This window comes from Mustela nigripes, chromosome 1 (assembly GCF_022355385.1).
Source record: "Mustela nigripes isolate SB6536 chromosome 1, MUSNIG.SB6536, whole genome shotgun sequence".
Classification (NCBI taxonomy): domain Eukaryota; kingdom Metazoa; phylum Chordata; class Mammalia; order Carnivora; family Mustelidae; genus Mustela; species Mustela nigripes.
Window position 1 is genome coordinate 244146238 of NC_081557.1, and position 144179 is coordinate 244290416.

The 144179-nt window shown below is 45.2% G+C and overlaps 1 protein-coding gene, 1 long non-coding RNA gene and 2 other non-coding genes across 4 annotated transcripts; 2 read left to right on the plus strand and 2 right to left on the minus strand.

Moving 5' to 3' along the window:
• Window positions 1-6003: 6003 nt before the first annotated feature.
• Window positions 6004-61456, minus strand: USP46 (ubiquitin specific peptidase 46). Its single transcript, XM_059383800.1, has 9 exons — window positions 61366-61456; window positions 38251-38331; window positions 35547-35760; window positions 33894-34123; window positions 21215-21291; window positions 14500-14583; window positions 12170-12367; window positions 10843-10921; window positions 6004-9760 (listed from the first exon to the last, which is right to left on the minus strand). Exons 1-9 carry the CDS (start codon window positions 61399-61401, stop codon window positions 9659-9661), a joined length of 1101 nt encoding a protein of 366 aa, XP_059239783.1. The 5' UTR covers window positions 61402-61456; the 3' UTR covers window positions 6004-9658.
• Window positions 61356-95059, plus strand: LOC132006146 (uncharacterized). Its single transcript, XR_009400998.1, has 6 exons — window positions 61356-61444; window positions 81650-81738; window positions 83999-84150; window positions 92564-92870; window positions 93152-93284; window positions 94254-95059. It is a non-coding gene; the product is annotated as an uncharacterized LOC132006146 (long non-coding RNA).
• LOC132009550 (small nucleolar RNA SNORA26) lies at window positions 93742-93863 on the plus strand. Its single transcript, XR_009402013.1, has one exon. It is a non-coding gene; the product is annotated as a small nucleolar RNA SNORA26 (small nucleolar RNA).
• Window positions 95060-126967: 31908 nt separating the features above from the next.
• On the minus strand, window positions 126968-127089 carry LOC132009551 (small nucleolar RNA SNORA26). The gene has a single exon (XR_009402014.1). It is a non-coding gene; the product is annotated as a small nucleolar RNA SNORA26 (small nucleolar RNA).
• Window positions 127090-144179: the final 17090 nt, after the last annotated feature.

Genomic DNA, 144179 nt, shown 5'->3' on the forward strand with positions numbered 1-144179 from the left:
AGCAAGTCTTGTTAAGATCTCAGGGCTTCCTTGTCTCAGCTTTGGAAAATTTGCACTATTAACTGGGAACTTCCTTTCTGCTTTGGCATTCCTTGATTTAATCTATTAACCAGTGAAATCTGTTCATGACGTGGCAGGAGGGAAAATACCAACAAGAAAGGGCGGAGACAAATACAAATACTGAGCCTGGCCCCATCCCTCTGGGAAAATTCCAGAAAGATAAGGGGTAGATGGAAAGGTAGACAACCTAGAAGAGAAGGCATATGGGACAGATGTGAGCTGTAAAACTTTGCACTTCTTAATTTTTTTTTTAACCCACTGAGCCACCCAGGCGCCCCAATTATTATTATCATTATTATTTTTAAGTAGGCTCTACACCCAGCATGGAGCCCAATGCGGGGTTGAACTGACGACCCTGAGATCAAGACTTGACCTGAGATCAAGAGTCAGATGCTTAACTGACTGGGCCACCTATGTGCCCCAAAACTTCGCACTTTTGCTTAAACATTTGTAAGACTATGTTCTATAACCCCGATTAGTTTATAACTGATAGAAGAGCCATTAGTGATTTCATTATAATTTTCCAAATAAATGTGGTCATCCTCAAACACCTCAGCTTCATTTTCATTATATTTCATGTGATTTAGCCACTATGCAAGTAAGTCTACTTCCACCATAAAATCTCTGTAGTGCAAAAATGTTTCCTCTTTATGCAGAAACGTTCCTGGCTCAAGGAATGACACATCATTTCAAGCTAGAGGGCTTTGAAGTGCCCTTTTGTCATTTAGATATCCAGAGGAGTTGGAAGCTTCTGAGTTTTGGTCACTTTGGAGCACAAACTGAAGATTCTATCCATCTAGACCAAGATCGGCTGTAATTACCTGTTGAAGACGAGTCACGGGTTCATGCAGGTCCAGTACTCTGTTCTCTCGACTTTCTTATCATACAGTTTAAATGTGTGTGTGTGTGTGTGTGTGTGTGTGTGTGTAATCTGCTCTCCCTGAAATTGAGTTTAGAATAGATCCTGTCTTTCACCTTCCACTAAATCTTAGTGTGACAGAAGTCACGCACTAACCAGCCATCCCTAAGGAAACTAACCACCATCTCTCCCTGATCCCTTCGGCTCTGTTTTGCAACTTTTCTTCTTGGCTGTGTTTCTCACATGTACCTCGTTCCATCATTCCCAGTCCCTGTTCTCGAATGTCACTCTAGACCTGTCCGTCCATCACTCCCTCGCATATGTAAATGGAGAAGAGAATAATCCTGAGCCTAACGTAATTAAAATTCTATGATCTATCCTATAGTTTGGAGTCAGTGGACATAATTACAAATAAACGCCTCTAGCAAGAATAATGGAAGTCTGCTCCAAAGATGTGGAATGATTTCCCAGAAATTCAAAAACAACAAATGAATCCCTACCCCCATATCATTCTTGCAGAGGTCTTCCAGCCTATGTGCACAAAAATCAAGAGCTTGCGTAGAATTTTAACCAAATTGTGGGGGCCCCTGGGGGGCTCAGTTGGTTAAGCATCTGCCTTCAGCTCGGGTCATGGTCCTGGGGTCCCGGGATCAAGCCCTAGTTGGGCTCCTGCTTCTCCCTTTCCCTCTGTCACTCCCTCTCCTGTGTGCATGCGCTCTCTCATTCTCTCTCAAATACATAATAAAATCTTTCAGAATTTTAACCGAATTGTGAATAGCAGAGGAACGGGAGGAAAACAGTATGTTTGTCCTTAAGCAAAACTGTGAAGATTAAAGTTCTGCCTTGTCATCTTAGCTGGCTTGCTGTGGGGCCCTCTCCCTATCACCTTCCAGAATACCAAAGCTGTCGGACGTTTCACTTAACTTCACTTTGTAGCAGCTCCTCGATGATGCCATTTTCTACCCCTTTCTTCCATTCTTCTTCTGCCTGCCTGTAGCGTGAAAGAGCTAAGAGGCACCCATAAGCAACTGTCATCCACTCTTCTTAGGTTCTACCCCTCAAGCCCCGGCGTGGTATCAAGCACTTCTTTTTTGCTCCAAGACCTCTTCTGGATGTGAAGTTTCAGAAGGGAAAGGGACAACGGAGAAAAGAAATGATCTCTTTGAAGACAGAGAGTGTCCCTTGCACATCTGAAGCCTCATGCCTGTCAGAGGTCTTTGTGAATGTCACAGACGTACCATACGTTCCAGCAGTTTCTGCACTTCACGATCCTGTTCTAACTTCATTTTACAGGTAAGGAAAGCCCGAGTCCAGGTTTATCCCAAGTCCCTTCTAAGAAGCCTCCCTTGGCATCCAGACCAACACCACCATCCCCCCTCTGGCCAGGAGTTTCCATAGATCAGCTAGGTACCGGGACACCAGTGACGACCTTGAACGTGTGTGGCTCGTTTTTCTTCCAGCCACGAGCATGGCAGATCCCCAGGCTGACCCTAGGAAGTGGCTTATCTCTCAGTCTAGTATGCCTCTGTGGCTGGTCTCCAGCTGGACCAAACAGGAACACAGCGGTGGTCGAGTGAACTGTGTTTGATGTTCGTAGCCGTGAGACCACACGTGGTGGGGAAGCATGGGGCATCCCAGTAAGAGTGTGCAGAGAGAACCTACAGATTGGGGCTTTGGTTTGGACATTTGGGGGAAGGTCCAAGGAAGAGGGGTTAGCTCCAGATTGGGTGCTGTTCGGAAGTGGGGATAACTCTCCGATCGTCGCTGACACTGTATCTCAGCTGGGACCAAGGAGAGCACAGCTAAGGCCGTCACTGGTAGAGCGGGGGCAGTGACTAGGGTTGGTGGGCGGGAGGAATGTTGGGCAGTCTGTGGTCTGCAGGGACCTTGTTTCCACCTGTGCTTAGATAAAACTCCGAAGGGGTCTTGTTTTGTGCCACAGCATCGTGGTCACAGCATGACCTTGACCGAGGTTGGTGTTCCGTGACATTGCTTACGTCCAGCCGGAGCACCGGGTCAGCTCCTAACCACATCCAGAACGTGGCTGTTGTGAGCTAGTTCCCACCTGCCAGGGCTGTTTTTCTTGTTCTCCGCTCTGTTTGGTCTTGTCTTTCAGGCCTGGGGGATGTGGGGAGGATCAGGTCAGAGGAAGCAGGAGAGCATACTGCCCCAGGTCCTCATCGCAGACACGAGCTCCTCTAGGCTTTCCACTGTTTCTGGACATTGTGTTTTTAAGCCCCTCGAGGACCTTGCAGAAGGGCCCCTTTGCCAAATACCATGCATTAGCACCTCTAGTGCTTGTGGGATTCACTGGGATTCAGCTAACCCTGCAGGGCAGATGTAGGTTGGGCCAGGAGCAGCAGTGAGACGCAGGCTAGAAGCTCGAACCTGAGTCCCCTCCGCTGAGGCCTCCGAGAGCCCCATGCTTTGCACGAATTCCCTCTTGAGGGCAGATTCTGAGGGGAGTTTGCTCCTCATAACCTTTGGCTTCTCCAAGGACGTAACTTAGAGCAGGGCCATCAGTGATCATCCGGGAAGAGGGATCCTCTCCAGCCCACAGCCTTTCCCCCTCCTGCTGCTGACTCCTCAGACCAGCACAGATGACCTACATCCGCGGGCAAGTCATCCTTATTTTTGTTCCCTGGCCTTTGCGGGAAGGGGTTGGGGGTGGGGGGTTGAAGAGATGGAAAAATATGTAGAAGCAACTTTTCAGTTTTTCAAATCCGGGGCGGGGGAGAGAAGGAGTCTTCACGCAGATTTCGTAACCCATTAGAAAATATTTTTCTACCCCTCAGTGTGGGATAGAGGCAATTCTCAACCTGGAGATGAGCTCTCCGGGAAAGAGATTGAGGGATGAAGGCTCACTCTTAAATTGTTCCCATGTTTATTTTCAGTTACCTTAGCACAGAATGTTCTCCCAGGCAAGGTCTACTAAGACACTCTTTAATACAAACACAGTTGAGTTGGATCACAGGAGAACTCGCTTAAAGACATAGAAATGGTGGCTTCAACTATTAAATTGTTTTGCCTCCTGCCAAGTGAGATCTACAGCTCTGTTTTCTTCTCCAAGCTCTGTACGACGAGGAGGAGGTAAGAACAAAACAGGGCTTCAACCCACAGCACAAGTGCCCAACCCTCTCTCGGGAGAGCCTTGGTGGAACCCCCCATGGAAGCTGTGTGCTCAGTCGAGGGAAGGGATAAAACGAAGATGCATCCACGTAACTCACAACACAGACAGGATACCCCCGGGTCGTTAATAAATACTTTATTATGAACCACCGTGTGGGAAATGAGCACAAAATTAGGAATTCTTTTTACAACATTTAATGTCGCTTCTGACTCTGGTGTCTCACAACCGAAATGAAGCTTCTCATTTGTAAGCTCCTCACGTGCTTTGTTCAAAGCGCTTTTAAAACGCAGGGGAACTCAAAAAGGGGAACACAGGTTGGTTAAGTCCATAAAGTCATTTAGTCACATAGCTTAGAAACGCTCATGCCCAGACTGGTTTGGCTAACGTTTGGACAGGCTGTTAATTATTTGGTAACAATGTAAAAGGATTGTTTATTTTATTCATAAAACCCTCTGTTAAGACTTTCAATATTCTGGCTCTCCTGACATGAAATTAAGAGGCAAAATGCTCAAGGCCATTGCTACAATGTAACAGATTTACACTGGTTTTTAAAAATGGGCTGCCCCTTGCAGGAGCAGGCAGGGTCGCAAGTGGGATTCCAAGAGGGGGTCCCAAGGGAGAAAGGGACGGGTCTGCTTTATCTAACTGCCCACCTGCTCCGTGAGACCCCGGCCAAACTGTGCTCAGCTGTGAATTCCCCTCAGACACAGTATTTCCATTTAAATTTCTTTTCCAGAGACCCTTTTCTTTTTTTTCCTGAGGTAAACAATGAGAAAGGGGGTCCTGTCTGCTCCCCTTTGTTGTCCCCTGACTCGCAACAAATCTGGCACGTAATAGGTGCTGAATGGTCACTTCATTAGAAATCTCTCCACTTGGAGCATCTCTAGGACAAGTCTAAGTGGTTTGTCTTTAGTACCATTCCCCAGGTCAAAATCTTCCCTCGGGGAAAAAGACTTCACGAGGATTTTTATGTTCGTGGAAACAGAAGGTAAAGGCAGGCTTCATACGGTTAAAGGTATTTGGGTGTCGATGTACAGAAACGGAGGATAAATGGAGAACACATCTCATTCCCCAGAAATGGGTTCTGCTGGTGGGGACATAGCTATCCTGCGCACTCCATTTAACCGATGGACAGAACCAGGCCTAGAAAAGAGCGAGGCTTTCCTAGGGTCCTCCCTTCCCACGACCCTCCTGGCAGCCCCTGGCGACCTTCCAGTTCCGTCGGGTTCAGCTGACTTGCCCCGAGAGAAGATGGATGGAAACTGTTCTGTGGGTCTTTAGTTCCCATCACTGGGCCCAGGCAGATGCATGCAAGATGCATTCAGATGACGACTCCTGCCCACACGCGGACCCCCGAAGGGACTGGCCTGGGGCGGGGAGAGATGGGGGCAAGCCTAGAGCATCTTAACAGCAAGCCTGAGTCTCAGGAAGGAGACAACATGCTGCCCCCACAGGGCAGGTCCCTATAGGGAGTGGGGTGCACCCCGCTGGGGGCCCCACAGCTCAGAAACCTCCAGAAACCCCGGGCCGGCTATCAGTACAAGAGGGCCAGGATCATACCCCAACTCGGGCCTAGAAGTCAGAGGCTGGAAGCCACTTTCTTATATGGGGAATGGATCTTTCTATTTCATAACTGGTAAAAGATTTTTATATGCAGAGCCCGAGCTAAGGAATTCACTGTGATGTCTAATAAACCTGACCCCCCTCCCCTTTTTTCTCCCCTAACTGAGAGCCTCAATTTGCTATTTCCCAAATACAGGTTTCTGGATTACTTCTGTTGATCTTTTTCTTTTCTTTTCTTTTTAACTCAGAAACAGGACCAAGTTACCTTCAGAACACTGACTTTATCAACCTGGACAGTAGCCCTGCAATTATTTATCACCAGCAATCAGAAGGTTATTTACACTTCCACTGCTTCGAAATTAAGTTGGGAATGATCACCGGGGCCGGAGACTTGCCAATAACTCCCATTTTATAAAAGGGGTTTTATAACCCATGTGTATAACATTACCAAGATATAATTCTCTAGGAAGAGAATTCCTATTACATTTATTTATTTTTTTGCAAACAATTTTAGACGCAGGGTGTTAAACTGATTGAACTTTCACAAGATTGACGTTACTGCTTAAAGTGCTTGAATTGGTTACATTAAAAAGAAAATTAAGGTACAGATTATTTTAAATAAAAACTAAACTTTCTTTTCTTTAGCAACAAAATCAAACAAAGGCCACACAAATACAGTAACTACTTTGGTTACAAAAAAAAAAAAAATGAAAGCCAAAAATAAATTAATGTAATACTGGAAAACAGAAATTTAATTAGGCAGAAAAGTGGGAAATAATTTTCTCTGACCCATGCCATTTACATGAGTTATTCACAACAGTGTGCATAAATGCCTTGACCATCTAAGAGCAAATGAGGGCAAAACATTTAGTGCACGGTAGTTTAATACATGTGAATATACAAAGTTGATCAAAATGCAGTTTAAAGATAAAACCCATCTGTAATAAAGCTACACTCCAATAGCTAAAATAAGTCCTAAGCCCCAGTTAGAACATAGTTCGTGGTTAGGCATGCCTGTGAAATTAAGCACATTCATGAAAATAAATGTATAGGGACCATTCCTATCATTTTTTTCCCTATTTCATCTGAAATCCAAAATATGCCAGGCCGTAATGCCACATACGACTGGCTTCCGATTCAAGCCAACACCTTTTTGTAGTGTTCCTTGACTCTCTGCACAGCAGCCCACTGCTGCCTTGGAATGGAAAATGCACCCGTGTAACAGGACTGGGGGTCAGCATTTCGTCAAAATTGGTTCTCACACAAATGCCTTTTTAGCAAACTGTACCGTAACCTAGGTGCTCAGCTAGTAAGTAACCAATAAAGCAAACATGTCTTCTCTCGTTCAAGTGGGAAACACTGTAACTTATTCTGAAACCGCAGCAGTTAAAAGAAATACAGCAGGCCCACTCACTCTCCGCTAGAAAATGACACACAAAACCCCTGCGATTTGAGGGAATACTGCTGAGCCTTTGTGCTATCGTTGACCTCAGAATGGTCGCACACATCTCACACCATTCTCTGCTTTCCACGATGAATGAGGGATGAAAAATGGAAGTGTTTGCATGCTACTGTCTTTACATGAAGTGAAATGATACAGGGGAAATGTAGCTGCCTTGTGTTTGTCTCATTTATTGAAGAGGAAAGAAATGATCAGATAGCTCTGAAGTTTAAAAATCTGATGGAGTGACTGCAGATAAGTGTGATTTGGTCTTTCTCCAATCTTCTTTTCTTGCCTCACCATGTTAATGCTTTTCCATTACCTTCCATACTTGTTCTCTATTCCTAACCTCTATCCAGGAATACTGAATTTTAACTGATCCTTTCAGTTTCTTCTGTTAAGTCACTGGGAAAAACTCTTTACACATACAAAAGAAATAATATTAGTAATAAAGAATATGCTCTGAATCTAGGACTTGGCATTTAGATATTACTACTGTAGGCTTCCAATTGAAAATTTTTTTTCTAATAAATTAGCTTCAAGAGTCATTTCAAAGATAATTTTAATAGTTTTTCTTATGAATCAGTTCCAAATATATTAGATATGATCCATCATTATTTTTTTCTTAAAACTTTGCAACCTGCAGTCAAATATATGGGTTATATATAGTACAAACAATTCCTTGTATCAGTCACCTTCAATTGCGAAGTGTCTCTCCTTAAAAACAGAATAAATACTCACCTTCCAGGTAAGTGATTACTGCATATGTTTCATGGAGGAAAAAAAAAGACAAAATATTTATAAATACGAATTTGCCTCTAAACAAGGCAAGGTATATTTTCGTCACTTGTATAAAACAATAACGTGAAGATCACCCTGTTTTTGTCTTTTCCAGTAAAAAGCAAAACGTTTCACTACAAGCATGAACAAATGAAGTGTTGTTGGCATGCTTAGTTAGGTTCTGAGCAATAAACAGTTCAAGGTATCTTAAAGACAAGAAATCCAGTTTTCACCTAGATAAAGTGCTATGCTCTTCATTGTTACAAGATGGCCGCTAACATGTTCGATTTCAGTTTTAATTCACATTATGCCAAACATCTGCGTGTTCACTCGCCGATTTATTAGGTAACAAAATAATACGTTCACAGTATGTTAGAGTGTATGGAAGTCACTGGCTTCCCAAAGGACGCCAAGATCTAGGACCCATAGTTACTTGAAAGAATCTAAAAACCAGCTCGACAGCAAAACACCAAACTGACCCTTTCAATAAAAGGTACCAACACGCGTATGATCTAATAAATACATACATAACAAAAGTGAAAAAGGTAAAAGTAACTCTAGTGAGATGAGGTTCTTCCAGAAAGCGGTCCTGTCAAGCATTCAAGGAGTCTGAGCCAAAGAGATGCCAACATTTTGTTCATTCCTCCGCCCACCCACTCGCACTTCCTCGGACCCACCTCCACACCCAGCTAACTCCAGTAACCCCTCTTGGGAAGGTTCCATGGCAGTCCCGGGGCTCATCGGTGCCTGCACAAACGGCCGGAAACGTGACAAAGCCAACGGCTGGGCAACGAGGCCGATGGCGGCGAAGGGGCAGCGCCGCCGTCCTCACTGAGCGAGAAGGATGTGGGCACTGCCTGGCCACAGAGGGCTGGGCCGGAAGCAGTGGCCACGGTGTCCCAGCCCTGCGACCACAGACCGCACAACACCGGCAGGCCTGGAGAGACACCCGTGACAATGCTCAGCAGTGCCAGAGAGAGGACAGACAACTCACGGGACCTCACGGAAGTAGAGGGTCCCTAAAGACAAACAGCACAGGGTTCTTTTCCTGCCACATGGTTTTGGTAGAAAGAGAAGAAAAGTAGCTTCTCCCTGTCCACGGATGCTTCCTCCTCTGGGCTTCGCCTGCCCTGAGCTCCCTCCCTTCTTAGCCTCGGGGGCTCACAGCCCTTGGCTGGCGCTAGCCACCAGCCACCAGCCACCAGGAACAGTTTCTCGTCACCCTGTTCGGCCTGGAGGAGGCTTTGCGTACTGAGGTTACTCACTTTGAAACGTTTTCGTTTGCACAAACTTAAAGCTATGATTGCAGCCCCCTAAAAGGTGAACATCTACCCAATTCTTCTGTCCTTCTGGCGGGAACGAGGCAGAGCAGCAAACACTGGGTAGCAGTGCGTCTGGGGACAAGGCAAAGGAATGCACTGAGACACGATCCCGGGAGGCATTTAGGCCGTGCAGCAGAGACCCAAACAGACTGCAGACATTCGCTGGAAATGTCACTCGGATTCAGCCAGACACGGCCAGTGGTGGGGCGTTTACCCGATCCTAAAATTAGCAACTGTTACTCATAGAAATCTTACTACAATCTGATTGCAGTTAACTCTACCTCAGACTAAAATAAAACCACGAGTAGTGCTGCATGTAAAAAATAAAATAAAATAAAATAAAAAAATAATAAACCAAAGGGAGAGAAAGTCTAACACAGCCAGACCATCAGACGTGGCGTCCTACCCCTGGTGGGCAGCTGGGGAGGAGAGGGTGCAGGGAAACCACATAGGAGTGCTTGGAACATTTCCCCCCATTTGAGTGAGTCCCGCAGTTCTTTAAGTTATTCTCTTGATTGATAGAATAAAATATATCCAGATTCTGAATTTTTTGATATATCTGATGTCAGGCCATAGAATTCTTCAATAGCTTGGGCATCTATTTTCTGCAACAGAAGAGACACAAAACAATACCATTGTTTAACATGTGGATGGAGAGAAGGAGAGAAAAGTGAACAGGATGGACAAGAGAATGTAAGGAACACAGTCCTAAAAGCACAACTGGGGGCGCCTGGGTGGCTCAGTGGGTTAAGCCTCTGCCTTCGGCTCAGGTCATGATCTCAGGGTTCTGGGATCGAGTCCCACATCGGGCTCTCTGCTCAGCAGGGAGCCTGCTTCCTCCTCTCTCTCTCTCTGCCTGCCTCTCTACCTATTTGTGATCTCTGTCTGTCAAATAAATAAAATTTAAAAAAAAATAAATAAAAGCACAACTGGGAACTCTCAGCAGCCACCTGGCAGTGCCCCAGACTTGACAACGGGCCACGGTTACGTAAACTGCAAATTGTTGAGGAGGAAAGCCACCCTTTAATTTATGAGGCCACCATATGTGGGCACTCTCTGAAGAAGGCGGGGCTTCTGCCTTTCAAAGGATAGACCAGGGGGGTCTTGAGGAAAACCTTAATTTCTTCAGATCATCAGAGTTCATTCCCTTTAGTGTCACCCTGTGAGCTAAAATGGGCCTTGTCCGACAGTGGCATCTCTTCAGCTAGGACTCCTTTACAACAAAATCAATACACGGAACAACTTGAGTGTGATGGAACGATTTTTAGGTCCAACAAACTGAAAAGGAATTTTTAACAACCGATACAAGGAAAATCTGGTATAATGAAAGAATTCTAATAGAACCTTTTTTTTTTTTTAAGGTTTATTACTTGGTCTGTACCAGACAGGGCTTCAGTCGCGGTGGAAAACAGGGCTTAGACATAAATATGATTTCGGGGGACACAGAGAACTCACATCCATGGTGGACCAGTCAACAGGAACATAGTATCAGTATCAGTGAGCCCCCATCACAGCCCCTTGTCTCTTTCCACAGAGAATGAAGAGCGGCAGAGTTTAGTTTCAAGAGATACGTAAACCATTTGAGGGGAAAACAGGCCTGTTGTAGGAAGTGCCCCCTCCCGCCCCCACAAACTCCCCCAAACACAGTCTGTGCCCCAGCCCCACTGAGGGTAACTGGCATACCAACCTCTACAATGTCATCATCAAACAACAGCCAGAAGCCATGACTCTTGACGATCGTAATATAATGCCCACGGTTGGGACCGCTGGAAAAGGACAAAAGTTGTCAGGTTACCATTTACTTCTTTAAAAAAAGACTATGTCACTCCATGTAAGCAGTGATTTACGAGAACAAACTATCTCGAGTCTGTGCCCACGGTGGTTTGGTGGAAATGCAGGGAGGGAGAGCCGCAGGGCGTGCTGTGGGGCACGTGAGGGAGTCTTCTGCAAAAATGCAAAGACACGGGTCTTCTGAAGACCCACAGTCCCATGGGGAAAAGCAGGCATTCAAACTCGACAGTGACTGGACACCCACTGTGTGCCAGACTGTCTCCTGACTCTCAGACAAAAGAGCAGCAACGAAAATAAAGTTCCCACCTTCTCAAGGCAGAACTAAAATACAATATTTCAAGGAGTAATGAGGGCCATGAATAATAAAGCCAGAGTGGGGCGCCGGGGTGGCTCAGTTGGCTAAACCACTGCCTTCAGCTCAGGTCATGATCCTGGAGTGCCAGCATCGAGTCCTGCATTGGGCTCCCTGCTCTGCTGGCACCCTGCTTCTCCCTCTGACCTTTCCCCTCTCAAGCTCTCTCTCTCTCATTCTCTCTTTTAAATAAAAATAGAATCTTAAAAAAAAAAAAGCCAGAGTAACAGCGTGGAAAGAGACCACACACAATCCTGTCCCAGCTGAGGATAGAATCATAAATGGATGAATTTTCAATGGACGTTTTTCCATGCTTCTATCTATAGCTAAGGAATAAAAAAATATTTGCTCCAAAGGACAAAAGGACTTCCAGCAAAAACTCTGCATCTCCATTATCTAGGGGCCTTCTCTCTTACTCTGTTTCTGATTGGGTAAAGACTACAAACAGCATAAAGAATATTTTTAAGAGTACATGTAAACAAAAAAAATTTTTTTTTAAAAAGAGTACATTTTAGGGGCACCTGGGTGGCTCAGTGGGTTAAGCCTCTGCCTTCAGCTCGGGTCATGATCTCAGGGTCCTGGGATAGAGTCCCGCATTGGGCTCTCTGCTCAGCGGGAAGCCTGCTTCCCAAAGCCCCCGAACTGTGATCTCTGTGTGTCAAATAAATAAATAAATAAATAAAATCTTAAAAAAATAAAGTTTAAAGAGTGTATTTTAGATTTATTTTGCAGTAAGGAGGAGCTCAGAAGACATTCTCGAAAGTACCATCACCACGGAATCTTATGGCCCGGGAAGGCACAGCTGGGGCTACCCGGGGACCAGCAGAGCCTCCCGCTGTCCCGCAGCGCCCGCTTCCCCGCCTGCCCTCACCTGCCACAGTGAACCACCACGGCCACCAGGTCGTACATGCGGTCCAGGTTCACGGCGTCGCTGGACGTGTTGAAGAGCCGGAGCTCCAGCGGGAAGACCACCCGGTAGGACAGCTTGGTGTACCTGTGCAGCTGCTCCATGTACTTGAACCGTTTCAGGTGCAGGGCCAAAATCATGGGCAGCTTCTTCACTCTCATCCTAGGGGACCACGAAACAGACCGTCAGCTGTCCCCCACGGCCGTCAGGGGGACACGAACCCGCTGCCACCACCCCAGCGGACAGCAGGAGGGGCTCACGGGCGTCAGTCCCGCAAACACGCGGACCGCTCGCAAGAACCAGAGGAGCGTGCGTGCGCTGAGCCGGCTCCCCCGACTCTCGGCGAACCGGGGCACAGCCGGCCAGGGCAAGGGGCCACGGCAGGTCTCTGCTTCAGTTTGGGCAAAGGAGCCCGTCCTGAGTTTGTACCAGTAAAACCCAGGACGTGCAACTGCTCTCCATGACTGCCTGCTTTTTGCTGCCTTCCAGAAAGGAACAGTCTTTGGGCAACCACAGCCCCCTCCACCCCATCTGGAAACAGTGGAGAGGCGGGGGGACAGCTCTTGAGAGAAGCGGGGGGACGGAAAGCAGAAGGCTGAGGTTTGGACTTGCGGGTTCTGAGGAACGGCGGGGGCGCTTCCCGACTACTCCGCAGCCACCGGGGAGCCGGGAGCACGATCCCCAGTGCGGCCCTCGGTGCCGCCCCTCCGAAAATGCAGGGGTTGGCTTCGGGCTACTACTCTCCCCAAAATGGGCTTCGTGGAGCACCGGAGGTGTTCACCGAGCCGGGGTTTTGAGGGTGCTGCTGTGCACAGGGTTACTTTCTATTTTGAAGTTCTGCTGTGCACGGCATGATGAAGGGCTGGCGAAATCCTACAGTGAAGGAAGTGTTCTCCTATGTTGGATGCGGCCTTCCCCAAACTTTTATGAACACAGAACGCTTTTTTCCCTAGGTGACCATGAATATTCCTCAGCAAAAAACTCACACCAACAACAGTTTATGTAGGTAACTCTGCTAGAAGAGAGGCCCTTCGGTCACCTTCCAGGACCCCCCTCCTGGGTCCGCATCAATGTCATTCAGCTTGTATACGCTGTCAAAGCATATTTATTTGAAAAATAATTTTAAAGAGACTATAAATTTTAAGAGACTACTGTTCAGGATTCTACTGAAGTAAAACCCTGTTCATAAAGATAAGAAAATAGTAAGGCCAGCAGAAATGTAAGAATCGTGGGGAACCCCATATTTTACTATTTTTCAAGAATCATGGGGAACGCCATATTTTATAGGAACACACGCTATTTTAACCAATAAAACCTCCAAGGTTGAGCAGGACACATACTGGTGCCACATGGGGAGGTCTGGGCTGGCCGTGGGCAGACAGATTCTAAGGACAGGGAGCAGAAATGAGCTCGCTGATCACTCCCAAGAGTTCACCAGCTCTGCCCTCCATTCCCATCTGCCAGAATGACTGACCTGTCGTGAGTTTTGATGCAATGAGGATAGACGTGCACGTCTGGGGGGCGGGCAGAGCCAGGGAGGCTGGCACAGGAACTACTTCCACCTGGGCTCTAGACCCCGGAAGGCTTCAGACAGCAGTAACGAGCTCCTGTGAGTTATTCTGAATATTCCACAACCACAAGCAGGGTAAGTTTAACTCACGGGAAAGCCTCACGGGCTAATTAAAATGTCAAGTTTCCTGATATCTGGGGCAGACCACAGAGAAGCCCCGACTACTGCAGACTGTCCAGGGGCTGTAACCGGCTGGTGCTGGTAAAGATAGGTGAGTTTGGATCCAATATCAGTTCAGAAAGTGATGACCTCTTATTGCCCATCCATTTAACTGATGTGCTAGCAGTTCCTCATGTTTCCACATTCAGTGATTAACTTTTTTCACCTTCTGCGTCTCTGTGCACGCACAGAAGTTCCAACACTCAGGCAATCCCAACAATATTACTAGAGATCTACTAGGTGTTGTACGCCCTGTCCTTTTTATAATCTGACTTTCATCCCAAGCGGATAGTAATTACACCTGATCTCACTCATTTACCCAGCACAGTATCTGGCACACGGCATGCAATAAATATTAGTAGAATGAATGAATGAACAAAGGACCCCACAGTCAGACAAATGGACAAGTCCCCAAGGTGGCATTCTTACCCTTGTTTCTGCAAGGAGGAAGGCAACTAACTTCTCCAAAGCGACTTGGCCATGAGCCCATGAACTGGGACTCAAAATCAGACATGGTTCCTTCCCTCAACACAAAGCCACCCTCTGGGCTAAATCCTTTACGCACCTTTTCTGGGCCTCCTGTTTGCTGCAGCACGTTTCACAATAATATTTCTGTTCACTACACAGTGTTTCTGTGTTGCTGAAGTCTCTGCGGAGAAAAATATTTTCCATCTCAAAACACAGTCCAAAATGTACTTGCTATACACCATGTTTTAAACTCTTTATTACCCATAGGGTAATTTTTAAAAAAATATTTTCTTTATTTCTGAGAGAAAGAGTCGAACTGTTACCCACCCGGCACACTTTCCCTGAGAACCTGAGTCAGCCCAACCTGGGGCTCGATCCCAGGACTCTGAGATCATGACCTGAGCTGAAGGCAGATACTCAAACCGACCGAGACACCCAGGCGGCCTATAGGTAATTTTTAAGTGCATGTGGGGAAGAAGTAATGAGAACAGATCTTTCTGTTGAGTCAGTGCTATGATTACCATTAGACCATGTCTGCTGGACTGGGTTATGATTTCACCACCGGAGATGTTCAAAGGCATCTTTATTTCATGGTACATGGGTGGATATAAATGAGGGTTTCTAATGGATTCAAAAAACAAATCTCAAGGTTTAACAAGACTACCTGTACCCCGGCGATTAAAAATTAGAACAGAAAAGTACTCACTACCATAAAAACCCATTGTTACATTGTAGTCATGTCCAAAAAAGTCAATCACATAAAACAGAAGATGACATTATCAGGTAGTGAAAAACAGTGTATCTCGGGTGATCTATATTTTCAAAGGGCACAAAGGTAAAGATAATGGTATTTAAACCACATACAACTGCCCTTAGACTGAACTAAGAAAACCCCTAATTACCAGGCGATGCCGGCTTCCTCCAATCCCCTGCTCCCCACCCCGCACCCTGGATCCCTTTGAGGACAAATGCCGCTGCGACGTTAGATCTGTATTCACCCCCATCATGAGGTTTTACTGCACTACTTATGGTTTTCATTTTTTAAATGTCACGGCTTTTCATTCTTTCCTGGTCATTGAGATTCTACTTAACATTCCTGTGGTAAGGCTTCAAAGGCTGAGGAGCACATCCAGAATGTAATACCCTGGAGTCCAGAGAGAGCCTGTGGTACTTCTTTATGCACAGGGAGCGTCCAAGCAGCAGAATGATCAGATTTTATTAAAGAGAAAATGTTATTTACATGGTGTTATTGACTCACACACTTACACACAGCTTATCAAAGAAACCGTAGACGGCTCATGCGTTCACTACTCAGACGTTAAGCAACGGTCCCCTGGGCTTGGTGCAGGGGCTCGAAGAAGCGCCTGCGCTTCACGCTGCCCTCACTCTGACAGACACGTGCAAGTGAGCCGGTCACAACAGGCAGTGCTCCCCACAGGTTAAAAAAACAAAACCACCGCATACACTTCTCACACCTAAAGCCCTCGAGCCGGTGCCCAATTCGCTTAGGGATGAAACCAGATACCCTGCCCGGGCCGGACCCCTGACTGTTCTTCTGACCTCCCTCCGAGCCTCCCTTGGAGTGCCACCCAGCCTTTCTGCCTCAGGGCTTCTGCACGTGCCGCTGCCCCAAACAGCTCCTTTCCAGATGCTTTCATGGCTGGCTCCACTCACTGCTCAGAGCTCAGCAAAAATATCACCTCCTGGGAGAAGACTTCTCTGTCTACTTTCTGCAAATCCACCAGCCTTTACCCAGTTGGCTGTCTCGCTCTCTTCTGAGCACTCAGCACCGTCCGAAACTCTCCTCCTATTTACTTGATCGCTTGCCTCCTCTCTCTGTGGGCAGTGGTTCCTTCCATCTGTCTCACTCACTGCCATGTCCCCAGCCCTGAGGACAGGCCCAAAGCACCAAGGCACTCCATCTGTGGGCTGAGTGAAGACAGAAGCAAGTGTATCAAGTCCAGGGGAAAGCACCGAGGAAGGAGAAATGAACCTGAACTGGGGTGATGCACGCCATTCCCAAGGGGTGATGCCGAAGTCAGGTTCTCAGGGAAAGTGTGCCGGGTGGGTAACAGTCCAGGATTCCAGACAGAAGGACTGCTGCCCCACAGGGACATGGAGGCGAGGTGGGGATTGTGTCCCACAAGCTAGTGCGGACCCCGTGGCTCTAGAATTCCACTAACAGGTCTCAGAAAGGAAAAGACATAATCAGTGCTTCTTGAGAAATACCATTTCTGGTAGCACTATGGAGGAAGGACCAGAGGGGCTAAGAGGCCAGAAAACAATTTAGGAGGCAATTAAACTCAACTCGCAGATCTCAGGTGCTTGGGGCCTAATGGAGACTCAGACTTAGCTGAATGAACACAGGCTAACTCTTCAGCGAGGTAACAAATGCGAATGCTGTTCTTGGCCTACACAGGATTGGGGTGGAGCTGGTGGGTGCGGGGCAGGAGGGGGAGAGGAGAGTCTGCGTGACGGTGGAGCTGCACATCGTTGGGATGTCCACCACAGACGCACCTCTGCACCCAGCTGAAGAACCAGAATCATTAAGGCAAGCCCCACAGCAAATAAGGAATTATATACTTTCTACTCTTGCTCTTCAAAGCAAGTTCCCTGAAGTATTTGCAGACCCAAATAGGTGGAAATATACCAAAGTTAGTATTTGCTTGAAAGGCCCAATTTACAAATAACCACCATCCTGCCCCACCCCAGCTGCTGGAGGCTCACCGACCCCCCCCAACCCACTCCTTAGAGGGACACAGTAACGCTCCCAGGGCATCTGCGGGGGGAGAATGGGACAATGAGGCTAGGTCAGGAGAAGGGGCTGACCCCAGCAGGTCACTGAGTGCAGCTGCTCTGCCCTCCCTCCCAGAAGCCGAGGGGAATCCAGAGACATCGGTAACCTCCTTCCTGGGGTGCACCAGGTGGGAAGCTTTGTTCTAAGGCTGACATCGGCAACACCAGCAGTTCTCCTGGCTGCCCCTGAGAATGACCTGGGGAGCTTTCAAAGCAATCTCAGTGCCTAGTCCCTCCCCTGGCCCCCACTCAATCACACAGAAGCTCTCTGGCTGGAGCGGGTGGTTCCAATACGCCTGGAAGTGTGAGCAGCCACTGTTCCCAGTTTCTTTGTCAGCCTCGACATGCACCTGTGCCACCCAGAGATCTCGTCAACATGCAGATCCTGGTTCGCTCATTCGTTCTTGGGGAAGACTAAGATGCTGTTCTAATGAGCTCCCGGGGGCGTCAGTGATGCTAGCCCATGGACCACTATCTGAGCAGCAGATCTCAAACTTCGGTGGTATTAGAATCACGTAGAAAATTAATTAAAAATAGAGGCCTAGGTCGCCTGGGTGGCTCAGTGGGTTAAAGCCTCTGCCTTCGGCTCAGGTCATGGTCCCAGGGTCCTGGGATCGGGGCCGCATTGGGCTCTCTGCTCAGCAGGGAGCCTGCTTCCCTTCCTCTCTCTCTGCCTGCCTCTCTGCCTACTTGGGATCTCTCTCTCTGTCAAATAAATAAATTAAATCTTTAAAAAAATAGAGGCCTAGGCTCATTGAAGTTGAATACGGCCAGGGCCAAATTGTGGAAGCAGCCCAAGTGTCCACGGGTCGATGAATGGGTAAAGAAGACCTGGGGGGAGGGGCGCTATGTGTGTATTACTCAGCCATAAAAAAGAATGAAATCTTGCCATTTCCATCAACATGGACGGAGCTGGAGAGTACAGTGCTAAGTGAAATAAGTCAGGCAGAGGGGACTTAAAAGAGGCTTCTCAAAGTAAGTAGAAAAGGAACTCGTTTTAGAGAAGATCCATTTTTAAAACAGAGCTACGGGAGAATGAAGAGCTTCTTCCCTCCCAGCGGACCTCCCCGGCACCCGGAGAGCCGGCACTTTAAATACGAGGAGGACAAGGCACGGGAGAGTGGCTTCTGAACAACCCTTGAAGAGGAGGTTTCTGTGAAGGAGCCGTGGGGAGGGAACTCGGGCACTGGAGCGAACTGCAAAAAATACCCAGAAGGCCATGGAAGGATAATTAAGATAAACTTCACGTATCTGAAGTTTCTGCCTGAGGCCATCCTTGAGCTTTTCAAAAAGAAGAAAAGAAAAAACATCCTGGGTATTCACTTGCGATACAGATGGCTCACCCTGCCTAGATAGTCCTGAAATTTGAAATGTGAGGATTCTAGTTCAGCTTTGGAGCCCTGTTCCCTGACTGTAACCACTGCTTACTTCATCATTCCTCTGGGACAAAAGCCAGGAAACTATAATGGAATTAATCATCTGGAAGGAGGTGACAGAGACCTTACATTCAAATCCTACAATTTCAGCTCGATTTTTAACTTCTTTTTCGCCATCAAAATGAAAGAAAGGTAACATATCACATCAGAAGACAAATGCAGACATGGTAAGAAGGAAATTCACAGTTCAAATTTTAAAAACAAACCCTTAAGAATGCAAACCAAACTGAACCATGAAAGGGGAATCCCCCCCCCCCCCAAAATGACTGTACTCATCCCTTCTCTTTTTCCTCAGATGGAAAACGCTAATGGGTCAGCCGGGCATCACTGATTCCCGGGCCTTTCTCAGCACTTTGTTCTCCGGGGATAGGTTAGAAAGCGGCCACTCCCAGCCCCAAACCCTGGGAGTGTGAGGGTGAGGGGCAACACCCAGCCCAGCCCAGTCTTCCTGTTGGAGAGGTGAGATGTCAGGCACCTGTGAAGGCAGGTGTGGGTAAGTCAGTCAAATCTAATGTAGTTTAAAAAGCATCCAGGGGCGCCTGGATAGCTCAGTCCATTGAGTGTCCAACTCTTGGTTTGGCTCAGGTCAAGAACTCAGGGTCGTGAGATCGAGTCTCTTGTCCGTGCTTAGGGGAGTCTACGAGATTCTCTCTCTCCCCGCCGCCCTCTGTCCCTTCTCCTGCTCACTTGCTCTCTCTGGAATAAAACAATCTTGAAAAATATTAAAAAATTTAAAAAAAGAAAAAGGCATTCCAAAGCTCTTTCATACTCTCCTACCCCAGCTTCAACATCTTCAAATGTCCCCAGCCTGCCTTCCTCATGCAGGCATGACCAATACACACATTTCTCAAATCCACTCATCAATCAATCAATCAATCAAGGTAACATAAATCTGAGTTACATTTCTTCATAACAAGTTTCCCCGAAGATTAAAATCATAATTCACCAGTCAGCCCTTTACCTGGCTGACAGATCTCAAAGCTACAGCCACTGCCAGCCATCTGTCCTTCTGAGCAGCCCAGGAATTTCTTAGAAGGGAGGAGAAGTAGTCAACCTAACCAAATTCTCCCTAACATCAACGTGTTTGGGAAAAAAAAAAAAAAACAAACAAACGGGGAGGGAATAGGCAAGTAGTATCTTTCCTCCCATTCTTTCACATGCAGCTGAAGTTGGCAAAACCATGGCTTTTTCCATTGCCTGTGATCATTACACCTTGGGGAAATCAGAGATGGCTTCCTGTCACAGGACTATCAGGGACCCATGCTTACACAGAATCTTCCACAACAAAGGCCGCCCTGGCCTACAAAACACTTTGCCAACAAAGAGTTAACACACTAGTCCTAGACACCTGGACCTGAGGCATTTGGACGCATGGGCTGGTGCGCCACACCCGCGGGAAACTCCATGTAACTAGCTCATCAGTGCAGGGATGGGGCCCTGGGAAACCAGAAAGCAATCAGCGCCCCCAACACCCACTCACATGACACAACACCAGGCGCAGGAGCCAAGAAGCTCTTCCGTGTTGGCGTTGGTGCCATTGCCCTGCAAGACGACGTTCTAACAGCCAACCACCACCGCCAGTCCCCTTAAGCTCTCCTTCTGAAAGGTTCCAAGTTACCTGAACTCCTGAAATGACACTTCTGTCACTCAATCACCATCGATAAAGATCCACTGTGCCTCGTCAGACACTAGACAATGTCCAAGCTATGGTACCTTAAGCAACAGGAGGCCGGCCCTGACCATGAGGTCCCGCCTGGCATCTGCACAACCAAGCACTCTGGAGACCTATTTAACGTCCTTCAGGGCACCGATCATCGCCTGTGGAGTCCTCCTAGAATGTAAGGGCTGTGAGAGCCTCAATGTGTCTGAGGCTTGCTCCTCCGTGCCCAGTGTCTAGAGCAGGGCTGGGCTGCTTCTAAGCCCTCACAAAAACAGGGCGGGGGTAGGGGGTTGGGGGTGTGGAAGGGGAAGGGATGGAAGAAGGGAAACAGAATCACGTCTCTGCATCGCCTCTGGGCACATTTCCAATGTTTAAGTCAACACACAATACGCCTGGAAATCCTGGGCAGGTGGCGTTCTGCCCTCCGGGTTCCGTACCTTCTCTCGGTCTTGACAAGGAGGCATATCTTTTCATCACTCATCTCCACAGAACACTGAAAGGCGGAGGAACAGACGGTTCCCCCACTGGTTCTCAACTCAAAAGTACGTAATCTTTTAAATTGGCTTAGAAAGAGTAATGGTAGGCATGGGTAGCGTGTGTTAACCATGTGTGTCAGAGACAAACAGGAGAGAGAGAGACACCGATGAAAGCCAAAGCCCACATCTGTATTAAAGATTAAAACTTATTTTTAAACTTAAGGACTAATGACTTGATCCTCTTTCTTCTCAGCATGATCCTTCTTCTCTACACCACATATACTTATTTTTAATCTCTCTTGGGAAAGAAGAAATAGAAAATAATAGGATTATATGGGTTTAACTGAAAGGAAGATTACCTCCCGAGGAAATACAGTATTTTCCCCCCACATATTTACTGGCCTGATCAAAAGCTCAGATCATGGTCAGAATTCAGGAGGTTACCTCAGACAGTGGGTAATAGATGTATTCTGCTCCACATCGACAGAAAGGTCAAGAAAATCTTCATCTTTGCTACTAACCTGAAGCAAAGAAGAAAGAAAAAAAAAAAAAGATTAGGTACAAAATATATAATAGATACAGTAGATAAAATTCTCAACACTTACAGGCAACTAAAACCCAAAACCACAGGCGTAGTCATGCGTGGTTTTGTATGCTCACTGGCAACAACGTATACTGAAAATAACCCCATCTAGAGAAAGCCCCAAATTCTCAATGTACCTGTATTCCTGTTCCAGCTTTCTTTCAGAACTTTCAATAATTCACACTCAACCAGATTTCGCTTCCTCTCCGTTCATTTTTCCCATCGTTTCAAAGTAGGAAGAATCAGACAAAACACCCATAGACCCCAAACTGGCAGAAGGAGAAAAAATGGAAAAAAGACAAGAGACTTCTAAAACTCCCTACTCTGAGGGCCAACCTCTGTGAGGCTGTGGGCGGTGCCTTCAGCCAGTCCCCTGAAATCACTCCTGCAGGAGTATGTATGGGGCCAGGGAGATAACGGGGGCCGGGCTGGAGGTGACACTGGCCGCAGGTGCACCTGTCCCCTCCCCGAGCTGGGGAATGGCCTTCATCTGGCCTTCACGGCAGAGCCCTGAGCTGTCTGTGATCAGTGGGACCTGGAGCCGGCCTGGAGCACCGGCTCATGAGGGCCACCCTTCGGGAGCTTGCTCCCCAGCCCAGTTGTGCCTCGGCGCCCACTGTTTAGACCACACCAAGCCTGGCATTCCAACTCGCTGAAGTTCATGGAGTTACAAACGGCCAGCATTCCAGCAGTTCACTGGCAAGCCTGGCATTTGACTTCCTTGCTGTGGGAGGGGCAGACTAGCTCAGCAATGACCTTGAAGTGCTCAATCAATCAGCAGGAAAGTGAGAAAACACTTCTTTAAGTGGGACAACCACTCTATGACCCGATACTCCACTGTTAGGCCACTTTCTAAAGAAATACTCAGAACACAGACACAATCTCTTATACTTTCATTACTGCACACAACAAAGGGTGCGGAGACACACTTCCCAGTTTCATCTCCGGTCTCTGCCACTTACGCACTGAATGACCGCAGGCCACTTACTCAGCCTTGCAGTGCCTCAGTCTCCTCATCTATAAAGTGGGGACTGTAAGAGTAGATATTCATCAGATTGTTGTAAAGATAAAATAATACATGTAAGGTGCTTTCAAAGGTAAACACTCAGTAAGTCGGGGAGGGGTACAAACATTGCAAATGGCCTCAAATGAGCCAAGAGCTGGGAACGGTTTACTACCTGGTGGTATTGCATCATATTAAATTAATACACAGGCTATACATCCTTATAGAATTGACCTCCAGTTTTGTATAAAAAAGGCATGTATACATTTACACATACACACACATGCCCTTACACACATACACACACTTCGTCATTCTGCCTTTTTTTGGTAAATGGCACTTGTTACTGCTATTGCAGAATGCATGAAAGGCCCAAATATTTGCCACTGCCTACACTGGCTTCTTTGCTGGAGGACTTTACAGATCCTCTCATCAAGAGATGTGTTTCTCATCCTGATTCTGAGTTCAGCCATATGACCTGCTTTGGCCAGTGGGATATTAGAGGACACGTCATAAGCAGAAGCTTGAACAGGCATTTATGAAATTGCTCTCTTGCATTTCTGTTGTCACCATAAGAAAGACAAGCCCAAGTTAGCCCAATGTATGTGTGGGTGTGTGTGTTTAAGATTTTATTTATTTGAGAAAGTGTGTGCCTAAGAGGTGGGGAGGTGGGAGAGGCAGAGGGAGAGGGAGAAGCAGACTCCCCACTGAGCAGGAAGCCTGACATGGGGCTTGATCTCAGGATCTCCAAGATGATGACCAGAGCCAAAGGCAGCCGCTCAACCGACTGAGCCTCCCAAGGGCCCCCAGGCTGGTCCGCTATGCCCAGGAAGAAGATGAGAGGCCCATGAAAGAGAGCTGTTCTCACCAGGGTGCCCCAGCCAAGCCCGGTCTAGAGCAAAATGCCTAGGCAGCCTGCAGATACAGGAGTGAGCCTGCTGAAATACTAACACACAAGTTCAGCGCAGGTCCAGCCTAGACCAGGGGGCCTTCGGCTACCCCAGAGTTGAAGAAATTGTAATAAATGACATTGATTTAAGTCTCAGAGTTTTGGGGTGGATTGTAACAAAGCAACAGATAACCATACAATGACTTCATATTATAAATATCTCATTTGTATTATTTTACTGTCTGACTCTCCCTCACTAAAATGAAAGACTGGCTCTGGTAATGACTAAGATCTGGCCATTCCTACACTCCTCCAGAAAGCTATGAAACTCAGCTACCTGTAAATACAAGTAGCTACCTGAAGGTCCTGGAGAACAAACACAGACGGGGAGAAGAGTTGCACAGATTAAGTTCATGGTTTCATAGCCTTTACCTGGGCATCTGGAGGGGAACAAATGCAGTCTGTCTGGTCTTGGAACCAGAAAACTAAGTCTGGGAAACCATGTGTATGGGCCACAGAGGTTGGAATCTCAGCGGGTATTCCCAACTCTGGGCGACTCCCAACACTTCTGATTGCCCACTCAACCACCTATGCACAGAGTAGACTCAGCAACTCAGCCAGAGACGAAAGGGCTGACCAAGGGTCTGCTGCCTAAGAAACGGATTTGTAGTTTGAGTGCAGCCAAGATGAACCGCCTGTCAGGACTCAAGAAAACAAAACACTCACTGAAGAAAAATAACAGAACCCAGAGTTGTCTCAAGTTTTACATCCTCAGTGTCCTAGATAACATTCAAACTTATAAAACGTGTGAAGAACTAGGAAAATGGGAGACAGTCTTTTACTTTTTTAATTAACACAGAATGCATTATTTGTTTTGGGGTACAGGGCTGTGATTCATCAGTCTTATATATACCCAGTGCTCATTATATCACATACCCTCCCCAGTGTCCATCACCTAGTTAATGGGAGATATTCTTAAGACAACTGAAACCAGTCCTCAGAGGATGCAGTTGTTGAAATTAGCAGACACAATTATTTTTTTAGCAGATAAGAAATCTCAGCAGAGAAGTAGAAAGAAAGAAAGAAAGAAATGGAAATTCCAGAAGTGAAAAATTAATATACCAGATGGACTTGACAATGAACTGGAAAATGACAAAGGAAAGAAAAAGTGGACTTAAAGACAAATCAACAGAAAATTATCCAAGGAGAATAAAGGAAAAAAGAAATAAAAATTAACAGATACTCAGAAAACTATTAGAAAATACCACATTTATAACTGGAGTCTCAGAAGAGGGAAGAGAATAGAGCAGAAAAGCTATTTGGAAAATAATGGCAAAATATTTCCTCATTTGCTGAAAGACATACATTTGTAGGTTCAAGATCCTCAACAAACACCAGGTAGGATAAATACAAAGAAGGTTAGCCAAGGCACATCATAATCAAACTGTAACAAGTCAAGAGTAAAAAGCAAATCTTAAAAACATTGAGAGAAGAATGACGTATTACAAAAGAATGGTTCAAGTGGGAGCTGATGTTGCATCAGAAATCATGGGGGACAGAGACAGAAGGACAACATCTTTAATGTGTCAAAAGAAAAAACTGTCAATTGGCCATGAATTGATCCTTCAAGAATGGAGACAAATTAAGGAGAATTCATTATTAAAAGACCTGCACTGCAAATAAAACATTAAAGGAAGTTCTTCAAGCCAAAGGGAAATGATACCAGATGGAAATCCAGATCTTCAGGAAAGAAGAAACAACAGTAATTTTGACACTGCCCCGTGGGGTTTGTAATATACATAAATGTAATACATACAACAGCTACAGCATAAGGACACAGTAAGGCAGGGACAGGCAGAAGGAATATACACCTGTATGGTTACAAGCTGTTTTATAGGAAATAGTAACATTATTAACTATATGTGGACCGTGAGGAGTAAGGAATGTATATTATGATCTCTAGAGAAACACCCAAACAATACACACACAAACACATATTAAGAGGAAGACTAAAATGGAATTGTTTATACAAATATATATGTATATATGTTAATATTTTTTCAAAAAAAGCAAAGGAGGAGGAATATAAAAACAAAAAAAAAAAAAAAGAGGGGAAATCAATAGAAAACAAATAATAAAGTGGGAGCCCCAAACCCACCCATACCAGTAACTACATTAAACATTAATGGAATAAACATGAGTGGTGGCCTGAGGCTTGCCAGAGATTACTGGCTAGGTGTAAGGGATCGTACTGGGGTAACAGAAATGTTTTAAATGTTTTAAAACTGGAATATGGATTCCAATAAAAATTAGAAAAAACTGGATGATGATGATAACTGCACAACTCACCACATTACTTTAAAAATTACGGAGAGGATGAAATTTATGGCATATAAGCTATACATCAATAAAGCTGCTTTTTTAAAAAGTAAGAGGGGGCGCTGGGGTGGCTCAGTCAGTTGAGTGACCGACTCAGGATTTTGGCTCAGGTTGGGATCTCATGGGTTGTGAGACTGAGCCCGGTGTTGTCTTGTCAGGCTCCACACTCAGTGGGGAAATCTGTGATTCATTCTCCTCCCCAACCCCCAACTCACGCTCTAAGATAGATAAATCTTAAAAAAAAAAAAAAAAAGGCGGGGTGCCTGGGTGGATGGCTCAGTCAGCTGGGTGGCCAACTCCTGATTTTGGCCCAGGTCATGGTCTCGGGGTCCTGGGATCAAGCCCTGCATTGGGCTCCGTGCTCTGTGAAGAGTCTGACTCAGGAGTCTCTCTCCCTTTCTCTGCCCCTCCCCCTGCTCTCTCTCTCTCTTAAATAATCTTTTTTTTTTTTTAAGATTTTATTTATTTATTGGACAGAGAGAGATCATAAGTAGGCAGAGAGGCAGGCAGAGAGAGAGAGAGAGTCCCACTGAGCAGAGAGCCTGATGTGGGACTCGATCCCAGGACCCTGGGATCATGACCTGAGCCGAAGGCATAGGCTTTATTTAACCCACTGAGCCACAGGCGCCCCTCTCTAATCTTAAACAATCTTTAAAAAATAAAAAGGTAAAACGTTCATGAAGCAAAACCTGACAGAAAGAAATAAAATTATCCCACCATTGTAGTTAAGTTTTTTTTAAGGTTTATTTAATTGAGAGAGAGACACGGCATGAGTGGGAGGGGCAGAGGGACAAAGACTCTCAAGCAGACTCCTCGCTGAGTGTGGACCCCAACAACGGGCTCAGTCTCACGACCTGAGCTGAAACCAAGAGTCCGGATGCATAATCAACTGTACCCCCCAGGCACCCCCCACAATCACAGTTAGGTTATTTTAATCCCTCTTTCTCAGCAACTAACAGAAAGGCTAGGGGGAAATCAAGGAAAACATGGGAAATCTGAAGAACTCTGTAGTTACAAAGTATATATTCTGTTCGACCCCGGGGTTCTCAACAAGGGAAACGTTTCCTTCCGAGGGACATGTGGTAATGTCTGGACACATTTCCGCTGTCACCTCCTGGGGGCTGCTACTGGTGTCTAGTAGGTGTGCTAGATGTTGCTAAGCATCCTATGATGGGCAGGGCAGGAACACACAACTAAGAATGATCCGACTTTAAAGAGTAAGAGTTCCAAGGCTGAGAGACCTTGTTTTAAAGTACACTTACTGGGATCATCCATGTGCTGGGATATAAAACATGTCACTGTAAATTTTAAAAGACTGAAACAATACAGAATACATTCCCGAGCCACGTGGAATTAAATCTGAAGTCAATCAAATTAAGCTATCTAGGAAAACCCTAAATAATTGCAACTTAAAGAACATACTTCTAAGTAATACATGGATCATGGGAAAAAAGCACAAGAAAAATTAGAAAACATTTTGAACAACGAAAAAAAAAATCAGAATTTGTGGGATGCGGCTAAAGCAGTGCTTAAAGGAATACATGTAGCTTTAAATGTGCATATTTGGTAAACAGAAGAGCAGGGACTACCTTTTCTGTTTTGTTTTTTTTTTTAAGATTTTATTTATTTATTTACTTAACAGAGAGCAAGAGAGCACAAGTAGGCAGAGCAGCAGGCAGAGGGAGAGGGAGAAGCAGGCTCTCTGCTGAGCAGGGAGCCCGATGTGGGGCTCAATCCCAGGACCCTGCGATCATGACCAGAGCCGAAGGCCGTCACTAAATCGACTAAGCCACCCAGGCGCCCCTTCTGTTTGTTTTAAATGCTACATCCCTTGTGCATAAAATAATTTCCAGCATTTAGTGGGGACCCAATAAATATTTACTAAATGCATGACCGTGTAACTGAACAAATGGAAAGATTTGTGATATCCAATGGTGGCATCTGATAGCAGAATTATAAATGATTTTCTTTTTATACATTCCTGTGTCCAATTTGTAAAAGATAATCCATAGGTATTTTATTTTTTAATAAGTAAAACTTTTTAACCCTAAATGGTCCTTCTCTAGGAGAAAATAAAAGAATCAGAGCCAACTGAAGTCATATGTAACTTAGAGAGCGAAGATCAGGTTCCAGGAAAGCTTTTACTGGAAGGGTGCACAGACAAAGAAACATTGTCTCCTGCTGGACACAAATCTTTTCTCTTCTTAATTATTCTAGGAAAGGGAAAAAGGTACAAACCTAATTAACTGAATGAAAAAAGTTACTGTACCTTCCCCTAGTGCCCAATGTAAACTGCTTCCAGAATTTAGAGTGTGAGCAAACACTGCTCAGGGAGATCACTCCCTTGGCAGATTTGAACACGGGGCTCTAAACCCTTCCTTTAGGATTTTTCTCTCCCTCTGACTCAGACTGATACAGTCAAAAACAATGGGTGATCGCGCAATTTTTTTTCTATTTCTTTTTTGCCTTTCTCTCTCCCCAGAAAGCTGCCAGATAATGAAACCATTTTCTTCCCACACACAAGGATCTCATTCTGGTCTAAGTGAAAATACAGCTTGTCTCCAAGGAAACATATATGTCACTAAGACTCCAATACTCTCAGCAAGCAAGGGCTACGTCTTATTCTTTCTTCTCCCTAGTTCTGGGCATGGAGTTCCCCCAAAACTAGCTTAAAAGGTATCTAGGAAAATTAAGTGACCTTACCTGTTCTTCCTTTTATTTAATTAATTACAAATCAAACTAATAGGGCAAATTAGTATGTGGGACATACCTACCTACAAATCACGAGCTTTCCAAAGGTCCTGAGTAATTAACATCATATTCAAATGTGCTTCGAATCCCCAGACTCCTTTCCTTGGCGCAGCAGAAAAGGTGGCCAAGCGGCTGTTGCACGATGATCAGCCAGGAACTGAAAATATGCTGTTTCAGAGCAGTGTGACAGAGCAGTGGGCTTAGGGAAGGCGGGAACGACAGCCCACCTGAGGGACGCAGAGTCATGTTTCAGTGAACTCACCCGGCCACTTCGCCCGTCCCCACTCCTCATGTCTAAAGGGCTCAGAAGCTCTACTAAATCCATTGTAACCTCTGCAAATACAGCAAGGAGGAGCCGTACAATTGGCACTTAATAAAGCAGCTCCTTAGACCGACTTTGGCTCCAATGACAGATTTAAATGTGCCTTAAAGCCTCCAGGAAGCACTAAAAGCCACAGGTTTGCAAAGCAGAAACTCAGCTTACATGGAACGGGGGGAAATGAACAACAAGCACCACAACAAAATTAAGCTCCAAGTGGCCCCTCAAATCTTAGGAACCATGCGAGGAACAGCCGAAGAAGCACCGAGGCTAGGCTGGGAAGTCCCCATGCTGCAGCCCTGAAGCGCCCTGATCAAGGTTACATGGGCGAGTGTGTACTGAATCACCCCCTTAAAACAGTCTCTGCAAGTGTATTGCAGAGTGAAACTGTTCGTCTCCATAAATCGTTCGGTTGACATTTGCACTGCAATCACCAGCAACATTTACAAAGGGTGAGACCAAGAAGAAAAAAATTCATGTTTCCGGAGAGCATGAAGGCTGGCACAAAGAGCTCTGCTCAACTGCAGGAACCGGCGGGTGAGCTGGCTACGGTGGCAAGGCCCCCTGCTCCCCCAGGGGCTAACGAGCAGCTCAGGACCTCACGCAGCAGAATCCCACTGTGAGATCGCACACTGCCACAGCAGAACCATCTAAAGGCTGTTTGCCTTGGGCCAGACATTACTCAAGGGGGGACCCATATTTCTCACCCCGTGAAGGAAAACTTAAATGTTAGGTCTTCTTTTACACTAAGTCCTCAAAAACAGCCTGCAGGCTATGTATTTTCTTCGAAAGTAGCGGGCCTGCCTAACAATTAGAGCTTTCTAAAAATGGAACGCTTCGCCAGGAGATTGAGTTCCCCATCTCTGGCCAGAGGACAGGAGATGCTGGTGACCAACTGGCTAGGATGTCACAGAAGGGACGCAAGCACTGGCAGGGAAGGATTGGATGACTCCTAGGAACCCATCCAGTTAAAGGATCTAAGAAATGGAGGTGATGACCTAAGTAGCTCCGGAGAAAACTCCTGCCTCTAATCCCTTGAAGAGACAAAAAAAAAAAAAAAAAAAAAAAAAAAAAAAAATACAGGAGCACCCGGGTGGCTCAGTTGGTTAAGCATCTGTCTTCAGCTCTGGTCATGATCCCAGGGTCCTGGGATCGAGCCCCACAGTGGACTCCCTGCTCAGTGGGGAGTCTGCTTCTCCCTCTGCCTTTCCCTCGCTCATGCTCTCTTTCTTCCAAATAAATAAAATCTTAAAAAAAAAATTAAAAACTACAGGTTTTTCAGAGTGTGCCATCCTCCATAAAGACAGACTCATACATTTGCTCTTACTTCCACAAAGCAAGTATTTTTAATGGCTGGAATCCCATTATAACAAGCAGCAGAGGGAGAGGGAGAAGCCCTGAGATCATGACCCAAGCTGAAGGCAGACACTTAACTGGCTGAGCCACCCAGGTGCCCCGCCATCACCCCAAAGTTTTGAAGGGAATCTCTGGGCCCCCAGGAAAGTAACAGGCTGGTGAGAGTTTCTGCCACACAACTATTTGAGGGCGCATTATTTGCATTTGTTGGGATCAAATAACCTGTTCACAGATTAAAAAAAGAAACTACAGACGTCACTAAGCCTCTCGTGTGAGCCTTCCTGAAAACTCCTACCAAGTTTTCCACAGAAGGGCTTTAGTAACCACATCAATTTCCGTGACAGCCGAAAAGGACAGCCCAGCTACACTGTCTGCTGCGGGCTTCCTGGGCAACCACAGAAACGCGCCGCCCCAGTGTTCTGGTTCCTGTGGCATAACCTCACAGGGGACTCTGTACCGCTCCTTCACACCATTTTACAATCGTCGTGACAAAACTCACTACTCCTTTTGTTGTTAAGGTCTGCCTTCCACATCCAAGTTCCAGAAAGGCAAGGCTCTCGCTGTATCCTCCGTATCTGTGCTTTTACGCAGCAGGTTGAGGCGGGGTGGGGGTGGGGTACTTACAGAACGAAATTAAGACTCAGCTCCACAGCCACCATATTACCCAAAGTGAAGCCATCTAAGAATAGTAGGTATAGACAACAATGTGGAGAAATAATGATCATATGCTCCACATGTAAAATGGGACAAGAAGTTTTCTGATAAGCATACCACAGGACCTAAAAAATATAGATAGAGAGGGAAAAAAATATATAGAGAGATTTATGTACACTGGATTATATGAACTGGAATGTTCATAGCAGCATTGCTCATGGCTGCCCCAACCTGGAAACAATCAAATATCCGCCAACAGTGAGATGAACTAGTGAACTGGCCCCTATTCACGCATGGAGTACTATACAGCAACGAAAACGAATGACCGCATCCCGCAACAGCACAGCTGAATCTCAAAGGGACACTCGACAGGAAAGCAAAACCAAAACACAGTACATGGAAGAATACATACTGTATTATTTCATTCACACGAAGACAAAAAACAAGACAAACTGAATGATGCATCTGAGTTACAAGTTCACTAAATACTCAAAACAGTAAGTCACAAGTTCACCAAATATTCAAAGAACAGACTGTTATTAGTTGGACAGGACAGTAACATGGAGGAGGCAAGAGAAAGGGCAGAAAATCCAGCAAGAAGTTACTGCAATTCAGCTGAGACTGGCAGTGAAGAGCTGGTGGGGGGTGGGGGTGGGCGCTGCTGAGCCGGGGCATGAGCCGTGGGGACTGAGAGAAGTGGAGGGTGGAGAAGAGACACAACAAGCAGAACCTGACGAAGGAGCAGCTTCAAGAGCTGAGGTGAAGACGGTGCCAAGGAATGAATCCTCCCTTATCAAAAAGAGGGAAGAAAGAAAAAAAAAGACTATAAATCTGCAAATTATAATATTTACAATATAGACCGGATTTTGATGTTTAAAAGGGAGTGAAGTTGGGCTAAAAAGACATTCGGTATCAAGAAGAATAAAAGACGGCAATGGATTTAAAACATATTAAATGCTAAAAGTCACGAGCCATCACAAAACAATAAAACAAAAGAAGGAAACGGAGGTGAAGTAGTCCACGAGGTCTCGCAATGCTGGGGAAGTGGTTAAAAAAAAAAAAAAAATTAACTGAGGCAAAGATGTATGTGGCAGTCTCTAGAGTAAACGCTAAGAGAATCTGGAACTAACAGTACCGCCAATGCACAGATAAATAAATAAATAAATAGTATCACGGATACAAAAGGCGGCAAGAAAGGCAAAGGAATATAAAACAAGAGGGTTAGCTACAGACAGAGTAGGACGGCAGGAACATACTGCCATTTCACTGTACCTGTGAATACCACAGGATGCTTCCAGAATGTGGGAAATTCTACAGGACAACATGATTTCTTCAGTAACTAAAATGCAAGGAAAAAAGGAAGGGAGGGGGAGCAGTGGGCGGTACCTTCTAGACGAGACAGAACTGGCGGGAGGCAGGCAGTGTGTGAATGATGTTTAGATCCTTATGTGAATGAACCAACTGCTTAAAAAAAAAAAAATGGCATAATCAGAAAAACCTGAACAGTAAGGGAATAACGATGTAAAGGAATTATTTTTAGGGGTGATAATGGTAAAGTACTTTTGTTTAAAAAAAAAAAAGATGTCTTACCTTACCTTTTAGAGATCGCTAACAAAGTGGTGAAGAAACTATAAGGGAAATGATGAGTTTTCTGAGATTTGCTTAAAAATGACCAGGTTGGCAAGGGTGGGGGAGGAGGCATAAAACAAGAAATGATCGAGATGGGCCGGCGTGTTAACAGTCGTAGTAATGCCCATATGGGATTTACTCTACTCTTCTACTTCTGTACTCATTTGGATTTTACTGGAATATAAAATATAAAGGGACAGAAGGAAAAGGGAGGGAGGAAAGATCTCTAGATAGAAAAGTATGTGTAGAAAATGTTTTGGCAGGATGTATCTCAAAATGTTCAAGCGGTTCTCTCTGGGCAAATGTGATCTCAATTTTTAGAAAATGTTACAAATTCATCATCTCAGGGTGGGGAGAGCACTGGTAACTTTTACTCTCTTCTTTCTCTTTTTGCTTAGCTATGTTTTCTAGCTGTTTCTACAATGAACAAATCAGAACATTGATTCAAAAACTGTTTAATAAAAGGACAGGAGAAAGACTGCCAAAAAAAAAAAAAAAAAAAAAAAACAAAGAACCTCCCACTCAAATCCACATTTCTTAATCATTTCTGGGTCCTAGTTTCTTTGCAGAAACTAATGAGAGATGCTCTCTCCCTCCTCCAGAAAGATGCACAATCCTACAGAATTTTTCTGAGCGATGTGAAGAAACAGAGAGATTGCTTATGAACTCAGAGACTTGCTATGTTGTGAGTAGTTACAGAACATAATAAGAGCTGACAATTCATTGCTTATTTGCTAGGGGCCAAGCACGGGCACCCAGGCTCCGTTTGTTTTCCAACTATTAACTCATTTCATCCTCTCAAACGACTCGATGACATAGGTGCTCTCATCGTACCCAATCTACAGATGAGGAGAGTGCAGACAGAGAGGCTGAATAATAAATACGCCCAGGGTCCCGTAACTAAGGCTTGGCACAACCGGCATACGAACTCAGCAGCCTGGATCTAAAGTGGGCTTTTAACCACCGAATGATGAGGCCACTCACAGGGTTAAATCAAAGACACCAAGCAAACGTGACATTTTGAGTCATTCATGCGCTGGAGACCGTGTCTTTGAATTCAATGACAGGAAGAGCCTACTGTGTGCCAGACTCATCCAAACACACGAGCCCCCCCACACCCCTCCCCGGCCCTGGCAACAGCACTGGGAGGGACTCGCCCGCACGCCCAGTGAACTGGGGCGGAATCAAAAGCCAAGCCCGACTTCCAACTTCAAGTTCACCAACCCACGGCTGATTCCTTTAAGTGGGGGGATGTTTTAGTCTACGTCTCACATGACCTCTGAGTGACCAAACCCTTTTCAAGGTAACTGGTGAAGGTCAATTCACGGACCCTCCCAGTTTTTGAGATTTTCCCCTTATCCGTCTGCTTGGGCCAGCGGAGACACCCTGGATGGGAACACGCTTCCCAAAGCCTGTCCTCGGGGCTCACAGACATCAGCAGAATCGTCCGCATCTGCTGCAGACATCTGCCAGGTGCTACAGCCCACAGCACACTCGTGCCCAACGGAGCCCGGACGGACAGACCCAGGCCAGCTCCGCGCACGCCCTCCCAGTGCTTACAGTTTCACAGTTCAAGCATCGCGTTTCATTGGTCAGCGTTCCCTGAAAAATCTCATGGACCCAGGTGAGTTCCGGTTTATTATTCTCTGCAGGCTCATTCATGTTGCCGTTTTTTAACTTCCCGTTCTGTTTCTCCTGCTTCTTCTCCTCCTGCAGGATGTCCGCAATGGTGTTTAGCAAATAATTTAAAAACTCATGAGCGTCCTGCTGCATGTAGTTATCGAAGAGATCTGGAACAGAGCAGGTCATGAGTGCGAGCTGCGGTTCTTGAAAGGCAAACACAAAATGCTTCATTTTAAGCGTGCACTTCAAGTTTCATATCGAAATGTCAACTGGACAGGTACCACATCTATCCATCTCTATTCTGCAACTTTAATGGGTAAACTTCGGAAGAATTTTTGTTTTTTTATCCTTTTTTCTACCACCCACCAAGAACTACACTTCCCCTAGGCTCCCTAAAGTCATCCCATATATAAAACACCAACCAGAATTTTTATCCTACAGAAACCCCCAGAAATTACATCATACGCTCCCTGATAAAATATCAATACTTAATATGATGTGACCTCCAACAATCCATTATTCATTCTGCAATTTTATCTAGAGCAACTGGGGTCTCTTCCCAAAGATCATCTTAAGCCCTGGCCCAGACTGGAAGCAGCTTAAAGGAAACACATATGGGAGATGGGGGACCCCTGTATCTGACGGAGTTCTGAAACCAAATACAAAGGATTCCAGAAGCCTCCTGCTGCTCCCTGCCATAAGGACAAACAATCAGGAGGCGAACGCAGCTGGAAAACTTCATTATTAATCATGTTCGTGATGAGACTCGGGAGTGCTCTGCTTCCTGCTCAGATTATTTTTATTCTGGTACATATAAACTACAACAACTTTAAAAGACAGCAATCAAATTAAATGAGACTTTATAAAACAAACATCTGATTCACTGTGCAAGTCTGCTGCAGTAAGGCTGGAATCTAGGATAAACACAAGTTGCTGTATCAACTATTTCTAGTCGTAGAAATTACCAATGCGAAGCTTCCAGAACAAGCTCATCTCTACTACCACTTTTCCCGAAAAAGAAGATAGAAAAACCAGGGGGAAAAAAAAAAATCAGGTGACAGCAGGCCATTTTAATAATATAAAGATTCCAATTTAATATCCTTCAATTGTCTTAGGCAAAAGTCAGAGGTATTCTTTTTAAAACAGCAAGGCTCTGATTAGAAAATATACATTTACTTTAATCACTTATGACAAGTTTATATGAGTACTCTTTTATTTGATTATTGTACCAACCTATGTATTCCTACCTGCGTTCTGCTCACAAGGCTGCCTTGGGCAATTTCTCTCTCACAAAGGTCCTACCCAGAAAAACAACTCCCAAGGTGGAACAAATAAAAAACCGTTCCAAAATGGAATGATAAATCTGAATTTATACACATGTTTTTTAATGCAGATTTATTTTATGTTAGCGGGGTAGAAATGGAGAATTATATCTTCTTTTAAAAAAAAAAGTGATTTTTGAGTTGGCCAGACTCTTTTTCCCTTCCAAATTAAAAAAAAAAAAAAAAAAAAAAAGGCAGAGGGGAAAGCCCTTTGGGGGAGGCACAGAACGATGAATTCGTATTTCAGACCCTTAAACCCAGGACTCACCGTTCTCTTTTCTCAGCCGCGAGATGAACTTCTTTGGTGGGATCACGCCAACCTTCTTCTTCTGCGTGGCGATGCTGTGGAAGAGGTCTGCCAGGCACGTCAGTAAGTTTTCCTTCTTTTTTTGCTGGGCCTTGTATGCCAGCACATTCTCCCGGAACGGCCGGCAGAAGTACAAGGCCTGCAGCACGGAGTTACAGTAGCACGTGTTTCCGAACTGCGAGGGACAACAGGGGCACTTCAGCTCACGGTCCGAGGAAGCCCACCCTCCGGGAACCAGCCCAGACCCCCCAGGGGCAGCGTCCTGCTCGCCACGTGAGAGACGAGCAAACCACTCGCCACACCGGGGACTATCTGGGCACCAGGGAAAGGAATGAAATTTACATCCACCTGGGGCCTCTCTGGCCCATGAAAGTCCCTAAAATGATATGAGCTTTGGTTTAAAAAAAAAAACAAAAAAAATCTAAGGAGACCACGTGGTGCTTAAAAGGGGGGGGGGGGGGGGAAGGGGACATAATATGGCGACCCAGGCAAGTAGCTACGAGAGGTCCCATTGAAACACATGGAAACCACTAGGACAGAAAATAAAAATCCATCAGAAAGAAACCCAGGAACTAGGAACCATTTGCTCGGGTGAAATACCCTCAACTCCACGGGAACTTGCTTTAGTTTTTCTCCGTCAAGATTCTAGTGCCCCTGCTCATCGCTTCAGAATGCAAGCCCTCCTTTACTCCAGAGCAACGGAGGCAAAGAGGGGTCCCCCCTAGGTCATCCCACCAGCCTCTTCCCCTCCAGCTCCTAAGTCACCCTCCATCTGGTTTCTGCCAAGATGGCGAGTGTCCCAACCCAACAGCACTCGGTTCCTGCTCGCCTACGTACTCACAGGAGGACCCACGCCGTAATATTTTGTTCCTCTCAAGAACCATGGACACTCAGATTATGATCAAAGAGGGAAAAGGCCATCATCTCACTGGTTTTCCACAGACTGCGACTCCGTGGCAGAACACAGCCAGGACTATCACTATCCCTTTAGAGTTTTCCACACACAGGAAAACGAAAAGGGAAAAATTTAAAGGAATCACAAGATTAATAACATAGATTTCAAGACGCTGTGTAAGACTAAAATAGAACATGAACATCTTCTCAAGACTGGTTGTTGGCTGGTGTGCCATTTTCCCAAGAGTGAAACAGATGCTCCGCCATACTTAATGTGACATTTCTACGTGTGCTAAGATAGAACACTTCCTATTTTTACATACTTTAATCTACTTTGACACGATTATGTAACAGGAGACAAACCTCTTTTTAAAGAGAAGCTGGAACTTTCATGAATTACCATTCGAAGTGAACATAAATGAAGCTATTAATACATTTAATCTCACAACGCTTCCACAAACTAGGAAATGGCCTTCATTCTCTTCTCCCCATTCGTATATTCCCTAGCAAAGGCAGAATTTCTTACAACTTGAGTAACTACCTTCACAGAGCTAAGCAGAGGCCTGTGCATAATGACTAGAAAAAGCTAATAAAATTAGAGGAGTCAGTGTTTCACCCACACAACGCCCTATATTCCCATGTATCCTCTGCCCTTCGACTCACTGCCCTGCCCTGACCTAGACACACTTCAGTAACGCTTGGAGCCGAGCCAGGGGATGACTCCCGGGAAAGAAAAGGAACTAACATTCACGGAGTGTCCACTGTGTGTCTCAGACTCCTGTCGGGATCTTCACTAGGAGCTCTCACCGATCCTTCACTCTAACTCACGAAATAGAGGTCGCATGGTCTCCACTTTACAGCTGGGGAAATGGAGGCTCAGAGAGGCCAACTGACTTGCTCAAGACTACACAGCTAGTAAACAGCACGGGCACAATTTAGACTCGGTCCATATTACTTCGAAGCCAACGTTCTTTCCATAAACCACACATGGCATTCACTCACTGAGAACACTTCTAGCTTCCCCAGTGAAACTACCACTTACAACACATGGGTATGGGCAGATTCTGCTGAGAGCCATTGTTCCCGAAAACCGGATTCTTAGGAGTTAACACCTGGTGTGTGGAAAACCTCCGTGCCAGAGGGGGAAGGATCGGGCGAGGAAGAAAGCTCACAAGGGTGGCGGGTAATATGGCCTTAGTACGTAGGATCAACTTACCAAGGAAGCAGAGCCTGCCAACCGTGGCCACACACAAGGGAGCCACTGCCGAGCACAGACAAAATGGGGCCAAGGAATTCTGCAATCCATGGGTCCCGGTTCTCCCCCACGACCCACCTCTGTTTTAAGTACCACCATCAGCTTATATGGTTAAACGGTTACTGGGGATGAGCTGGTAACACCCTTAACGCTCTGGCTGTACTGACGCGTACTGAAACAGAGACTGCCCAAGGAGCTCGTCCAGATGATATAAGCTGATCTGGACATAAAGTCTAACAAAACTGCTCCGAAAGTTATGTGTACAAAGGAAATCGTGTAAGTTGGGTGGGGGGGGGGGTGAGAATCCAACCCAACAAGGCAATAATTAAACCCTTTTACTGGGACAACTGACACTTCTAAAAACTGGACTAAACTTCTCCCTTCCCAACATGTGCCATTCCTAGGAACTAAGACACATGAAAAATTATTTAAAAATTGGTAGTAAGGAAAACTACCATTAAGTTGCTTTTAATGCTCTCAAACATTTGATAAAAATAGTAATTTTTGAATACTTACGTTGACCAATCCAAAGTAGTGTTCATTGATTGGAAACTGCTCTGGACCAATGTCTTTTTCCAGAGCAGAGGCATTGGTGCCCTGAAAGAGAAAAGAAAAGTTCTGTTGTAGGTAAAATGGACAACAGACCCTTAGCAGAGTCCTCTGTTGATCCCCGGGTCCTCATGGTGGGTGGTGATGTTCACGCTAGGAAAAAACGTGTCAGAAGTAAATCAGCAAATGAATTAATAATGTCAGCCTTATTCTTCCCCTCATCCAACCTAATCATCCCTTCAAACCTGCTCTACTTGGTGGCTTCGATGATCTTCTAACAGGAAAGTTGGTCTGATAGGCAAAGAAGCAAACTATCATTAAGAACTTGTGAATAAACCATGTTTAAGCTCGACAGCTTTTATAATACTTAGTGGTCTAAAGATTCATATCACCACTCTCCAAGCACATTTCTCCTTTCTGATGAAGACTTACTGTGCACCTACTATGTGCCAGGCACTGTTCTAGGCAGTGGCACTCCAACAGTGAAAGAAACAGACAAGGAAGCCCACTTTCACGGAGCTCACATTTTAGTGGATGAAGATAGCCAGAAAGAAAAAGCAAATACGCTAGACAATATACTGGAAAGTCGTGAGTGCCGAGACGAAAAGTAAAGTCGGAACTGAGGGTGTGGACCGCAAGGAGGAGGGGTGGAGGAGGGTGGAGTGTGGACAGTCGGCGCTTTCAATGGGTGGGGGAGGGTCTTGCCTGGGAAAGTGAAATGTCCAAGGAATATCGTGAATAAGGGAGCAATGCCCTTTAAAACCCAACACTTCCCAAATGCATCAAATTAGTAAGTCAAGTTTAACGCTCCAACAAGATGGTGGGAAGTTACTGGGTAGTCCCACTATGTGCCAGGGACTGTGCTATTGACTCTCGAAACGATCCAACAGGTAAGTACTATCATAACCCCCATTTAATAGGAACATAAGGTTTACAAGTTAAAAATCTGCCCAAGGACCACAGTCTATAAGTGGCAGAGCTGGGACCTGAACCCAGGAGTCACAGTTGGGAGCCCACGATCTTAACAAATGCTAGGAGAGCAACCACATGGAACAAACTGCTAAGGGCCAAGTGTTTTCCCATGTCCTCTAGGTCCATTACACGGCCCACATTCTGAATTCCTTTTCCTGTCTTCTGAGACTTTGAGTTCGGTGGTCATCTGTGTGTTCAACAGTTTCACTGTGTGTGTGTGTATGTGTGTAGTTTTCACCACCTTTCATAATAATGCAACCCCATATATAATGCCGAATCTTTCATTTTTTTTTAAAGATTTTATTTATTTGACAGACAGAGATCACAAGCAGGCCGAGAGGCAGGCAGAGAGAGAGGGGGAAGCAGGCTCCCTGCTGAGCAGAGAGCCCGATGTGGGGCTTGATCCCAGGACCCTGAGATCATGACCTGAGCCGAAGGCAGAGGCTTAACCCACTGAGCCACCCAGGCGCCCCAATGCCGGATCTTTTAAATAATGTTTAGCATATTATGGCAGGATTTTATGGCATAGACAAAATTACTAAAAACTTTCAAAAAAGCTCTATCTCAATCATAAATCAATACAAATAATGCATATTAAATACCCCCACAGCCATATCGGAAGGAGCATTAGAATATATGGCTTAGAGCCCAGGAGGAATGTCAGATATAAAAGTACAGCACACGGAGACAGAGCTCATTAAATCTCCCTTTACGAGGCAGCCATATATTCAAGCTGATCCGTGCTTTTTGCTATTCAGGAATTCTTGGATCGAGTCTGCTTCTTTCAACCTATCTTAATACTTTCCCATTGGAGGGGGGGCTGGGGAGGTGATCATTCATACGGAGGGCAAAGTTTAAGAGAAAAAACCTATCCAAAACACCTGTCCTTCTGAGGCCCACGCCTCCCAGTGCTGGCAAGGCCCTCCTGTGTCCTCCCTGGCTGACCCACCTTTACCCTCCGTCTGCTGCCGTCATCAGGGTGGTCCCCATCCCCATGTGGGGGAGCAGTCCCACAGTCCGCTCTCTCCATCCCAGGAGGTCCTGTTTTCCAGCTGTCTCCTCTTCCACTCCACTCGAGCACCTCGCTCCCAGAGACGTCCTCCGGATCTGCTCGCTGCCCTGACATCGACCCAGGCTCAGCTCTGGCTGCCGGCTTCCTGAGGCATCCACACTCCATGTGCTGCCCAGAACCTCTCGCTCCCCTTCTTTCTTATTCAGCTTAGAGCCCAGGGATCTTGACTTCCACGGCTCTTACAAACAACCTACACCTTGTCCTTTGGGCACACCACCTAGCGAAAACCAACCCAGCAAGAACCGAACTGTCCACCTTCTCTGAACACATACCCCCACACAGATGTGCAATGCTAGTGGGAGTCACACAGCCACGCTGGCTGGATTCACCCGAATTCACTCAAGTGGCCCCGAACAGGTCCCACTTCAAACAATGTCTCTTCAGGGCACTCATTCTCCAAGCCACGACGACAATTTCCAACCTTCCCGGAGCTCATCAAAACCTCCACATCCCCTAGATCTCCTCTGTGTCTCTCCCTGGCTTCCAACTCAATACAGGAGAAAAAAAAAAAAAATTAACTGAATTAAACTAAACCAGCAGGGAGGAACTCCCTTAATTTCACTCCCAAACCTTCCAACCTATGTCCCTCAGTTAATGAAGGAGCCCTCTCTCTTGTCCAATCCGATGTCTCCTCTACAGTTAGATCCTTCCCATCAGAATTGAACATACCTGTTGTAAAGGCTCGAGGCAGATGTTTACACCATGTCATTTCTGCCCCGGGCTCTGAAGGTCAACGTGAAGAATTTAGCATGCCTCAGTGCCTCTCCCACTAAATACATGCGTGCACACTCTCCCACACCTCTCCCCCAGTGACCTCCACCAGTGTCACCGTCGCATCACGGCTCAACTTCTTTAAAGAACTCTCTATTCCAAAACAACTACAGACGAGTCAGATAGAACGTCTAAGATTTGTTTTAAATAATCCAGTGGTGAGGGGCCCCTGAAGAGCTCAGCCGGTTAAGCATCTGCCTTTGGCTCAGGCCATGATCCCAGGGTCCTAGGATGAAGACCTGCTCAGCGGGAAGCCTTCTTCTTCCACTCCCTCTGCCTCTCCACCCAGCTTTGCAGAGCTCTTATGCCTGCACACGCTCTCAAATAAATAAATAAATAAATAAAAACTTTAAAAACAACAACAACAACAAAATCCAGTGCTGAGGTGCAGAGACGTGGGGATACAACTTTGTTGTTGAAGCTGAGTGCTGGGTAGTGGGGCTTCTTACACCTTTCCATCTACACCACAACATGTACATGTACAGGGGGTGCCTGGGTGGCTCCGTGGGTTAAGCCTCTGCCTTCGGCTCAGGTCATGATCTCAGGGTCCTGGGATGAAGCCCCACATCAGGCTCTCTGCTCAGCAGGGAGCCTGCTTCCCCCCACCCCTCTTTCTGCCTGCCTCTCTGCCTACTTGTGATCTCTGTCAAGTAAATAAATAAAATCTTTAAAAAAAAAAAAAAAAAGTACCTATACAGGCAGGGTAATGGTCCTTTGAAGAGCCCATGTCCTAATTTCCAGAACTTGTGATTATATTTCCTTAATGGCAAAGGGAAATTCAGGCTGTAGATGGGATTAATTTGCCAGTCGGCTGACCTTAAGATAGCGGGACTGTCCCGGATTCTCTTGGTGGGTCCAAGGTGATCACAATGAGCCTTAAAGGTGGGAGACGGAAGCAGAATGGTAGACGAGAGTGATGCCATGTGTGAAGGACTCCATCAGCCTTTACCAATCTCAAAGATGAAGGAAGGGGCCCAGGAGCCAAGGAACCCAGGTAACCTCTAGAAACTGGAAAAAGAAAGACGCAGTCTCTGCTAGAGCCTCCAGGCAGGATTCACCCCGTATGACCTTCATGTTGGCTCAGGGAGGCCCACTTCAGAGCTCTGACCTCCAGAACTGCAAAATGATAAATCCAGATTGTTTAAGGCACTGAGTTATGGTACTTTGTGACAGCAGCAACAGGACACTAATACAATTTGTTAGAGATTGTCCGTAATACTCTTGAAGGCTTGTCTCTCTTTCCTCACCTCCACATCTCTCGTCTGGATTCTACCCCCACTTCATCCCTGACGTGCTCCAAACACGGCCAACTCCAGGGCGCACGTTGAGCGGCTGGCCTTTTCCAGGCACTGAGGCCTCTTCTCTGTGCCCCTCTCTAGGGTCTGGGCAATAACCACTCATGGGGCCTCAAGCAGCAGCTACCATTTCCAACTTCATCTTCATCCCAGAAAACTTACTTCTGAGCTCTTTCAGACTGGATGTGAATGGGCATTTCCAATGGCTTGAGGCGCTCCCAATCAGTCTACTCCAAACTAGAGCCTCCCCTTCTCCTTCCCCCAAATCCAACCCTTCCCTGGTCTTTCCTCACAGAGTAAATGACAATGCTGCCTGCTTTCTGGCCGTGAGGAGATCTAGCCCGGGGGCCTTCCCTGACCCACCCAACCTGTCTTTGGGTTCTTGCTCCTTCCACCTTTCAGGCCATTTGCTCCTCTTTAATCTCCTGTCATCGCCAGCAAGGCCAGGCCACTCTCGCTGGAGCTATGACAGCGTCCTAACACCCATGTCCCCACCTCTAACCCCACATCAACATGGCAGCACGAGTATTCTCCGTAAATACAAATCTACTCTAAAACCACCAAGTCCCCGCTGCTATCTCTGGGGTCAGCTCTGGCCACCCACGCCCTGCCTGTCAGGACCGACTTCATTCCACTCCTCACACACCTCACACACCTCACATTCCGCCCCCCCCCCCCCATCTGAAGGCCCTTCCCCAGCTTCTTCACCAGGCTGCGCCCCATCACGCTCTCAGGGAATTCCTCGCTGACCACCCCCAGGCTCCGGGAGTGCCTGTCACGGAAAGTAGAGTGGCCCCTGCAAGACGTCTGCGCCCTCGTCCCTGGAGCTGTGAATCTGTGACCCCACATGGCAAACAGGATTGTGCAGGTGTGATTAATTTAAGGATCTTGAGATGGGGAGATGACCCGGATTATGTGGGTGGGCCCGGGGTAACCACAAGGTCCACGAGGAAGGAGACAAGAGGCAAGAGTCAGTGCGGAGACGCGCCAACAGGAGCAGAGTTCCAAGGGGGGGATGTGAAGACGGAGGAAGGGCTGTGAGCTGTGAAATGTAGGCAGCCGCAGACACTGGAAAAGGCAAGGGAACACATCCTCCCTCAGAGCCTCTGGAAGGTGTGCAGCCTGGTGACACCTTGATTTTAGGACATCTGACATCTGGAGCTCTAAGAGAATAAATGTGTCATTTGAAACTACTAAGTATGTGGTGTTTTTTTTACAGCACCAATAGGAAACTTCCACCACATAAGCCCTGCTTCCCACCCGGGGCACCCGCATGGCATCCCTACCTAGCTGCGAGGGAGGCTGGCAAGAGTGGTCTTCACCTGAGCAGCCATGACTAGCGAACATTAGAAATGGAAAATGGAGGGGCGCCTGGGGGGCTCAGTCAGTTAAGCGTCTGCGTTCGGCACGGGTCATGATCTGAGGGTCCTGGGATCGAGCCCCACATCGGGTTCTCTGCACAGTGGGGAGCCTGCTCCCCCCCCCCCGCTCTGTCTGCCTCTCTGCCTACTTGTGATCTCTCTGTCAAATAAATAAATAAAATCTTAAAGAAAAATAGAAAAGGAAGATGGAAAATGAGGGAACAACTAGCAGGCAATGTCTCAGAGGGTCCTTGTGGCAAGGTTTGTAACAGAAAACAAGGTGGAAACAATCTGAACTGGTTAAAAAGTTACAGTGAACCATATGACGGAGTCCCATGCAGCTGTTTAAAAAGTAAAGTTAATGGGCACCTGGGTGGCTCAGTCGCTTAAGCATCTAACACTTAGTTTCAGCTCAAGTCATGATCTCGAGGTTGTGGGATCAAGCCCCATGTCGGGCTCTGCCCTGAGCTCATAATCTGCTTCAGATTCTCTCTCTCTCTCTCACTCCCTTGCATGTGCAACCAGTGAAGTTGCCACACAGGTACTGCTATAAAATCTGTCCAAGATACAGTAGTAAGTTAAAGCATGTTAGATAGTGACGACGCATAGGCCAATACTGGAAATGTTGCTCATTTCATCAACAGACGCAGAGCCTTGCTTTTTGCCCAGCACTCGACCTGAGGCCCACACGTGAACACAGCTGACCAGGCCTGCCCGCACTCACCGCCCCTGCACTAAAGGAAGCCCCTTCCAGAATACCGCAGAAATCATTCATGTCATCCCTAGGGCCTAAGGGCGGGGCTGGGAGATCACCAAGGGGCTTTTCAGGTTCTCTTCTCAACCATTTACATGTTTTACTCTGAGCATGTATTATTTTTGTCATACAAAAGGTTTAATAAAAATTAGCAAACTAATAGCCAGCAGACCAGCTATCTAAAGCCCACAGCACATAATTCAGACTGCATTTGGCCATTTTCTTCCTCCCAGTAGGAATGTGCCCTTGGTGTTGGTCACTCCGCTCTCTTGGCCTCGGTTTCCTGGCTGAGAGGGGAGAGAGGCTGGTGTCCAGCCCATCTGACCGCTCGGCAGGCAGGGAGAGTCAAGCAGAACCCGGGCTGTCACCAACACGATGTCAACGGCAGGGCAGCCTACAAAGCCGGGAGCCTGCGTTCCTGCTCGCGCCCCGCGCAGAAGCACAAAAGACAGAGTGGGAGGCACGAAGGGTAATCGCTCCGAGGCCAGATGCTGAACAAAAAACCCAATCTGTGGTGGTAAATCACAGGGTCTGGAGGTATAGAAGCACAAAGATCTTATTTCCATCAGTAAAAAATTTGGTGGCCTTTGAAAAACAATGTGCCACACTTTATTAAAAATAGAATCTGGGCTGGGACAAGTTCCAACAAGAAGACTGTAATGTTAGCTCTTTAGAGCCCTTCTGAGAGCAATTCTGTGACTGCCGAGGGGGGGCTGCAAAATCAGCAAATAAACAACAAGAACAACCGGGAAGGGTGAAGCGTAGATGCCTCAGATGCACAGAGAAAAGGCGTTTCTTTTCAAAGCGATTTTAAAAGCAGTTTATAAGGAAAGCATATTAGAATGTCTTCCACGGGGGAATAAAAAAGACACAGAATCTCGCCCCAGAGAATGATACAATCAGAACGACACTACGAGGTCTATAAAAGCCGATGAGACGATCGCCATCATATGGCAGTGCCTGAGCAGAAAACCGCAGAGACCAGGAAGCATCCCTGGAGATCAGCTAGACCCATTTCACAGACCCAGAGAAGTAAGCCTCCTTGCCCAAGATCACCTCAGGACAGCCCACTTCTGCGAATCCTAGGATAGGCAGCCTCGCTCAAGGCTGCACAAAGAAGGGACAGACACACAAAAGGCCAAAAACAACATGTAAGGATTTCCTGAGTACTCAGAGAACAAGTCCCTAATAATAAGCCAAGGGCTAAAATATATGACAAAGTGAATGTTGTTGGCTGAAAACACATTTTTAGGTCTATGCTCAAAAGGCCATTCTACTTATCAAGTTAAGTTTTCAAAGTACAAACATACACCAAGAACGAGCTTTCACAAGGACTAGCAGTCCCTGACTTCTGACGACTGAAGGTCATTCTTACAGCCTCCCAGAGAGAGTGAAATGAAAATGAGGTGACACAGCCCAAGAGCTCAGGATGAGTCAGGAGCCACCTGCCACAATTTAGGCATGGTTACGGAGGAGTTGCATAATTAGTCATCATAACAACAAAAGATAACACACATCAGCCTTACTACACCCAGTCACTGCCGTCAGGACGGGATGTGTATTTTACTCCTGTCACCATCACCTCACCATTTAACTCTGGAGGTGAATGCCATTATTGTCCCCATTTTAAAGATAAGAGGACTGGGACCTAGAGACGGTAGTGAACTTTATCCAAGTTCACACAGCCAAGTGCGGCGAACTGGGTTTGAACTCACCCCAGGAGGCTCCCGACCACGAAACTGTTCTGACTCTCAAGGAGCGTCAAGAGAATCCCAGAATGGCAGAAGGAAAACCTGAAGAGGTCACAAAGCTGTACAGGCAAACCCCTAACTCCAAGGCACCCCATGAAATAGCCACAGTGAGCAGCACACCTGTCCTTTTCTGTAAAATCTCTACAGGACACTGCAACCTGTTTAAAGCAAATATACAACTGAGGTTGGAAGTCAGGAAAAACTCGGGATGTAGTCAATAGGAAAACGGACTTTTTTTTTGGCCCAAATGGTTTTAAGTGCTGTGAACCTTTAGCCAAGCAGGAAAAGTAAATAATATTAAGTTTAACAAGGCAAAAAGAGAAAACAGCATCAAAAAGTAGAAATGAGGGCACCTGGATGGCTCAATCCGTTAAGTGTCTACCGTCGGCTCAGGTCATGATCCCAGCCCTGCATCAGGCTCCCTGCTCACCAGAGAGCCTGCTTCTTCCCCCTCTATCCCTCTCCCCTACCGTGCTCTCTCGCTCTCTCAAAAATAAATAAAATCTTTAAAACAAAATAGAAATGAGTTCTAAGGGGTAAAACACTTTATACCTAATAATGAAATAATGTGCAATCTTACTGCTCTAACTTGTAAATTTTTAGTTACTGACGGTTATATAAGGAAAACAATGTCATAGAAAAAGAACCCACCACAAGAACGCATAACAAAATATATTTTTTTAGACTTTCTTTTTTTTTTTTAAAGTAACCTCTTACACCCAACATGGATCTCAAACCCACAACCCCTGAGATCAAGAGTCACACGCTCCAGGAGCATCTGGGTGGCTGAGTCAGTGAAGCATCCAACTCCTGATTTTGGCTCAGGTCATGATCTCAGGGTTGTGAGATCGAGCGCCCCAACGGGCTCCGAACTCAGTGCAGAATCGTTTGGGATTCTCCCTCTCCCTTTGTCCCTTCCCCCACTCATGTGCTCACTCTCTCTGTCTCTCTTGTTCCAAAAAAAAAAAAAGTCACACGCTCCAGCTGAGCCAGCCAGGCACCCCAAAATGTGTTATTAATACAGCTTGCTCAATTCTCAGTGTTAAGATTATAACGGGGTGAGGGGGTGGGGAAGGGGGAGAGAACTGGAATGAATTATATATCAGGAAAGTTTCCTTTTTTTTTAAATCCAAAGGAAGCTGCGAGCTGTCATACCTCTAAAAAATAGAAATGCAGGCTGTAATTCTGAACAAAATATCCACTGTAGCTCTAAAAGGTAGAAATGCAGGCTCAGAACTGGTGTGGCCACTTCCCTGGCCCTTGAGCTACAGCCCCCACTTTCCCCTCCCCTCGCCAGTTTGCTTCGATGCCACTTCTTCAAAGCTAGCTTCCTTTACCTCTCTCTCGCAGAATCCTGTATGGAACGTCATAAAGCTTACCATGATTTGTGATAACATCCTGGTGATTATTTAACATGTTTTCCCACTGAACCACAGGTTGGGAAGTGATGGTCCACGGACCAAATCCGGCACAGCTACTTTTGTAAATAAAGTTGTACGGGCATACGGTCACAAGTGTCCACTGACTTATTGCAGCTACTTTCACAATAGTGGAGTAGTTGTGACTGAGACACTGTGGCCCACAAAGCCCAATATCTTTACCATCTAGCCCTTGACCGAAAAGCCTGGTGATCTCTACATGAGACCATAACCTCCACGAAGCCAGGCTCTATCAGGTCTGGTTGGTTTGCCAGGACCTAACAGAGCCTCGGGCGTGTAATAAGGCGCCGACATCAATCTGCCGACTGAGTAATGTGCAAACGGGGTAAGGGGGTAAGTAGCACGGGCCACGCATTCAGAGACTGCACGTCCATACATTCCATCCCTCTCGTCCGCTCTCGTCCAGCCCAAGCCAGATTACACTTATTATCCTTCTTCTACTCCTGAAGAAAGGGAGAGAACCTGCTCACCTTCACTCCGTCTGTAAAGGCAGAGACACGACTCTAATGTAGGCCATTCGGATTCCGAGCCCAGGCCCCTGACCGCCAGTCAGGGGAGAGGATCTTCTCATTCATATTGTTAGTAATTCCCGAACTGCAGATCCAGGGACTAGGCAGAGAGCCAGAGCTGCCTCTGACCGCGTGGTCCCTGGCTCTCGGGCACTCATGCCCTCGTCACCTAACCCCCGGGGGCGCGACAGCCCAAGGTGGCTATGGATGTCCGTCCTGCTCAGACAGCAGACCGGTCACCCAGTCCCAGCGAGCAACACTGAACAAAACTCTCCATTCAGAAAAATCATTCCCGGGGACTCCCCAGCCCCATTTCATAGCTAAGGGAAATGAGGTTAATGGAGGTTGAGGACCTGGCCAAGGTCAGGTGGTCGTATGAAGCAGAGGTCTGCTGTGAACCCGGGATCTGAACACCATCACACTGCAACCCCAGCTCCCGGTGCGAGCGCGCTCAGCCCCCTCCCGGGTCTCTCCAGGCTTTCCCCGGGGGCCGTCATCCACAAGAAGGCAGTTAAAGTACATTTCTATCCTGCGCCACAGTAGCGGGCCATTTCCACGCCTTACAGGATACTGGGTAGGGAAAGAAGTGAAAAAAAAAACCTCAACATGACTTCATTTAATGCTCATAACACAGAAACAAAGACGTCTGGCTGCTGAAGAAAGATGACCCTGGGATACATAATGATCCCCAGTCATCACGGGAAGGGACATTAAAGAGCAGCCAGAGACTCCGGTTTGTAAAACAGCTCTCCACATGCCTAGCGACAGTGTAAAAAAGTCCTCATGCAAAGAGAAAATTTCAACTCAAAAGCAGAACAAATGATCCTGGTCGGTGTCTATCTTCTGGCTGAGGGGGAGAAAAAGGAACTTTCACCCACAGTCACTGAACTCCGTGTGCTACAAGCAAAACTCCTTCCCAACCCAACGTTCTACAACCAAGCCCCCAAGAATGCCACCCTGCTCATGAGGTCTCCGCAGCTCCTACTTCACCCCGGAGCCCCTGCCGTCACGTCACTCCCCAGAAAAGCAGCACAGGAAGGCCCGGGCTCCCAGCAAAGCCCCAGGTCAAAGAGGACAGCTCTGCAAATTTGACTTATATGGGGATTTTGAGCGTTCTCCACCCACCCAACGCCCTCTAGTAATTCAAGCTCGAGCTCTTCATCAATGAAACACCAGGACACCAGCGCCCCATCCCAGCATGGGAGAACGCAAGGTGCTGGTGTAGCCGGATGGGTCTGCGCGGCACCCCTGCCCTCTGAATCAGGCCTGCACCATCACACATATTTTACTCTAGTGGAATGAAAGCATCTAGTACTGACTCTGAAATAGAAAACATAAAAGTCGGGGCACCTGGGTGGCTCTGCCCGTTAAGCGTCTGCCTTTGGATCAGGTCAAGATCTCAAGGTCCTAGGATCAAGCCCTCCTTGCTCGGCAGGGAGCCTGCTTCTCCCTCTGCTTGTGCTTGCTCGCTCTCTGACAAATAAATAAAGTCTTTTAAAAAAAAAAAAGAAAGAAAGAAAGAAAGAAAATAGAAAATTCTGCTCTCTCTTCTCTCATCCCCAAACAGGGTGGCCATGGGAGAAAAGAGACGAGTCAGGAATTCTTTACAGCAATATCACTCAAGGTATCATTACTGCCATGAGCTAAGTTCAGAAATTAAGAACAGGTAAGACGAATGGATAGAGTAATTTTGTATCTGTCAAGTTTAATCATAAAAGAGGGGTTTGTGTGCTTATGTATCTTGGGAGTTTTTAACTCCATTTTGCTAATAATTCTTTTTTATTGTATTTTACAAAAATACCAGTCTGTGACAGATTGAAAGGCAAAGTAAAACTGGTCCTTCCCTACAGACTTGGAAAATAATTGCCAACAACAAAACAGTTAAATGAAATGGAGCTTGTTTTCCTGAACGTGTGAATTGCTGCTCAAGCTCCCCTAAGGAGAGGCACGCAAACTACAAGTGCACGAGGACACCATTCTCCCCCTGACTGGCAGAGACCACAAGGGTTCTGGAGAGCATACGGCTTTGGCAAGGCTGTGGGTAACGAGTCGCACATATTGCTGCTGGTGGAGGGCAACTTGGCGAAATCCATCCAAGTTACAAATGCAAATCCATTTCTAAGAAATGAGGTGACAGCTCTATCCCCACACGTGAAAATGGTATGTGGACATATGGATGGATAGATGTTCCCTATAGCCTTGTTTGTAAAAGCCAAGACTGGAAAACTACCCTTCTGCCCATTGTGGGGGGCTAGGTAAGCCAGGGCAGAACATTCAAGATACTGAATACTCTGCAAGCCATTAAAAAAGAATGGGGACGCTCTTCCCAGACTAGCGCTACCCACCTCCAAGGCACAGAAAGCAGGGGCAGATCAGGATAGACCAGCACAGGCTAAAAGCACTGCTTGTGTTTTTAAAAAACGACGAGAGAAATAAACATATCTGCTTCTACGTGCATAAGATACCAATGAACGGAAGCAGAGGGAACTGCGAGGAGAAACTGCGCGGAGGCCAGGACCGGATGGTGCGTGTGTCGTCAACATTATAGCCTTCTGCACAGTTGGAAACTCCTACGGTGGAAACTCATCTTTTTTAAAAAAGTTTAAGTTTTGTTTTTGTTTTTGATTTTTTTTTTAAAGATTTTATTTATCTATTTAACAGAAAGAGAACACAAGTAGGCGGAGAGGCAGGCAGAGAGAGAGAGGAGGAAACGGGCTCTCCACGGAGCAGAGAGCCCGACGCAGGGCTCGACCCCAGGACCCTGGGATCATGACCCGAGCCGAAGGCAGAGGCCTTAACCCACTGAGCCACCCAGGCGATTTTTTTTTTTTTTTTTAGAAGAAACGGAGCTTAGGGGCACCTGCGTGGCTCAGTCGGTGAAGCACCTGCCTTTGGCTCTCAGGTCATGATCCCAGGGTCCCGGGACAGAGCCCTGCGGAGGGCTCCTTGCTTGCCACCTGGGGCGCGGGCAGTCTGCTTCTCCCTGGGCCCCTCCTCGGCTTGTGCAGGTGCACCCGAGCTCATGCTCTCTCTCTCTCAAATAAATAAGTAAATAAAATCTTAAAAAAGAAAAAGAAGCTGCACTCAGCTACTTCATGTGTCTCTCAGCTAGGAACACCGAACTGTGTGCGCCAGGTAATACAAGAGTCTGTAAGATGCCTATGAGATGGCCAAAAGTCTCCGCCTACATGATGTGCCCTCATCATCAGGAAAGGGAAAAACACAGTATCTTACTGATGATTACAAAAGTTTCGCCACACGCCATCAGCACCTTGTCTACCATCGACATTTCAGTAGGAAATCACAGCTTCTTCCTCCTTCTGTCCCCTCTGTGCTCGCCCGGCCCCCATCTGGTCTCCAACTGGAAGCCAGGCTACCCTGCCCCGCGGGGCTCCTCTTCTCACACTGCTCCCAGCAGGAGGGGCTCCTCATGTCTCAGACTCTGAGAGGCTGAGTCACCAGGCCCGTGTCTGGAAAGCTACAGAGTGGCAGCGTCAACACTGGAACCTGAGACCTTGGACACCAGGGCACTTTCTGCTACATCGTTTGGACTCCAGGGCTAGTGCAAAAGCCAGGGGCACTGGAAGAAAACACTAGTAGAAAGGTCAGGTCCTGGGTAAGCACCAAACGTTAATGATTCCATTGCAGCCCCACAATGCCCCAGGGAGGGAAGTTCTCTTGTCACCCCCATGTTACGGGTGACAAGCAGCATCTCTGGGAGTGGGAACAACAGCAACTCTCACACCCAACCCACAGCAGCGGGGGACATCCAACCAGATCTCCTCCACAGGCTAACCAGCCTCCCAAGGAAGCTGACCAACCTGTCATCTACTAACTGGTGTAACAGTGTTCCTCCAGGGGTGCCTGGCAGGCTCAGTCGGTAGAGCAGAAGACTCTTGATCTTGAGGTCATGAGTTCGAGACCCAAGGTGGACAAAGAGATTACTTACAAAGGGGGGGGGGGCTCCTCAAATAGCCAGTTAATTGAACCTGCCATGAAGAAACTCTTATCTGAGCCAATGCCTCCCCAAACTAAACCCATGAATCCCAGAGGGAGGTGAGATCATCTTAGGTAGCTCCAGTATGAACACTTCCAACTCTAGCAATTCTGCGTCTTTTTATTGACTTATCGACATACAGCACTATATTAGTTTCAGGTGTACAGCAGAATGATTCTGATATTTGCATCTCTAGCAATTATGTTTTTGATATGCATTAGAAAAGCATATAACTAGCTCATCAAACCCATTACCTCACAGATGTCTTAGCACAAAACAAGGCCAGATTAAATGAAGTTGCACAGATTTAAGGAAAACTACTATGACATTCAAGTGATTCAAAGACATAGGGAAAAAGTGCGAATAAAAAGAGTGGAGGCTGGGAATGGGAAGAAACTGCAGCATTCAATACACACCAGCTCTGAAGGTCACTTTTTTATTTGTATTCGCCCTCCCCCTGTAGACCACACTGCCTCTCTCAGGTGGATAAGGCAGTATCCCCAATAAATAAAGCACCCTGAAATGCTGCACTTAAATGGCCGTGTCCTTTGGTGGCTTAACCTGGGGCTGACCCCAAGCCTGGTCTGTGCTGAGTAACTCTACCTGTACCTTCAGTAGATCAGTAATACCCAGTAACCACTTGGAGTACACCCCTCCACACTGTGAGAGAAGTGTCTGACTTGGGGAATAAATCCGAGGGCCTCCCTACTGTCCTATCATCTGCAGAGCTGAGTGGGAGAGAGCTGTGGGGCTCTCCCTAGCCCATTCCTCTCCCACCACAAACCAGTGAGAAGGGAACCCCCCGCTTCCTAGCACCTGCACTCAGAACCACACAAGGTGAATTTTGCCTCTGCTTGTGCCCAACCCCTACCCCCATCCCACTCTTCCCAAAATGCCCACTAACTGCAGACAGCCGGTCAAAATGAAAGCAGAATTCCAATAAACCAGGGAGTCTCAGAGGTCGGTGTGTTGTCCTTCCCCGTGTTCGGTGTATCCGTAAACTACCTCAACTTATTGGTAGCTTTCCCTAAATCTGTTCAATTTCTTTTAACAATAGCTTTGTGCTTTGAGCAAACTGAAGGAAACCATTAATTCCCTACAAGAAAGAGGACTACAGAACGTAATGTGTGTGAGAGCATCGCAGTTCACAAAATGCTTTCACAGGCAGTATGATCTCCTTTGAGTCTCCCCAAAAATGCTGTGCAAAAGGTATTTTATCACCTTCCTCTTTGTGTTATAAAGAGAGGAAGAAACGGGCTTCGAGATCTACCTAGCAGGATTCCAAATCCAAAACTCTGTGCACTTGAAAGCTGTAGGGAAGAAAGAAGTCGGTCTCTTTTTTCCCCCTTGGGACTTGCTGTTCTAAGTGTGCTCCCCAAGCTGGGGATGCTAGAGACGCAGAATCTCATCCCCCACTCCAGACCCACTGAATCTGACTCTGCATTTTAACAAGATCCCCAGGTAATTCCTGTGGACAGTAACATGTGATGAGCACTGCCTCCGGGCACAGCAACTCTTCCATTCTAGCTCGCTACATACAGCCCCCCACTCCCTTCTCCTGTAATCCTTGGTTGAGCAGCTGGCACAGATGTGCCTGTGCCGAACGCCCTGTCCTTGCCGAGCTGCCCGTCTAACACGGTGGATTCTCAGCTTCAGAGGCTTATCAAAATCAGCTGTGGCACTTACAAAAAATAAAAATCCCAGGTGCCTAAAACCCACCCCAGAGCTACCTACACCCTGCCCAGGCAGAGGCTCTGGGACTAGGGCCACAGAAGCCACACACCAGAAAAGCTCCACATCATGCAACCGTGTCGGGGCCCCTTTGGCAACACCCAGGAAAGCTGCAGCCAGGCGCATCGTCGGAACAGCTCTTCCGTTTCAGGGCCTCCGTCCTGGAGAAATGAAGGCACGTGTGCAGTTCACTGCAGCGCCGTTTCCAGAGAAACACACCGCCTTTCTGAAAGAACGTCAAAAAGCAACTGGGTGAACAGGAAAACTCCCTGCGTCCAGCCTTGCTGCCGCTCTCCACGGAAGAGGCCCTGGAAACGGACACATGTTCACCAAAGCCGACTTCGGTCAAAGCGTGCACGACGTACCCTGAACAGAGAGGCCAGGACAGCGCAGTAAGGCAGCCCAGACGCACTCTCGGCGCTCCGGCGCTCCGTGAATGCACCGGCTCACTTCTGGTCTGTAATCTTCTCACTGGAGACTTTCACCTCCTTGTTCCCGTTCCCTCAGCCTCCAGCTTCCATTCCCGCCCTCCCGCTCTGGACTTGCCCTCTGGTCCTCCCAGTCTTCCCCTGCGTCCTCCCTTTCCCGGTTTGCAGACAGAAGGCACACTGCCATCCTGACTCTCAAGCCTGGGAAAACTGTCCCCTGAGTCCCTGGATTAAAAACCACCCAGCCCCATACACACAGGAAAAGATGTCTGGCCTTGTTAGTAAACGGGGAAGCAAACATTTTAAATCACCAGGATACCCCTTCCCACCCATCAGCCTGGCAAAATGTCAGACTCCGGATACGGGGCGTCTGCAAGCCCGCGGAGCAGCTGGCGCTCCGCAGCGCCGCCGGTGGGACGCACACGGGCACACCTGCTCCGGAGAGCGACCTGGCAATGTACTAAGAGCTGAAGATGCCCCTTTCCTTGGATCCAGCAATTTCTCCTGGAGGCAGGTCCCACAGAGAAACTTTAAACAGAGGCATAGGGCGACAAGTTCAAAGCTGTCATGACAAACACAACACATGATAAACCCAAGTGCTACTCAACAATAAAATCAATACCAAAAAAAATTAACAATGCGTTATATGTTGGCTAACTGAATTGATATAAAAAATAAAATAAAATGAATACTTGGGAGCAGATTCGTGATGGAAGCTCAGATAGCAGCGAATAACCCAGAATTACACACATTCCAATGGGTAAATCTCAAAGCCATAATGATGGAAAAGCAAACTGAGAAGGAGCTGTTCAGTATCAGAGAGCGCGTTTCGAACAGGAGAAAATGACAATGTATCCGGCTGACGGACACATCTAGTTGAAGTCTATAAACGTCAAGTTTGGAGCAGCAGTCACTGTCCAGAAGAAGGGGGAGTGAGATGATGAAGTGTTCGCTTGTGCTTGTAGTGTTTTCTTTCTTCACTGGGTGGTAGATGGAAACACACGGGTGGTTCCCTCTCTTATTCTCCGTATTCTTGTGTGCGCCTGAAATCTATCATCACCCAGAAAAAGAGTCAGAAGTCCAAACTACTTTTAAGCACGATTAGGCTCTGAAAGTGGCATCAGAACTGGAAGTGCAGAAGACTGGACCAAGAGGTGGAAAGCGAAGCTTTGAGAACCAACAGGGTTTCTTCCACACTTACCAACATCCAGCACAAACGACCGTTCTTAAAACTGTAGTAAAACTGCATGTCAAGGACTTACGACATACCCGAAATTCTTGGCAACAAGCTCAGTACAGAAACATTCCAAGAAGCCTTTAATGACAGGGTTGATTGTTGATACAGAATTTATTTCTCTCAAAAAGTATTTGCTCATTCATTTGGGGGTGGCTTTTTCTCTTAAAGGATCATCAGGCCTTTCAAACCCTTAGATTAGCATTTGGTTTCATCACAATCAAAGACGTAACAAGAATGTGCATTAAAATAGGCCAGAAGTATTACATCTCCTAAAAGACACCGAAGTCTTCCAGTCCCTTTGTTTTGGGCTGGTTCCATGAATAGGTTGGAGATAAAGCCACCAGGAGAGACCTTTCTGATGATACCACAGAATTACACACTATCATAAAGCCTCAAGTCATCTGAATGAACTAGACACAGCAGGCTGGGGAAAAGAGGACAAGAAAACCACAGAAATTTCTCTTAAATGCTAAGAGGACCCAAACTGAAAATTACTTTCTATTACAAGCCAAAATACCAAAATTCCACATTAGTCAAAAAAATAAGTAGGTTTTATTGTATCGGTGAACTAGATAAAAAGTGGATATTTAGAAAATAATATTACAATCTTTCATGCTAACTAAATACTGGCATTCAACTTTGTTTTCCTCTAGGATTCCAAGAAAAAACAGAGAAAAAGCTATAGGCCTAATTGTCAGGTCCTGACCCAACACAAACATCTACATGTTACACCAAGAGACCAGAAGAAGAGAATTTTTCTTTCAACATCAGCCCACCCCACCCCAGGCTACAATTTTTAAAATCTGATGACTATCACAGTAGACCCTCACATGTGACTTTAACCACTCCCAGATGATACGTTAAACCAAGCTTACAGTCTCCAATTATCTTCAAGAACGGGAAGCAACAGTGACAGTACTAGAAGAAGAGATAAATTATGTCTCCTCCCAAGTTACAAGATGTACATATTTTTTTAATAGTTTTAAAATTTTTTCCCAACTAGTCTCAAAATACTGCCTCAGCTGATTGACTTAACAAGATAAAACAATCTCTATAAAATCCTCTAGCTTTGTTTCAAATTTTTACTAGTTCTACTTACCCTTCATATCAGAAAAACTTCATTTATTTAAAACAATTCAAATACGGCACTCACTGTGGTATCCAATAATATCCTGGGACTGTTCAAGGAATACTAAGTTGCTAATATCTGGTATATTCGACAGTTTTAAATAAGGTGGTTAGGTCCTTCAATGGTTGAGAGACAATTAAGGATTTTTTTTTTTAACACCTTAAATATATGCCAAATGTATATGTCAATAAAGCAGTTAAAAAAGAAATTATAGTGCTTGGTTCATGACATAGTGTGTTGAGGAGTTTCAAAGTGAAGAAAGGACAGGTCAGTGCCCATCTAGGGACGGGAACTTCTCCCTTGGTTTGCGATGCTGGTGAGGCCAAGGCCCACCATTCCGTCCTCACAGGACATTCCGTCCTCACAGGACATTCCGTCCTCACAGGACATTCCGCCTTCCACAAGACTTCCCATCTGTGTGCTGAACTTTTCATCAGTCGATGGTAAGTAGGTGCCACTGGCCCAAAGACGACTGAGAGAGAAAGTGAACCCCCAGGCCAGAGAGACCCCTTCCGCCCCCACCCTGGGCGCACCCTCTTTTGAGAAATCCCAAAGCCTGTATCTTTCCATGAGCTTCTGACAGCCGCATCGTCAGGGATGGACCGTGGATCAACTCATGGGCCTCTAGAACACCTGGCCCCTCCCACATCATCAGATTTTTCACAAAGTGCCTTGAATTATCTTTCAGATGCTTGCCCCATGTTGGGAAGGAACTTTTTTTTATAAAGACTCGAAGAAATACTGTTCACTAAGAAGCTCTGGACAGCCCCTCAAAAACACATCAGTTTTACAAGGTGAGAAAGACTTGGGTCCCAAGAAAGACAACAATTTGTCCAACGTTACCATTACGCTCATGCTTAACTGAAGAGACAGGCACTGCGACAGATGCCCATTCGAAGGTACACTAACTAGATTCATGTCCTCATATAAAACAAACAAACAAAAAAAAAAAACCAAACTCGGACCAAATGCAAACTATACTAAAGAAACACCTGCTGTGGTATCAGCCTTTTCATTGTACTGCTTCTGAGACTCTGCAGCACCTTCAGCTGTGCAGGTAAATGCACCTTCTGAAACTGTTCAGTCTTTACCAGTGTCACACCCACAAAATAAGAAACTGCTGGGCCTCATCTCGTTCATTTATGGAGCACCTGCCCATAGTACATGCCAACGCTAACACAGCACGTCCTCAACAAATGGTTGCTTACGGGAACAGAAACGTAGTCAATCTGACACCCAGCATTTTCTCTATGGTACATCTTACAGCACTATTAACAAATGAAATGAAGATTCGATGATTCAGACCAATTTGCATTGGTACAAGTCTAGAGGACACATTTGGTTTCTCCCAGCAAAGGCTTCCTCTAGAGAAAATTTCTCAAGCTCTTCAAACCGAAATCTTATGGGGGGGGGGGGGGGGGCAGGGGGGTGAAACCAAAAAACTTTCCATTTGCAAGGTGATTAATAGGAAGTTAAATCCATTTATCTGGACAAAAATCAGAGGATTACCAACAAGGGACATTTCCTCATGCTTGGTAGCAGCTAGTACATTTTAAAAATTACAACACACTAGCCAAACAAGCTTACTTACTATCTCAGAAGCAGACACACCGGGTGGCTAAAGCTGACACAAGCAAGTTGATCAAGAACCATGGCGGCAGGATTTCACACGAACGTAAAACTCAAACAAATCGGTAGGAACCAGCATTACCCTCCCAAGGGACAATAAAACCTCAGTGTATAAGGAGACAAGCCGAGGAATGTGGATCTTTTCCGTATCTAAACCAGGGAGAAGTATGAGGGAAAGAGAAGGGGTTCATTCCTCAATCACATAAAGGATTTGCTACAAGTTTTGTTTCTGCTCGGCTGGGTCCTTTCTTGTCTGACAGAGGAAACAAGTCCGCTGTTCCAAGCTAGGTTTTGGCTTGTTCAAGTCTCACCTAGGAGAATGGTACCTCTTAACACCCTTTCTGGACATATCCGCCTGGTTAAAACACGCCAAACTTTCTTCTGCATAGAAGAAAAGGCAATTGCCACTTGCTCCTTCTACAACTACGCAAACCAGCCGGGACCTAATCATGTTAGGAGCAGAAAAGACGAAGGAGAGCCCCAGAGAGAAACTATAACCAGTCAACAGAGATTCAGAGAAGACCTACCTGGAAACAATTCATCATCCAGGAAGAACCTAAGGAGGGGTCTGGTGCAAATGTACATCTGATCAGGTGAAGACAGTCTCCTCATCCCCAAGCCTTCTCCCTCCCTCCCTCCCGTGGGAAGGGAGACTGGGAGGGGCAGGGCTGACCTGAGCACGCTTTTATAAGGGGCGGGGTTAAGGATTCTCATCCCAGCCTTTGCATCCTGCCCTTTGGCTTGGTTTGCATAAATGAACTTGCACAAATGAACGTGGGCTTGTTTATATTAGTGGCTGCTTCCAAGAGCCTATCATCTTCATTATTCTTTAAGCCACACTGGAAGGTGGCATAATAATGAGAAAGATGTTAATAATAACAGCGAGCCCTCACTGAATGCTTGCGTTGTACTAGGCCCTGTAGTACAGGAGCTCATTTAATACAACAGCCTAATGAGGGAGGAAACCATGGTCATCCCTTTTCTAGGTGAGGAAAGTAAGACAGCAACTTGTTCAAGGACAAAAAGCTGGTACATGTTCGAACCAGAACCTGCACTTGCTCCAGACAGTGTCCAACTAGGAACAGAAAACTCCCTACTTAGGAATTACTGGCTCCTCACTTCACCTGGGTGACCACCCTAACTTTGGTGCCGCTTCAGGGACTCCACACGAGGTGTCAACTCTGCAGACACAGTACTGATGTCTTCCCTGCAGCCTGAGTTTTGCTGGAACCTGGTTATGCCATTCTGCCCAGGTGTGCCAAGAAGCCCCAGCTGCATGGGGGAGGGGGGGCGGTCTAGATGCTGGCTTCCTTTTGGGACCTGTGAGCTCTCAAGTTCCCAGGCTATTTCACTACAGAGGGGTGTCACCGCACCCAGGCAGGAAAGGAACACCACCAAGAGCTAGACTATGCCTCACTGGCCCAGCAGCCTGAGGCCACACAGCAGGCAGGAGGGAGGATCAGAGATGCTCCGGTTTCCCGGTGGCCCTCACAAACTGGTCTTAGGAAAACCAGGAAGCAAGGCATCACCCTTTCGTTGCACCAAACCAATGTTAACACCACTCGACAGGAAGGAGCAGGAGACCTGTCTCTGTGCGGAGAAGGAAGGAAAGGAGAGAAAACGGAACTCCTGCAGGAGCCACCCACCACATCTAACTGGTCCTGCGCCAGTACCTTTGCAGCTCTCACTCCGGGAAGCCCCAGCATTTGCTCTGCTGGCGGTGCTGAGAACTGAAGCCAGCGCCAGTGGGTCCTGACTGCACCCCTGAGCGAACACATGGCTCCTGAATGCTCCTTTGCCCTCTGTGCTAATCTTGCAGGAGAATGTGGGACAGAAGATTTAAAAAGCTGTGCGATGGGGGAAGGGTAGCCAGATCACCTTACCCCAGGGCTTCTCAATCTTGCCTTCTCAGATTCCCTTCTGGGGCCTGTATGAGAGCTTCAAGGGAGGTTTCCCCCAAACTGGCATTAAATGAACACGTGTTCCAGCCGGGGGAGGGGCCCTTTGATGGAGGGGAATGCCCCCACCACCCGAGAGTGAAGGCAAAACACACACACTCTCACCCTGCCCAGGAGGGCCACTGCCTTATTCCAGGGGGGCAAGCTGAGCTTCCCAAAGCTCTGACAAGTGGGGGTGCCAGCAAGGTACACCCTGGGAACCCAAGGGCTGGAAGCTGTTCCTGCAAACACTGAAAAAGAAGGGAGAGTAGCAATGGGAGAAAACCAAGTTAAAGTGAGCACCGCATCATGGACCCAGCCCCGCCAGAGCCCGAAGACATCCGCTTGCTGTGACCACGCTCACCAGACCACGCTCACCAGCCTCGGAGGGGTCTGCAGCAGATCAGGCCAGATAACCCTGGAGACCTCCTCCACGCCCAAAGACGGCCCCGCCCTCAGGGCCTCCAAATGTTACCGCCAAATAACCTTGTCCCTCTTTCACAGGTGGAGAAATTGAGGCATCCAAAGCACATGACCGTGCTTCCCAAACCAGGTAGAAGTTCACTTCTCCAACCACAATTCTGCACTTTCAGCTTTATTACATTTCAAATTTCTCCAGATACACCGACTGCCTTTGCAAAAGTGAATTTTAAATATAGTTTAAGGAGCGAAGTCAAAATGAGACGAGAGCGGACAGAGAGACCCGTAGGGCTTTATCTACCGCAAAGGCGGGATGGGTTCCCCCCCATCCTCAGCTTATCCCCCCCGAGGACGCTTCCACCGCAGCCCGAGGGCGGAGGCAAGGCGGCGCGCCCGGGCACCGGCGGGCGGGCTCCCGGGTCCCGGGGCTGGGAGGGGGGCGGGGGAATCGGGCCCCTCCCCCGGCCGCCCCGGGGGGCTGCGGCCCGCCCGCCGGGCGCGGGGGCCGGGAACTTCTGGCCGCGCCGCGCGGACCCCGGCGCCCCCCGCCCCCACCCCGGCGCCCGGCGGGTGGGCGGCCCGGGCTTCCCTTTCTTTCGCCTCGCCGTGCCTCCGGCGCGACCCCCGAGGCGACGGCGGCCGCCACTCACCATATTACAGATGGAGGCGATGTTTCGGACAGTCATTAGTCTAAAGGTTGCAGCGATCCCGCACCGCCATCTTTATAAGGTGAAAACAGGACTGTCCATGGTGGAGCGCTCGCGGGGAGGCCGGGCGGCGGCGGGGCGGCGGGGCGGCGGCGGCGGGGAGGCGGCCTGGGGTCCGGCGGGCAGTTTGGCTGGGAGAGGGAGGCCGGGAGGGAGAAGGAGGAGGAGGAGGTGGAGGAGGAGGAGGAGGTGGAGGAGGAGGAGGAGGTGGAGGAGGCGGGGAGGGCGGGGAAGGCGGGGAGGCGGGAGGGAGAGCGGAGGGGCGGGGAGTGGCGGAGCGAGGGAGCCTGGGCCGCGGCCGGCGGCGCGGGGAGGAGGGGCGGCCCGAGCGCGCCGCGTGCAGCCCGCGCTCCGAGTGCGCCCGCCGCGCGCCCGGCCCCCGCCCCGCCCCCGCCGCCCTCCGCCCGCGCCCCGGGTCCCCCTTCCCCCGCCCCGGCCTCGCTCGTCGCCTATTTCCTGCTTCACCCTCTTAGGGCCGGAGCGCGGGGCCAGGCCCTCGCTCGCGTGGCTGCAGCAGCCGCGCCTCGCGCGTCCCCCGGACCGTCCCCGACGAGGGGGCGCACGCCGCCAGCAGCCCGCGGGGACCCGGGGACGGCCTCGGGCGCGGGGCGACTCCGGGGGGCGCCGCGGCCCGCGAGCCGGGGAAGGCGGGCGCCGCGGAGAGGGCCGGCGGGGCCCCGAGGCCGTTTCCCGTCTAAGCTTTTTCCTTCCTGCCTCTCGTCCGCCGGCAGCCCCGGTTTTTCATTTGGGGCGAGTGAAGACGGCAGAGAGCAGGGATGACTACGTCCAACCTTTAGTTTCTCCCCCGCGGTTCCAGCCAGATGGCACCCGCGGGGACCCAAGGAGTAAATGGGGTCAGGACGCGGGGTTGTGGGAGAGCCCTGGCCAGCAGCGGGACGCCTGCCTGGTCGAGGGCGCCGGGAGGAGAGAGGAATCTGGGTCTGGGCGGAGGCCAGCCGCGGCGCGCTCGGGCAGTTTGTGGCAGTAGCAGGTACAAAACAGAAGTCTGAATCCTGGAGGAGGATTAGAGACCGTCCAAGCAGCGACTGGAATCCGGATACACCGAGAACCAAACTTTTCCGCATCAAGAAAAGCAGACCTCTCCGGGACCCAGCCTCTTTAGGTTCTGAGAAGGTTTTGCTGCATCGGTGTAGACGCGTTTCCCGCATGAAAGGTCGTGGCTTCTGGCTCAAAGCGCCAATCTACACCGTTCAGCCGATTTGTTCAGGTGAAGTGGGGGGATTCCATTCCCGAACGTGAAACAATTCTACAAAGTTGCAGTTCAATGCTTTCAACGGAGGTTGTACAAGTGGAACCCGTGATAATTCGTAAACCGATAGATATATTTAATGACAAATTGAATGAGGATAGAAACTAATTGAAGGTAGTTTTTTTCCTAACCAAGGCTAACATACTGCGAAAACATCATGCTCCTATCCTCCCTGATGTACGATTTATGTTGATTTGTGTCAGGTGTGTGAGCCATTGATTGTTGATATCTCCAGAACATGGGTGTAAAGAAAAGACAACTGCTGAGTGACAGTCCCTGGGGTCATGGTGGCTCTGTATATTTCAATGGATTTAAGGAATAATACTCCTGCTTATGTCAAGTCATTCAGCCAACACCTTCATTCCAAAAACTTAGCGATGGATCATAGCTAACTATGATTTTCTTACCACTGTCCGTCTTGATGTTCTATACATTCGTGACCTCCCATTGCCATGATCACGTCAATGATTAATATTGTCTTTGGCAGATGGATAAAAGAAGGCTTCCAGAGTCAGGTGTCTTACCTCCATGCGGTCACCCCCATGTTACAAATGAAGTGAGTCTGCTAAGTTGGCCGAGCACCATGGGAGAGTGGAGGGCAGCAAGACACCCAATATAGCGTCTAGTCCAATAAGAGGCCTAGAGAGGTTTCCAGACTTGAACAAAGTCACAAAACAAGTTCAGGAGCAAACCTGAGTCTAAAACTCAGGCTCTGGGCCTCAGTTTCACAGACATTCCTTTCTAAAGGCATTAATCCAAAGCCTTCAATGCTACAGAAATTGTGTACCATAATTGAGTTCCGTATTTCTGCCAGTGTCGGCACAGTGGCTTGCAAAGTCCAGAAGATTGAAAACACTGCTGACACAATGAAAATTGGACATCACCTGATTACCGAGTGCTACATCAGCACGTTCAAAGGGTATTTTGCATACCTTCTAACAGCCTATAGCCTAAAACCGAAGTGTTCAATATAGACTAACACCCAGATTGAAACTCAGGCAGTGACTTACACACACAACAAATCAATGAACACAGCAGGTCTTGTCAGGCTTGTGAATAATTAAATACATTTTTACACTACTACAGGGTTAGTATTCACAGGTCCAAATTGGAAATAGCATCAGCTGAAGAGGAAGAAGCCTAACCCCAGCTTCACTCAGCGAGTAAACGTTTGGAGGAAATAAGAGGCAAAGTCATAAAAATGTTGACACGTTAATGAGAGAACAGGGAAGAAACGTATTTCACACGTATGGGCCAGCGAGTAGAAAGGTATAGAGTCAAAACTGAGAAAAGCGGGCAAATGGAAGGTTGGGATACTGAACAGCCTAAAGAAATTTGAGGGAGACAGTCACAGGTGGTATGCCCCTTGCCGCATGAAGCGCGGTTGGAGAACCTGCAGCATTGACCTCACCCGGGAGGCTGTTAGAAGTGTGGCCTCTAAGGTCCCAGCCCAAACCTATTAGATGAGATTCTGTGTATGACGTGTGAGGAACACCCGTCCAGCCAATCACTCGTGATGGCATTCTCAGTTTTTGCTTGCCTGGTTCCCAGATTCTACTTTGGGCAGCTGTCCCTTTTTCAAAACCTGTGGTTCAGGTATGGCCGACCCTGCCCTCTGCTTCCTGGGGAAGGCATGTAATCCAGGCCTGGCCAATGGGAGGACCTCTCATGGTCCAGCCACAGTGATTGACTCAACCAGGAGAACGTAGTATAAGCTGAGCTAACGGGGGTGCACACAGGGTCTTTAGAGAAACAAGCACCCCACTTCCTGAGTTTGCCGAAGTGGTAGGATAAAATCCAGAGCTTCCATATTCCCACCGCCTGCGATCCAAACCAACATAGAAAAATGGAACTGAGGAATGGAAGAGCGACCCTAACATCATTCATCTCCCCGCTGCCAAGTCTATATTCCGGACTCTTCCGCAGCTCAAGCCAGTGAAGTCCTTGTTTTCTTTGTCCAGTTCCATCTGAGTGTCTGTCTGCTGGCGATTGGAAGAATCCTCATAACCAGTGTCTTCCTCTCCCCCAAATTAATTAGGTTCAGTCTGAGATCATGTTCCCCTTTCCTATCCTCTCTACAAACTAAACCAATTATTTCACGGTCTTCCTTCAGATCTGCCTCCTCCATGAGGTCTTCCAGATTCCTTCCCTCCACTCATCACCACTACCAATCAACCACTATATCCAGGTGGTTCCACACTCTCCCCTCCTGTTCCTACCAGTTTCGTGTCTTTCCCTCTCCCACTACTCCTCTTTGCTTGGTTGTTGACACTACTCAGCCTTCAGACAAACTGAGATGCCCTTGTTAGATGTTCTTACAGCATCACCCACCCTCCCTTTGTGGACCTTGTAAATATGTCTATGCCATATCTTATACAGTACGGAGGCTGGATCCAGACTGCCTGGACCAGCTGTATGACCTTGGGCAAGTTTCTTAACCTCTCTGTGCTGCAGTTTCTGTCTCTATGAACTGACGATAGTAAGAGTTCAATAGAATGTGACTGCATTAATTTATTTAAGGACTAAAAATATGCCTGGCACATACTAGTCACTAGATAGAATAGCAGCTATTATTATGCCCGTGATTATTTGATTAATGTCTGATTCTCAGCCCTTATGAGACATAATGAGACTGAGAGCCAGCCCTGTTTTCACTTGCCATTTTACATTTAAAGGAAGACCACTGCCTTTTCCATAGGAGGAGGCGGCAAGAGACTGAACGTTAAATTTTTGGACAATTTGGCCTCTCTCCAAGTGGCCTGGAAGCTCCTGGAGAGAAAGAAGCTTGTCTCGGGCATTTGTGAAAAATCTCACCAGGTCTCAGGCACTGTGCTTGGCACATTCTTTCCTTTCTTTTTCCCCTCATCGCCAAATAGGTTATCGCAGCTCATTTGATATGCAAATGCTAGTAAACATTTGGCCCTCCCTGGGGAAAATATTTTGTGGGCTGTCCACTTTGCAACCAAAGCCGTTTCTGTGGATGATACTTCAATTCCGTAAGGAACTTTATGGCAGCCGTTTTCCTTTTCATCATGCATCAGACACCTGCTTATGAAACACATACCTTGTGCCTAAAGCTGTGTGAGCCACTGGTGATCCTAGGATAAAAGAAGGCAGCCCCAGTTTTATACTGGTTGATTTCTACTGCAGTATTATATTAACATTGTTCATGACTATCTTTGCTACATTTCACATGCAATAAGGATAACATATGGCTAAGCTAACTTTGGGAGTGAACATCAAATTAGAGTTCCAGTTAGAGGGACACTACCTCGAAAATCATGAGTGTATTCATGGGTGGTTAAGAGTCTCTAAGCCTTTGGAACAACTGGCTTATTTTGAAGTGGCAACTGAAATGCCATGGAGAGATTTTGAAGCTAGGTTGGAACTTGATTAGATTCTTATTTGCTTAGACATTTTGATTAACTGAAGAAAAGCTGGCTACCAGCCAGGGAAAAAAAGGTTGAAGGAGCAAAAGCACTCTTTGTGAGGCCAGTTAGAAATCTGGGGCAGGAGAGTCCCAGAGCTATCAGTAGCCTGGGTTTACTTTAGGAGCAGCAGTGGAGAAACAGAAGTGGGCTAACTGAAGACTCCTTTTGGAGACAGTGGGCTAAAGTGGTAGACAAGGATGAGACAAAGATGAGTCCCAGGTTTCCAACTGGAATGAAAAAGAATATATTGGGGGGGTGGGGGAGCGAGGGGCAGAGAAAGAGGAAGAGAATCTTAAGCAGGCTCCATACGCAGCGCAGAGCCCCAGGTAGGGCTCGATCTCACAGCCCTGAGCCAAAATCAATACTCCGACGCTTAACACTGAGCTCCCCAAGCTCCCCAAGAATGTTATTTTTTACCATAGGGAATGCTGAAGGAGAAGGTTCAGGTGTTGATGGTTGGAAAGAAGTGAGATTATTTCATAGGTATTGAGTTTCAGATAACCATGATAAACCTGAATTCTATCAAGTCTGGGGCTCAGAAGAGATGTCCGGATTGGAGATGCATGTAATATTAATTAATATATCGGAGCCAGCACAGGACATGCAGTTATGGATGAAATTGCCTAGGGAGCGTGTGTAGAGTGGGAAAAGACAAGGGGAAGGTCACGAGGGGCTCCACCATGCGAGGATCAGGTGGAGGAGGAAGATCTAAAGAAAACTAGTGGAAAGCCAGGAAAAGGAAAAGCCGAAGAGGATTCCAAGATGGAGAGCGCAGTCAGATGCAGCTAAGAGCTCAAGGAAGAGAAACAATAACAGTAACAATGTTCAGTTCTTGAGCAAGGCTTTAAGATGCATTTAATCCTTCCGACAACCCTTTGCAGAAGGCAATATTGTCATCCCCATTTCAGAGGAAACTGAGGCTCAGAGTGTTACGTAATCTGCCCCATCCCTGAGAATATCCTCTCAGCAAAGCCTATTACTCAGGAGTCCTTCGAATTCTCTCCAGGGCAGTTTGCAGGGGGCAGCTAGGATAGAGCAACTATTGGAATGGGCTGGTAAGCGAAAGGGAAGGGAGGGAGAAGACAGTAAAGATGTTTGACTTTGAAGGGAAAGAGAAGGGGTGGTAGAGGCTTGACATGCTCAAAAGTACTTTGAATGGGTGGCTCTGCCTGGTCTACAAGGTCATGGCTACCCTGGCTCTGCCCCACTTCTTCCAAGTTTTAAGCCAAACATCATCCTTGTGTCCTGCTTCCATGTCCTCAGGCTCGTGACGCCCCTCAGCCCACCCTCAGCCAGTTCTTCTTCCTAGTGCAAGTTCACTCATTCCTCAAAACTCAGCTCAAACCTTACTTCCCGAGGAAGCCTTCTCAGCCTCATCTTCCCTTGCTAAGTTTTTATCAAAGGTCACTTTTTGTATTTCTCTGCAAGCCTCAAATTCCTGGCACAATGCCAAGCACCCAACAAGAGGCTCTCGCTTCGCAGGTAATTATTTTAAGTGAAACGCTTGGCTCACTTGCTCAGAAGCATTTTACTCACTGTCCTGCTCTCCCGGTGGTTTTCTCTTTTCTCCACGTTCTGATCCGAATTCTATAGAACTGACAGCCTTCACGGGGAGGGGAGGGCAGGGCTTGGAAGGGAAGTGCGCTGTAAGGAAGTTGAAGCAAATGAGCCTCCCTTAGAAAAGATTTTCTAGAGAGGGTCCCCTGGGTAGCTCAGTTAAGTGTCTGTCTTCAACTTGGGTCATGATCTCAGGGTCCTGGGACCTGCTCAACAGGGAGCCTGCTTCTCCCTCTCCCCTCCGCTTGTTCTCTCTCTCAAACAAATAGAATCTTAAAAAAAAAAAAAAAAGAAAGAAAGAAAAGGAAGGAAGGAAGGAAATAAATGTGATTTTCTAGAGAGATTTGGTGATAAAGAGAGGTCTCTGATGCTCTAAGGGAGGCAAGGTAATCAGTTGAAGGTTTGACCATATTATCTGTCCCTTTTATCCTGATTATTAGTGTGGGGAGAACCCTGAGTGTTTGTCATCAAAGAATGGGGGGCTAGTGAACCTAGCAGTGAGACTGGATGAAGGTAGTTATTAGTAGGGTAGAGGGACAGATCAGGAGCCCTAGAGCTTTGGAAAGGAACAAGTCCATCCATTACGTTGAGGAAATTAACAGGAAATAGCCTCCTTCTCTGTAAAGTAGGCAGGAAGGAATACAAACTCCATGGTCACTCGAAGAGGTTTTTGCTTTGTCCACTGCTATATCCCTAGAATAGTAAGACCCATAGTAGGTGCTCAGTAAATACCTGTTGAATGGGGGACACATAGTAGGTGCTCAGTAAATATTTGTTGAATGGGGATATTATTTCAAGTGTTTGAAAGAAGATTGGAAGACCTCCAAGTAGAGACTCTCCAGGTAAGGTGAATAGTTCTTTTATAGCCGGATCAGCAATAGAACGGGCTCTCCTTGGGGGCATGTACAGTCCTTCCATATCCACAAACACTATTTTCAATAAAGGGAATGTAGGTCTTTTTGCCAAATTATACCCTTCCCCTTAGCGGCCCACATGTGATCATCTCCATCTTTTTAATAAACCCCATTGCCACCTGGTGGGAGGGCAGGGATTCACATGTGGCCCCTGGAAGGAGTTTTCCCTTCAGGGGGCAGTGCCTGTAATTCTCCTCTTCCACCCTGCCCTTCTAGAAAGTTGGCAACCACTGGAAACAAGATATGACTGTCCTGAACTGTCTGTTCAGCTTTGTGCCCAGCATTGGGGGGGAGGCAGTTTAAGGCTCAACTCTTGCATTTCTTCTTAGAAAACAGAGGCCAGATTAAGGATGCCATTGACAAGGCCAGTGAGCGGCATGCTCCTGGTGGAGACCGTGCCACTCTGTGCCTTGTAAATCTCTATACACACCCTATCCATCACTCACCATCAGGATGACCCCAAAGATGTAGACTGTAAGCGACTGACTGGCTTAGAAGGCTGTAGGCATTGAGTAAGCCCTTCAAGATCTACACGAGCTAGGCAAATGGATTCAAAAGTTTCAAGAATACTATTTAACTCAAATAATTACAAATGGTTTTTGCTGTTTCATTGGTATTCTGGTTCACTTGGAACCTTTGCAATGATGATACTGTAGATGTTTTAATTTTAGGCATGCTACACTCATTGCTGTGCGGACTTTAAAAAAAATAAATAAGGACAATTCAAGATAGCTTAGTTTTTACTCCCCCCCCCCCCCCCCCAGGGAGAGGGGTTAATTATAAGCCATTTGGTCAAAGTCAGTGTTCTAAAATAATGAGCTTCAGCAGCAGCTGTTACAGAGTCCTACAGGTTATTATAACTTTTAAAAGAGCTATTATTATTTTGACTAAGCAGAAACCATCACATTTTTCTGTTTTTAATATTTTTCACTAAAACATGCATCCAGAAAGGGGCTTAAGTCTTAAGGGAATCGTCACAAAGCAGACACACACAGGCAGATGCCACGCAGGGGAAGGAAGAGAACATGACAGCATCCCTGAAGCTCTTCCCGACGCTCCTCCAGATCCCTGAGCCCTCTTTGCCAGGCGTAAGCCCTGTCATGACTTCTAACACCTGCACTTAGTTTTGCCTGGGTCCTGGGTGGGGGCGGGGGGTGCACGCACATGTGAGATGTAGCCTTTTTGCCTGGTTTCTTCTGCTCAATATCATGTTTAGGCAATTCAGCCACGTTGTTCAGAGAAGCTGTGGTTCCTTAGTTCATATTGCTGTGTGGCATTCCATCATCTGAAGAGCCAATAGTCTGTTTACAAATTCAACACTGCTAGGTATTTGGTTTTTTCTCCCTGGAAGCTATGACCAGAAATGCTCCTATGAGCATTCTTTCTGTGTCCTCTGGCATACACATGCACACATCTCCGCTGGGCGCATACAAGGCATGAGATGCTGTCATCGAGTGTGTTCAACCTGGGCAGATAATGCCAAACACGTTTTCTAAAATGGTCCAGTTGGTGCTCCCACTACCCGAGTATCAGGTCCCAAACTCCACATCCTCCCCATACCTAGTACTAGCTTTTTAACTTTAGCCATTTTTAATTTTAGCCATTTTGGCAAGGGTATATATAAATATATATATATATTTATACTTATAAATATATAAAATTATATATAAGTTATAAATATAAATGTATATGTATATAAATATATATTATATATTGTGTATATATATTCATGTAATTGTGAGTGTATATATATATATTTTTGAAGATTTTTTATGTATTCATTCACAGAGATCACAAGTAGGCAGAGAGAGAGAGAGGAGGAAGCAGGCTCCCCGCAGAGCAGAGAGCCCCATGCAGGGCTGGATCCCAGGACCCTGGGATCATGACCTGAGCCAAAGGCAGAGGCTTTAACCCACTGAGCCACCCAGGCACCCCTGTGTGTATATATTGATATAGTTGTGTATATACGGTTGTGTGTGTATATAGCTATATTTCATGGTGGTTATTAGAGTACTGTATTTTAATGAACAACTAATTGTGTTTCCTTTTATAGCAGAACAGGGAGAGCCACGTACAATTTCATAAAAATCATTACAATGTTTTCGGTAATGAGTGCACATCAGCCTATTTCCTCTTCGGTCCATCTCAATGATCAGTCCATGACCTAGCTAATACAAAAACAATGATATTGAGGTGTGACCCATCCATCTGACCTATCTAGCCAACAAAAGGATTCACCTGATAGCTTCTTGAAACAAAACAAGGTAGAGAAAGAGTCAATAACTGTAAGCAATAACAGAAAACCACGAAATTTTTAAAAGCCAAGTATAAACGGTAGAAGAACTGACCATTACAATTAGATTCATCTCATTCAACCAAGTTAAAGCCAAGAGAGGTTACATGAGAACCCAGATCCAGGGCAACGGAGCCAGAAGTAGAATTCAGGTCCATACACCCTTAGCCTTTCACAGGATACCCGGAATTTTAGTCCACGGACTGACTTTCTGAAATCTGAAATTCTTTAAATTTAATTTCCCAAAGTTCAGATTGATTTTGTTAGTGTACTAAGTTAACCATGAAAAAGACCACTCTGTCTTGTTGGGTTTTGTTTTGTTTGTGTGTGTGTTTTTTTTAAGATGTTTATTTATTTGAGAGACAGAGAGTATGTGGTGTCAAGGGGGAGGGATAGGAGGGAGAAGCCAACTCCCCAATCCCAGGACTCTGAGATCATGACCTGAGCCCAAGGCAGACACCTGACTGATTGGGCCACCCAGGCGCTGCCCACTATGTCTTGCTAAAGAAGAAAGTTCAGCGTAGCAAACTGAAAGATCTAATTGGCTTTATTTCAGAATGAGGAGTCAGCAGCATCCCATCTAACAAACAGGAGGCTGTTCCAAGGAGTTGTATACAATGGAAGCCTTATTTTTTTTTTTAAGATTTTTATTTATTTATTTGACAGGGAGAAAGAGAGATCACAAGTAGGCAGAGAGGCAGGCAGAGAGCCTTAGATAGGCAGACGGGTGTGGGACGGAGAAGTTAACTAGCAAAAGAAAAGAAAGGATGGTTTCAGGCAAGAGCACCTTCCCTTGGTGGGAGTGGGCAGGAAACAAATGGTAGGGAGACAGGCAGATCAGTAGGGCTGATCTGGAAATTCCAACCAATGAGTTTAAAATCCAGAGAAGCCTAAACTGCAGTTAGGTTAGACACGAAGTCTTGGCGACTCCTTTAGGGGCCTGGTGTTTCTTTTTAACGGTTCCCCTCTCTTGCTCCAACTCTCAGGCTGAGAGATGTGATCAAAACTCAAGGCATTGACACCACTCTCAGCTACTGCTCTAGTTCTCGAAGCTTTCATTCGTCTTGAGTTTTTCTGACTCTCTGTGGCATTCTCGGGTCATGACTTCAGGCTCACAATTTGGTAGTTGGTCATTCTCTTTGTTCCTTTGTTGTCATTCCAACCTTAGGGAGATCGTTTGTTTGGTGGCTGCAGACATGCATTTAAAGCTCTCAGGAGAATACAGCACACCAGGGAGATCGCTGTACCTATAAGCAGGATAATTCCCAACACTCGGAGTGCACTTTGGGGCCACGGTCCCCAAGACCGAACCCATCAATGAATGACCCCATTGAAGAAATCACGCTATTAAGCCAAGGGGCTTGCTCAGAAATCTCAAATTAATTGAGTTGCAGCTTCCCCAGAAGTGCTAATCCAGGTACAACAGGTTCTGGGCGCCACAGCTCAGATACCTCCCTATTCCCAACAGCTTCAGCCAAGGATCTTTGCTGGGCAGCTGGTATCTTAGCAGCAGAATCTGCAGGGTCTCCAAGAGTGAAAGAGAGGTTTTTAGTCATATGCTCATTTCTATTTACTCCTAAACCCGGGGTCAGTGTTTTAGCAAATATAGGAAGAAATAAAGATTATTTATAAATATTTATATTGATTATATATAATATAATGTGTATTATATATATTTATTTATAAAGAAATAAACCTGAAATAAAAAGTCATCTTGAGTGCCTTACAAAGATGGGTGCTGCTAGTGAGCCGTCTCAGGGAGTGGGGGAGGACCTGGTCTAGATAATCATGGGAACAGAAGAGTCAGAATGTGCTAAGATTCACAAGGGGAAATGTGTCTAACTGGATGGATACTTCTAAGTGGGGCACGGGGGAGGGGGGATTGGGGATTGACATTGAGATTCCACGAGAAATTGGTCCCAGGGAGGACTTCTTGCATCCTGACAAATCTAGAGATCTGAGAGTTACCCCACCCCCACCTCTGCCCCTTAGCAATGGCCTGAGGGATACAATGAGAAGTATTATCTTTCCAGGCCAATGCCAGAGTAAAGAAAGTAGAAAGGGTTTTCATGTTTAGTTCAAGTATGAGTTCTTGATCCGGTATCTTGGTGAAGGCAGTCTAGTTCAATCGGCCGCTTCTCTTCCTTATCAATTCAGTTTGTAGGTCTGCATCATCTGCCCGGGGCCAGATGTCAGGCAGAGTGTTCTTTATCAGTCAGACATGTCCCCAAGGCTCCAGGTGTTCTAGTTTTGCAGTTGAGTGTGGTCAGGAGCACTTGGGATGATCCCTTCCAATGAGGCACAACAAGGCTATCCTCTGATCGCTCTAAACTGTGACCAACAGGATCCCTTGAAATGGGATCCAGAAAATCTGCTTTAATCTGTTGATGACATGCGTAAGCAGGAGACATCAGCATAAGCCTTATTGTAGGTGGGCATTCGTGCATGAAAGTTGTATATCTTGGGCGCCTGGGTGGCTCAGTGGGTTAAGCCGCTGCCTTCGGCTCAGGTCATGATCTCAGGGTCCTGGGATCGAGTCCCGCATCAGGCTCTCTGCTCAGCAGGGAGCCTGCTTCCCCTTCTCTCTCTCTGCCTGCTTCTCTATCTACTTGTGATTTCTCTCTGTCAAATAAATAAATAAAATCTTAAAAAAAAAAAAAAAGAAAGTTGTATATCTTCCGCAGAAGGTTATATACCAATAGACATCGATCTGCCAGTGACTATCGTGTGTAGAGGAGCTTTCCCAAAGGGAGTGCTGTGACTAGTCAGCAAGACCAAAGACAAAACTGTGACCATGGAAATACAGTGGTTTCTGCAAGTGTTGACATTCTAAATTTAAGGCTCTCCTTAGTTCTCTCAACTTTGCGTGATATTGAAGGGTGATAAGACAGTGGTAATCCCAAGAGGTTTGCAAGGTGTTGGTTAAGGCTCCAGTGACGTGGGCGCCTTGATCCCCAGAGATTATAGAAGGTAAGCCCCAAGTGGGAAACATACTTTCCAACAGTTTCTTGGCCACTATGAGGATATCAGCCTTGTGGCAGGGGAGGGCGTCAGCACACCTGGAAAACACACATATGGTCACAAGGACACATTGATCACCCATACCAAGTGGCAGTTGAATGAAGTCCAGGTGCGGGCATTCTGAGGGTCCAGAGGGAGGAGATCTGAGGCTTCCCAGGACAAAAAGGGTTTGCCAGGATTGTGGCCGTGGCAGGTCAGACATGGCTGGTAGACTGTTTTTGCAATTTTACAGAAGTGTCCCTACTAATATATATTTATAATTTGGGTCATCATAAATGTCTGAAGGTGGGGGAGGGAATACAGAAGCTGAAAAATGGACTTAGGTTTAGGCCCAGCTGTTTGTTTCATTTATAGCCATTGTTCACCCATCTTTATTTCTCTGATTCCGGCGCAGAGTGTTGCCATGTTACCAGGACAGCAGGATAGCAAACATCTGGCAACGAAGAGCCATTTTTTGCAGAAGTCGAATGGACTTCGTCCACATGTGCCACAGATAAAAATTCTGTCTGAACTTCATCGGACGCCCCTTACTCCCCAACGATGGAAACCTCCTTTTTACCTTGAGCGATTTGTCAGCTTGAGCGTGGAGTTCAGGGTAGAAAGTGTAACTCCGGTATCTCTTAAAATTTGCCAAGGTTTCCCATTAATTTTGACTTCAGTTTTCTGCTTGGCTATTTAAGAGAGTTTCTGGTAATGGTTTAGCAGAGAAGCCTTCAGAGTCCCTTGAACTGTGTGAGGGGCTCTCCTTTGCAGGGAAATATGGGGGCATTTAAGAAGAATTTGCCTGGGCCCCTGGGTGACTCAGTCGGTCGAGTGTCTGCCTTCAGCTCAGGTCATGATCTTGGGGTCCTGGGATCGAGTCCTGCGTCAGGCTCTCTGCTCAATGCGGAGTCTGCTTCTCTCTCTCTGTTCTCCTTTCTCTCAAATAAATGAACAAAATCTTTTTTAAAAAATTAAAAAAAGAAAAGAAAAGAATTTGCCTAGGACCTTTGAGGACAATCTCTTTTCCAATGCCCCAATCGATGACAGCTGTGACCTTGATCTTTGGACCAGTGTTTTGATAACGACCCCTAGGAAGGTGCAGGGTTGGAGGCCCAGCTGTTGCTTTGGGTGTCTGCCCTTGGAGCTGTAAAGCTAATAGCTTGGCAGATTTTTGTTTGCAATCTTGCTCCAGGGTCCTCTCAAAATGCTCTGCTATGGTCACGAGTTCAGTCAGACTAGAGGCCTCTTATCCTGTTTTCTGCCTTTTTATTGAACCACTAATCTCGGGAGATAAGCCATGTACCAAGAGGGCAGCCAGAGCAGGCTGGGTGGCCTTATTTATTGCTTGGAACCCCAAATGCCATAGAAAATGGTCTACACGCAAGCTTTAAAGTCTGCCAGAGAGTTATTTTTGTTGTTGTTGTTGTTTGCAAGTTTACATAACAGATCAAACAGGATGGGCAGGGGCGAGCCTACCGGCGGCTTATAAAAGTGTGGCGGCCATTTTGTGAGCTTTTGCTGGTCCCTGAGCTGCTGAAGGCCAAGGGTTTGAACATCATCCTAGGGTTTTGCCGTCTTGCTCCCTCAGATCACACCAACATCTGTGCAAGCTGATAGAGAACGGGTAGCCCAGGGTCACAGCCCCTGATGATGACTCTAAATTCGTCTAACAATTTAGGGTTCCTTCCTAGGCATACGGCATTCTTTAACTATGGCCCTTAGTTCCATCTTTGGCCAAGGTGTGCAGGGTACCTGAGGAGGTTCACCTGTGGCCTCAAAGTTTTCTTTTAAAAGGAATCTGTCTCATGGTTTCTTCAGAATGGAAGGGCAGTTCAGACGGACCATTAGTAAAAATGTGAGTACTCTAAAAAAGGACGGAATGGCGGGGGAGCAGTAGAGGTCACATCAGTCTCATTATTTTTTTGTTTAAGGTACTTCTTGTTACTTTAAGGTTTTTTACAAAAAGATTTTATTTATTTATTTGACAGAGAGAAAGAACAAAGCAGGGGGAGTAGCAGGCAGAGAGAGGGAGAAGCAGACTCCCCGCTGAGCATGGAGCCCGATGAGTGACTCAGTCCCAGGACTCTGGGATCATGACCCCAGTGGAAGGCAGATGCTTAACCGACTGAGCCACCCAGGTGCCCCCAGACTATACTTCTTAAACATAAAATTAGCAGGTGTGCTGGAAGGCGGTGCACTCAACGCTTCGGATATAAAGGATTCCATTTCTTAATTTAGCTAGGCCTTTGGATTTCCTGGAGCCCAGCTAATACCAAAGGGGGCCTATCATGGGAATCTTCTTGGGCTGGCGCATGCTCTTACCTCCTTTAAATGCTATCTGTGCTCACTAGCTTTGTTGACTTCTGAGATTCCTATTAGCAGCTAGCCCTCATTTAATATTCCCCTGAGGCCTTCCACTGGACCCCATCTCGCCCAAATTGGATCCAGTGTGGCCCTGGACCCAGTACAACTCTGGTCAGTAATAACCACCAGCACTGTGTGGAATCTGGGGACTGGAGAAAGATGGGAACCAGCAGACCTTAAAGAAGTGCAGACTGTTTCCAGACAGCTGCTACCAGCAGGTCTCCGTGTGGGATCTGGGGGTAGAACCAAGGGCTGGATTTTTGGATAAAACAGGGAACTGTGGAATGTCAGACCAGGAGCTCAAAGCAAAGAGAAAGGCACTCAGAGCTGAGAAGTTACCAACAGCCCTTGGGAATAGGATGAGAACACGAAGGGTTCGTGGGCACCACACCAGAAGTTCTCTTCAATTCACCACTGCCACCAAATCTGTTAACAAAATTCAGGGGGTCCTGGGTGGCTCAGTGGGTTAAGCCTCTGCCTTTGGCTCAGGTCATTATCACAGGGTCCTGGGATCTAGCCCCACATCAGGCTCTCTGCTCAGTGGGGAGCCTGCTTTCCCCCTCTCTCTCTGCCTACCTCTCTGCCTACTTGTGATCTCTCTTTGTCAAATAAATAAATAAAAATCTTAAAAAAAAGAGAGAGAGAGATCAAAATTCAATGGAGTAAATTAAAACATCCAATTGGATTTATTCAATGTTTCACAAACGGGGCAACATCCCACAGAATGTTCCAAGTGACTGTGGAAAATGGAGTGCTTGGGTATTATGCACAACTGGGGCAGGACAAGAGAGTTATTTACCAAAAAAAAAAAAAAAAAAAAAAGGACAATTTCAGGGGTTTCAGGGAAGGTGACCTTCCCTTAGAGGGAAGAACAGGGGAGTCTTAAGCAGATTACCTTACTAGTGCTGATCAGGAAATTCCAGACCGAGTTTAAAATTCCACTCATAGGAGAGGTCAAAACTACAGTAGGTATTAAGGTATTAAGTCTTTGTGGGGCTTAACATAAGGGACTCCATTTTGGACCCATTGTTTCTTTTGAACAGTCCAAAGGCTGTAATTATATCACCATGCTTTCTCCCTCCGACTAATTAGAAGACAACTTGACACTGAAATCTAATCCCAGCAGAATATGTTATTGGCTATCACTCTTGAGAAAGACAAAAGCAGTCTGTCTAAATTCCCACTACCTTCTCGTCCTGCACATCAAGCCTTAGAGTTTTCATGAAGCAATCCACATCAACACTCAGCTCTGTTTTCCTATGAGGATTCGAGAAGGGGGGGCTAGCTCCCTAATGGAATCGCTTCCTTGCAGGAAGATGTCACCACTGACCCATAATCAATAGAGCGTGAACTTTTGAGTTATGGCTCTGCACTGATCTGAATGCATCCATCCAGAGCTTCTAGATGACAAATAGCACACAGCTGCAAACTTCTAGCCTCTGGCCAGTGACCAGAATAGAGCTAACCTATCCCTGTAAGGTTTATGATTTGAGTCTCTGCTAATGGCATCAGCAAACTGGCTTTAGGCTCTAACTTGTACTCATCTTGATGTGATGATGATGTGGGAAATACCAGTTCTCGTCTATTTCATTGTGGTATTAATTTACAGTACAGTATCCCCTAAATCAAAAGCCCCAAAATGGTGGCCCACAGACATTTTTAGTTTCACATGCATTCGAACTAATGCCAACATTTGAAATCTAGAGAGTTCACGTGTGCATTCAGTTTGTTGGCTTCTCTTTGAAATGCCAAAAGCTCTTGCTGTTCAGGGTCCACATTCCTGGCCTCAGCCAGACGAGACTGAACGGAGTAACCGGCTTCGGTAGAGCCCTGTGTCCCTTACTCACCAGTCTCCTATCCCGGCCTCGTCACTCCTTTATGCTACTTTCCTGCCACCCTGCCCCCCACCCCCAACCTCAGCACTGGAGTTTATGACTGCTGCGGTAATCAAATGGCCTCAAGTCCAGGTTTCTGCCTGGAAGCAGCAATTCCAGACATGGGCAACAGTTAGAAGAATCTGGTTCCCTGCAGGATTGTGCAATCATGGCCCCTGCCACGCCCTTCGTTGGCAGTATACTGGTAGGACACAGAACTTCACGGTACACACTGGGAACTTCCTTCATCCAGAGAGATCCAGGATTTGTGTTATGCCCTAGGACCCTGATCCCCATTCTTTCTTCCAAAGTATGTGGGAAGAAAAATGCAGAGTGAGGGGCTTTGACATTCTCTAATGTGCAAAAAAGATTCAACAAATAGGCAACTTTGTGTCTCCTTTCAAACATCTGTATTTCTTCCTCCTGTGTGTCCCTGCATTTGACAGTGCTATTTAAAACTCCATAAATAAAGGGCAATGAAATTATAAAAATGGATCATCATTTTTATGGAAAACCAACTAAACAAATGTTTGGCTTAAAATGTCAGGCATTAGGGGACTTTAATAAGATACTGAGAATGAGTTCCCTAGAGGAGATGAGCGATTCAAAAATAGAACATAGGAGAACAGCGCTGACTGAGACTTAAAATACGAATGGTGCGCCATGTCCTGATGGAGGAAGGAACCATGTTACCTGAGTAGATGACAGAGATCCCGAGGTAGGAGTCTCTGGGGCCCAGGCACAGCAGCTGTGTGGGATCTGAAGCTGTGGATATGAGCAGCACTGGCCATGGGAATCCACAGGAGAAATTAGTTCAGTGCCATGTTGAACCACACCAGATGGGATTTAGGGCCATAAAAGTTTCCCAGAATTCTAATAACAAGGAGTCATCAAAACCTAGATTGTGGGGGCACCTGGGTGGCTCAGTGAGTTAAGCCTCTGCCTTCAGCTCAGGTCATGATCTCAGGGTCCTGGGATAGAGCCCCACATCGGGCTCTCTGCTCAGCAGGGAGCCTGCTTCCCCCTCTCTCTCTGCCTGCCTCTGCCTACTTGTGATCTCTGTCAAATAAATAAATAAAATCTTTTAAAAAAACAAAAACAAAAAGAACCTAGATTGTCGCAACCATGGACTAGCACAGCAGGGAGGCCGACAGCGTATAACATTATTCTTATCAGCTGGGTCCTTCTTGAAGGAACTAGGTGTGTGTTTTTTTGTTTTTAAAGATTTTATTTATTTATTTGACAGAGAGAGCAGGGAGCGCAGCCCGCAGAAGAAGAAGGAAGGACAGAAGAAGACACCCCACTGAGCAGGGAGCCCCACGTGGGGCTCGATCCCAGGACCCTGAGATCATGACCTGAGCTGAAGGCAGATGCTTAACTGACTGAGCCACCCAGGCACCCCAAGGGAAAGTTGTTGTTTACAGAAGTCTAGCTAATAAACATAGAAGAAATTATTTCTGAAGAACTTCTAATTACTATTTTATAGCTACTAATGGGATAAAGAATATAAGGAATGAACAGAAGTGAAAGCTGAAGACATTCAGTAAAGGATGATGGCCAACTGTGTAAGAAGAATCCCAGGGACACCACCCAGACCCACCAAGGAAGCCTAGAAGAACGGCACAACTGTGCCACTAGGTGCCTCATAATGTGATACACTAGGAAGAAGGAAGTTTTCTTGCCCCTAACATTCAACTCAGATCTCATCAAGCCCTTTTACAGAAAATAAAGAACCAAGTTAAATGACACCAAAGGGAAGCAAGAAGGCAAATCCAGAACATAGGTCATTTTCCAGGACAAATGACCCAGTTTCTAGAACAAAGCAGTGGTCAGGTGAGGAAGAGGATTGTTCTAGAATAGAAGAGATTTAAGGACATAACCAAATAGATCCTGTTTGGGTTCCAAATGGAAAAAGCTAACCGTAGGGCTCCTGGGTGGATCAGTTGGTTAAGCGACCGACTCTTGATTTTGGCTTAAGTCAAAGGTAGCTTGAAATTTTCCACAATAAAAAGTTTTTTAAAAAATACCTTTTGGGGCAACTGGGTGGTTCGGTTGGTTAGGCGACATCCTTCATGATTCTGGAGTTCCAGGATCCAGTCCCGCATCAGGATCCCTGCTCAGCAGGGAGTCTGCTTCTCCCTCTGACCCTTCCCCTTCTCCTGCTCTCTCTCTCTCTCAGATAAATAAATAAAATCTTATAAATAAATAATTAAATAATTTAAAAATACCTTTTACTATAGGCACCCACTCTTTAGGCTAAGAAGTCAAGAAGCTGAGGTTATTATTACTTGGGAATTAATATTCCTTTAGAGTGATAACTCCCCTATAAACACGCCGAGAAGGGCATTTGAAAATCAAAACTTAGTTTTCATCTCCAGAAATCCATTTTTTCCCACTCATGGCCCAAAAGAAAGCAGTGGTGCATTTTCCTCACCCACATTACTCCCTGCTATAATAGCTTAATGAGACGCACAGTGTAAATGGAACTCCATTTGCTGCTTTAGCTGCTTGAGAACCATTAAAAGACCCTTAAAAGCATCACTCATGTATTAAGTGAAAGAAAACTCATCATTAAATTAAGGGAAAACAACTCTTCCCACTCAGGAGTTTTTGGTAGTGCAAAATACACGAAATAATGAAAAGTATTGTAGCAAAAATGGTTGTACTTTGTTGTAGCATATTTCTAAAGCACAGGGAGCGCTCTCTTAGAGATCTACAATGTACCCTCCTCTTCGTCACCGAAAAAAAATGGCTTCATATTAGGAATTAAAATTTCCTGAATCAAAAAGTGCTCTAATTAATGATTTGGGCACCCTTGTAAATTCTGAGCTCAATACTGGAAAGATCTGTGCAGTCCTTTAATTCGGCTCTCGCTGCCTTTAAAGCTAAATTTGGCAGCTTCCCTCACTCGAGGTAGCTAATTAACACCCACAACACAACTCTCTTGGCCAGGATTCCTTCAAATGCCTATCTCCAACCCACCAGACATCAGTTAGGATATTAACCTAGGCTGTTTTGAGTAATTCTGGGATATTTCCAACTTTATTTTTTAAAACATCTTAGCCAATGGCCGATCATTGTTTTTATGGCTTTCCTGTAAATGTCAAGTGCCACTGAAGTCAAGTTTGAAGGACACCCAGCAGAGTTTCTCAGAATGGGTTCTGGTAATACCCTCAGCAGAATCACCTGGTGTGTTAAAAAAAATAAATAAATACAGATTCCTGGGTCCCCTCTCAAGCCTGCTAAGTCTAGTCTCTCTGCTGATAGGGCCTAGATTTCTATACCTTAAGGAAGAGGGCCAGAGTGGTTCTTCCACAGCATTTGATGGCCAAGTTATCAAGCATGGGGGTTTCTCTCAAGTCTCTGAGAAAAACAGGAGAGGGCAACAATTGAACCAGCAGCAGGAGGAAGCAGTCGGCCAGCACGTGGAACACTGCAAGACAGCTGGGCCTGGTTTCTTCAAAGAGTCAACATCATACCCATCAACTGATAAATCACAAAATCTGCTTTATCCCTTCAAGGCCATATTATTCAGACATCAGAAGGAATGAAGCCGGAGTCCAGCACTGCATAGCACTGCTCTTGTCTGTTGGGCCTTGGAAACATTATGGTAAGTAAAAAAAAAAAGCCAGACACCAAAGACCACATGTTGTGTGATTCCATTTACGTGAAATGCCCTAAATAGGCAAATCCGCAGAGACAGGAAGTAGATTAGAGGTTGCCAGAAGACGTGGGGAGGGAGGGTGGGGGAGTGACTGCTAGCAGATCAATTTCATTTTGGAATGATGAAAATGTTCTGGAATTAGGTAACGGGGGATGACTGCCCAAGTCTATGATTATACTAAAACCCACTGAACTATATACCTTAAAAGGGTGAATTTTATGGCCTCTGAATTGTATGTCCAACACTATTAACAGAAAAGTTGAAGTTGATAAAGTTAATTCCCATATCAGGACTCAACAGAATGGAGGCCTCCCCAGTGGCCTAAGCCCTCATCATGAATCAAAACCTGGGTCAACCTGTACATGTAGGAAGCACCTCTCAAAGAAACCTTACCCCAACATACACTTAACAAACACCCAACAAACACCCACTGTTTGACAGGCATTGTACTCCTCCAGTCTGTAGGCGTTTTTCCCTTGAATGGGGGACATCAATCTTGTTACTCAATTGTTTGTGTTTAGTCATTTGACAAAGGTGTTGGGGGGGAAGACATTTTTTTTCTTGACTAAAAGAGGCTTAAAAGAAATGGGAAATATAACCAAATACAGTGAGTAGACCTTGTTTGGATCTTGATCCAACAGAAAATTTTAGACAATGAGATAATTTGAATATGGATTGGAAATATTGTTCCTTTTCTTAGCAATCATACTGAAACCTATTAGGTATGATTATACTGTTTCTTTAGAGATGAATACTGAGATACTTAGGGGTGAAATAACATGATATCTTGGGTTTTCTTTAAAATGATTTGACAAAATATTCTGCAAAATGGGTGGTTTTGGTTGATAGTTGTGGGCTGAAAAATAAATACACAGGGGTATGTTGAATTTTATCTTTGTGCATAGTTGGATATTTTCATGATAAAAGTTTAGAATAAAGGAACTCCAAATTATCTTCATTTGTTTTGATTTCAAAAATTTCAGTTCAGTTTGTATGCTTAAATACTCCAAGGGTTAGGATGAAATTGAAGGGCAAATATTAGAGGTAGGTCTTTAGTTTTGAGCTTTTCAGCAGGAAAAGGCCAGAGGGAGAATTTTGAATACTTCCTTGAATTCAGAGAAATGAAATGGACAAAACAGAAAGGCCGTGGACTCAAAGTTCTTTGGTCATTTTATAAAAGAAAAACCCTATTGAAAGTCTGTCCTCAAAAGCCTTTTGAAGTTCTAAGAGGATGAAATTATTGTTAATTAAATATATAGCTGATACATCAAGCAAGAAATTAATTTCACATCAAAATATATTTGTGTCTAATATCCTGGGCTCCGCATTTTATTGTGTAGCACTTCCTATGGGAATCTATTGTTTCAGAACTGAATTTTACTTTTATAATCTTACTAGAGATATTTACTTGCCTTAAAGATCTGTGACTGTATATACACACACACACATATATAACTTAGTGTTATATATATGTTATATAATACTTTATATACATATAACTTCATGCTGAATCTTTGACCAGGGAATTCATCCAAATTATCCCATCTCTCTTACGGGATCCTGCCATCTGTCTTTAGACACCGATTTCAGTATGACCTGGAAGGGTGACCTATCTGCTTCAAAGTCAGAACCCCACATTCTTCTCCAGTGTCACCTCGCCTGACCGAGAACCCTCTTGCCACAGGATAATTAGGACTTGACAAAAACGTTGACTGGGAAACATTCTACCTGGACATCAAAAATCTTGGCCACGTAAACGTTTGAGGGATTCTTTTCAGGATATTGATACTGATTCTTTCCAGGAGGTTGGTTGCAGTGCCCTCTCTATGAAGATCCATGGAGGAATTTCTTTCAGGAATATGTGTGCTTCTCTTGAGCATCTGGTTGGCTTCTATTTTCTGATTTTTGCGTCAACTGCCAGGCAGCTCAGGGGAGGACTTTTGGCCTTCGTCCAGCAAGTGTATAGAGCCTCCTGGACAATATTTTGTGTACTAGCCCCCATGTTTCAATTTCCTCACTGTTTTCTTAAAACTCATTGCAATGCATTCTTATAGATGACAGTTAATTCCTCTTTGGACTAAAATGGGGGCATAAACAATAAATAAACAAATCATAAATAAGCAAATACAAAAACAAATATAAAAAGTATTACAGATACATTACGGGTTGCTTTTAAGTACTTGGTTAAGAGTTTCCCTTTTCACAGGTACTGCTTCCTTCTTCTGCGCGTGGGTGTCTGGCTCCGTTCTGGACATTTACCACCTGTCAGCGAGCTGGGTTTGCTGCAAAACGTGAGGAGAAGAAAGAGGGCAAGACTCGGAGAGCTTCGGTGCATCATTGAGGGATCATTGTTTTCCAGTACGTTGTGTGTGGGGGGGAGCAACACGAGGCCTCCGAGATGGTCTGAGATTAATGTGTTTGTGTGCAAGTGGGAAAAAACAAGCCCATGTGAAATGTGTCCCATCCCAAACAGGGTGGAGAAAAGCAGTGTCAGATTGTTGCCTGTTCACCCTTTTTATCCAGAGGGCTTGGTGGCTGTTGGGAGAGGGCAGGCAATGGATCTTTTTTTTTTTTTTAAGATTTTATTTATTTAATTTAGAGAGAGAGCATGAGCAGGGGGAGGGGCAGAAGGAGAGGAAGAGAATCACAAGCGGACTCCCCACTGAACACGAAGTCCAAAGCAGGGCTTGATCTTATGACCCTGAGATCATGATCTGAGCCAAAATCAAGAGTCAGATGCCTAACCGACTGAGCCTCCCAGCTGCCCCTGGCAATCGACCGTTTTTATGTTTGAGGTTTTGGCTCTCAGGGAAGCTTTCTGTAGGTTGACCTATCATTTCTGCATCTCTAAACCCAATCTCCTTTTACATAGGGGAGATTCCTGGGGCTCAAAACCAAGCTTCTCCACACCTGCCCTCCAAACTTGGCTGGGACCCTCTGCCCAGTTCTGGTAAATGGGTCCGTCTTCTAGTGACCAACCAGTCACTTACAGTACCACCCACTCTTACCAAGCTCTTCCTAGTCATGTGTTGGGTCTCAGCATGGTGACTCAGGACCCCTCCCCGCCTTCCTCTAGTCCTAGAGTTGGACAGAAAGGGCACCGTGGCAGGAACTCAAACACTGGAAACCAGCTTCTGCCTCTTCCTGGGCTTCAGTACACAGCTGGTGCATCTTCTGGGGCAAGTTATCACCTGTCCCGGGTCTCAGTTTCTACATGTATAAAAAGGGATCATAACATCACATATTTCTCAGCTTTCATATGAGGCTTCAAGGAGGCAATACAGAAACGTAGAACAGCACCTGGCCCACAATCATAGGCATGCAGTGCAAGCTGGCCATTATTCTGATGAGTCAGCAAGAAGGCTCAGTGGTACAAACACGGGATTTTCTCCTTAGCTATGCTGTGCTGGGGATGTTACTGAAGGAGAACAGGGCGTACCTTTCCCCCAAGCATCCCAGCCTCACGGCGGATTTATAACGCATTTACTGGAGCCCAGTTTAGGTTCCAGGCCCAGTAGGGGTTCTACGGTATGTTCGCATGGTTGTGTATTTTTGTCCGATGCATAAAAGTAAGATGTTCTTGCATTCTTTTTCTTAAGAAGAAAACTCTGCACCAGACACAGATCACCCTCATGCAGGTGAGGACTCTTAACATAGGCATTACTATGATGGCATTTTGTACCTGAGGGAACCAAAGCTCGGAGAGGTTGAGGAGATCGCCCACATATATGGACCTAGTAAGTGGCAGAACAAGGTCTGAACCCACGTGGTCTGACTTCAGAGGGTAGATTCTCCACTCTTGGTCTACACTATTTCCCTCTAAAGATGAATGAGGAAACCAAAGGAAATACACAAGAGATCGTTTAAGAATTTGAGTTTCAGGGGCACCTGGGTGGCTCAGTTGGTTAAGCATCCAACTCTTGGTTTCGGTTCAGGTCCTGATCTCAGGGTCATGAGATCGAGCCCCACGTTGGGTTCTGCGCTGGGGGTGGACTCTGCTTGAGGTTCTCTTTTTCCCTCTCCCTCTGCCCCTCCCCCTCCTAAAACGGATAAATAAATCTTTAAAAAAAATCGATTTGAGAATTTCAAAAAAAAAGGAAAAGAGGAAGAAGACGACGATGACAAAGATGATGATCATTTAAATCATCTGAGTTCAGGCCTCCCAAAGTTTGGCTGCACCTGCTATCAAGTCCTATTATGTCTCTGGCGCCCCCACTACATGGCCACACCAGTGCTGACAGCAGGGAGATTGACAGGTGGGTATAGACTTATAGATAGGACTGTACATGTTAAAAAGATTGATTTAAAACTCTGTCATTTGCTGGGGCACCTGGGTGGTTCAGTGGGTTAAGCCTCTGCCTTCAGTTCAGGTCCTGATCTCGGGATCCTGGGATCAAACTCCATGTCCGGCTCCCTGCTCAGCAGGGAGTCTGCTTCTCCCTCTTCTTCTCCCCTTCCCCCTGCTTGTTTTCTCTCTCTCTCAAATAAATAAGTAAATATTTATTTATTTATTACTTATTAAAAAATTTAAAAATAACAAAAACACCTTCATTTGCTGAGATGAGCCACCTTTGCTCTAAAAGAAAGAGTATAAATGTTCTGATCTGTCTTCAGAACACATTACATCCTGGGGTGCCTGGATGGCTCAGTGGGTTAAGCCACTGCCTTTGGCTCAGGTCATGGTCTCGGGGTCCTGGGATCGAGCCCCACGTCGGGCTCTCTGTTCTGCAGGGAGCCTGCCTCCCCCCCCCCCCCCCCTCTCTCTGCCTGCTGCTCTGCCTACTTATGATCTCTCTCTCTCTCTGTGTCAAATAAATAAATAAAATATTAAAAAAAAAAAAAGAAGAACACATTACATCCTACCCTGAAGAGGTAGCTCTCTCTCCAAAAACCACCTTCTTCACCTTGCTGTTTAATCAAATTTCACACCACTCCCTGCTTTTGCAGATGAATTGTTGCACGGAATGTTTTGGCCCCAGGCTATGCTGCCCCCTCTGTTTGCGCAGGTGGCTCTTTGTGGCCCTACTCTATAAGGAGCCCATGGGTTTCCAGAGCTGAGCCCATTAAGTCTTTGCAGAAATTGCATTCCCCAGTTCAGCAGAACACATTTTGCCACGAATTTAAAAAAGCCTCTCTATAGGTAACTGTCACGCTTGCTTCGGTGAAGGAAAAAAATCGCCACAACTTAGAAAAGAATGGAATCCAACAGCCAATATACAAAATCATCAGTTCTTAATAGAGCAAATCCCTGATGCTTAGGGCCAACTAAGATGCCATCCAAGGCGTCCGAATGTCTCTGCAGTTCCCTCTGATGAGTCCAGGTGACCCTCTTAGTACACCTAACGCCCCTTTCAGTCTGCAGCCCCTGTACCCAGACAGGGGATGGAGGGCAGACTGTCATCACTGTTGCAGGATTATGTCTGTTGAGACACAGGGTAGACATGAGAGCACCAAAGGCATCACAAGGGAGATCCTGATGTTTTCTTCGTTTGATTTCAGTGAGGGGTGGCTGGTGCCCAGGCTGTTCCTGGCCCTTAAGTCAGTGAGTGTCCCTAACTGTGGAAGGTTAGAGCAATCCCTAACTGTGGGAGGTATGAGCAAGGGACAACTGCTATCCAGTTGTCCCTTGACCAACACGGGTTTGAACCACCCAGGTCTGCTTATATGTGGATTTTTTTTTTTTTTAATAAATATAGTACAGTACTGTGAATCTATTTTCTCCTCCTTACAATTTCTTTTTTTTTTTTTTAAGATTTTATTTATTTATTTGACAGGCAGAGATCACAAGTAGGCAGAGAGAGAGAGAGGAGGAAGCAGGAAGCAGGCTCCCTGCTGAGCAGAGAGCCCAATGCAGGGCTAGATCCCAGGACCCTGGTATGATCTGAGCCAAAGGCAGAGGCTTTAACCCACTGAGCCACCCAGGTGCCCCTCTTCCTTACAATTTTCTTAATAGCATTTTTTTCTCCAGCTTAATTTAAAGAATACAGTATATTAAACACATAACATATAAAATGTGTGTTAATGGACTGTTAAGGTTATGGGTAAGGTTTCCAGTCAATAAGAGGCTATTAGTAGTTATGTTTTGGGGTAGTCGAAAGTTATCTGTGGATTTTTGACTATTCTGGGTTCAGTGCCTCCAACCCCCACGTTGTTCAAAGGTCAACTCTACTTTGTTCTGATATCATGTTCATACAAGTGTTTACAGAAGGCTAAACTAAGCTGCTTTTATTTTCTGTAATGAAAGTGATGATTATTTTATTTTCTGTTTATAAATGGTACAGGCTCATTGTAAAGAATTTGAATAATTCTGAAATATTTGAAGGAAATTAATACACGAAGTCCCACCACCTTGAGAGAACCACCATTAACAGTAACGTTCTTTGCATGAGGACATACAGACTATAGTATGTGTGCATATGGATATAGATACAGTATATAGATATTAGATACTTGGGATTACAAGATACGTGTGGCTTTATCATAGACATTTTCTCTCTCCTCCTCACCCCTCCCCACCACCCTCTGTGCTCCAGATAATCATACTAAGGATATGTTGTGCTTGTAGATGCTAAGTCTTGAGGAATAGATAGGAGTTAAGGAACAAAGGAGAGGTGATAGGCAGTCCAGACAAAGAAATCAGCACATGCAAAGACAAGGAAGCAAGAACTCTTAGTGCATACTGGCATTTACCCCAAAGATACAGATGTAGTGAAAAGAAGGGCCATCTGTACCCCAATGTTGATAGCAGCAATGGCCACGGTCGCCAAACTGTGGAAAGAACCAAGATGCCCTTCAACGGACGAATGGATAAGGAAGATGTGGTCCATATACACTATGGAGTATTATGCCTCCATCAGAAAGTATGAATACCCAACTTTTGTAGCAGCCTGGACGGGACTGGAGGGGATTATGCTGAGTGAAATAAGTCAAGCAGAGAGAGTCAATTATCATATGGTTTCACTTATTTGTGGAGCATAACAAATAGCATGGAGGACATATGGAGATGGAGAGGAGAAGGGAGTTGAGGGAAATTGGAAGGGGAGGTGAACCATGAGAGACTATGGACTCTGAAAAACAACCTGAGGGTTTTGAAGGGGCGGGGGTGGGAGGTTGGGGGAACCAGGTGGTGGGTATTAGAGAGGGCACGGATTGCATGGAGCACTGGGTGTGGTGCAAAAACAATGAATACTGTTATGCTGAAAAGAAATAAAAAAATTGGGGGCGCCTGGATGGCTCAGTTGGTTAAGTTGCTGCCTTCGGCTCAGGTCATGATCCCAGAGTCCTGGGATCAAATCCTGCATCGGGCTCTCTGCTCAGCAAAAAGCTTCTCTCTCTGCCTCTGCCTGCTTGTGTTCTCCCTTTCTCCCTCTCTCTCTGACAAATAAATAAATAAATAAAATCTTAAAAGAAACAAAGAAAGAAAATAAAGAAAAGAAAAGAAAAGGGGAAAGACAGTCAATGAGGAAAGGGAGAAGCCCCTTTCAGGATGAAATACTCAATTATAAGGAAAGCTATTTTTTTGTTTTCAAAAAAAAAAATGCTCTTAGTGCAGTGCTTCTTGAAACTTCAGTGTTCATACAAGTGACGTTGGTTGAAAAGCAGGTTATGAATCAGCAGATCAGAGGTGGGACCCAAGATTCATTATTTCTAACAAGCTTTCAGTGAGGTCTATGCTGTTGGCTCACACTTTGATCTAAATTGCTGTGCTAATGCAATAGGGTATCTACCAGTCACTTGTTACTATTTAAATTTAAATTAAAGGTAAATAAAAACTAAAAATCAGTTCCTCATGTCACATACTGACTAGCTAGCTACCTGTGGCCGCCATATTGGTCAGGGCCATTATAGAACATTTCCATTATCACAGAGAGTTGTATGGAACAGTGCTGGCCAGAGCATCCGGGGAGTTCCAAATAGTTCCGCATGGCTGGAATCATAACACGTGTGTGTGGTCGGGGGAGGCAGAAAGACAGACAGGGAATTGGTCTTGGTCCTGGTGGCAGTGAGGAGCCATTTAGGGATTTCCAATGAATTAGGGATTGTCTTATGAATTAGAGCCGGCATGTGTTAAGTGACTGATATTCCGGAAATGGCTTCTATTATTGTCACTCCTGGGAAGTTGGTCAGCAAGAGTGAACAGAGTAAAAAGAGAAGAGAGCCGAGAAAGAACGTACCCCGAACCCACACCTGAAAAGGGAGGACCAAAGAGGAAGAAGGAGGAGCCACCGGTGTAGGAGGAAAAGCAGGGATGAGTGGAGACTCAGAAACCAGAGGGAAGGAGGAATCAAGGAGGGAGCGGTCAGTTATGTCCGATGCCAGGGAGAGGCTAGGAGGTCTCACTGCCAGGTCGCTGGTGGCCTTGGAGAGCAGTTTCAGGGGTTTGGGGAAGAAGACAGTCAGACTATCCTGACCTGACCTAGGGGCTGAATAAGGTTGAGGCAATGGAGGCCTACGTCAGCGTGGTCTTTCTGAAGGTCTGTTAGGAAGGGGAGGAGAGTGTGACATCTGGGGACTGGGGCATATTTGATGGAGGGAATGTTTATTCAGGTTGAAAGTGACAGAGTGTGTATATATGGAGAAACTAAGAGCCAGAGAGAAGTGAGAAACAAGACAGGGAGGGAAAAATACCCCCAAATAACAGGTAGCTTGTGAGGTGGAGGGAAGCTGGACGGAATGGAGGCTGGAGCCCAGAGGCTGGGATTTATTTAATGGTGTGGAAGGTAGAGGTACCGGTTTACAGAGGTGGGAGTTCTGGGAAGCATGAAGGCAGTACCCACCCATCAGGTTTCCTGTGCTTTTCTACCTGGCTCCCTGGTCCTCTTAGTCGAGCTAAATTCTCTCAGGCTGGAGAGATTTCTCTCAAATAATCAGGTCAAATAATCATAAAGAAATGATTCTATTTTCTTCAACCTGAATTAGAAGCATTTTTCACAACAAACATAGAGGACCCTGAATTTAACTCCAAAACCAGTTATACAATGAGTTAATTTCATGTCTGTATTAATTTGAATTGGCTTTTTTTAATAGTTGAGAAGACATTTTTCCTCTACCCCAAACAATGGTTTTTACCATTTCAAATGAACTACAGTTGTTTGCTCAGAGGTGTGAAGTCCTCAGACAGAGGCGGATTTCTCCCAAGTTCAAGTGAAGCCTTAACTGTCATTCTTCCATGGCCTCATCCAGTGTTTATCACCTGGCTCAGGAGGAAGACATTCTGCACAACCACTCCCACGCCCGCGGGTTCACTCCTGAATTCCTACATTCATCTCTTTGCAGACAAGTCTTCCCAGGCAGTTAACTTGTCCACATTCATTGCCATAACTGAAGGAAAGGTAATACCTTTCTGCTACCCAGAGGGACTGTAACTAGAACAGATGCAAAACTAGAGACATGATTAGAAGACTCTGAGATAAGTTAAAGGGACAGCAACGTGATATGCCCTCTGCCACTAACTCATTTTACATTCATCTTACGAATATCCACAAAGTAGGGGGTGGCTGGCTGCTGGGACTTATTAATAAAATTTATTCTAGGGTCCTGGGATCAAGCCCTGCATCGGACTCCCTGCTCAGTGGGAAGCCTGCTTCTCCCTCTCCAGCTCTCCCTGCTTGTGTTCCCTCTTGCTGTCGATCTCTGTGTGTCAAATAAATAAATAAAATCTTTAATTTTTTTTAAGATTTTATTTATTTGAGAGAGAATGAGTGAGAGAGAGCATGAGAGAGGAGAAGGTCAGAGGGAGAAGCAGACTCCCCAAGGAGCTGGGAGCCCGACTGGGGGACTCGATCCTGAAAGTCCAGGATCATGATCTGAGCCGAAAGCAGTTGCCCGACCAACTGAGCCACCCAGGCACCCAATAAATAAAATCTTAAAAAAAAAAAAAATTTATTTCATTTCTTCTCCTCAGCAAAGGCATCTTAATGACTCCCAAACCACACCCTACCTCGGATCCTATCATTTTCCCTCCTAAAAACTGCCTGAATAGATTTTCATTGTTCTTTGCATAAAAGACACACTCTACCAGGGCCTCCAGCATTGTCTGGCCCCCGTGCACCCTCATCTCAGGCCACTCTGCTCCCACATCCTTAAATTCCATTTATACTTTTGGGTCCTGAAAAGGTCAAGTGCTTTCCTGCTCTTTGGGCCTCCTGACCCCCAGCCACACAGAGAAGGCCTTTCCTGATCAGAGAGTCAAATGGAAATGCTGTTGGTTTCCCATCCGGCTCCACACACCTGGGGAGAGGCAGTGTGGTAGTGTTTTGAGGGGCTCTACTTTTTAATAAGACTTTTGGGGTTGAAATCCCAGATCCACCACTTGCTAGCTACTCTGTCACCTCGGAAAGCTACTCTGCGTGTGTTTCCCCATTTAAAACGTGGGCCTGAGAAAACATACTTTTAAGGCTAAATCTGTTAACAAATGGCAAATTCTTAGGACTGTAATCGGAGTTCTCTTATTTTCGCATGTACTCCGATTTTATTCCCCTTGTTTGTCAAGTTTGAGACTGTCACCTAGGGAGGGTTTATGGTGTTCCCCAAACCCCTGCCGTTTATGGTGGACATACTGAGCTCGGCTGATGAATGCATAATGGTCCTCTCGGATTTAGGAGGGGCCCTGGGTGAACGTGGTCATAGAGACTCGGTCCGGCTTCTCTTGGAGCTTACGGTTCATCAGGACGGACTCGGAACACACGCCAGGCAGGTCTAGTCGTGGGAAAGGGACTCTCTGGGTCCTGGCCCAGCCCTACAATGACCGTGAACCCGCTCCCTCCCCCAGGAGGGACCCCGAGGAAGGCACCCCGCCCGCGAGAACCAGAACCACGAGGGCCAAGGGGAGGCGCCAGGACTCCGGATTCCAAGAAGGATGCTCCGCGCGCAGGCCTAGCTCGTCCTCCAGCCGCGGAAGAGCCCGAAGGACCTGGGCGGGCCGAGGACCGCGAGCGCCAATAGCCGGGCCCGCCCCGCCCCGCCCCCGGCCGGCTTCCCGGGATAGGCTGCCCGCCGCTCCGCCTCCTGCTCGCCGCGCGGTAGTCCTGCAGCCCGCGAGACCGTGCGGGTCTTTGCGCCGCCCGCGTCCCGCGAAGGTGAGTCGTGAGTGCGCGCGGGTGCGGCGGGGAGGGCGCCCGGCCTGCGGGCCCGGCTGGGGCTACGCTCGCCCCGCGTCCCCTCGAGCTTTGCCCGCCCCGAGCTCCGCTGCTCCCGGCGGCCAGAACGGAGGGGTAGAGCAGTCTCCTCCGAGGCCCGGGGGACGGGCGGCCCAGTCCGTCCCGGGGCCGCGCGAGGCACAGGCGCCGCGCGGAGCCTCCCGCAGGCTTCCCCGCGCCCGAGGCCGCCGCCCTAACAACCTCGCGCTTTGCTCCCCCAGGGCGCCGCCGCGGCTACCTCGTAGCGGGTTCGGGGCCGGCCCGCCTGCGCCTGCGGGAGCCCGGCCCGACCCGGGGACCGGAGAGTTTGTCACCGACGTGTGCAGGGCTGAGTGGGCTGAGCTCTACGCGCAGGTAGGTCCGCGTCCTGGAGAGAAATGCCAGGACCCAGGCCCGGAGCACGTGGCCGGTGGCGACGGGGCACCCACGTGTTGGGTTCAGTGGACCCCAGATTGTCTGGCCCTTCAGATTGGGGAATGCGCGTTCCCGGGCTCCCCCAGCACAGCAGCTGCTTCCGGTGGGTTTTCGGACTCCAAGAAAGCGCTGAGGGTCTGGGTGGCTCAGTGGGTTAAGCCTCTGCCTTCAGCCCGGGTCATGATCTCAGGGTCCTGGGATCGAGTCCCACGTCGGGTTCTCTGCTCAGCAGAGAGCCTGCTTCACCCCTTCTCTCTGCCTACTTGTGATGTCTCTCTGACTGTCAAATAAATAAATAAAATCTTTTAAAAAAAATCAAGCGCTGAGATCCAGGGGATAGAGGAGAGGAGTGCAGGGATCCTAGAGAACCCTGTAGAAAACCCACTGGCCCTTTCTTGTGCCCTTTTAAGGCTGACGCAGTGCCTTAAGAGGCTAACACAGAAGGGTAAAGTAAGTCTCCATAAAACCCAGGGAAGAGATCGTAGACCTCCTCTTTGGATCCTGTCTGGAGTCACAGCTGAACCAGAGGGGCATTTTCTTTTGGTTCAAGCACCTTGGTGATTTTAAGATTTTATTAATCTTTGGGCACGTGCACGCAGTGGAGAGCACAGGTCAGCAGCATGGTGGGGGCTTGGCAGACGACGCCTTGCTGAGCAGGGAGCCCAACCCAGGGCTCCATCCCAGGCCCGGGGGGATCATGACCTGAGCCCAAGCCAGATGCTTAATCTACCGAGCTACCCAAGAGCTCCTTCATGATATTTTTATTCAGTTCCTAGCACAGTGATGAATTTAAACCCAACCGTAGTTTGAGGATACTTCCAGAGATGCTTATCTTTGAAGGTGGGGAAAAAAGTCTACACAAGGTGTTTTCGGTTTGAAAGGTCATTTGGAATTTTTTCTTCTTTATAGGTTGAAAACCACAGGCACAAGCGGTGGAAGCTGGGATATTCCAATGCTGGTATATTTACTGACTTATACCAATTCTGCAGTTTATGGTACACACACGCCTCTAATGAGGTCAAATATTGCTCCTCACTTGGATCAGCCATGCGTCCAGCATGGCCTTCGCAGCTGTTAGCAACAGGACAGTGCTGGTAGTGATCGGGCAGCATAGCAGGTGTTTTTTTATTTACATCTTGTCCTTTAGTTCTGACAACTGTGTGAGGTCAGAACTGTTCTCATTTTACAGATGAAGCAACAGACAGGTTAGGTACTGACTCAAGATCCCACCACATGTGTAACCCTGAACAAGGGTCCTAATATAACTTTCTCGCCATGTGACCTCCTGGAAAGTCACTTCTCTCTCGGCATTTAACGTTCTAGTGGTACCATAGTAATACTGAAATAGCTGAGGCTGGTTTGGTCAGGGGAGACCACAGTTAGAGCTGTTAAGAATATAAGGTCTTCTTAGTATTTAATTACATCAAACCTATGGGAGTTACCCAGAATTTGGCAGAAAGGGGGCATCTGTCTGCATGTTCGGGGTTTTTGGTGAATGAGCATAAGGAGCTGTGAGGGGATTTAAAGGATAAAGTGGTGCTAGATGGTTAGAATCTGGAAATCTTGAAGGTGATGGGGAAGTTTTCCTGTGGGAAGAAATGAGATAGTGTAGCAAGATGAACAGAGCCTAGTATGTGTTGTTTGCCATGACCAGCCCTGAATGTCTGCAAATACCTCATTTTCCAGAAGTTTTCAATAAAGATATTGAATATTCACCTTGGAGTCCCTCTCAATGCTTATTTCATAACACTGTGCCAGCCTTTCCTTCTAAACTTCATTTACACTTGCATATGACACTGAAATCCAGCCTCGGGGTTATTTTTCAGGTCATCCATTGAACAACTACGTGAGAAGGCAATTGCTAGAGGGGAGGAAAGTAGGAAAGGGAGAGAGGAACTGCATGTATGTGCGCTCTAAGTAAAGGACATGAGCTCAGGCCTGGCCAAGGAGGACGGGGACTGGGATCTGGAGATGCTGTGGTTCTGTATGTATTTGGGTGAAGAATGTTTTGGGCAGAGTGAAAACAAAAAGGCCCCAAGAGAGAAGTGTGTAAAGGTTTTGGGGGGAAGCAAAGTGAAATTGCAGAGAAATGACCGCTTGTATGCAGGCTAAGATGGTATTTCATAACCTTCTGGCCTCCTGGGTCTCTGAATGCTGTAATGTTTACCCAGAAATGTTCCCTAGCACCACCCATACTCTTTCCTGTTCTTAACCAACTTCTCTGTGGTCACTATCATCTCTCCCCTCCCCCCCCCCCCTATTAGTGCTCTTGTTCTAGAAATCTCTAGCATCCTATAACAGCCTTGTCATACTTAAAAATCTAGTCGATGGTTACCTGACTGCCCTGCCCCTACTTTACTGAAGTCCATCTTGGTTTCTTTCTTTTTTTTTTTTCAAGATTTTATTTATTTAACAGAGAGAGTGGGGGAAGCAGGCTCTCCACTGAGCAGAGAGCCCATTGTGGGGGATCCCAGGACCCTAAGATGACCTGAGCAGATGGAAGAGGCTTAACCCACAGAGCCACCCAGGTGCCCCCCAATCTAGATTTCTATCATGTTCTCAGGGGCTAATCAAGCTCCTGCCATTATGATTCTGGTATATTTGAACCCTAAACCCATCACGAGTATGCTACAAGGAGCAGTATCATAATTAAGCCTAATATCAATAATGGTTGAATTATATACAGCACTCAAGTGAGTGGCTTAGAGCCAGTAAGAACACTAGAAGGGGCACAACACTAAACATAGGTTCAGTCTCTTGCTAATCCTCATAGTTTAAACTCAATTAGTTTTGGCTTATGTTCCACCAAATGCAGACTTGGATTTTTGGGGGTCTTTTTAAAACAACAAAAAACCTGAATAGTATAACTAATAAAACTAGTCTTTTCAGAGGCACCAGCACAGGGCTCTGACTTCAGTCCTACACAGTAATTGAGTCTATACATAGTAACTACCTGGTGAGTAGTAAGTGCTCAGTAAATGTCATTAATTGGTAGAACTATAGGATCATTTCTATAATATTCTATGGTCCTTGTAATAAAATGACAGTGCTGGTGTTTACTATTTCTATACCAAAATGCTGGCTTTGATTTCTATACTAGAGCATGTATCATGGGCCAAGTACTGGCTGTAGGTTTTGTGACCACATCAGTGAATAAAGCAGACAAAAGTCCATGACTACTGGTGGAACTGATCGGCTGATGGAGTCCTCCCCTGTAAAGACCCGTGAGGCTTCCTTGCTCAGTGTAGGAACTAGTCAGCAAGGTGGAGGATGGCGGTGCGGGGGGTGCCCGGTGGTTGGGAGAACAAAAGGCCTGTATGAGGTGACTTCAAGTGCTAAGTGGGAAAAGGGAAAGAAGAATGTTGAGTCCTAAAGCAGCCCCAAGTTCTGGTAAAACATGACATCAACAGTGGTTCAGGGATAAGGGGCCAAGGGAACACTGTTTTCCAGCCACTGTCGCATGGTGTGAATAGCAAACACGCTTGCCCAGAATGACCACTGGTGTCACCAACCGCTGCCACTGCCCCTAGAAGAGTCACCCCGGGCTGGGTGAACAGGTGGAGACCCTGGGTTGGCCACTGGTCCTCCCCCAACCCACCCCCTTCCTCTCCCACTACCAAACCTCAGTTTACACTTTGGTTTTCCAGTTTTTTGTTGCCTTTTTTTTTTTTTTTAAAGATCTTCTGTATTTGTCAGAGAGCTAGCACAAGCAGGGGGAGTGGCAGGCAGAGGGGAGAAGCAGACTCCCCCACTGAGAAAGGAGCCCGATGTGGGACTGGATCCCAGGATGCTGGGATCATGACCTGAGCGGAAGGCAACTGAGCCACCCAGGTGCCCCCCAGTAGAAAAAGTTTGGGTGCTAAAAAGTTTTAAGTCCATTAGACTAAACAATAGCAGCTGGAAGATGGAAGCAGTCTTAAGCCAGATACAGGGGGAAAAAAAAAGGACACTACTTTTTTTTCCTAATGGGCCTCAGAGTTCAGAATTTAGAACTATAAATATTAGAACTGTGCTGCCCAATATGCCCAAGTCACACGTCACATGGGGCTATTTAAGTTTAAATCAAAACTGAATAGGGGCGCCTGGGTGGCTCAGTGGGTAAAGCCTCTGCCTTCCGCTCAGGTCATGATCTCAGGGTCCTGGGATGGAGCCCCCACATGGGGCTCTCTGCTCAGCAGGGAGCCTGCTTCCTCCTCTCTGCTTGTCTCTGCCTACCTGTGATTTCTCTGTGTCAAATAAATAAACTATTTTAAAACATTAAAATGAAAAAATTCAGCTCCTTGGTTGCATCGGCCATGCTTCAAATGCTCAGTGGTCTCCTGTGGCTAGAAGCTACTGTACCAGACAACAGATACAGGACATCTCCATTACTATAGAGAGTTTCTGGGGTGCCTGGGTGGCTCAGTTGGTTAAGCGACTGCCTCCAGCTCAGTCCCGAATCAGGCTCCCAGCCCTACGGGGAGCCTGCTTCTCCCTCTGACTTTCTCGCTTATGCTCTCTCTCACTGTCTCTCAAATAAATAAATAAAATATTTTTTAAAAAAAAGAAGAAAGTTTCGTTGGCAATACTGTTGCAGAGGTTTTTTTTTTTTTTTTTAAAGATTTTATTCATTTATTCATTTGACAGATAGAGATCACAAGTAAGCAGAGAGGCAGGCAGAGAGAGAAAAGCAGGCTCCTCACCGAGCAGAGAACCCGATGCGCGGCTCGATCCCAGGACCCTGAGACCACGACCCGAGCCGAAGGCAGAGGCTCAATCCACTGAGCCACCCAGGCGCCCCTGGTGCCGACGTTTTGCAGAAGAGAAAAACCTATGGCATAGTAGACCCAAATAATGACTTCCAAATATAATTGGGTCCTAATTTCAAACCTGTGTTAGCTTATTTAGAAAAGGGTCTTCCCAGGTGTGATTAGTTCAAGGTTCCTGAGATGGGAAGATCATCCTGGATAATCTCTGAGCCGGAAATCTAATCACAGTGCCTTTATTTAATTAATCTATTCAGCAGACCCAGCGTGAAGCCCCAACTGCGGAGCTCGAACTCAAAACTGAGAGCGAGACCTGAACTGAGATTGAGAGTCAGGTGCTTAACTGACTGAGTCACCCGGGCGCCTCACAAGTGCCTTTATGAGAAGGAGGCAAAAGGAGAGTCTGTGCTCAAGGGAGGAGGCCATGCGAAGACATGCAGAAAGATCTGATTTTGGCCTTGAAGATTATGGAACGATACAGCTTCAGGCTAGGGGTAGGTGGCAGCCACCAGAAGTTCTGGAACACTCCAGAAATACAATCTCCCCTACCCCCCAGCCCCACCTTGAGAGTGTGCATTTAATTTGACCCAGGGAATCTGATTTCTGGCCTCCAAAATTGTGAGAGAACAAATTTCTGTTCTTTTAAGCCATCACATTTGTACTAATTTGTTATAGAGCCTAGCAGCCTCTGGTAACTAATACAGATGGAAAGCTTAAGATCACAAATACTGCCGGAGCTGGAACCCCACCACGCTGCCTCCTACAGGATTTTTATTAGTGCCTTATGGGTGTTTGAGCGGGGGTAGATCTTATCTATTCATTAGTCAGTTTTTTAAAAAAATTTCAGAGGTGTGGCAATGAAGTTAAATTTCATTTAGATTTAAATCACGAGACACGAGCATGTGGCTAAAATAACAAGGATTAGCAAATACCCTGTAAAACAACACAGATGGTCAAAACTAATATAAAAAAAATCATTTAGGGTTTATTAGGATGTCAATTTATGGTTTACTTATGTAAACCATATTTACTTGCAGTAAATTTCATTTACACAGTACAAAACACCTCCAAAGATCAAGTTGTAAAAATTTAGTTATGAAAGCAAATTAATACAATATGAAAACCATTATTCTAATTGTAACTTTTGCCTTATGGGCCATACAGCTTTGGCCAGCAGGATCCCAGAGGTAATACAGACCATTAAAAATGAGACATTTTTTCCATAACAACCTCAATTAGTTTTGGCTTATGTTCCACCAAATGCAGACTTGGATTTTTGGGGGTCTTTTTAAAACAACAAGAAACCTGAATAGTATAACTAATAAAACTAGTCTTTTCAGAGGCACCAGCACAGGGCTCTGACTTCATTCCTACATAGTAATTTCCGGTGTGTGTAAGTTGAAACATACCAATAGTGATGACAGTACCCTACCGCGGACTGGGAAGGAAACAAGCATAAACACAGGTTTCTGAATGAGAAGTTCATCCTCACTGAACTCAAAATCTCTTCTTATGGGAAGGAACAGCACATGATCAACTAGCTCCTTAAAATGCCAATGATCATGGACAACAATATCTGAAATTGTTTTCTAGGTTTACCAAAATGTATATGACATCATGTTTCACCTATTACTTCTGTATCTATCTCAAGTATGAGCAATGCTTTTTTTGTTAGTGTTTCAGCAAAGCTACCAATTGACTTGACCATAATGTACGTAAAACTATTGGTGGCCAAGGTAGTGCCCCTTCGATGAATGCTTATCAGAGCTCATGCTTAGGATAAGACCACCACATTCAATAAGTAGTACACATGGAAAATGTGAAGGTCCAAACTCAGCTCCTGTGGGGGCACCTGGGTGGCTCAGTGGGTTAAAGCCTCTGCCTTCGGCTCAGGTCATGATCCCAGGGTCCTGGGATCGAGCCCTGCATCAGGCTCTCTGCTCAGCAGGGAGCCTGCTTCCTCCTCTGTCTGTCTCTCTCTCTCTCTCTGCCTGCTTGTGATCTCTGTCAAATAAACAAATAAAATCTTTAATTAAACAAAACCAAACCAAACCAAACCTCAGCTCCTTGTTACTGATGAAATGACTGTGTCTGTTGTTAATGTGTTGCTAATGGCAGTGATGCTTTCCAAAACTCTCTCAAAGCATCGCATCTCATTCTCCTGGTGAAGGAAATTAGCAACAAAATGGAGCTCTATTTGTCTACTTTTGGTACCAAATTCCAGGCCCAAAGAATTTATATATAAAAACCTACTTAAAATTGAGATTTAGGAGGCAGCTGGCTGGATCATCAGCTAAGGGCTCCTTCTGCTCAGGGCATGATCTTGGGATGGAGTGGGACAGCTGGCTCCCTGCTCCGTGAGGGGGTGGGGAGGGTGGGCTACTCCTCCTTCCTCCTTCTCTCCCTTACTTATGTGCTTTCTCTCTCACATAATTCTGTTTTCTTTCTTGATGACAGATTTGAATACCTATTTCCACGTCTGAGCTCAATTTCCCACTACAAAAAGTCTCATTACTACAAGTCTGAATATCTCTGCCTAAAGATGTCCATTCGTATCTTTCTTGAAATATCTCCATACAGAGTAACAATGATCTCTAGCGTCCTGTTGAAAGTTTAACTGCTCAGCGTGTAGGTAACATACTGATTATTCAAATGAGCTCACCCTGAAGAAACAAGGTAGAAATTTTAAGTCCCGTGGTGAGTTTGCTAGGTTCCTAATAAACGTTGAGCCCCACGCTCTCTGCTTTGTCACACTCAACTCTATATACTGTCGAAGCCAAGGGAACATGTTTGAAGAAGTTCAGCTCATTTTAGATTCAGACAGAAGTTTCGCCAAGACCAGTGAAACTAAACTGTAGGATTGTGCCCTGAATATACGCCCAAGTGGCAGGTTCACGTGCAGCTCTGGTTTTGTTTGGCCTCTGCAGGATCAACAACCACAATGGAATGAGATACAATCCTCCTAGCAACTTTCCTCGCGTGCAAGTTTTCTTTCAGCATGAGTCTGTTTCTTTGTCTAAATTTCACGTTTCGGCCATTTTTCTTACAGTTAATTGACTATGTGAATAAACCAAATTTCTGACCCTCTTATTGTTTTCATGTGTTCTGTGGGCAATGGCACAGCCCTTTCCACACCATCATGGATATCATCTCTGCCTTCTCTAAACTTTTCATGCCAGTCAAAAACTCCCGCTCTTGACATTACTTCTTCACCATAAACTACTGTTAACATCTCAAGTGTCTCACTTGCAGACTTACTTAACTTTACACAAAGCTTAAGAGGAACTCATTGCTCCAAATAATGGTCACTCATTTTTATGGTGGAAAAAAAAGAATAATTCTTCTCACATCTACTCCAAGTTAGCTGGCAACCTTGAAAGCATGGTTGTGGGCAGTTAAACATGTTCTATCCGGGCAACAATCACTCCTCTGATTTCACAAGAAATGAATTTCACTTCACAATGAAAAATTAGTCCAAATTAAAACACAAGTGTGCAAATGATCTTTGGAGGAGTTGCTGAAGATTTCAGCATCACACCATCTCTGCTTCAATGCCTTCTATTTCCCATCTACAAAAGGGGAGAAAATAAATTGGCATTTTCATACTTGTCAAATGGCTAAGAAAATGATATTTGAAATACATGAACTATATGCAAGGAGCATTTAGCCTCCCCACCCACCCAAAAAAAAAAAAAAAACCCTAAGATAAAATTTATCCTAATAACAGTATGGAAACTGCCATCCATCTTGGCTGTATGTTTAGAAAGAGCTAGTTTGAAATTATATTTTTCCTAATGATATTGATTGATAGGGAGGCCAAATGCAAGATATCAAGATAGTTTCTTTCCAAATACATAACAAGAGGATGGATGCTGTTGTCTCCAGCCTATATAACACAATGTATGCAGTTGGGTGTCTAGGAGTTCTGGACATATACTACCTAGTGTATTCAGAGTTTAAAACAAACACACATACATTGAAAAATAGCATCTAGTAAGCACTGAACATGAATTCTTTTCATTTAGTTTTCAAAGCAAAATTTGAAAAGGGTTTCACAAATTATGTTTGTAAACCCAGATTCTGGAATTAAAATTAAGACAAGGTTTTCCAATGACTAGTTGCAACTTTAGAGTGTATTTATCAATGAGTTTTGCTTCTTGTGTGTGTGGTGAATATTATATATGTATATATATACATATATACATATACATACATATATATACAGAAATCATTTATGGTATGTATATATATACATATACATATATATATACATACCATAAATGATTTCTGTAAAAGATTTTTTAAAAATTTATTTATTTATTTTCAGCATAACAGTATTCATTGTTTTTTGCACCACACCCAGTGCTCCATGCAATCCGTGCCCTCTCTAATACCCACCACCTGGTACCCCAACCTCCCACCCCCCGCCACTTCAAACCCCTCAGATTGTTTTTCAGAGTCCATAGTCTCTCATGGTTCACCTCCCCTTCCAATTTCCCCCAACTCCCTTCTCCTCTTTAACTTCCCTTGTCCTCCATGCAAAGATTTTATTTATTATTTTGAGAGTAAGAGAGAGCGCATAAGCAGGGGGAGCAGCAGGCTGAGGGAGAAGGAGAAGCAGGCTTCTTGCTGAGCAGGGAGCCCGATATGGGATTAGATCCCAAGACCATGGGAACATGACCTGCGCCAAAGGTCGCTTAACTGACTGAGCCACACAGGTGCTCCCATAAACAATTTTTAAGTGTGTAATTCAGAGGCATTACTTACATTCACAATGTTATGCAACCATCACTTTTCCAGAACTTTTCCATCATTCCTCACATGCTCTCCTCTCCCTAGATCCTGGTAACCCCTATTACTTTTTGTCTCTATCAATTTGACTACACTAAGTACCTCATAGAAGTGGAATCATACATTATCTCTCTTTGATTCTGGCTTATTTCACTTACCATGTTTTCAAGGTTCTCCTACGTTGCACCAGGTATTACTGACCCCTTTTCTAAGGGCGACGAGTACTCCATTGCATGTATATACCACATTTTGTTATCCCTCATCTCTACATGTATTTGGGCTGTTTCCACCATTTGGCTATTGGGAATAAAGTGACTATGAACATGGGTGTACAAGTAACTTTGCATCCCTGCTTTCAGTGTTCTGGGGTTTATGCTGAAAACAGAATTACTGGATCAGATGCTAACTCTGTGTGTAACTTTTTGAGAACCCATCACACTTTCCCACAGCAGCCAAACCGTTTTATGTGCCCACCAGCCGTGCACAAGGGTTCCAAGCTCACCATCCATTTCCTCGCCAACACCTGTCATTTTCTACGTGAAAATTCAGGAGTCCACAGGTTGTCTTCATGCTTTGGGATCCTCCTTTGCCTCCCCCGCCCCCTACTTCTCTGGCTTTTCCTTCACTGAAACACAGAGTCAGGCTCAAGACGTTTACTATTAAGTATAAAGTACTTGAAGTAATTTTGTGGTTTTTGACAAGTGCAAGAATTCAGTACATACTGCCATGCTCCCTTACTGCAGAAATCTGCATTACCTTTTTAGGAGGTGAGCAGGGCTGCTTTTAAGGGTCTGCATTGAAAACGAAGTTCAAAATCTAAGTGTGGCTCCACTCGAACTCTCCGTAAATTAGCCCGTGCTTAAAAAAAAAAAAAAAGAAAAAAAAAAGGTGGAGGCTGGCACTAAGTAGGGCGGTTAATCCCTACAAGCATGGTATACTGGACGTACTGCATGCACTAAAAAGTGTGTTTGCAATAGAACCCCAAGTTCACTATTTTTAACCCAAATGTCCCCTTCAAGGTTGCATACAACACAGGTAGGGTGAGCGTCAGTACCCAGCGGGGCCTCATCGGGTCGCGGTCCCCTACCCCGGGGTCCTTCTGCCAAGTGACTGCAGAGCCGCTCGGCCGGCTGGCAGAGAGAAGGCGGGTGAAGGCGAGGTCTAGCACGAGAACCCAAAGCCCGGGTCGCACCTCACCTCCGCCTCCAGCACAGCGGCTCCAAGGCGGACCGCACCCGTCGGGCGCCACCAGCCGTCGGAGGAACCCGCCCGCCTCACCAAGCACCGGCGAAGACCCGCATCCTCGCGAGACCGCGGAGAGGCTCCCACAAACCGCGAGAACACAGGCAGACGCGTTGTGCCAATCAGAGAATGGGGGCGGCCCTGAGCGCATTCAATTGGTTAAACGCGGGAAAGCTCGCGTCGCATTGGCATCTTTTCTGGCCCCAACTCCACCCCCTTGGCCTAGATGCCCGCCCCCTTCAGTGGCCACGCCTCTGAGCCGAGCCGGTAGGGAGGAGGGGCTGGGTTCCGGTTGCTGGAACTCCCGCCCCCGAAGAGCCCTCACCTGTTTCTTACCTGTGGCCCCGTAGGAACAGATCGCGCTCAGGTTCTGACATGTACTGTCCTATTCCTAATCGCAGCCATTTACTGTGTTCCACGGGACCCAGCCTTAGGCTGGGAGGTGGCTTTACGTGTGCTTGAAAGAAGGCAGGATTGCTTAGACCTTGCCAAATTAAGATGTTTCCCTTAAAGCTTCCTAATCTTTGGAAGATTAGGAATGTATCTGGCTCTGCATAGTATGCAAGGAGCAGTGACTTTGTTGTCCGTTTGATTTGGAACAGATCATTAAGTCATCAAAATAGCCTCAGTGAAGTAGCTACTGTTAACTTCCATTTTTCAAGTGAGGTAGGGAGGTGCAGAGGGATTTAGTGACTTGAAGTTCTGTTTCTTCTCTAAATATCAGCTATCCTCTGTCCCTGTCAGCCCTATTGCCCTACTTTAATTCAGGCGCTCATAATCGCTTGCCTGGATTACTTCTACAAACACTTCCTTAGCTCCTCTCCTTGCTATCCTCCACAAAGCCAGGGATTAATCTTTCTAATGCACATCTAATCCCGTCTCTCAAATCATTCTCAAGTCTCTCAAATGGCAAATCCTCTGTGGCCCCATATTGCTCACAGCTTCTGGCAGAAGCTGCTTTTTATTGAAATATTACATACTTACAGATAGGTACACAAATTATAAATGAAATTTTCACAAATGAATCACACCAGCAACCAGCTCAAGAAACAGAACATGGTTAACCAGCATCCCAAAAGTGCTTCCTTCCAGTCACTAACCACTTCCCTCCCACCCCAGGGTGACCCACGATCCTTAGATCCTAGTCGTGAGTAGACTAGCAGCCTTGTGTTTGTTGTACATGATGAACAGGACCATTACAGCACACACTCTTATGTCTAGTTTCTTTAACTCACAGTTACGTTTATTAGGTTCATCCATATGTCGACTCCACTTACAGCCCGTTCATGAGGATTGCTGTATTGCTGTATTGCATTCCACCATGTGAATATACCACATTTTATTTGTCAAGTCAATTGTTGATAACACTGAAATAGGTGTATATCTTGGACCTACTAAAAATATTGTGATGAACACTGTAATAGAGATCTTTCAATGAACATGATGAATCATGAATGCATTTCTCTTGGATATTTACCTAGAAATGGAATTGTTGGGTCGTAGGTTATGCCAAGTTCAAATTTGGATATTTTAATACAGTTTTCCAAAGTGTGCCAGTTAGACTCCTATCAGCAAAGTAAGATAGTTCTGGTTGTTCCATATTCTTATCAATACTTGGGATTTTCCATCTGTTTTCATTTGGCTATTTTGGTAGGAGATGATTGTGTCTTGTGTGATTTTAACTTGCCTCTCCCTTGATAGTTAATGAAGTTGAGCACTTTTTCACGTTTATTAGTTGTTTAGGAATAACTTTATTTAGTGTCTGTTGAAATTTTGCTCATGTTTGTGAGCTGTTCTCTTCATCTGTATTTTTCCTAACATTTGATTATAATAATTTTCAAATATTTAGCAGTTTCTTTTTTTTTTTTTTAATTTTACTTATTTATTTCAGAGAGAAAGTGTGTGTGTGAGCATAGGGAGGGGAGAAGGGGAGAGAGGGGGGGAAAGAATCTGAAGCAGACTCCACACTGAGTGTGGAGCCTGACATGGGGCTGGACCTGGGGCTCCATCTGGGGCTCAATCTGGGCTCCATCCAGGGCTCAATCCTACAACCGAGCCCCCAAACTGTGAGATCACGAGTGAAGCTGAAACCAAGAGTTGGATGCTTAAATGACTGAGCCACCCAGGTTCCCCAAATACTTAGCAAAATTTAAAGAATTTTATAGTAAACACACATAAACTTACCATATAGAATGGTATAAAATGAATAACATTTTATAAAACTTGCTTTGTTACATTTCTATCCTTTTATCCACCTTAATATTGTTGCATTTCACATTACAGATAGCAACACGTGTCCTGTAAGTAATTTAGTCTGCATATCACTAACTGAAATTCAATGTCTAAGGTTTCTTTTGATGTACAAATTCAACGAAATTAAATCCACAAATCTTCATTGTACATCTGCTGAGTTTTGAGCCCATGAGTCTTGAGTTCCATGCCTTCTCCCAGTCAATCTTCATCTCTACTTTTCTGGGGGCTTCCCCTATTCTAATTTGTTCTCCACTGTCCAGCTTTATGTGTTTCAAAATTTTGTATTCCTGGAATTATACAGTGTATACTATATTTCTGATTCCATCCTTTTGCATGTGTCAGCAATCCACTTCTTTTAATTGATGAGTTATATTCCCCTGGACAGATATGCTCCGTCTGTTTATGCATTATAAGAGGATTTTTTCAATATGCATCCTATGTCAGGTCTATATGTGGCAAATATCTTCTCCCATTCTGGGTTTCTTTTCATTCTTTTAATGAATGAAGTCTTCTGAGGGAAAAAAAAATCTTAATTTTTAATATCCCAATGTGTCAATTTTTATGGTAAGTGTTTCTGATTTAAGAAGTCTGTGTTTACTGTTGGTAGGAATGCAAGTTGGTGCAGCCACTTTGGAGAACAGTGTGGAGATTCCTTAAGAAATTAAAAATAGAGGGGCGCCTGGGTGGCTCAGTGGGTTAAGCCTCTGCCTTCGCCTCAAGTCATGATCTCAGGGTCCTGGGATCGAGCCCCACGTCGGGCTATCTGCTCAGCAGGGAACCTACTTCTCCCTCTCTCTCTGTATGCCTGCCTCTCTGCCTAATTGTGATCTCTGTCTCTGTTAAATAAATAAATAAAATCTTAAAAAAAAAAAGAAATTAAAAATAGAGCTTCCCTATGACCCTTCAATTGCACTACTGGGTATTTACTCCAAAGATACAGATGTAGTGAAAAGAAGGGCCATCTGTACCCCAATGTTTATAGCAGCAATGGCCATGGTCACCAAACTGTGGAAAGAACCAAGATGCCCTTCAACGGACGAATGGATAAGGAAGATGTGGTCCATATACACTATAGAGTATTATGCCTCCATCAGAAAGGATGAATAACCAACTTTTGTATCAACATGGATGGGACTGGAAGAGATTATGCTGAGTGAAATAAGTCAAGCAGAGAGAGTCAATTATCATATGGTTTCACTTATTTGTGGAGCATAACAAATAACATGGAGGACAAGGGGAGATGGAGAGGAGAAGGGAGTTGAGGGAAATTGGAAGGGGAGGTGAACTATGAGAGACTGTGGACTCTGAAAACAATCTGAGGGTTTTGAAGGGGCGGGGGGTGCGGGGTTGGTGAGCCAGGTGGTGGGTATTAGAGAGGGCACTGATTGCATGGAGCACTGGGTGTGGTGCAAAAACAATGAATTCTGTTACACTGAAAAGAAATTAAAAAAATATATAAAAATAAAAAGTCTGTGTTTATTCCAGGTTATTAAGATTTCTCTTTTGTATTCCTCTAAAAATATGACTATTGTAATTTGCTCCATTTAGAACAGTAATCCAATTGGAATCAATTGTTGTAGATGGTGGGGTATAGAAGTGCCCAGATGCCTTTTTTCCCAGGTGGATATCCAATGAATCCAATGTGTTCATTTAAAAGCTCATTCCCCCATTTGCAGTTGTCATAAATCAAGTGGCCATATATGTGTAGACTAGTTCCCCCCTCTGTTTTGTTTGATAGATTGGTTTTGTCTATCTTTGCATCAATCAGTCTCCATTACTATTTGTTTTATAGTAACGCTTGAGAGTGCATCCCTGAACTGAATATTTAATTTTGTTCACTTTGAATCAAAATAGCCAGGTAGCTAGGGCTCACCAAATTAGCACAGACACAGAACATTTCCATGCTCACAGGAAGTTCTGCTGACAGCTCTGCCGGAGAAGGCATCTAGAGCCCTATACCAGGTACTTCAAATCATAGCCACGGGCCAGCTTCTCTTGATTGCTGGGCTGTTCTTCAAAAATATCTGGATAAACATCTCATTTTAGAAATTCAGAACACACCTTCCTACATGTAGGTAAGACACCCAGTTCTTTTGACCTTGTAGGGTGAGCCATGAAAATATTATTGCAGGTGTGGGAGAGCTTACTGCTTTGAGAGATATTTACTATGATCAGACACCATAAAATATGTAGCCCCAAATCATAGGAAAAGATTCCTGCTGTAGGACCATTACATGGAGTTAATTATCCATTCTGGTCCAAGTTCACCCTGAATTCTCTCTGGGAGGCCTTTTCCGGGCTATCTCTAGCTGTGTTGGAGAGAGCTTGCCCTCTGACCGCAGGTCGGATGTGTCTCCTGTATGTGAGGAATTTTTCAAACCATTTTATCATGTTTATTCCACCAGACACTGAAGTCTTGTGCCATAAAAAGATACATAGGATAATGGTACATATTATTGAGCACCTACTCTGCAAGGTGCCCTGAGCTGGGCCCTGGAGAGATCCTAGGACAGATGATAGATAATACTTACCATTGAGCATCTCCTGTAGCCCACACACTTTTACTTGTTATTTTTATTTTTTTTAAGATTTTATTTATTTATTTGACAGACAGAGATCACAAGCAGGTGGAGAGGCAGGCAGAGAGAGAGGGAGGAGGAAGCAGGCTCCCTGCTGAACAGAGAGCCTGACTCGGAACTCGATCCCAGGACCTGGGAAGCTTTAACCTACTGAGCCACCCAGGTGCCCTGCACTTATTATTTTTAATGACCATAATGACACTACAAGGTAAATATTGTTAACTTATTTTACAAGTGACAAAGCTAAATTTTGGGGGGCGGGGTCAAATTTCTGCAGCTAGTAAGTGCTAGAACTGAGTTTTAAGCTTTGAATCCCCAACCTCCCTCCCACCTCCGTGAGACACATCAGACCTCAGAGGGTCTGTTTCCTCTCAAGGCGCACCTTGTCTAGTAAAGGAGAGAAACACAGAGTGACCACAACCCACAGGAGAACAGACAGTACAAAAGGGAAAGGGAGGTACATGAAGCCAACCTGTGGGAAATGAGCCACATTGCCCAGCAGCTTGGTCTTGTGAACGTGCCTTGAAATCCCTTATTCTTCCCAAAGTCCTTCTAGAATGATCAGAGAAAGCAACCACCTCTCCTCTTGCTGTCCTCATTCTTCAGCCAGGTTTTTCTCTGACCCTATGTCTAAGAAAGAGGCATTGCTAACAAGTGGTCAGTAGCCTCTTTAGGAGAACAACGCTCCAGTGATCACCTCCGAACCAGAATCTCCTAGCACCTCCAGAGCAAACATCGGAGTCCATGTGGAGGAAGGACCTGCAAGGTTGGGCCCTTTAAGGAAACCCTAAATGTGAATATGACGGCTGGGTCCCTAGTGCTGCCTTGGGCCCTCAGGATGAGGACCACATCCTAGGTGTTACAGGTTTAATTCTGTCCCCCCTTGGCCCCCAAAATGTATACTTTCAAGTCCTAACCTCTAGTATCGTAGAATGAGACCTTATTTGGAATGTGATCGTATATAGGGTCATTGCAGAAGTAAATTGGTTAAGATGAGATCATACTGACGTAGAGGAAGGCCCTCATCTAATATGACTGATGTCCGTATTAAAAGGGGAAGTTTGGAACCAGAGACACATACATGCACACACAGGGAAAACACTCTATGAACATGAAGGTGAAATCAGAGATGTTTCTACTAATCAAGAAATACCAAAGATGTCTAGAAACCTACTGGAAGCTGTGGGAGAGGCTTGGCACAGATTTATCCTTTTTTTTTTTTTAATTTTATTTATTTATTTTTAAATTTCTTTTCAGTGTTCCAAGATTCATTGTTTATGCACCATACCCACAGCTCCACGCAATCCGTGCCCTCTATAATACCCACCACCAGGCTCACCCAACCCCCCACCGCACCCCTTCAAAACCCTCAGTTTGTTTCTCAGAGTCCACAGTCTCTCATGGTTTGTCTCCCCCTCCGATTTCCCCCAGCTCCCTTCTCCTCTCCATCTCCCCATGTCCTCCGTGTTATGCCTTATGCTCCACAAATAAGCGAAACCATATGATAATTGACTCTCTCTGCTTGACTTATTTCACTCAGCATAATCTCTTCCAGTCTCGTCCATGTTGCTACAGAAGTTGGGTATTCGTCCTTTATGATGGAGGCATCATACTCTCTAGTATATCCTTACAGTCCTCAGAAGAAGCCAATCCTGTCAATTCCTTCATCTTGGGGGTCCGGGCACCAGAACCGTGAGACACTAAATTTCTGTTCTTTAAGCCTCTCAGTTTGTGGTACTTTGTTATGGCGGCCTTAGCAAATACACTAGGTAGAGAAGGCAAAGGAATAAGGTAGCAGGAATCTGCACCCCGAGGGCCTTACGGAGCACAGCTTCCCCATCAGCCTTGGTGCAGATACAAACGTCGGCCTGGTTTGAGACACTCACACTCGCCCTCTCTCAACTGCATCCAATCTAACCCTGATGGACACTTGGGAAAAGTCCAAACTCCTTATCATGACGTATTCTGCCCATCAAGATTCAGCCCCTGCCTTTTCTTTCTGCCTTGCCCCTCCTGACCCCACATAATTCAGTCATATAGCACTACTCCCAGACCCCTCTCTTCACCTCTTTCCTCGGCGCATGCTTCTCCCTCTCCTGATAATACCTTTCTTACCCCTTTCTCTCTGTCCATGTTCTTTCTTATCCTTCTTGACTTGGCCATCTCTTACCTTGGGTTTTACATCCTCCAGAATTCCTTCCTGGACCTCACTAGGGTCAATTTCTGATCTCATGCTCCCCTGCTTCCCGCTATCACGATGTGTATCCGGTATGTTGTAGATCGTGAACTACTTTCGGAGTTCAGTGCCTGGGCTTTCAAAAATGCGCATTAAATCTTCGCTCGATGATGAAGAATCCCTAGGAGTTTTCCTTATCCTATCTATGGGATGATGTGTTTCAATTCTCTAAATAACAAATTTATTTAGGTTTTTTTGTTTTGTTTTTTTTTTAAGACTAGACCAACAATAAACAAGATGACTATGAAATGAAGTACCTGCTTTTGGCCTTTTCTTTTCCCTTTAGGGCATGTGTAGCTTTAAAAATCTTTTTTATTATTTAAGAATAATTGACATACAATGTTATATTAGTTTCAGGTACACGATACAGGGATCTAACAATTCTATTGATTACACAGTGCTCACCGTGATACGTGTATTTACTATCTGTCACCACACAATGTTATTAATGTTATTACAATATGAGTGACTATATTCCCTATGCTGTATGTTCCATCTCCTTGACTTGTTTATTTTATAACTGATATTGGCTTTTAGACAACATGAAAGCAGTGGGGTCTTTAGAACCCCCTGTGAATTTGAAAGTCTTCCATGTCTCTGCCATTCAAAATGGTAGCCACTAGCCAGATGGTTATTTAAATTCAAATTTCATTCAATTCAAAATGCAGTTCCTCAGTATGGTAGCTTGAACAACAGACCTCCAAATACATCCACATCCTAATCTCCAGACCCTGTGAATTTCAACGTATATTGCAGACGTGCTTGAACTAAAGACTCGAACTGGAGAAATTATCCTGGACTATCTGAGTAGTCTGTAAATGTAATTACAGGTGTCCTTATAAGAAAGAAACCAAGGGGCACCTGGGTGGCTCAGTGGGTTAAGCCTCTGCCTTCAGCTCAGGTCATGATCCCCAGGGTCCTGGGATTGAGTCCTGAGTCAGGATCTCTGCTCAGCAGGGAGCCTGCTCCCCGCTCTCAACCTGCCTGCCTCTCTACCTGCTTGCGATCTCTGTATGTCAAATAAATAAATAAAAATCTTAAAAAAAAGAGAGAGAGAGAAAGAAAAGAAAAGAAACCGAGAGCGACTGGATGGCAGAACATAGAAAGCAAGGCTACAGCTAATGTTATGCTGCTGGCTTCGAAGACAGAGGAGGAAGGCCTGGAATGAAGCTCAGGAATTGGGAAAAGGCAAAGAAATGGGTTACCCTGGAGCATCTGGGTGGCTCAGTCAGTTAAGCGTCTGCCTTCAGCTCAGGTTGTGATCGCAGGGTCCTGGGCTCGAGCCCCAGGTTGGGCTCCCTGCTTGGTGGGGAGTCTTTCTCTTGCTCTCCAGGCTTGTGTGCTTGTTCTCTCTCTTGCTCTCTCTCCTCTCTGTCAAGTAAATAAGTAAAATCTTAAAAAAAAGGGGGAGGTTGTTCTCTAGAGCCTACAAAAGAAGTGTGGGCCTGCAGACACCTTAATGTCATCCCAGTGAAACTGATTTCAAACTGTAAGACAATAAACATGTGTTGTTTTAAGCCACCAAGTATGTGGTCATTTGTGACAGCGGTCCCAGGAAATTCATACCCACAGTAGTGCTGGTCACATTTCAGGAGCACGCTCTAGACAGTGCAGTTCTAGAATCTTTCTCTTGGGGAGAAAGTACATGTGACCGATCTCCTAGCCTCTACATCTTTCAAAATTGAGAAAAATTCTAAATATGAGCAACTTGCTATTTGATTCCAATATGAATATATGATAGAGCTCTTTTGCATAGGCAAACCAAGCCAAGAAAGCTTCCTTGTCTTCGGCTCAAGCACATGATCAGGACTGTAACTCAAAGCCTTTCTCTGATACTGTGGTCCATCGCTTGCAGTGGAGACAGATTTTAAAAGTCCTCATTTACCTCATGAAAATTGATACCAAAAAGACATGATTCCATTCAATTTGTCTTCCTCTTCAAAACCCCCAGAGCATTAGCAAGTCAGAAAAAAAATGAGACCTCTCTTGACAAGTGGGAAAAGTCACGACAATGGTGGTTTTGGCATCTCAGTTTTGCCTGCTGTGTCCATGAGCGGTCCAGGCAGGAGCCGCTCAAAGGTGTGAAGGAGAAGGCGGCACACCTCTCTGGTCCTTGCTGACAAAGGGCCCCCAAGATAGGCTTCCCAGCACTGCGCTGCCCCCAATGGTGGCTTCGTGCCTCTACCTGGCTGCGCAGGTGGGAAGGTTCTATGAGGAAAGGAACAGAGCAACCTTCTTTGAAAATGGCATGGGAGAGAAAAACCACTACCAGACGAAGTCTATTATGGCAATTTTGAAACCACCTTGAGCTACAGTCCTTCACAAGAACACTCTAAATCTAGTTGGAGAAGGCGGTTCACAGCCTGCTCCTGGCAACTGTTTTTGTTTGAATTATATTATTGTTGTAAACAAAACATTTGGCCGTTTTAACTGTTTTTCAGCATCAGGACCATTCACAATGCTGTACAACCGTCACCGCCATCCGTTTCCAGAAATCTTACATCTTCCCAAACTGAAACTCTGTACCCGTGAAATAATAACTCCCCACCGCCTTCCTCCCAGCCCCTGGTAACCTCTGCTCTACTTTCTGTCTCTATGAATTAGACTATTCTAGGGACTTCATGAAAGTGGAATCATGCCGTGCTTGTCCTTTTGTGTCTGACTTATTTCACTCAGCGTGATGTCTTCCTGGGGCACGCACGCTATGGTATCTATCAGACTTTCATTCCTTTTTCAGGCTGAATAATAGTCCATTGTGTGTACACAGCACATTTTCTTCATCCATTCACATGCATCAATGGGCACTGGGTTGTTTCTATCTTTTCACTACTATGAATAATACTGCTATGAAAGTTGGTGTGCACACTGCTGTGTGTGTGTGTGTATCTTAAATATATATTTGTATATGTATTTATTTATATATATATTTATATATTTTTTCAAAGAGTCAGTGAAGCTTGTCTTTATTTATTTATTTATTTTTAATCTTTTTAAAAGATTTTATGTATTTGTCAGAGAGAGAGAGCACAAGCAGGGCGAGCAGCAGGCAGGGGTAGTGGGAGAAGCTCCCACTGAGCAGGGAGCCTGATGCAGGACTCGATTCCAGGACCCTGGGATTATGACCCGAGCAGAAGGCAGATGTTTAACTGACTGAACCATCCGGGCATCCCCACACTGGTATATTTTAATAATAGCCTACACAAACCTAGTAACCAGAATTTGTACAGTGGGAGAGATAGGTTTAAAATCTCCCCCAAATTAGTGGTTATAAAACTTGGTCGTACATTTGAGTCACCTGGGGTTCTTTAATAAATGCCCAATGCCCATACTGTACCCCAGACTAACTGTATCAGATTACCTGGGAATGGGACCCAGGAAACAGTAAATTTGTAAATCTCACCAGTCAATTCCAATGGGCAGCCAAGCTTGAGAATTAGTGCCATAAACAGTTCACTAGTAAACGTGTTTTCATCAAAAGCTCATTTCCTTTCCCTACAATCTCTAAATCACACTTCGGTTTTCCTCTACATTCAAATCCAACTTAGCTGAATTAAAGTCAGTTTTATATTTTCAAGATGTGCTAAGCCAAAGCATTGAACTTTATAATTTAAGTTTGAGTGGGAGGGAAATCTCAGCTCTACTTATTATTATTAGGGGAATGTTTGCTCCTATCAGAAACAAGATGAATATATTCAAATATGTTTAAAAAAAAAAACACTTTTAAGCAATTTGATCCAATAATGAAACACATTCTCTTTAACTTCAAGCCTGAAGACTTATTCCCACTGACATAATGATTTGCTATTGCTTTGGAAATTCCATGTTAATGTAATTAAACATGAAAAGAGAAAAGCACCATTATTTGCAGATGTTGCAAGCGATATTCCTAGAAAATCCAGGAATTACCTTAAAAATATCCTGGATATATAAAAATAGGCTAATGGCAATAAATACAGAAAAAGCCAATAAGATCCTTATATAAGCAGTCATAGCCAGCTGAAAAATAAGATATCTAATTTTTTAAAAAGCGACAAAGATATAACATATTTAAAACAACAAAAGATGGGGGCGCCTGGGTGGCTCAGTGGGTTAAGCCTCTTTCGGCTCAGGTCGTGATCCCAGGGTCCTGGGATAGAGCCCCACATCAGACCCTTTGCTCCGCAGGGAGCCTGCTTCCCTTCCTCTCTCTCTGCTGCCTCTCTGCCTACTTGTGATCTCTGTCAAATAAATAAATAAAATCTTTAAACAAAAAGATTTAAAGATTTTTCAAAGTCAAAAAGATAAAGAAAATGAATATATTTTAATAATTTATTAGAAATATGAAAAATGAGTAGTCCATAGATAAATTTTTTAAAGCTTTAATTCATGGAGAATTATTAACTAGTGAACATTTTTTGAAACAATTTTTCTGTGGAAGAAAAGTCAATTTCTCTGTGCTTTGAAGAACTCAATAGAAAAGGTCTAGAATATCTGAATATATATTACAGATTTAAAGATCTGCAAGATGGGGACCCCTGGGTGGTTCAGTCAGTGAAGGATCTGACTCTTGATTTTTGGCTCAGGTCATGACTTCAGGGTCCTAAGATCGAGCCCCACATCAGGCTCCATGCTGGGTGTGGAGCCTGCTTGGGATTCTCTCTCTCTCCCTCCCCCTTTGTCCCTTCCCCGGACCCTTCTCTATCCACACACTCTTTCTCTCTCTCTAAAACAAAACAAAACAAAAAAACAACAAGAAAAAAAAATCTATAAAATGGAAAATGAAAGCACCATAGCCGAACAGGAGGTTTAAAAATTAAGTAGGACACAAAGTAACCCATCACTTCTCTTGACCCTCACTTCTACTGCCCAGAGGGCAGAATCTCTTACCTTGACCTCTGACGTAGCCCCTCCTCCAGCTGGTCTCTCTGCTTCCGCTCTTTCCTTCCCTAAACTCCATTCTCTGCAAAACAGGCCAAGGAATTCTGTTTTAAATGATCATTGCTTTTTCAAAGCGTTGAAATGAAATTCACATTCCCTCATCCGGCTTCCGGGGACGCAGGATCACTCCCACGCAGTGTCAGTGCCTGACCCGCCCCACCCGAACCTTTGTACTGGTTGCTTCCTGGCCCCCATCTCTACAAGGCTGGGTCCTTCTTGTCCGTTAGGCCTCAGTTTAAATGTTTCTTCTTCCAAGAAATCTTATCTGGGACCCCAGTTTAAAGTAATAAAAACCAACATTTATAGATTTTTTTCTAAAATATGTCAGGCAAGTTTCTGACACTTGATGTGTAAAACCCATACTATCTCACAAAGACCCAATGAGATAATTTATATTATTATTATTCCCATCTTACAGTAATGAAACTGAATCCCAGCAAACGTCTGGAAAGATGCTGATGAAACTACAAGACAGTAGCTCGTCAGAGACTTCACTTAGTTGCCCTATGGCTTATAAGGTAGTCTGCCAGCTGCTCACGATCACATCACTCTGTTCTTAGTTTTACCTTTCCGAAGTGTGATTTTTTGTTTGTTTGTTTTTCTTCTCTTGATGGAATGGAAGCCTTATGTCTGTCTTAATCACTGTCACGTGTCCAGGACCAAGAACAATGGCTAGCGGGTAGTAAGTACTCAACCAATGTTCCTACTCAACAAACGTTTGTTGAATGAATAGATGAGTGAGTAGGCAAACAACAAGAAACTATTTAACTAGATGAAGAAAACAAACAGGATTACAAAAGGACAAGAGGATTTTTTTTTTTTGAGACAGAGTGCCTGTGCCCATGAGCAGGGGGTGAGGGGCAGAGGGAGAGAGAGAGGGAGGGGGAGAATCTCAAGCAGACTCCCCACTGAGTATGGAGCCTGACACAACTCGACTGGGGACTTGATCTCACAGCCTGAGCCAAAATCAAGTGTCAGATGCTTAATCGACGGAGGCACCCAGGTGCCCCAAAAGGATCATTTTAAAATTCTCATTCAAAATTTCCCTCTTTCTTCCTTTTTAGATTTTATTTATTTATTTGACAGAAATGGAGATCACAAGCAGGCACAGAGGCAGGCAGAAGTGGGGGGGGGGCAAGAAGCAGGCTTTCCACTGAGCAGAGAGCCTGATGCAGGGCTTGATCCCAGCACCCCAAGACCATGACCCGAGCTGAAGGCAGAGGCCCAACCCACAGAGCCAATCAGACACCCTGAAATTTCCTACTCTTTCTGTAATGCTGTGCTCTTCAATGGCTATAGCACGTGGTCTCCTCCATTCATCCTGGAGGGAAAGGGAAGGGCTAGGTGGCTAGGTAGCACAAAGCCTGGGAGTGAGAGACACTCGGGCTTCTTCAGACTGGGAGCTCAGATAAAGGAAGCCTCTCAGAGGTACTATGTAAACTGAGACCTCAGTGACTAGAACTCAAGCTACATGAACATGAGGATGGGTGGGCAGCATGGGCAGCCCTCTGCCGCCTTCTAGAGCAAAGATCCCAAGGCAAGAACAAACTTGGAGGATTAATGCAGCAGATCATACTGGGGGTTACAGGCCACTTGCGGAGTTTGGATTTTATTCTAATTATGAGGCAAAGCGCTTGGAGACTTGCAGTAGGGGAATGATGTGATAGAGTTTATTTCTTGAGTCTCCTTTGCCTAAAGCACAAAGAATGAATTTTGGGATGGGGGGGTCAAGATTAGACCCCGAGGGTGGGAAAGGTTGCAGCCATCCAGGGTAGAGGACTCCATGGCTGGAACTGGAGTGATGCTGGCTGGTATTGGGATTGTATGGGGGCAACAGAGTTGAAAGAATTTGCCGATGGGCTGATGAATGGCATCATTCAAGGGGAATGGCAAGGGGAAGGAGGAGGGAGGAACCCAGGCATACCTCCTTGTATTGTGTCGTATGGTTTACTGTGGCTTTTATCAAGGGAAGGTTTGTGGCAGTCCTGTGTGGAACACGTCTGTCAGCGTCATCTTTCCAACAGCCTTTGCTCACCTCATGTCTTTGTGTCACATTTTGACAATTCTCTCAATATTTCAACATTTTCATCATTATTATATTTGTTACAGTGATCTGTGATCAGTGATTATGACTCACTGAAAGCTCACTTGATCTTGGCCAAAAGGCCAAGAAGCAATGACTTACTGAAGAGGGCTCAGACGACGGTTAGCATATTTTGGCAAACAGGTATTTTTAAATGAAGGCATGTACACTTTTTTAGACATAGTGCTTATCACACAATTGATTAATAGACCACAGCAGAGTGTAAGCATAACTTATATATGCACTGGGAAACCAAACGATTCATTTGATTCGGCAATATTCACTTCATTGCAGTGGTCTGGAACCGAACTCACAATATCTCCCCAGTGTGCTTGTGGCTGAAGACCCTCTGACTTCTGGCTTGAGCAGTGGGGTGGACAGTGTCATTGTGCATGGAGAGAAAGAAAACTGGAGAAGAAACAATGTTTGGGGAAGGAATTGGGGGTTAAGTTTGGCCATATAGAGATGCCTATGAAGAATCCAGCAAGAGATGACAATAAGTATGGATACATGAGTTTAGAGTTGAGTGGAGAAATCAGGGTATGAAATACAGATGTGGGAATCACTGGCACGCAGACACTATTTAAAGCCACAGTGTCAGGCAGAGGACACTGGTCTAGGTTATTATGTAGATAGAGAGAGGGTCAGAGGGCCTAGAACCACACTCAGGACACGCTAATACTTAGAGAAGGAGCACAGCAGGATTGGCCAAGGGGTACCTAATTGGAGGAGAAAACCAGGAGAATATATGTTTTGATTAGGGTTCTACGGAGAAATGAACCAATAGGACACACACAAGCCAGCGCGCGTGCACGCACACGCGCGCGCGCACACACTTATTACAGGAATTGGCTCACATTATTGGAGCCCAGCAAGCCCCAGTATCTGCAGAATGAGTTGAAAAATTGGAGATCAAGGACAGCTGATGGTTTAGCTCCAGTCCAAGTCGAAAGGCTTGAGAAGAACCAGGTGAGCTAATTGTGGAGTTCCCATCTGAAGGCCAACAGGCTTAAGGTCCAGGAAAATCTGGTATTTTAGTTCAAGTCTGAAGGCAAGAAAAAAGTTGATGTCCCAACTTGAGGGCAGTCAAGTAGGAGAAATTCTTGCTCATGGAAGAGGCAGGCCTTTTGTTCTATTCAGGCCTACTGACATCAGGGAGAAAAATTTACTTTACACAGTCCACTGGTTTAAATGTTAATCTTCTCCAAAACATCCTCACAGAAACATCCAGAATAATGTTTGACCAAATATCTGGTGACCCCATGGCCCAGTCAAATTGACACAAAAATTAACCATCATAGGGTGACTCGGGGAGTATTTGAAAAGAAAAAGAGGCCAACTGTTAAGAATGGCACTGGGAGATCTGTTAAGAACTTATAGGACCACTGACTTGGCAAGATGGAGGACATCAGTGACCTTGATGTGACTAATCTCATTGGTGGACAGAAGTGTCAACGGAGAGGGTTGAGAGAAGAAAGTGAAGCTCAGACAGTCACAGGTTCAAGGATGCTTCATCAGAAGAGAGGGAAGGCAAAGTGTCGGCAACCGTAGGGGTAGGTTGGTGAGATGATAGCCCATTGGTCTAATTTCTTCCACTTCTCCATGAAGGATGAGGCAAAGTCATCAAATGGGAATGTGTATTTGTTTGAGAAGAGAGTATAAGATTATTCTGAGGAAAGAGAAGAAGAGAAAGTAAGATATAGGTGTTCAGGAAAGTAGAAACTATAGAATTGCTAGGCAGTGTTAATTTTGGATTTGTGAATGTGAACTTAGTGAGACCTGGCAACTCATTTAGGCATTAGATTCTAGCAATGCTCTGGTGCAGGTGTGAGCCAGGAGTAGGTGGATGGTTTGGGGCAGCACGGGGTGGAGTGGGGTAGGGAAGTCGGGGAGGGGGAGTGGTAAAGTAAGGGGTGAGGGTCAGCAGAGCTGCCACTTGACCAGATGAGTGTAATGGAGGGAAAGAAGGTAAGAGAAAATAATGTGAGTAATATTGAATTTTATCATAAGCTAAGATTTGTTGACTGAGAAAATCATCCATACTTTCCTTAACAATTACTTTTATTACACGTTTACCTACAGTTGTTATTACTATATAGTATGTATTTTTTTTAATGTTGAGTGGGCATTCTCTTAATCTTTGATTTTTGCAGATCTCTAGGTTTGAAAATCACAGTCTACAAAATTGTTGCAAAGTAATAATGCAGCTGTTCCCCCTGAAGTATTTCTTTGCAGGAGTACTGACTTCTGTTTTGATGGCTACATGTAAATACTCTATCTTCTATAAAGTCACAATGTAATGATCAGAATAGAAAGTATTTGTTCCCCCATAGTCCATCTACATAACATTAGAATTGAGTGAGGAACTGACTTTCTTTCCTTTAAGTAATGTAAGTGGTTTTCTTGATCACTTCCATTTTGTACTTAGATTATCTAGATCCAGTGATGCATCAACTTTTAAAGAGGTATTGATATACCTATACATTTATGGTTTATATATACCTATATGTATATGATAAAATAGTTTATTGTTTCAGGAAAAAATATATAGGTTGATATGAAAAGCTGAGATTTAGGAACGAATGGTCAGGAAAGATTCTTGAGGCATCTTTGGCGCAAAAAGGTGGTTTTATTATAGCACAGGGACAGGATCTCTGGACAGAAAGTGCTGCACGGGGTTGTGAGGAGTGGCTGATTATATACTTTCAAGATGGAAGGGGGCTGGAGATGGTGTAGGTCTCTAGAATTTGGAAGCAAGGTTTCCAGGACCTTGACAGACTAGCTGTTGTTAGAAAAAGATCGTTTATTACTGTCCAGTAAAACCTTAGTCATGAGACTCTTCAGATGTATATCAGTGGGCCATATGCTTGGAGAATGTTTGGAGGGTAGAGATAAAGAAGTTTCTAAAAGGATTTTTTTACAGGATCTTGGAGGTCAGGTTAATGTCAAACTAAGTTTACCTTTTACTTCAAGCAAAGTATTAATATTGAACAGCTAAGCTCCTTGGAGAAGGTCACTCTGCCTGTCCCAATTGCTGATCAATGGGTTGTAAATTTTAAGGATTTTTAATTTTTTTCTATATTTCTTTTGCCTTTGTTCTCCACATCATAAATGTGTTGGGGAAATCAATATGAACTAATTTATTTTACCATGTCTAGACACAGAAATATAGATACTGGTATACACATGGGTTCATGTACACAGATCCTAGTAGCCGTGGCAATGAGCACATTTTGTGCCCTGATTTTGGTCTCTAAATAACATTATCAGCAAAAGGAACCATGGTTTCTTAGAAAATGACTGGTTCTAAGGCTGTGCAGGAAACATATAAGATGAAGCTAGAGCATCGTGATGTTCCAGAACAGAAGTGTTTATCTCAAAACACAGGATGGGCTTATGTCAAAAGGATGTAGGAACCTACTTTGAAGAGCACTCAGGGGCCAAAGTTGGGACAATTAGGAGAAATGATTGGTATTGCATTACAGCTAAAGAATAATGTGGATATCCATGAGTCCATACTGATAAAAATGACTGAAATAAATCTGCCATACAGTAGAATTTAAAGTAATAAATGTAGAAACAGAAAATCACCATTGAAAGACCACGGTAATAATTGCAACAGAGGAAAGATCTACTATTGAACGCTACAATTTTGTGAGATAAACTTTAAGGAGAAACAGGACATTTGCATAATACTTCAACTTGGATGTTTTCCATTCATTATAACAAAACTTCTAAAATGGTACAATTTGCAAACAAAGCATTTAAAAACAATGTTTTTTGGAAGCCATCCTAATCCTATTTGTAGGTTAAGATGTTCAAATCACTCACTGTTGTTAACAATCATTCAAAGGATTACACTTAATCCTAAAAGACTTGATTACAATGGCCCTTGATTTGCAGTATCTTTCATTGAGTCTCAGCAAATGTTGATAAATAATCCAGCAAATTGCTAAATCTTAAGCTAGCTAATAAATAATAAACTTCTTTCCCAACCAAGGTATTGTGTTCTATTGAATAATGACAGATATTTTTCTGATAAGTTTCAAATATAAAAAATGTCTTTGTGTCTATCATTAGTAGCTTGAAACTATTTTTCCAGGACTTTCCATCCCCTACAAACTTTACATATGGAGGCAGAAAACCTTCTTATCCTTTAACCCAATATTGTAGGGTTTAACATATTTCAAAACCACTCATGCTGTTTGATAAGATTTCATCTGCCCAATGACATCTCCTAACACTCCAACAACTGCACTCTTATTTCAGTTTTCCTCATAACTTTATTCCTACTCAACACTGTGGAATTAATGGGCTCAATAAATACAAGTGCGTAGTATTTGTGAGGTTTCTGATATACCTGAATACTTGAAAGGAAACGAAGCAAGCCAGGACAAGAACTCCCAAGTCTAGTAATCATCTTTATTCAAAAGTTTTCAAATTTAAATCTGACAAGAGTTAATGCAAAAGTTCAAATCTGCCAGAGGTTCACATTAGCTATATGTGCACCCCCACTTACATGGAGCTAAGAAATGCCCATGGTCAACTGTGAGGGCTTGACCTGCATTCGTTCATCTTTACCACAACCCTCTTCACTGTGATTCAACAAACACACCTGTCTTTGTGGAGCTTAAAGTCTAGCAGGGAACAGACAACAAGCACACAACAGATAATCTAGTTTTGTCTTAAACCTCCTTAGCTGTGACCAGGAGCACTGAATCCAAGGGTCCGTGGCCATCAGCCTTCTCCTAAAATGAAATAAACAAAACTCATTTTTATAGCCAAAAAAGAGGGGTAAGCAGTATTGGCTCGACCTACCCTTTCCTGTTTATATCCATTTTATGGAAGAAAATGGACGTGATTATGAATCTAGATTTCTTTTCCTAACGCTTTCCCTCAATGGTTTTGCACTTCTGCCCCTCTAATATAGCATCCTACATGCATCATCTACCATACTATCCACATACTATGCTCGACACCGAAAGCTATGTGCTTACTTTAACGGTGTCTCCGGTTTCAATGCCAAGAGTTCAGCTGCATTTTTTTTAAACATACACAGGAAAGCAAGTGGTTAGGACTTCTGCCCATAATATGGGTTATATTCTGTGCATAATAAAACCACCCAGGTTTTATTATGCTCTGTACCACTGGACTAGTCTGTTCCTTCAATCTTCTGACATTGCTATGAGCAATAATCCTACCTCTAAGGATGTACCTCAAATTACTGGATTATTTTTGCATTATTTTTGCATGACTTCAAAGAACAATTTTCTCTAGGTTGTCAGTTTGTGAAAATGCTCATCAGGCTGTTTATATTCAACTTTTAAAAAAGAGGTGGGACTCTCACTGCCTGTACCCCTTAATGTAATCCCTTCCATTAGCTTCTGGCTCATCTATCCTTCCTGAGCGGTCTACTTACAAAACTGAGAAACTACACATATGGAGACATATACATGTTATTTCTGCTGCTTTATGAAAGGCAGCACACCAGACACCCTGTTCTGCATCTTGCTCTTATTTTTGGTAATGATACCCTTTGAGTTTATTCACCTGCCAAGTGGGGCAGGATTCAACAGAAAAATGGAAGGACTTCACCATGGGCTGGGGTAGATGATGTGTTCAATACAATGAAATGCTGCCTTGTCCCTAAAATCCTCCTCCCTGGGGCGGCCCACGGGAGACCAGAAGGCTACCCCTCACACCAGACACACTTCCCTGTGAGACTGGAGGTTAAATGTACACAGATCAGGAGAGCACACCAAACCCTTCCAGCGTCAACAGTTTATAGCTTTCTCCTGCAGGGAAGTAAAGAGAGCCTTCAGTTCTTAAACATACCAGATTTTAGATCCAAGTGGCTAGAGACCTGTGAGTGTACAGAATAATAGGAGGCAAGTTTATTATATGGGTATGTGGGAGTAGGCCATCCAGGGCAGCTGTCGGAACAGTCAGGCATAAGCTTTTATCTACCAGCTTAATGGGATAGTGGACAGGGTATCAGTTGCAAAGTAGGGAAGGAGCACATAGGACTTATTTACACAGTTCTTCAGGTGTCCTGATACCAAGTCAGGCTCCTCCTTTACAAAAGGCCCCCCCGGAGAGGGGCTTAAGACAGCTGAATTCTCAGGAAGGCCTGCTTTACTCATCAAAGAGAAGTTTAAAGTAGGCCTCTTTCCACAGCTGCTGTTTATTCAGATGTTCTCGGTTTAAAGTGGTCTTTATGCCCTCCTGGTGGGACTAACGCCACCACGCCCCCCCTCCCCCCCAGTTCCTTGTTTGAAACCTGACATGAAGTTTCATGAGCAAGCAGCCCAGTGGACTGCCGTGAAGAGGAGGCTTAGGCTGGAACTTGGAAAGTAAGAGATCCGTGAGCAAAAACACAGATTAGGGCAAGAATAAAAAAGCAAAGCACAAATCCAAACACATGGCTCCAAGGGCCACTGAACCGTTTCTCACACCTGAGAAAATATCAGTCCAATTAAATCATAATTTGCTTTTTGGATGTAGACTGTTGACATGTTCCTTCACGCACTTCAGATGAAACGGGACTTCTGAGTTATGCTCACGAGGGGCAGCATCGTTTGCCAGTGATCGTACGTGCTTCTTGTTGAGCAGCTGGTAGATCCAGATGGTGATTCTGGAGTGCAGAGAGCAAACTGCTAGCTCCTGGTGGGTGCGCTTCCAAGGGCTACACTGTGGCAGTGAGTTCTTGTTGTGTGACTTTGGAAATGTTTAGGATTGTTTCTTCTAGACAGGAAGTTCCCAAACTTGGAGAAAGGGTCCTTATTGAATTGGTGTTGTGAAAAATGGGTGGACTGTCTATGAGGTCTGGTTGGGTGATCTACGTGGTGCTACTTTATTAAGGAGACTGTGTGTGTGATTTGGCTAGGACTTACAATAGGGTACCAGGTGACGGAAGGCGCCAGATGGCCAAGTCCACATGGCCTGACCATTTAGGTGGGAATTCCTTATATACCTCATTACCACCTAAGATAACAACACCAGGGTTGTTGTCCATGGACAAGGTCAGAGTGAACATGTGACCCACCGGGCTGGCATGTGGTGCCCAGCATGGCCTTCGTCATTACTTATGTAGGCATATGCACATGTCCACTTACATGTTCCTCTCTCAGCCTGTAGGAGCAAAAGAGATTGCAAATATCTGGTATAAAAGATCTTTGGTTTGGTTTTAGCAGCCGTAGAGATGGATGTCTTTACCTAACAGGTCATTCCAGAATTTGGGGCCACCCATATATAGTCTTGGGTATTGGGCAGAGCAACCAAGGGAAAAGCCAAGCTATTCCATGTCTCACATGTGTGGCCTGCAAACTAGGAATATTGTCCAGTGGCCAGGCAAACACTTGCATCATAATAATCAGTCCTGGGCTCATTTACAACATCTGTAGGTCTGAAGGTGCCATCTGTGGAATCAAACCAGCGTGTCTAATTACAGTACTGTTTTGGTATGTTACCTAGGAAGGGTCCAGTGTGATTTTTATTTTCAATACAAAGAGGAAAATTTCCCTCCAAAAGCTTCATCTGAGTAAATGATGGGCCTTGAGCCTCTAAGTTTCCTAATGCCAAGTAGAGTCATTTTATCCTCTTGTTTATGGATACGGTTCCCTTTTATACATCCACTATAAAGAATGGTTCCACCAGGTACTTGCGTGGGCAGGAACAAAAACTAGTTCAGTTCTTGTGCATTATACAGATGTTGATAAAACCGGCGATCAGATAAATTAGCTAAGGTGAAGGGGTTTGGAAGAGTGGTGGGAGTGGGTGATGGGGCTGTGCTAGAATTATTGAAAAAGCACCAAGGGTTAGCTGAAGCAAGACTCTGTTTGAAAGGAAGCCCATAGTGGAGGGACAGAGGGAGAATAGTTTAAGACAAGCAACCTCCAGCCAATCTTTCTATAAAAAAAGAGGAAGGGTTTTTTGTTTTTTGTTTTCTAAAGATCTCTAGGTCAGAGAACTTTCCAGGTCAGGGAGAAAGGCTTCAAGGGAAGATAAATGAAGAGAACATTCTTGATTCAAGATCTTGGACAAAGCTGCTTATTTCATAGTGTCATCTGCTTCTGGAGTCTGAGTAGGCTCTGGAAGTCCTCAATTTGAGGTCATTCAGAGGGATAGCCTTCTAAATGTTACCAGCATGATGATCTGGAGCTAGCTTGGGTGTGTCTCATGGGAATCCTGGAAGATTTTAATTTTGATGACAGCGTAGATGATTAACAGCATTTCCTAAAGTCTGTCCCAGTGAGCTGATAATACAAGTTTTCTTCTAAAAACTTTGGTGTATACTCCATCTCCTGGTAGAAAGGTATGGCGAGGCTTGTTAGTAAGTGAAGACCATGTTTTTTTTCACCTGTTGATGATATGCTCCAACAGTATGTAACTAGTCTACTTACTCAGTTGTTCACTCAAGGCCCCATATGCTCACCCAGTCCAGGAATGGAAGGTTTATACATGTCAGCAGGCATGGGGTGACCAAAAAAGCATTTCAAAATGGGTCAGTTTTCAGTATTCTGGATCTGGTGTTTCTACCAGGTGAAGTCTGTCTCCAGAGGCTTTATGACCTTTGTCACCCAGGGCTTTCCGACGTTCTCAATCTATAGTTTTTATGTCATTCTAGTAGGTTGTTCCTGCCTTCGTGATAAATGCCAACACTTCCACTGAATGTACCATCAATGCTAAGGTTAAGTTTGATTTCATCACTTGTGCTCCGAGCCCTGTTAAAATATCACCTGGGTGCTTGAACCGAAAGAAAATTTTCCCTCTGGTTCAGCCGTGACTCCAGACAGGATCCAAAGAGGAGGTCTACGATCTCTTCCCTGGGTTTTATGGAGACTTACTTTACCCTTCTGTGTTAGCCTCTTAAGGCACTACGTCAGCCTTAAAAGGGCACAGGGAAGGGCCGGTGGGTTTTCTACAGGGTTCTCTAGGATCCCTGCACTCCTCTCCTCTATCCCCTGGATCTCAGCGCTTTCTTGAAGAGTCCGAAAACCCACCGGAAGCAGCTGCTGTGCTGGGGGAGCCTGGGAACGCGCATTCCCCCAATCCGAAGGGCCAATCTGGGGTCCACTGAACCGAACACGTGGGTACCCCGGTCGCCACCGGCCACGTGCTCCGGGCCGGGGTCCTGGCATTTCTCTCCAGGACGCGGACCTACCTGCGCGTAGAGCTCAGCCCACTCAGCCCTGCACACGTCGGTGACAAACTCTCCGGTCCCCGGGTCGGGCAGGGCTCCCGCAGGCGCAGGTGGCCGCGGCGGCGCCCTGGGGGAGCAAAGCGCGAGGTTATTAGGGCGGCGGCCTCGGGCGCGGGGAAGCCTGCGGGAGGCTCCGCGCTCGCCTGTGCCTCGCGTGGCCCCGGGAATGACTGCGCCGCCCGTCCCCCGGGCCTCGGAGGAGACTGCTCTACCCCTCCGTTCTGGCCGCCGGGAGCAGCGGAGCTCGGGGCGGGCAAAGCTCGAGGGGACGCGGGGCGAGCGCAGCCCCAGCCGGGCGACCTCCCCGCCACAGGGGACCTGAGAGCTGAGCCACACTCACCGCCCCAGTAGGCGAGACGAAAAGGTTAGCGACAACCGACCCCGCCAAGACCCCGCCAGCTGCGCGGGGCTGCAAAGCGGTTTGGGAGGGTGGCCCATCCCCGGGAAGGGGGCGGGGCGGGGGCAGGGGGCGGGGCGAGCAGCCGTCCTTGGGAAGGCAGGGGCGGGGCGGCGGGGAGAGCAGCCAATCGTGGGGAAGGCAGGGGGCGGGGCGGCTGGGAGAGCAACCAATCCTTGGGAAGGGGGTGGGAGGGGGCGGGACCGGCCATTGGCCCCCAAGGTCTCAGCGCCAGGGACCTTTGGCTCCTGCTTTGGCGGGAAGACGAGTCCAGTGGAGCAGGCCATCATTTTCGGAGCCTGAGGGGCCCAGCGGGATAATGGCGTCCCTCAGGACTCTCTTGGATCTGGTTCTTTCAGGCCAACGTCCCGTCCTCGGGGACTCTACTGGCGAGCCTTTCACGGTTACCTCCCCCGCTCAGCACCTGGGGCACCGCTCTGGGTCTTCCACCTCCTAAAATCCCGAGCTGTTCTTTCCCATGCCACAGGTCTGTTCGCATTTGAGTACCTACTATGTGCCATGCGACTTTCTAATCCTCGGGTGGATGAAACCGAGGCCTTAGTCTGACAGTCTAGTGGAGGAGAAAAATCAAGACGTAAGTAAACCAGTATGTCTCATGCTAAGGAGAAAAATGTCAGTATTTATTATAACTTGAAAAACTGAAGATCGCAAAAAGTCATTCCTGTGAATAGTCATCCTCTGCCTCTAAGAAACAAACAGAAATCATAACTGGTGGCAGTGGGCTCTTTTGGAAATATATTTCACTGTGGAAGTGACTAAATAGGATAAAAGGCTTTTTAAGGAGTGATGCTTGGTTGGCATCCTGCACACAGGTAGGGTCCTATTTTGGTCCATATTTGATAACGCAGAGGAAACCAAGATGGACAAGGCCCATTGCCCTGGAGCACACAATTCTAGTAGAAGTCACTAGTGAGAGGAAACTTATGGAGAAGATTAACTGTGGTGGCAATGGGAAGGGGGTCTTCAAACCCTTCAGCTTCCCAGCCCCGGAATGGGCCTGTAGTAATGGCTTAACCACTAGTCATACTGCTCCGTGGGTTGGCTCACCGCCCCATTTCTCGTTATGTTTATTTCATTGAAATCTCTTTTATTCTCTCTCTTTTTTAAGCTGAAATTTACATTTTATTTTTCCCAAGCTATTTAAACCTAATAAAATATGTGTATCTTCATATTATAGTTAAGGTCAGAGGTGAGAAGAACAGGGATTATGAAATAAAGTGGAAAGAGAAATGCTCAATCATTGGGAGTCATAGCCTTATATGTTTATAGAACCTGTACGTATTGAGAAAGTAACATATGCCAAACACTGTGATAGACCTGGAGGGATATAGATAGTGAGGGGGGGAAAAGCCCCAAACATGGACCTTGCCCTGGTGGAAACTTCAGTCTAGTGGGTAAAACAGACATGAATACAAGAATCACATCAAAAATGCAAAATTAATGCTTAAGAAGAGTTACAATGGAGATCAAAGACTCAGCTTTCTGTTGAAGCAGAAAACTGAAGACGAGTTTATGGGGAGAAGGAGAAAACCCTGGGGTATAGTTCCATGAAGAGGGGAATGCATGTACAGAGTGGGTATTATAGGAAGGAGCTCCGTGCTTTCATGGAAATGCAGGAAGGTTGCTGTGATTTTTGCACAAAAACCAATGGGTAGGGCATGGAGAGAGACACAGGATAAGGCATGATATATAGTGGACTACAGTGTGTGTGTGTGGGGGAGTTGTGGCTGGAGATGCTGGTCATTGACAGACCTTGCCAGGCCTTGAAGACCATGTTAAACATGCCCATAAGTGATGCTTATTGATGACATGGTATATAAATGCATGCCAATAAAATGATGCTGTTTGCAAGGCTGGCATGTATCAGCCCAGTGTGTTAAAGATACAAAGTGTTCGCCTTTATTGAGCAGTTACTACCTGTTCTGTGCTTACATTGCTCTGTGGAGATGATCTCATTTAATTTTTTCAGCTACCCACTGGGTCCAGTAGGCATGATGAAATTCCTCATTTTGCCCCTGAAGATCCACGTATTGCTAAAGTTTTGTGAGAACTATTCTACTCCCAGTCCAGGCATATGGCTGGCTGGTGGACATATTAGGGTTTCTAAGCACATTGCAACACTGTAGCAGCACTGACTCAAGTTCCATCCCAGCACTTGTACAAACTTAGGGAAGGAAACTGAAGTCATAGCTGCAGTGGCCAGATGGTGGACACAGGATGGCAGCACGGAATTCTCAATTTCTGCAACTTTGAGGGTGCTTTTCCTTCACAGTGATTACAATATTTAATTTAGAACCCTTTGAAATCCAGAATCCTATTAAGGCAGCCATATTCGAAGGCCCATGTTGACCAGCTGACCCTAAGCAACAGTGCTTGCTGTCTTTTACTGGTTGATTATATTAGATTTTAAATATTGTTTTTTCTTAAAAGAATTCTTTAAAATGATTACATGCCTCCTATTATGCTTAGCATCCAATGTAGTCTATGAAATTACTGTATGAATGATATTTGGTGGGTCAGTTAAATGAATAAACATAAGGTATCCAGTTGAAAGCACAGCCTAAATGAGCCATTTAATTCTATTAAGGAAAATTGAGTGAAGAGGTAGACCCGCTTCTTCTGCAGCACAATTTTAATGAGGCTGCTTGAGCTGAGTCCTGTTCTATATCAAAAAAGGAACATGAATGCGTTCAGGTTCTATTTCTGGCTCTACCACAGGCTTTGCTATTATACCCAGGGCAAGATGAAACCTGTTAACTTTTTTTTTCATTTGCAAAATGTAGACAGTGCTTTTAGCCTTTTTCACGGGAGTGGCAGAACTAATGAGCACCGCAAATGACCCTGACCTGTTTTGTAACTACAAATGCATTTTTATTGCCATATTTTCACAAAAAATGAAAATCTGCTAGCTCTTTCTTGTCCTGAAGAGTTGATACTAAGCTAAAACTTTAAAATCTGGAATATGTGCTTTATCAGCTGCTCCTCAACATTCCAGTTTCCAAATTTAAACAAAACGAGAATAACATAAATCTTGCAAGTGATAATCAAAACAGTAGAAAGGAAGTAAAAGAGTTGTCTTGTAAATGGAGGTCTATTTGTTTTTTCAAAGTTACACTCTTTATTTTCATTAAGATAGGGGTCGGTTCAAGATGTTGGAGGAGTAGGGGACCCTAGTTTTTCTGGTCCCAGGAATTCAGCTAGACAGCTATTAAATCATTCTAAACACCTGCAAACTCAACTGCAGACCTAAGAAAAGGATAGCTGCACTTCTACAAATAGAAAAGTGACCTCTTTCTGCAAGGTAGGAGGTGCAGAGAAATGAATCCCAGGTGATATATGGGAAGATAAAGGGCGGGGGGAGGGAGGCTCTGCAAGAGAGCCAGAAAGTGATATAGCAGTGGAGTGCAAAATCCGACCTTGTAGAAGTCTGATCTGGTGAGGATGTCCATGTCTGAAAGATGCTCTGGTAGTGAAGTAGGGCAGAATCCTAGGTGGGACAGGGTGGTCTCAGGATCCTCCAGGGTACCTGAGTGTGGCAGAGCTCCCAGGCGTCAGAGCTGGGAAGCCAACTAAAATCAGTGAGCTCGGGAGTGGGCTCCCAGCTCAGGGTTGCCATATACGACCACTCTCTGAGCAGGGCCCCAGCAAGCAGAAGAACTGGGGAAACCCCCCTTCCTCCCCTTGAGGAGTGGCTTTGGGGACTCTAAATGGGGTCGCTTGCCTGATATACAAATGCTTGGTCACAGGCTGGGTGGGCACGGAGTGCAGATGGAGACCAGGGAGACAGGTGTGATGGACACTTTTCCCTGAGGGGGCCCTGAGGAGTGGGGCCCTGAGCACTCAGCTCTGGGGCCAGAGATTGGGAGGCCTCCGTTTTTCCTTCTCATCCTCTAAAGCTGTGAGGAAAGTCTTCAGGGAACAAAACCTATAGAGAACAATCCCAAGAGCAGATTAATTAACCTGGCCTCTGGCAAGGGCATTGTAGTTCTGCCTGGGGCAAAGACACATGAGAATCAGAGCAACCGTCTCCTCCCCCAGAAGATCAGCAAGAATATCCAACCAAATTCACCAGGTCACATAGAACTGAACAACTTCAGTGCTAGGGGAAGATAGTACATAGAATTCATGGGGTTTCCCCCCCATGGTTCTTTAGTTTTTCAATTTTAATTTTTTTCTCTTTCCTTTTTAACCAGTTTCTTACTTTATCAACTCTTTTTTAAAAATATATTTTTTTAATTTTCATTTTTACACTTACATTGTACCTTTCATTGTATTTAATTTATTTTTTGAATATATGTAAGTTTTCCTTTCTTTACAATTTTGGGATGCAGTTTCCTCTAACAAACAGACCAAAATACACACAGAATCTAGTGCATTGCTCTGTTCTCTTCACCTGTCTCATTACATTCTCTCTTTGTCTCTCTTTTTCTTATTATTCTTTTTTCTTTCATTATTAAAGTCTTTTTAAATTTTCATCTTCACAGTTACATTCTATCCTTTCCATGTAAATACATAAATATATATGTGTGTGTGCGCACGCGCGCGCGTGTGTGTGTGTATAAAGCTTTTCTTTCTTTACAATTTTTGGGTGTAGTTTCTTCTAACAAGCAGACCAAAATATACCCAGGATATAGTGTATTGATCTGTTCTGCTCACCTGTCTGATTATATTCTCTCTCTTTTTCTTCATCTTTTTTTTTTCTTTTTTTCAGTTTTGGACCTCTTCTGATTTGTTTTGTGTATATTGTTCTGGGGTCATTGTTGCCATTTTAGTATTTCTTTCTCTTGTTCATCTTTCCTTCTCTGAATACAATGACAAGATGGAAAAAATCACCTCAAAAAAGAGAACAAAAAGGATTATTAACTGCCAGGGACATAACCAGTATGGATATAAGTAAGATGTCAGAACTAGAGTTCAGAATAATGATTATAAAGATATCAGCTGGGCTTGAAAAAAAATAGAAGACACTAGAGAATTCCTTTCTGGAGAAATAAAAAAACTAAAATCAAATCAAGGCAAAATAAAAGAGGCTATTAGTGAGATGCAATTAAAAAAAATGGAGGTTATAACTGCTGGGATACATGATGCAGAGAGAGAATTAATGATATAGAAGACCGAGTGATGGAGAATAAAGAAGCTGAGAAAAAGAGAGATAAAGAATTATTGGATCACAAGGGGACAATTCAAGAGATAAGTGATTCTATAAAGCAAAGTAATATTAGACTAATTGGGATCACAGAATAATAGGAGAGAGAGAGAGGCAGAAGGTATATTGGAGCAAATTATAGCTGGGAACTTCTCTAATCTGGGAAAGGAAAAAAGGCATTCAAGTCCAGGAGGCATAGAGAACCCCCCTCAAAATAAATAAAAATAGGTTAACACACTGACATAGAATAGTGACCTTAGAGACAAAGAGAAAATCCTGAAAACAGCTCAGAACAAGAGGTCTGTAACCTACAAGGATAGAAACACTAGATTGGCAGAAGACTTGTGCACAGAGACCTGGCCAGCCAAAAAGGGCTGGCATGATGTATTCAGGGTGCTAAATGAGAAAAATATGTAGCCAACAATACTTTATCCTGAAAGGATGTAATTCAAAATAGGAGAGATAAAAACCTTCCAGGACAAACAGAAATCAAAAGAATTTGTGATCACTAAACCAGCTCTGGAAAATATATTAAAGGGGATCCTCTAAGCAAAGAGAGAGTTAAAAAGTAACAGACCAAATAGGAACAGAGACAATATACAGAAACAGTGACTTTATAGGTAATACAATGACACTAACTTCATATCTTTCAATAGTTACTCTGAATGTAAATGGGCTAAATGCCCCAATAAAAAAGATACAGGATATCAGATTGGATAAAAAAGCAAGACCCATTGATATGCTGTCTATAAGAGAATGATTTTAGAACCAAGGACACCTCCAGACTGAAAGTGAGGGGGTGGGAAACCATTTACCATGCCAATGGACATCAAAAACAAAACAAAACAAAAAACTAGGGTGGCAATCTTTATATGAGACAAATTAGATTTTTAATCAAAGACTCTAACTAGAGATGAGAAAAGACACTATATCATAAATAAGGGTCTATTCAACAAGGAGATCTAACAATTATAAATATTAATGCCCCTAGCATGAGGACAGCCATTTATATAAACTAATTCATAGCAAAATTAAAGAAACACAAGATAATATACAATAATAGTAGGAGACTTTAACACCCCACTCATTGCAGTGGATAGACGACCTAAGCAGCAGATCAACAAAGGAAACAAGGGCTTTGAATGACATGTTGGACCAGATGGACTTCACAGATATAATCAAAAACATTTCATCCTAGGGGCACTTTGGTCACTCAGTTGGTTAAGTATCTGCCTTCAGCTCCAGTCATGATCCCAGAGTACTGGGATCAAGTCCCTCATTGGGCTCCCTGCTCAGCAGGGTGTTTGTTTCTCCCTCTGCCTCCCAACCCCCAGCTTGCACTCTCTTTATCTCCAAAATAAATAAATAAATAAATAATAATAAAATCTTAAAAAAAAAAAAAAGAACATTCCATCCTAAAGCAATAGAATACACATTCTTCTATAGTGCACATGGAACATTCTCCAGAATAGACTCACATTCTGGGTCATAAACAAGGTCTCAACCAGTACCAAAAGATTGGGATCATTCCTTGCATATTTTCAGACCAGAGTGCTTTGAAAGTTGAACTAAATCATAAGAGTAAATTTGGAAAGAATTCAGATACATGGAAGCTAAAAAGCAGCCTACTAAAGAATGAATGGTCAACCAGAATATTAGAGAAAAATTTAAAAAGTTCACAGAAACAGAAGATAACAAAAACACAACTATTCAAAACCTCTGGGATGCAGCAAAGGTGGTCCTAAGAGGGAAGTATATAGCAATACAAACCTTTCTTAAGAAACAAGGAAGGTCTTAAATATACAACCTAACTTTATACCTAAAGAAGCTGGAGAATGAATAGCAAATAGAGCCTAAACCCAGCAGGAGAAGAGAAATAATAATGAACAGAGCATAATTCAATGAGAAAGAAACCAAAAGAACAGTAGAACAGATCAATGAAACTAGGAACTGGTTCTTTGAGAGAATTAATAAGACTGATAAACCCCTGGTCAAATTTATCAGAAAGAAAAGAGAAAGGATCCAAATAAAGAAAATCATAAGTTCAAGAGAAGATATCACAACCAACATTGTAGAAATACAATTATAAGAGCATTTTACGAGCAACTACATGCCAACAAATTAGGCAATCTGGAAGAAATGGATGTATTCCTAGAGATGTATAAACTACCAAAACCAGGGTCCTGGATGGTTCAATTAGTTAAGCATCTGTCTTCAACTCAGATCATGATCCCAGGGTACTGGGATTAAGCCCCACATTAGACTCATTGCTCGGTGGGGGGGCCTGCTTCTCCCTCTCCCTCTGCCATTCCCCTTAATTGTGTTTTCTCTCTATGTCAATTATATAAATAAAATCTTTTAAAAAAAAAACTACTAAAACAAACAGGAAGAAGTAGAAAACCCGAAGAGATCCATAACCAGCAAAAAAATTGAAGCAGTACTCAGAAGTCTCCCAACAAACAAGAGTCCAGGGCTAGAAGGCTTCCAGGGGAATTTGACCAAACAATTAAAGAAGAAATATTACCTATTCTTCTGAAGTTGTTTAAAAAAATAGAAGTGGAAGGGAAACTTCCAAACTCATTCTATGAAGCTGGTATTACCTTGATCCCAAACCAGACAAACACCCCACCAGAAAGGAGAATTACAGACCAATATCCCTGATCAACACGGATGCCAAAATTCTCACCAAGATACTAGATAATAGGATCTAACAGTACATTAAAAAGATTCTTCACCACAACCAAGTGGGATTTATTCCTGGGCTATAAGCATGGTTCAACATCCACAAATCAGTAAATGTGACACATTACATTAATAAAAGAAAGGACAAGAAACATACAATTCTCTTAATAGATGCATAAAAAGCACTTGACAAGTACAGCATCCTTTCTTGATTAAACTCTTCGCAGTGTAGGGATAGATATAACATACTTTAATATCATAAAAGCCATATTCAAAAAGCTCACAGTGAAAATCATTCTCTTTGGGGAAAAGCTAAGTACTTTCCCCATAAGATCAGGAACAAAGCAGGGATGTTCACTATCACCACTGTTGTTAAACATAGTACTAGAAGTCCTAGCCTCAGCAATCAGACAACAAAAAGAAATAAAAGATATGTAAATCAACAAAGAAGTCAAACTCTCACTCTTTGCAGATGGCATGATACTCTATGGGGAACACCCAAAAGACCCCATGCCACATTTTCTAGAACTCATACAGGAATTCAGCAATGTGGCAGGGTATAAAATCAATGCACAGAAATCAGTTGCATTTCTATACACTAACAATGAGACAGAAAAAAGAAAAGATTAAGGCATCGATTCCATTTACAATTGCACTCAAAAAAAAAAACAAGATCCCTAGGATAAACCTAAGCAAAGAGGCTAAAGATTTGTAGTCAGAAAACTATAGAACACTCATGAAAGAATTTGAGGAAGACACAAAGAAATGGAAAAACGTTCAATGCTCATGGATTGGAAGGACAAATACTGGTAAAATATCTATGCTACCTAAAGCAATCTATATATTCAATGCAATCCCTATCAAAACAACAGCAACTTTTTTCACAGAGCTGGAACAAACAGTCTTAAAATTTGTATGGAACCAGAAAAGAGGGATGTCTGGTTGGCTTAGTCAGTTGAGTGTCTGCCTTCAACTCAGGTCATGATCCCAGGGTCCTGGGATCAAGTCTCACATTGGGTTCCTTGCTCGGCAGGGAGCCTGCTTCTCTGCCTGCTGCTTCCCCTGCTTGTACCCACTTGCATGCACACACCTTCCTTCTCTCTCTCTCTCTCTCTCTAACAAATAAATAAATAAGGTCTTTAAAAATAAAAAAGGAAAAGAATCAGAAAAGACCCCAAATAACCAAAGGAATATTGAAAAAGAAAACCAAAGATGGTGGCATCACAATTCCAGACTTCAAACTCTGTTACAAAGCTGGTACTCGGGCACAACAAATTCTTTCAAGACACGTCTCCAAAGGCAAAGGAAACAAAAGCAAAAATGAACTTTTGGGACTTCATCAAGATCAAAAGCTTCTGTACAGCAAAGGAAATAATCAAAACAAAGAGGCTACCCACGGAATGGGAGAAGATATTCGCAAATAATACTGTAGAGGAAGGGCTGATATCCAGGATCTATAAATAACTCCTTAATCTCAACATCCAAGAAACAGACAATTATGTCAAAAAATGGGCAGAAGACATGAAGAGACACTTCTCCGAAGAAGACAAACAAATGGCTAACAGACATGAAAAAATGTTCATCATCATTAGCCATCAAGGAAATTCAAATCAAAACCATAATGAGATACCACTTTTCACCAGTTATAACAACCAAAATTAACAGGACAGGAAACAAGAAGTGTTGGAGAGGATGTGGAGAAAGGGGAACCCTCTCACACTGTTGGTGGGAATGCAAGTTGGTGCAGCCACTTTGGAAAACAGTGTGGAGATTCCTCAAAAAATTAAAAATAGATTTACCCTATGACCCTGCAATTGTACTACTGGGTATTTACCCAAAGATACGATGTAGTGAAAAGAAGGATCATATGTACCTCAATGTGCATAGCAACAATGTCCACAATCACCAAACTGCAGAGAGAGCCAAGGTGACCTCAAACAGATGAATGGGTAAGGAAGATATGGTCCTTATATACAATGGAATATTACTCAGCCATCAGAAAGGATGAATACCCAACTTTTGCATCAACATGGACAGGACTGGAGAAGATTATGCTGAGTGAAATAAGTCAAACAGAGAGAGACAATTATCATATGGTTTCACTTACTTGTGGAGCATAAGGAATAACATAGAGGACATTGGGAGAAGGAAAGAAAAAGCAAATTGGGGGAAATCAGAGAAGGAGCCGAACTATGAGAGACTGTGGAGTCTGAGAAACAAACTGAGGGTTTTAAAGGGGAGAAGGGTGGGGGGATTGGGTGAGCCTGGTGGGTATTAAGAAGGACATGTATTGCATGGAGCACAGGATGTGGTGCATAAACAATGAATCTTGGAACACTGAAAAAATAAAATTAAATTAGAAAAAAAAAAAGACAATATGGTAGCAAAAAAAGATACATAAATCAATGGAACAGAAAAGAGAGCCAGAAATGGACCCTCAACTCTATGGTCAACTAATTTTTGACAAAGAATACCCAATGGAAAGAAGACAGTCACTTCAACAAATGGTGTTGGGAAAATTGGACAGCCACATGCAGAAGAATGAAACTGTACCATTTCCTTATATCCCCCCAAAATATACTCAAAATGGATGAGAGACCTAAATATAAAACAGGAATCCATCAAAATCCTTGAGGAGAACACAGGCAGAAACCTCTGTGACCTCAGCCATAGCAAATTTTTGCTACATATGTCTCCAAAGGCAAGGGAAACAAAGGCAAAAACAAACTATTGGGAGTTCATCAAGATAGAAAGCTTTTGCACAGTGAAGGAAACAGTCAACAAAACCAAAAGATAACCGACAGAATGGAGGGAGGTATTTGTAAATGTCTTACCAGATAAAAGTTAGTCTCCAAAATCTATAAAGAACTTATCAAATGTAACACCCAAGGAACAAATAATCCAATCAAGAAATGGACAGAAGACATAACAGACATTCCTCCAAAGAAGACCTCCAAATGGCCAAAGAAATGAAAAAATGCTCAATGTCACTCAGCATCAGGGAAAAAAATGAAACAAGACAAAACCAGAGAGGGAGACAAACCATAAGAGACTCTTAGTCATAGGAAACAAACTGAGGGCTGCTGGAGGGGAGGAGGAGGGAGGGATGGGGTGACTGAGTGATGGACATTGGGGAGGGTATGTGTTGTAATCAGCACTGGGAATTATATAAGACTGATGAATCACAGATGTGTATTCCCGAGGCAAACAATACATTGTATGTTAATTAATTGAATTTAAATTTAAAACTTTTTTTAAAAAGTAAGTTGGCATGTCAGGATGTGCTATCCACATGAGTTTACCGGTGGAGACGTTTGTGATAATATACTTGAGAGTGATTGCTGACCACTCTGAGATTTTTCCGTCCATGTCAGTACTGACGCGGTGGGCCTGGGGTTGATGGTACAAGTAAGAAAACACTCCTACCCTTGGGGATTTTGCAGAGCTCCACCTGGTCAGAAGATTCCTGTATCCATCCTCAGTGACCATTACTGGTCTACACGCTGTGGGAGGGGTCAGTTCACACTGCAGCCATGAGGTCAGACACACATGTGATTTACTTGCTTTTAAAAGACAAAATGTAGGGGCCCCTGGGTGGCTCAGTGGGTTAAAGCCTCTGCCTTCGGCTCAGGCCATGATCTTGGGGTCCTGGGATTGAGCCCCACATCGGGCTCTCTGCTCAGCAGGGAGCCTGCTTCCCCCGCCTCTCTGCCTGCCTCTCTGCCTACAAATAAAATCTCTCTCTGCCTATAAATAAAATCGAAAGAAAGAAAGAAAGAAAAAAGGAAGAAAGAAAGAAAGAGAGAAAAAAGAAAGGAAGGAAAAATGTAGGTCAGAGTGACAAGGAATGAAATCAATTACTTCAAAATACTGAGCTGGATTGTGGGAAGAGTTCGAGCCCCACTCCTATAGATCCCAGGTTGAGGTATATCAGGGTGGAGAACGTGCCTGGCTGTCTCTGCTCCCTTCCTCACAATTCCCCAGGAACAAAGGAGCTGCATCTCTCATTGATGAAGAAGGACCTGAGCCAGGGAGAGGCAGCCTCTCTCTACCGCCACGCCTCTGAGCCCGACTTTCAGAGAGCTAGCGTGAATTCTGTTTTCTGCAACTGAAACCGTCTATTTGCTTTGTGCTTTTGGCTGTGTGGATACTGGTGTTTTTTATCTGGGCTCCGGCATGAATTTTAAAGAAGAAATGAAAACAAGCTCTAGTCGTAAAAATTCTCCCCAATCAACTCTCACCTCATTTCAGTAACTCAGAGGAGAATGTGCCCTTTTAATCTGCGCTGGATTTGAGATGAAACTGGAAATGAAACATTTCCTGTCTTTTTCTCTTGCTCACATTCTTCTGTGGCTGTGAAAGCCCAGGGATGGGAAGGGAAAGGTTTTTACATTTGACCATGGTTGCTCTTATTTTAATTACGACTGTGATTATTATCCTTCGACTTAGCATAATAGCTACCATGTCGGTGAAACTCTACACATGTTTTTTGACTAATGAGTTATTAAATTTAGGGTATTTTGATTGGAAATGTTTAAAAACCATTCTAAGGTGTCTCATAATGCACTCAGTCCAATTCCAATAGCATCGGAGATTGCTCGCCGATGATCTTTCTAGGCTGGGGGTGTTATCAAGCTCCTGTTAGGGCTGACACATCATGGAGCCTGTAGATGTGCAGAGCTGAGGAAGCTGTTCGGCATTTGCCCCACAAATGAGGGGGCTGTCACATTAGCCTGGACCTCACATAAACACATCATCAGTAGATATGAAATCCCAGGCAAACCCTTCTGCGTGGGAAGAGTTAGAGAGAATAGAGTCCATCTGGACACTGATTACATGGAAAATAATGTCAGCCCTCCGGGCCTGAAGCTCTAGCCCAGCCCCCATAATGTATTATCATCTGTCACCTTTAGCTGTGTCTAATGCACTCTTTTCTAGTTAAGTGTACTTCCTTTGTCTCCCTGGACTTTTCTTTTTCTTTTTCTTTTTTTTTTTTAAGATTTTATTTATTTATTTGACAGAGATCACAAGTAGGCAGAGAGGCAGGCAGAGAGAGAGAGAGAGAGAGGAGGAAGCAGGCTCCCCACTGAGCAGAGAGCCCGACGTGGGGCTCAATCCCAGGACCCTGAGACCATGACCTGAGCCGAAGGCAGAAGCTTTAACCCACTGAGCCACCCAGGCGCCCCTCCCTGGACTTTTCCATATCACATAGTCCCGCTGCGCATCCTTGTTCCGGCTGACCGGTCCCCACTGTTCTTTCTCACCTTTCCTAGACTCCTGAGGACACTCATTTTCAACTGTGCATGTGAAGGGTGCTCCGTACTTAATTGGACAACACTGGACACCCACTTACTGTGTTTTGGGCGCCAGACTATGTGTGTGGGATACAAAGATGATCCAAACAGGGCCCTGGCTCCCTAAGAGCTCATAGATGAGGCCGTGGAGTCAGTGATGGGGTCGGGGTTGCCCTGGGCGCTGCGGGACACCAACAGGAGGGATCCAACCAGCCTGGGAAGTGGGCCAGGAGCAAGGCTTCCTTCCTCAGGTTGCCTTATTCCAGAAGAGGTGTAGGTAGCATCGAGAATGTCAAATAAGCCCCAGACCCCGATCAAAGGCTTTGAGAAACTCAGCATGCGTACTCAGAAGAGCAGGATGGGAAGGAATACTGTCCACAGTACAGAAGATGTCAAGTGCCTAGATTCCTGGGTTAGAGAGAGCACCCTGTCCCTTTGTGATGGAACATTGTTGACACCCATTTAATATTGGTTTTGGGAGAATCAGGGCTAAGGGGCAAAAGGTGTCCATTTGCTAAATTCTCTTATAATACATCAGGGAAAAATTGTGTGTGTCCTGTAGGTATTTTTACGGCTATTTTACAGGAGGTTTATAGTTTCCTAACACGCTTCCTTCATTATAATGCACATACTTGTATCAACAAGTTGCAGAAAAACCCGATTGACGTTAACCTCAAAGGTGTTGCTGGGAAGACTTTTTTTTTGTTTGGTTGTCTTTGAAGTGAAGATCAGAAGTGATTCTTTGTCACCCACAAAACTTTGATGTTTTCCTGCACTACGGCTCACAGAAACACCAACATACGCAGGCAACAACCCTAATCCATAATTTTATGACCGGGTGAGAAATTTGTTGAGGGAAATGTAATTGGTTACTGCTCAACATGACTTTGAAATGTTCCTGGGGATTCTGGAGGGAAAGCTAGTTCTAGAACAGAAGCATTAATATCCATTAAGAAAGTCTGCATAAAAACCGGTTTAACTGGCTACTGATGAGTATATCAAAGTGGCAAAGAAAGGACTTGCTTTAGTACAGCTGGCGTGGGACGGAATTAGGCTGTGAGTCCGATGGCTGGCTATACTGGACAAGGCGGAGGTTAGGGAGCTGGATGGGCTCAGCTTGGAATCCTGGCTCTATTATTTACTAGCTGTGTGCCCTCTAGAGAACTAACTATACCCTCCAGCTTCCTCCTAAACAGAAGGGGAATATTAACCTGTTGTCAGGATTAAGTGCAATTACATAGCCAAGGTGGCTAATATTTCAGTATAGGCTCAAAACTGCAGATATATGGATCTTGAGCAAAATTGTCATTTCTTAAAGGATATGCCTTATCCTAAATGTACTAAATGCCCTACTTGCTCAGGCTTTTTTGGTGTGATATTGGCTTGTCTTTCCTTAGGCCATAGAAGGTTGAAGATGCCAGACACGACTCATCAAAGGATACAGACGAGACCTGGTAGAGAAGCTGAGGGCCTATTTATTCACACACATAACTACTACGATTCTACATGTTAGATTAACAAAGGCATAGACAACTTCTGGCTCTCTGTTATAAATAGTATCCTTTCCCGAATTTAACTTCTCTCTTTGACTTATACATAAAAGGAGGTGAAAGTATGTTCCTCCAATCTCTGGGGAGGTCCCAATGTGCCTTGAAGCCTCAGGAGAACAGAACAGGGGATTGAAAAGGGGAGGAACTGTACGTGGCCCATCAGAACCACCAAATTCATCTTTGCAGCCATCCACGCATCTACCCATGCATCCATCCATCTATGCATCCACTGCCATGTTCAGATGCCTGCCCAGCATCGGAACTACCTTCCTGTTTGGGGAATTCCCTATTGTATGAATCTTGGCCAAGGTAGGACCTGTCTTCCATTATAATAGTTCACATGCTCAAACATACCCTTTCCTCTCCCCTTTAGCACCTAGGACACGGGAATATGCAATAGGCTTAGCCAATGGGGTTCTTCTGCCTAGGATTTTAAGTCTGGAGCAAATCAGCAAAGAGTCAAGGACTCGAAAGAGAGAGAGAGAGAATGGTATGAGAAATAGCATCAAATATCTACAGATAGCAGTGTCTGTTGGTAGGGTGTCTTCTGTTATGGCATGATTTTGTCTTTGTCCGCTCAACTTCTCCTCCACCCCCACCTTGGAGGTGAATCCTGTCTTGGTTTGCTGATTTCTGGGTCTTTGGCATTTGACATCGAGAGACTGTGTATGAGTGACAGAGCAGGAGACAGGGGAGGCAAGAGAAAAGAGAATAAAGCTTCCAGGAAAGGGAGAAACATCAAGATTCTGAAGCAGTGTAAAAATATATACGAGGAGGAGCCCTGAGACGATAAGGAAGTGTTGCTCTGGTATCTGACTCAGATTCCTGTACTGGCCTTTGATCATACAACTAGTGACTACAATTACTATTATTAGTATTAGTATTAGTATCATTATTATTATGTTCAATTAGCCAACATATAGTACATCATTAGTTTTTGATGTGCTGTTCAAGGATTCATTCGTTATTATTACAGTTATTCGTTAGTTATTTATACAGTTATTTTTAATTACTTTCTGGTTTCTAGACATTGCTCTTTGAGTGTGTTCAATATTCTGTTTGGCAGGATGAAACCCAGCAGATAGGCTACACTTGATCGACCCCCTCTTTGGGCTTGGGTCATTGACTCTCCTCTGTGACTATTGAGTCTATTTCTTCTTGCCCAGGGGAACTGGCCAGCTCTTGTCACAGGCTGAGGATGAAGCTGACACAGAGGTAGGCAAAGGCGGTTAAGCCACAAGCAGATGGCATCACAGCCATTGAAGTCAGATAATCCTGAATGGGTTTTACCACTAGACTTTCCAGGAAGTGTGCTAATCTATTTCCCTGTGATCTTAGCAAGATGAGATAGGACTTTCTGACTTGTAGTTAAAAGCATTTTTTAAAAAGATTTTATTTATTTGTTTGACAGAGATCACAAGTAGGCATAGAGACAAGCAGGGGGCAGGGGGTGGGGTGGGGGAGCAGGCTCCCCGCTGAGCAGAGAGCCCGATGCGATCATGAGATCATCACCCAAGCCGAAGGCAGAGGCTTTAACCCACTGAGCCACCCAGGCACCCCTAAAAGCATTTTAAACTGAGATGGCCACAGGGTGGAAAGAAACCCTCAACCTGGAGAATACTTAGTTTACTCCCAGCACGCCTCCCATTGGCTGTGTGACCATAAGCAAGTCACTTCACCATCCTCATCTGAAAAGG

What these genes read in the sequence shown, in the direction of transcription:
- USP46 (XM_059383800.1), bottom strand. Translation starts at nt 61,401, where the DNA reads ATGACTGTCCGAAACATCGCCTCCATCTGTAATATG. An exon ending in GATGCTTGAACTGTGAAACT is followed by an intron (nt 21,292 to 33,893) that starts GTAAGCACTGGG and finishes TCTTTGCTTCAG; the next exon opens with GTTAGTAGCAAAGATGAAGA. An exon ending in AAACAGGAGGCCCAGAAAAG is followed by an intron (nt 12,368 to 14,499) that starts GTGCGTAAAGGA and finishes GTGGTCCCCTAG; the next exon opens with GATGAGAGTGAAGAAGCTGC.